Source organism: Diadema antillarum, unplaced genomic scaffold (assembly GCF_040938485.1).
Source record: "Diadema antillarum isolate AM-2024a unplaced genomic scaffold, OU_Dant_1.0 scf00000053, whole genome shotgun sequence".
Taxonomy (NCBI): domain Eukaryota; kingdom Metazoa; phylum Echinodermata; class Echinoidea; order Diadematoida; family Diadematidae; genus Diadema; species Diadema antillarum.
Window position 1 is genome coordinate 2,375,776 of NW_027270942.1, and position 113,179 is coordinate 2,488,954.

The 113,179-nt window shown below is 39.3% G+C and overlaps 1 protein-coding gene across 1 annotated transcript; it reads right to left on the reverse strand.

Annotated features, from left to right (window-relative positions):
• Positions 1-3,128: 3,128 nt before the first annotated feature.
• On the reverse strand, positions 3,129-86,726 carry LOC139715710 (serine/threonine-protein kinase 32B-like). Its single transcript, XM_071627262.1, has 9 exons — positions 86,407-86,726; positions 44,880-44,917; positions 35,750-35,839; positions 34,591-34,694; positions 30,312-30,428; positions 9,863-9,988; positions 8,751-8,876; positions 6,068-6,132; positions 3,129-4,572 (listed from the first exon to the last, which is right to left on the reverse strand). Exons 1-9 carry the CDS (start codon positions 86,697-86,699, stop codon positions 4,425-4,427), a joined length of 1,107 nt encoding a protein of 368 aa, XP_071483363.1. The 5' UTR covers positions 86,700-86,726; the 3' UTR covers positions 3,129-4,424.
• Positions 86,727-113,179: the final 26,453 nt, after the last annotated feature.

A 113,179-nucleotide genomic window follows, 5' to 3' on the forward strand; every position in this document is an offset into this window, starting at 1 on the left:
GAAACACATCGTTCGTGCATACAATATGTGACCGTGCACCTCAAAACAAACATAAAGTCGCACACACTGATTTTGCGTGAGGACTGAAAATAGTGAAATGGGTCAACCTAGCCGAACTGGACTTTTTCATATTTTCTGAAAGAGCTGGTCTTCTTTTAAATTATGCTAAAATTTGGTATCATAAAACGGGCAGGAAAGTGTGTTTTTTAGCAGTTTATCTCGAACATTTTTGGTAGAATAGTGTGATTATGTGTGTCTTTAGAATCCCTTTTTCATTTCTGAAAAACCTTGTCCACACTCTTCACTTTCAACTCTAATAACTTTTTAAAGGATAGTGCTACTGCTTTGAAAGTTGGCATTGATTATGGTCAGAATGTGTTAATGAGGCATGATCAATTTCAGTTTAATCTAATAATCCCTTCATTGTTGTTACTCTGGTAGTTTACTTCCTGTTTTTTGTCCCATTCATCGCACAGCCAGCACGGTTTGGTAAAGATTAAGCGCTTGAATAGACACGGTACTTCAGAGCCTCTTTTCTCAGTTCACACTTTTCCTGACTTTGTGCTTTCTTTCCAATATGTAGATAGGTTAGGAGAGTCCATTTGATTTGATTTATACATCATTTTAACGCTTAAAGTCTGCTCTTTCAGAAAATGGTCTTAACTGAAAATTCATGTCTGGCGACTTTTTGTTTGTTTTGAGGTGCAGAGTCACATATGATCAATCAAAATCTGTAAGCATGGACAATGACTGTGTGCCAATTGCACAAATATGTGAATTACACAATATTCGTATGGAGGCACACCCTTACAGCAGCATGTTCCTACAAATTTGGAACATGCCAAGTGAAGAGCTAAGTGATAACATGTACTGTATCTGTAAGTCCCATGGAATTTGTGAGATAGTGTGCATAAACCCCTCAGTGCTTGAATAAACACTAAGAATTGCATTGAACACATGATCCGTGTTATTCCTAGGTATGCCAATTTAGTTTGTACACGGCTGTATTAAACCCGTTCCTCCCACTATTCTCCAAGAACCTTCAATGCCCCCAAACGAGATTCTTTTTTTTTGCGTGCTGACAAAGAAGGGTAAGGTTGGTAATCTGCCTGTGTGAAAGCAGTCAAGCTGTACATGTATCCCCATTCCATAGTCAACTGCATGTGCCATCAACCGATGCATAACATCAATCAGAATATGAATAGATGCAAATACAGCGTGTTGTTTATGCTGGGCTAAACCGAACTCTTTTGCTATACACTATAATGTTTGTGAAATTAAAAACTCTGGAAAAAAATATAGCCTTACAAAAACAGATTTGATTGTCTCAAAGGTGGGAAATTGGTAAATTTCTCTTGAAAAGGGATGCTACCTACATGTACTTCTTGTTCCAGTGTTGTGGTTCTGGATCATGAATGCAAATGCTCACAACATTTGCCTCACGAGTCCTGAAATGTGGGAAATACTACACTAGCAAAAATTGTATTGCACATACAGCATATCTTGCCTTTTAAACCAAATCTTACCAAGGACAATACAACTCTGAGGAATGGCATGAGTACTCTCTCGGAACAGAACCAAAAGGGCAACATAGATCATGTGGATATCATTAAAACAAGACATTAAATCCCTTCGTGAAATCTGTTTCCTGTACTGTCTTGGAATTATGTGTTTTACTCAATGCATGTGGATTTCTGTCCTTTTCTAAATAACACTCGGTTCGAAATTCATGCCATCATATTCTTTCTTCTACAAATCACAATCTTTCTAAGGGTATTTTACTGTGCCCTGTTGACAAAAGAAGAAGAAGAAGAAGAAGAAGAAGAAGAAGAAAAAGAAGAAGAAATTATGTACAAGGAGAAAAAAAGTATGCAAGGCAATTTGATTTAAGAGATATTATAGCATCATTTTTTTTCAAATATTGCTTACATGTACCTATTAACCTGTAAAAGTAATACAGAAAAATGAATAAGTTTCAACACAAGCTCCATACAAAATAATGAAAAAAAAAAAAGAACATCCACTAAAAAAGTAAGCTTCAGGACATTCAGCTATATTGTATCTTTAACTCACAACTGTCAGTGTTGACCTACGAATATTGCACATTTTGCACCACATCCTCATTACAATGTACTACTGGGGTCAGCATTCAAACGAATTTCCTTCATCACTTCATATCCCTCCTGCTATTTTTAAAAAAAAAAGTTTGTCAATTCACGGGCAACACTGCACCTTCAACCTTGAGGCTGAAATGCATTGTTCTATGACAGGGCAAATATGCTCACTATTATTAAAGGGTGTGTACAGTTCTGGTCGAGGTGAGGATTTAGCTTTTAACGTTTTGTGAGATATTCAGAAACCACTCTTTGAGATGTCAAAGAGCATTAAATTCTAATGGGTATCAAAAGTTTATTTGATGAAAATCGGTTTTGAAATGGCCGCGATATCCAAAAAACAAGGTGAAACAAAGAGATCCTAATGAAAGGTGTGGCCTGTCGCCTTTTATTATTATCATCACTTTTTTGGATATCTCAGCCATTTGAAAAACAATTTTCATCAAATAAACGTTGAATCCTTCTTAAAACTACATGCTCTTTCATATTTCATAAAAGGTTTCTCATGATCTCACTTAGGAATGTTCAAAACATGAATCCCCACCTCAACTGGTACTGTACAGTCCCTTTAACAGTGTATGGGTATCTGCTCAACACACACCCTCTTTGGTCAGAGAAATGTTGAGAAGAGGTGGGGGGGGGGCTATATTTTCCTGATTCACATTGGGAAATAAAAAGGTAAAAAACAAATCATGTATTGGGAATGTGCAATAATTAGGTACGGCCTTTCTAATAGCACCAACAGTAACTCATTATGCTCCTTGATCCTTGCAACCCAAATGTTAGATGAAAGTTACTCACAAAAGATGTTACAACCAGATTTTATTTTGGCCTTCTTTTCAGTTCTATTCACTGTTTTCTCTCAATGTCCTGTCCAGAGCGAAGGCAAGGGGGGGGGGGGGGGGGGGGGGGGACATGTCACCATTGAAAAGTGTTGTGAGATATTACTCTGTCCGTGCACTCTATTATTGGTACACTTAAATATACACTTTTTTTTTTCAATGTTGACCTCAGTACTTGGGAATAAAGTTTAGTTCAGTGAACACAAAATACATCACAATATTCAAAGTGACGTTACATAAAAACATAAACCGAGTGTATGAGATAAAGACATATAATGACGGGAGATTGGGACACACATTTGTACATCTACAATAACTTATATTTCAAAAACATCAAAAAGATAACAGCCCCTCTTTTTACATATACCAATTGCACTATTTCTCACTTTACAGATCCGTAAGACACACAGCCTGGTATGAGTTGCTTATGTCCAGTACCAAACTGAGAATATGTGAGTTGAGTTCCCTTACACATCCCTTTTGAGTAGCTAAAGTTGTCTTTAACCCAAAGTGAAAGCGTAGCTTGGCTTGCACCGTAAACATGAAGTTTATGTACACATGAAAGATGAGGTTGCTATGGTGACAAAGTTCTTTTTGTTGATTCAGTAAAATGCTCACGCCATCTAATCTGCTAGTTGGTACATAATCACACTGGATTGGGGACTTGGAAAATGTGCAAGATGAACAGGCAGGATTTGATATATGAAATTGTCAGCTTAATATTTATCCCATTTAATTCAATCGACTCTTGAGACAAAAACAAAAATTATGCTTGTATCATTTGTGTAAATATCAAGTACTCAAAGGAGAGCCATCCATAATCAAACCATGAACGTGTACCTTGTTTGTGAAAAAACATTATCATTCACATTCTGAATGTGTTAAAACTAAGGGATTAAGACTTAATAAATGAAGTCAGTGGTCACTGAAATCAAGCCCTTTTCTTATCAGCAAAACCAGATACAACTATCAAAGTGCAAAGCGATCCAAACGAGTGAGTGCTCATGTGAGTATAAAGTCTTTCACAATTGCTTTAATGCAAGCCGCCCATGATTCGACCACAACGCTGTCCAAAATTCAACTGCCTACTACATGTGGAGACCTATGTATTTTTGCGCACGGTCAAACCTTGGTACGGGTGCCGATAGTTCAGGTTTGTTTGTTGTTTTTTTTTTTCAGATGGTCCATCAATTCCTATCATCTGTGGGGATAAATAATATTGACAGTATAATCACTCATTACAAACACAAATTACTTATTTTCATCTCCCCCCCAAAAAAAGACATCACAAAAGAGATCAAACAAACAAACAAACAAACCACAAACCAAACACATCCAATTACACCTGTACATTGTACTCTTTTAGCATTCATCATTCCCACCAATTATACAATGTAAGTATACTAGACTGTGCCCTTGAAGGCCTTCATGTAATAGGTATTCCTAAAGTCTGATGGCTCCGTGGTAGCTACGTTGCGAGTTGTTCTGACTCAGCGGGTATCGAGTCGACCTGCTCGCTGACGGCACCCCCGTTGTTGCCATCATTGGTGGTCCTTGTCCGAGTGGGAGTGTTGAAGAGCTCCTGTGATTTTCTCAGCTCTTGGGGATTTTTCGTCCTGGTGGATTACGAGGAGAAAAAAGAAGAAGAAAAGAATAGTTTGCTGGTAAATTCTTGGTAAAAATTTACTGTCCTAAGATGATGAATGAATACATACATAAAAAAACAACAACAACAATTCACAGAGATTTTGATTGCCCTGATAAAGTTGACCAAAAGATCAGTCTGTATTTTGTCGTCGGGGATATGTTCCGCTGAGACTACATCTGGTTCACGGAATTGCTCTTTCAGAAAATATTTTTTAAAATAAAATAAAATTGACAGGATTGACTAATTTCATCTCTTTTGAGTCCTAACGTAAAATCCAGGGATGCAACTTTTGTTGGTTTTGTGATGCACGGTCACATACACTCTATGTTCAACACAAATGGCAGCAAATTTCCCAATCTTCCTCTACACTCCCTCTTCAAATGGCAATGTGTATAATATCATGTTCATACCGTCTATGTGTACGTTCAATGATTATGACTTTTTAATTATTGAGTCCAACATATCAATAATAGCAAAGCATCAGCCACATGCATGCATGTACAGTAGGTATAGAATAGCTATTTGTACAAGTGTATATCACAATCCATGTACACACGGTAGTTGTGACTGGGTGCACGCAGGGGCTAGCAATACATGCTCTACGTTTCCTTGATTGCACTGAGCAATATATCGCTACAGATGTCAACCACCAAAAGATTGCACAAATATCCTGCAGTTAGTCTTCTCATCCAGCAAAAAAAAAAATATTCATAACTTATCAATCGATTGTCCGATTTTCCTCAAACTTTCACTGATGTGTTCTACTGATATTGCTGCATTCTCTCAATCCTTTATGTACATTAAAGCCCGGTCACACAGCGCTTTACGGCTTAATCACGGCCAAAACACATCAAAAAGTGGTCTCCCGTGAAGCAGACGATGTTGTTCACTTTGATGTCGAGTTAAAAGACGAGCTACAATCAATTTTAAACGTGGCCGGACGCGGGGAAGAATCGGAACGGCGTCGGACGCGGGAAAAAGTTTTGAACTGTTCAAAATTTTATTCCGCGGACAATCACGGGCGGCACACATGGTAAAGACATGCAACACACATGAAACACACGTGATAATCCATGTTCCGGCAGTGATTAAAACTTGGGGGAGACGCGGTAAAGATGCGAAAGTTTAGCGGTCTGCCACTGGCAGAGCACGGTCATCTGACGCGGGTTACGCGTTGGTATCACGGGAAATATCGTGTGTTTAGCGGCTTATCACTGACAAATGGATTTTTCCACATATATACACGTGGCTGGACGTGGTTAGCCGTGCTTAAGCAGTGCTTCAGCAGTGGAACAGCCGCCAACAGCCATACCCCGTACAAAGCACGGCCAAACCAAAATTGATAAAAAAAATTGCCACTTACGACCACGTCCACCAGATTTTCATAACTTTTTGTACGTGATTTAGACGTGGAGTGCTGCGTGACCGGGGCTTTAGGTCGACTTGTCCTTGAAATATCTCACCTCTCCCTGTTGTATACTCTGAACTCTGCACTCAAGTTATCTAGCATTGCTTGCATTTCTTCATCCTACAGAGAGAGAAGAGAGAGGGATAAAGAACAAATAAAACCAAAGTGCATGACTTGGATATACAATTGGTAAACTGTGCATGTCGAACCCCTATTCTGCAAATGTTCATCATCATAAAAACAACAAAGTGCTCTTTTTTTTTTAAATCTGAAAAATGCTGCTCCTGCCTTGAAATTTTGAAGCAGGTTTGGTTATACAATTTTTACATTTTAAGAAGCACTCCAATGCCTCACTGATATCAAATGATCTAAACTTGAATACTGTAAAAGTGGAAATATTTCTCACGATGTGGAATTTTCACGCATTTTGCGCAACCAGAAGCTAGTGCAAAAATAAAAGCACACAAATATTTTTGCATGCCATATGTTCCAGTAATTAATGTCCTGATTCCGCAGAATAAAAAGCACATGAAATTCATCTCATCTTCAGCCAAGCTTTGCAATACATCGTTTTCTGTTCTGGAAGAAAAGAATTGTTGAGACTGTGACTTTCAACACAATATAATATCAAATGGGACATGTCATTCAACCCGTCTAAATGCTCGGTGAGGACAATCTCAAACAAGCAGAATCCACCAGACAGGACTAAATACACCTTCTGTGGACAACCTCTCCAAGAAGCCAGCACGCATCCATACCTCGGGGTAGAAATTGACAACAAACTGAGATGGGACACCCACTACAAAAAGATCACCGCCAAAGCCAACAAGGTTCTTCGTAGTTGGTTTCCTGAGGAGGAATCTATGGTTCTGTACCAAGTCCATCAAAACCACTGTCTACACAACATTAGTTAGACCTATCTTAGAGTATGCCAGTAGCTCATGGGATCCGTATCACAAAGGGGATATTCACCTCATAGAAACCGTCAACGTAAGGCAGCAGATTCTGTAGACTGTATGAATGACTACATACAACAGAGCAGTGTCTCTCAAATGTTAAAGGATCTGGAATGGGACACCCTGGAGAACAGGAGGAGAATTTTGAGACTTCAACTACTGTTCAAAGTCATGAATGGGAAAGTGGGAATTGATCCCAACGTCTACATTAGAGTTAATGACAGAGGGGGTAGAATGACCAGAGGGAACAGCAGAAGTAATCCAAAGAACACTGACCAAGAAAGATGTACACAAGTACTCTTTCTTCCACAGGACAGCAATTGACTCGACCCTACTCAACGAGGAAACAGTCACGTCTACATCCAGTACAGTCTTCAAACAGAGGCTTCAAATGTGAAACATTCTTCCTGCCCTGCACATACGACCATACTAGTTACAAAACGTTGGTGGAGTACAGTTAATTCTGAGTATACCGACGGAACAGAAACAGAAACAGAATATCATTGCACAATCAATCTTTATTCCCTAACAGGAATCTCCCTCAGCTTACCACATGTCATTTGTCTTAAATGATTCGAACACAGCATCAACTATTCAACAAATATTAGAATGTTAGAAAATCAATGGCTAAACATTCAATTTGATATAAAGTTTTTGTTTGTTTGTTTTTTTTTTCAATTAGTCATCGAGTAAGCCAGTTCATTTTGATAAGGGGTAACACTAGTTGGAAACCAGGGGTGGTATTCTGAGGTCGCAATTAACTCGAGAAGTTAATAGCCCCTTAATCACAGGCCAAATTGGTGTTCTGAGGTCGTGATTAAGGATGATTAAGTCCCCGATAACTATCTTAGGTTCCTCCCATTTAATTGTTATTCCATCCAATCAGATGCATTGTTAAAAGCCAAAATGATGATTACACGCGCAAATATGCTCTCAATGCCTGATCCTCTACACCCCCTGTAATTACAACCCAAGAGCTCCGTGCGCACACTCCGCTCTTTGATTACAACCCTTCACCTACGCACGCGAAGATCTCAACCTCTTTGCTGACATAAAATGACAAAATTCCTTGAAGATCGCCTACATTTCTTTTTTCTCTGAATTCAACAGATTCCATGTCAACAAGATTCAACTGCTCCTCAGTTACCCAAGACGGTAAGCATCGTTGTAGACGAGAAAAAACGCTGTAATGCTTGATACCGGGGTTGTTAATGACACTCTTTGGTATCATTAAGTTTTCCATTAACTTTCACACTTAATTATACACTCAGAATACCGATTTGAAATTAACTCTGTGATTAAGTCCTCTCAGAGGTGCATGCGCATTGATACGCGCAAACGCGTAAGTCCTTCCCGCCAAAACGCTTGTTGCTATGGTAGTTAATTAAACTCTCAGAATACCGATTTGCTAATTAAGTGCTAATCAAACACTAATTAAGCCCTCAGAATATGGCCCCAGAGTATCAATAATACTGATAGGCCTAATTATAAATTTATATTGCATGGTTTCTAGGAATACACTTAACTGTGCATAACAATACAATCAATATAAGGGAGAAACATGCTGATCATTAAATAAATAATGTTATCATTAATTCAAGGTATCTGGAAAGCCTACAGAAATGTGCTACAACAAACACGGCCACAGAAAAAGTTCCTTCAGAAAATTTTTGAAGCTGTTGATTGATGATGCATGCCTGATTGAGAGAGGGAGACTATCCCAAAGTTTTGGTCTCCTCAAGAAATTTTTTGCAATTCAAAAGGCAAGTCCCTTTTGCTTACAATCTCCTTGCTGTCTTTTGCTCTCGAGCTCTGCTTGGCGAGCCGCTTCTTCTTCTTGTGCAGCGGCCGCGCCTCGATGATCATCTCCTCCAGTTCAAAGGTCGGGTCACAGTTCAGATGATCTTTCTGAAAAAAAAAATTTGATGACAATAATAACATTATAATATGTGAGTTATATTGCACCAAATCCACTCTGTAAAGTGCTCAAGATTCATACATACTATTATACCCCCAGTCTCTGGATACATTATTTCCAATCAGCACTGACAGTGCGTACGTACTCTCCACTCCCTGGGGAGCATTCCAGCCAGTCGCAGCCATTTTACAGGCACACACATGCTGATCAACCAATATTCTCATCCTACCAAGTACCCCATCATATTCCTGGGTTGAGAGCAACAATGTGGATAAAGTGCCTTGCTGAAGGAAAAACGTGTTGGGCTTCATTGAGCTCGAACCCACGAACCCAGACCACACTCCGGTGATTTAGAGACGAGCGTTCCTATCCACTCATCCACATACCTTGACAACAGGTGGTCTCAGAACGGCTCACAAACTCCAAGTTTGAATTGTGGTATCCACTACAAATAAGAAATCTCCTTAATGCCATGGATTCTTGGTTGTAATTGCGCTCTCATTCATTGTTCTCACTCTTTGATATACAAGGTGCACAGTTAATGCATTAAATGAGACGAGAAGTGAATCGAGAAAACCTACAGAAGTAATACTCAAATCCAGAATATTTTAAATAGAAACCTTGAACTGAGTCAAGATGCTAGACAACTTTTATTTCTCTGAAAGGTATCTACTAGAAATATGATTTGCAAACGATACATACATTCACAAAGTAAATGCCACAAAATTCAAGACTTGGACACATAAAAAGAATCTGCATTAAAAACTCTGAGATGAACTCAACCTAAATCAAATGCAAATTCTTCAAAATGTCAATTTTAATGTGATTTCAGACTGATTGGAGCATAATTTCTCCATAGCTTTTTGCTGGACTGAATATGCATTCATATCAAGTTTTACATAATAATGCTGAACTTTAAATTCTATCTTCATTTTCTATCATCATCTTTGAAAACCATCCAGCACGGTCTACCTACAGGTGGCACGAATGATGGCTTGATTTCCATCTCGAGGACGACGTCCCAGTCGACGTCGGTCATGAAGGGATGCCTTGATAATGCTTCTAGACTTGATATCCTCTGACAAGGGTCGATTGCTAAGAGCTGGAAGTAGAAAGAGAGAGAGAGAGAGAGAGAGAGAGAGAGAGAGGCAGAATGGGAGAAGAGGAATGAAATCAAATTTGGGTTATTATACCAAAATATCTTCTACATTTCAAAAAGAGCGAACGTTCAAAACATTAACGCATATGACATTTATCTTCTCTTTCCATTTGATGCTGTTCTCGAAGAAAATAGCCATGAATCTTCCTGTGAACATGTCTTTATTTTTAATAACGGCAGCCTTAAGAATACTGTAAAACGAGGAATGTTCGCGTGCATTTTAATTTCACGAATTTTGCAAGAGCCAAGATTCGCAAAATTAGAATGCACGTGAAAGTTCTTGTCTGCACTTTACACATTAAATGTTAGAGGCAACTCGCGAAAATATCAGGCCGTGAAAAAGGCCGTCGGCTCCAATTTGCGAATATTTCATGCCGCAAAAATATTGTGTCTCATCGTAAACTGCATGATATACTGGGTTGTAACATAACATAGTCTTCCAGTGTATCAACCACATTTACATTTCAATCAAGACTGTAATCATTTTATCTCACAAAAAGTTAAGAATGTGCCATGCGGGTATGCAGTAGAGTTTGTTTGTTTGTTTGTTGGTTTTTATTTCTGCATTCAATCAGATACAATTTGAATACAAATTTCCGAAGTACAAAGACAAAGAATAGCAAGCGCAGTGAAATAAATCGATAACAGTACACAAATAGATACACACAAGTGATTGCATTGAGCAATGTAGATACACAGAAACATAAAATAAAATATACAGTATTTTTCAGTAAACAACAGAGATCATTGAATGCAGGAGACCACCATCGTAAGCGATTAAGCTTGAAATGGATGGAGTTCTTCTCGTATATCAGTCAGGTGCTCAACGAGAACATTCATGTGACTTGCCATCTCATTCCAAACCTCTAAAACTTTGAAATGATCACTTGATATACCACCTAATTGTGTATATGCTCCAGAATAACACCTTTTACATGTCTACTCGGATGAAATACCATAAGGATGATTCCTGTAAACATAGACCTTTTACTCGTGCACAAATTTCTCTGTAACCATGAATTAACCACATATCCTTTATGTTGAGGGCCTACCCACCACTTACATTATGTATTCACACCATCAAATATAGTACTCTGCAAATACTGAACTTTTCAATCAGCCTCTGCAACTCATTATGACAACAGAGGTTTGATGAGTAGTGGAAAGGGTGGTAATGGTAAAAAATGGCGGTGGTGGTTGTGGTTATGGTAGTGGTGTTGGTAAGTGGCATTGGTAGTGGTGGTAGTTGTAGAGGTGATGGGGCTTGCGGTGGGGAGTAACCTGAAGGAGTTGTGGCAATAGTACTTCACGAGCTTGAAAATATGGTGGCAAATCAACTACATGTTAAACATGTCCTCAGTGACACCAAACAAATCACCACCAAACTTTCTTAGAGAAACAGCAACTTCTGAGAACTTTATCCTTCCTTTCGATCTCCATAGTCTGTCCGAAAAGTCTCAAAACTTTCTCCCCCATGTGGGCTGAACCTGATACACTAATTTACGTAAATAATATTCATGAGGGGAGCAAACAAATCATATCTAGCATGAAGAGACTTCTGCCTAACTCTCTTCAGGTCCACCATCTCAAAATGCCACTGGGATTGAGTGCAAACAATTTGCTATGGGCAGTGAGAGAGTTAAAGTCAATCTCATAAAAACCTGATGTGGGGATGGGGGATGAGGTGGGGTCAGTGAACAACTTAATTTCTAAGCATCAAAACACACAATGTACCGGTACACCCCCTTTAATAATAATCATGCGAAGATAATTACAAATGCACATACAAGTAGTGCTGTTACACCAAGTAAATTTTAATCTCTTAAATATAAATATTTTTCAGTTTATTCTTTTTGATATTTCTGTCAATCATTTTTCTTTTCATTCAAGCCCATCATGAATCAGAAGCCAGAGGTAGCAGCTGACCCAGTCAGCACAGCTATGCAAAGTCAAGTGCTCTCTCTCTCTCTGGTCCTTAATAACCCAATGAGGACAGGCTTATTTTGCTATAAACACACATTTCCAATAGACACCTGCCTGAGTATATGGGTGAGAATTTTGAACGATGTACAATTGCCAATTTTCGTACCTTATGACATTCTTTCCCTTACAACATGCCAGGATGATCTAAGAAACCCGATTTTTTCATTTCATCTCAAAGATTGGTAAATTTCCTTTCAGGAAATATATGGTTTGGTCGACTTTTGCCTGATATTTTTCATTTCACAAGGACTTAAAGCGTAAAAATACGGTAAAAACGCTATTTTCACAAAATTTTTTGTTTTTCAAACTAATGATGTGCATTTTTAATGGTACGTGGCATCTAATATCTGACCATGTTCTGGATCTGACATATCATGGGTATGTACCACAAAATTATAAGAACTTTATGATCACGTATAAAATTACAGAGAACAATTAAAATATCAAAGTCATAAACAGACGAACGTCCGTGATGCTTTTATTTCTATCGCTGCTGCAAATTCTACTTTGTTGTCCCAACTGTAACGTATACGAAAATTTGGTGTTCCACCTAATGAACATATCCTGCAAAAATTGTACGTCTGCTGGCTGTACATGGGACGTAATATTCTTTTATGCAAAATTATACTGAGTTTTCGTCACGGACGTGCCTCCGCTATTTTCTAATAAAAATCGTAGCCCATGAAACGTTATTGGCGATATTGTTCTGAGTCGTAATCAACTGAGATCTAGCAACACAATAATATGTTTGTTTTGAGTTTCTGTCCATCCTTTGTCAAATAGGGACCGAAATTATATTTTTAGACGAACCTCCAAGAAAAAAAGAACGTCCGTGATGATTAAAACGTTTTCGAGTGGGACACCATCTTGCTTTGATGGCGAAGGTGCATTTTACCTTTGGCTCTCTAGCCGAGAAGCTGCATGCCATTTTTGGAGCGGACTGAGGTTCGTCCGCAGTTTTTGGACCATGCAATTCACCAAAAACCAAGCAAATAATTAATATTTTCTCTGAAAATTTACCTCCTGATCCCCCTCTGAGCAATACATATGTTGTAAGGATGTCAAATTTCTTGTAATTTGCATTGACAATACATTTTCAAATTTTTGAAAGAGTTAGGAAGGCTAGGTACTCTCTGCCGATTAGTTATCCGTCCTGGAACATGACCCTAGTAGTAGAACGAACGTCCGTGATAATTCCAGAGAACGTCCGTGACGTATGCAATCCCTCCGATAGGGATAACTTGTCCCGAAAGTGTCCTGTATTCTTCAAAAATTTTGGCTCGGATAGCGACAAATAAAGTTTTACAAAGTAGAAAATGAGTTTAGAGCAGTAGTTTCAGAATTTTTAAGGCGTTATGTGATCATGATGAACAAACAATTGAAAATTTACTCACAATTTTACGCTTGTTTTCCCTTTAATTATACAAAAAACAGCTAAATGCTTAAAACAAAGTTATAGGAAAACGGAATTTTGCGTAATCTGTAATTTCTGTGCGTTTAAATTTCTTTCTAATGAGGTTCTGGAGACAATTTGTACTGTTACAGGTTCTGAAAGTTTCGCTCACGGACGTTCTGTCCGAGAAAGGAAATTTCAGACAATTACAAATATATCACTGCACATAAGATTAATGTTAGTTGAAAATATTACCAAATCACCGAGCCGCTCATACCCGAAAGTGAATAGCGTTCAGCACTCAATTTACCTGTAATAACAAACGGAAAACGTTTTTTTCACGGATGTTCGTTGGTTGAATAAGTCAGTGGATTACATAGTAGGAGAAAGAGGATCAGTGCCACTTTTTAGTGACAGGTGCTCTAAGTGTTTATCTTTTGAGTACGGTAGCTGCCGTCTCAAACAGAACACATCCAGTTTTGGTCTCCATAACGGACGTTCGCTGTAATTGTCATGATATTAAATGCCTTAATTCATTCTTATTTTTCTCTTCATGACGATTTTTCTCTCATTCCCTCAATAGCCTGAACATGCTGCGACCAAACTGAAAACAAAAACAAAACAAAACAAACCAAAACAAATCCGAAAAGTGCTACGCAATCACATTCAGGATAATGACGGAAGAAGTCTGTAATGAGCATGTGTTGAATAAGAAACGGAAAAGTTTCAAAAGGACGTGGAAGCAGTTGAATGAAAATGACTGAGAAACAGAGAAGGGATCGAGCTCCAACACACAGAGAAAAGAATTGCCAGTGCACTCCCGTTATACCAAATTCCTCTGGAGAAGTTTTTGTTTGTTTGTTTATGTTTTTTTTTTCATCGAAATGCCGTCACAAGCAAACAAAAATCATGCAGTATGCAATTATTGGCTGATGAAAACACACAATTCCTCCGCTTATCATCACATGGTGTTGTTTTATACTCATCAATGAAAAGCAATATTCATTTGTAATTTTTTCCAAGATCTCTTTTTTCATTTTACATTTAAGAGACAGAGAGATCGTCAATTTGTTTGTGCTTTTGTGCTTACTTTGAAAACACATGTTAAAAAAGTAATTATTAAGAATAGGTTTAAGGTCGCACTTTGATACGTTCGCTCTTCCAAAGATTCGTTTCTCCGATGTCCAAAGGTTTGTTATTCCAAAATGGAAAAAAAATTGTAGTTAATTCAGGGGGTTTGTTATTAGAAATGTTCTTCGAAAAATAGATATTAAGGATCATTATTTTTAGGTCCGTTCTTCTAAAAGTGGAATGGGTCTGATATTCGTTTAGATGAAAACGGTCATTATGAGGTTTTGAAATTGGAAGATTTTAGTTGTTAACTTGTTTCTCCTCATTTGGATAAGCGAAAATAATTTTTCATGTTCCAATTAATAAGCCTTTCGGTTAACCTTCGGAGATTCCTATCATTTACCGAATAAAAAAGCTTCATAATTATACGAACTCTATCAATTTTCGTATTGACAAACTGTATGAATAACGAGCCTCCGAAATGACGCGCTACAAAAGGTTTGTTATAACAAACCATATTGTATAATATCAAAGTCACAAACATCCATCCAAGTTATATGGACTTATTGTGTCTTGTTATGACGAAACTTCGCAGTATCGAACCTATTATCATTTCTGACTAATATAATAACACAAATTCTCCTCGGTATACAGTGTGTAACACAAGGAGCAAACACAGAGGGATTTCTTCCTAACGTATTCGTTTGCCCTCCCCAGCTAAACTTCGTATTTCTATAACGGAGCACATTTCTGTTGTTTTTCTATATTAATTCTTTGTCATAATTTTAGCTGTGATCATGTTCGTTATATAAAAAGCAAATTTTGCATTGTAGACTTTATATAACAAGGTTAGGACCTGAATATTTACTTCATGATAACGAAATTTTGATAAATATATTCGTTCTCAAGGATGGACTACGTCACTGAGATTACACGTACGTTTGTACGTTCATTTACGAGAGATGGAAAAACTTTTTTCTTTGATTCCTCAGTATAAGAAGATAAACAAGCTTATATAATTGAGAATTGGTAATATCTATTCAAGATTTTGCAGAGGAGTTTGTTCTCGACATGAAAATATGCTGTTTGTTGTGAGTAGAATGCGTTTTCAACTCAAGAGAGCTGCATTGTTCAATATCTTGTTTGTTCCGAACGTCCGTGAGCTACATGCGAACCTCCGTGATGAAAACTATGCTATGTTTGTTGGGTTATAGAGACTGCCCAGATGAGATACATCTTAAAAAGGTATATTATTATTTGGGAGTGAGGATTAAAGTATGGGATAGTGAAATAAGAGGTGAAAATATTGAGTTTCTGTAAAATGCGCGTAAAGTTAAGGAAGTGTTTAGCGGAAGAGCAATATTTCCACAGAAATGACGAATTTAGTTAAATCATCAGTTGTCTACCATTACGTACAGGTTAAGAGTACAAGCTTAATATTCTGCAATCACGTACACATGTCCCTTAAGATATTTCGTTAGGATTTTGAACTGAATCAGATCTTCGGAAACTATGTTAAATGGTATTCAAATGTATGTGCAGTACTATTCCTCACGGACGTTCGCTGCTCTGGACATGGTAAACTTCAGCGGTGAATAAAAACTTGTTCCTCTGGGAAAATCCTAGTATAATTGGGTTCATATTAAAGCTTGAGTTATACTCTTTCAGGTAAGATGAATGACTTGGAGAATGTCCTACTTTTTAAATTTTGCCTTGTTTTGGCTCAATTGTACATCGTTCAAAATTCTGACCCATATATAAGACTAGTCTTTGACGGGTAAACATGTTCTGCACCTAGCTTTTTCAACAGAAGGCCCTACTCAGTAGTCCCCTTAACCCGTTGAGGACGAGTCCCTAGTATACTCGGGCAAGCATCTATGGAAAATGTGTGCTGTAGCAAAATCAAATCGTCCCCAACGGGTTCAACTTGATCTTTTGTCTTGGTTCGTAAGCCCATTCAGATGTAGTAATCTGCTTCAGTCCAAAAGGAAGGCCATAGTGACAAGACAGGGATTAGGGGGATTTAAGTAATCCCTATCTATTCAAGATTACTTTCCAGACACCTATAATGATGCCAATAGGTACAGTAAAGAAAGCACTCCAAGGTGTCTGCCAATAGACCAGTTTGTAATTCCACTTTGCCCATGAGCAGAAAAAGGTAATTTGTACCGACAGGCAGTTTGGTTTGTAAATTCGCTGAGATAAGCATCTGTGATGCAATGATTATTCACGTGATCCGTATCTAAATGCTGCTTGCCAGCACATCCACCTGACAGCAAGAATGGCATTTTTCAATATAAAAGGAAATAGGCTGTTATTGCATTCAATACAAACAATGAAATGGATGCCTGCTAAATTGTCAGCTGATGGAGTATTCTGATCACCTGATCTCAACGCAAGTTCATTCTTTGCTTGAACATGAATTCCATAAATTGTTAAGTCGGGCAAGCTTATGCATTATGCCGCTTTGAAAACGAGTGAAGTGCCTAACTAACTGAGAAAAAAAAGAAAGGTTATTTGTACCAATGTGTACATGAGCTACAAAACATAATTACGGAACTGGCTTATTGGTGAACAAAGCACATTAAGCAGGGCTCCACACTAACTTTTTTTTTGGTGGCCCCATTAGAATCATCAATTTCAAATTTTTGGTGGCCCAAGAGAAAAATTTGGTGGCCCCAAAAAAAAAACAATAAAAAACATTAACTCACTGCATGCATTTATGCATTTCCGGCACAAAAATTTACAAATTTGTTGACATACTTTTAAAAAAATTTTGTGGCCCGAGGCGGGCCACCAAATTTGTCCTTTTTTAAAATTTGGTGGCCCGACTTTCATTTTTGGTGGCCCCGGGCCACCGGACCACCGTTAGTGTCGAGCCCTGCATTAAGGGTTAACAGCATCCAGCCAGGGTAAACAGAAAGAGACAATTATCCACTTTCTTTCCCTTTTAGTTTGTCACTTTTTATTCTCTTCTTCCTTTTTGTCTGGCTGTGTTGGCATGCCATGTTGGAGTGGATTTATTCTCCCCCCCCCCCCCCCCCAACCCACTCTTCTAAAAAAGATCTGTGACATTTTTGGTATAAAGTGTGATAAGCCTGAGGCAGGTTTTTCACTTTGCAAATTTGATGCAGCACATCATCTGAAGCAACCCATGAGTTACAATAATTGACATTTCTGGAATACGATGTGGAATATGCATGCTCCACCCTCCCCCCCCCCCCCTTTCCTTTACTTCTTCCAGTGGCACATGGAAATAACTGACAAATATGCAAGCGTGAATGTGAATGTACTATCCAATTCTAACAGTCATCCCTCTGGTTTACCTATGGTAGGTGAAACATGAAATTTTCAAGTAGGACTCATGTAATTGCATTAAAGGTACTGTTTACCATTGGGAGCAGTGATTAAAAATTTTTTTGAGATATCACATTTGATGTAAATGCATGAGGGTCAAGTGTATGACACAACATCCTACAATATACAAATTTTGCAATAAAGCCTCAAGTATAAGGAGATATCACTAATTTTCTCAATAAACTATAACTGTAGACGGTTTAGTCTAGAAATATTTTCATTATAACCATTGTTCACACTTTTGTATATTTAACTATACTTAACATTGATTATACTGATTAACTTTTTTACACAGGTTGTTTCTATCCTTAACTCGCATTTCAGAACTATTTTGAAGCACTAAAGCTGGGTGTTTGTTTCAGCTGCTAATTATGATAAACGATGCCTTCAAATGTACATGCATCAACCTATGAGACTATGACCTCCCCTTTGTATAGCATCATAAGACAGGAGAAGAAAGTGCCTGTCTACGTATCATTCCTGCTACCATGCACCAGCTTGAAGAGATGGCCAACATATACCTGCACTGAAACATACTGTATGACTGACAATATCAGTACTAGACAGTATTAATTCAAAGTGACTTGGCTCATGGCTGGAAGTCTGCAGCATGTCAATCCTAGTCAGAGGGTGAAATGAAAAAACACACTGTCGATCTTCATTTTCTGTACCTGGACTATCATTCTAATCGTACTGCCTAATAAAGTTTGGTGGTTAGGACTGTGTTGCTCTTGTCTATGCACCTCGCTCCCCCTACCCCGCTCAGTAACATTTCGTACGTGTATGCTCATCTTCTCCCTATGAAAGCATCCCCTATCTCGCAGGACTGCCAAAATTTCTGAAACCCCCTTTTTGCAGGATTTTCCCAGAGACCCCCCTAAATCTGGAACACTGCTCAACCCCCACCCCCTCCCAATCTCAGGTGGGCTCTCATTCCAACCCCTATCTCAGGACAGACAACCCCCCCCCCCCCCCCTTCATCTAAGGTAAGCTGTCATTGCAATACCATAGGTGACATCTTCAAAATAGATCTCGGAACTCAAACAAAAGTGAAAATTTCATGACAAAGGTGTTTGTTAATGATACAAAGTCCTGATAACAGCACAATTCAACTGTTACAGCCTTATATTATACAAATGTAGTGGGTCTGATGAGGCTATGATTGGCCAAAGATGCTGTATACAACAATATACTTTGCACTTCTAAATTTTATGTGTTAGCTCTACCTTTCAAAATAAGATAATCCTGGATGAGGAATGAGCTTTCAAAACTAAAAGCGGTTTGATCCACAGATTTTACTAATTTTTATCGGATTTTTAAGATATCATATAACCCTTTTTTTAAGTTTCTCAGGAGTCAAAGAGAAAGAGAAAAAAAAATAACTCTTTTTTTATAAGCAATTCTTGTGCTGCATTTTATCACACAAAAAGGAGCCTATATCAGAGATTTAGGAAACATGCATGAGGTACCTCCGACTCGGGGGTGGAGGGGGGGGGGGGGTTCTATACCCAGGTCCTTGCAAAAGCAAAAACCCTCAATTCTCTTGATATTTTACTCCACTCTTCTGCCATAGGCTGTACTTGGAGATGGCCAATCACACTCTTACACCAAGTATGCAGTATACAAGAGGACTTTTAACTGGTATGGCCCTCCCCTCCCCTTTTTTTTCTACATTCTGGAATAATAATCTTCCCCAGCATATTTAGCAGGCATCATCCTCAGGCGTTTGATCTTTTTATTTGGCAGGAGCGAACCCAAGTGGATATTACCAGTACTACCTAGGGAATAGGGTTTTTCCCCCATCAAATGCACTGTCGGCAACGTGGGTCAAATGACATTAAAAAACACCAGCCTGATGATAACGAGGAACAATCAGTACAGACCACAGTCAGTCCAGTTTGCACAGACATTGAAGTAGATCTTGCTGTGAGACGTTTTATAATGGAGCAGTTTATAAGGTTACTGCTAGATGGAGCAGTTCATAAGGCTACTGCTAAGAGCAGCCGCTAGTAGTGAGCTATTGCCCCTGAAGATTTCTCGCCAGCAAACGGAAATATGTGCTGATCGTTTTATTTCGTCATATTTCATTTTAGCAGCGGCTGCAGAGAGGAGAATCAGACATTCATACCACCACCAATTTGTCACTCCCTATATCGCATGACAGCACCCGGCCCGCAGAGAAGCACCGCGCTTATGAGAAATGCCATAAATCGGCCGACGAAAAATGACGACTGCCTCGCACGGCACTCAACGGCCATGAATCTCCCAAAGGCTGGAGTCAAACATCATAAATTTCCAGCAGCATTTATTGGCTGACTTTCACCATAGGATGTCTTCTGCTCTTCATGCCCAACCTCATAAAAACATGGGAATGTGTTTGTGCGGCTGTGTGTCTGTGTGTCTGTGTGTGAATATGTGTGCATGCTTCTGAGATATCATTGCATCTAATGTTAAGTTGGGAAGGCATAAGGAATAACTTTTTTTTAAATTAAAGTTTGAAAAAAATTACAGTTCAAAAGATTGTAACAGGTGAAATTCTCTAGTCTGCACCAGAAAACAAATAAACGTTATTGAGAATGATTAGTTACCCCTGCTACACAACTTGTGCTTGGAAAGTTTCATTGCAGTAAAATCAGTTAATTGCCATGATGACATCTAGCCCAATATGAAAAAAAAAATCCACTAATGTGGTCACCATAGTATTGTCAAACACCCCCAAAATATGCTTTGTGCATACATCCCCAGGTAACTACATGCGCCAAGTTCCATAAAAAAAAATAACATCAACAATAACAAATATATTAAACCAATGAAGCACTGAAACAGTCTGCATATGCAAGCAAAAATTGCATCATGGATCACTGTGATCACGTGTGAAGGTAACATGGCAGTCTGCAGTATTCTGGGTAGTGTTGCTCATTACAATTGCAAACTCCGCCCCCCCCCCCCCATGTTTTTGCCATTCCAATATAGAGTAGAAATAAGGTAGAAATGATCTGAGGCCCCACCCTCATTCTGATTACCACTGGATTTAAAATCACAAGATTTGGCTCGATCCTCTGTCTACACTCGATCAAAATACCACGACTTCAGAAAGTCTCACAGTATTTTGGGGGACATGCCATGCCCTTGCAAATCCCTGGCTTGCCGTGTGTACTGATAGCACGCAAGAAGCCACAAGCAATAGATGTGAAAAGTGGTTTTATGGTGCCTATATGTACAACAGAAAATGTCAGGTGTCAATTCTATAAATAAAAACTCACAAATATTTCAGGTAATAAGAGTCACACTCACAACGGCTTGTGGGTATTTTATGCACTTGCAAATTTGTATTCACATTGCAAAAACTGCTAGATAAGGTTTGAGTTTAAAAGGAAAGCAATGTTTTCGTTCATATGTGAACGGGCCCACTCTGACATATCTGCTTAAGCCCAAGGAGACACGCAGCATCAACAACGGTCTAATCTTTGGAAAGGTTTATAAGCTCATGTCCACCCATGCAGGGGACTACTCGGACATAATTCTGAGCTGGTAAAGTCACAAAAATACCAACTCTGAATACCCTCTCAGACCTCAAGATGATATGATAAGATGTGATCCATTCTGATGCAATGGAGCTCCAGGCAAAAACAAAAATAGAGAGAACATAGTTTAAGATCAACAAACCATTATATCCCTTACAATATGTAATGTACTGGCAACTACAGTTGGTATTAGGACTTTTTTAATGAATATTATGCTGCTATGAATACAAGATAAAACAAAGTTGGATTTCCGGGGGTGGGGATTCTAAAAAGAACATAATGTCTTGGAAAATTCTCTTCAAACGTATTATTTGCTAGCAGCAGCTTGCATGAAAATTCACAAGAACTTCAAAATATTGTTGGGGTTATTATCAGTGACATACTTCTAGTCACATTCATGTATACACTAGCAGCACCCGTGGAAATCCACGGGTCTGAGGGGTTTTATTTTTTTTTCTCATAATACGATTTTGCACATTTTTATTGAAGAAATAAAAAAAGTCTTCTCATTCTTTCGTTAATAGTGCTGTTTTCTAAGTGACCACCCTTCCCAGAAATTTTATAATACATTTTTGTAGTATATGCCAGGCGATCCGGTCCATTGGTAGGGATCATTCCCGCCACTACTTGCTTTTATTATAGAACTTGAGTTTCGAAAGGTTATTTGCACCCGCTGAAGTCCAACAGTTGTCTTGTTGCCCCTCACCCCTCCCCCCCCCCCCACTCACGCACACACACATTTCCACCTCCGCAGGGCAAAAAAACAAAAACATTCAGGGAAAAATTACCAAAAACGCAAATGAGATTCCCCGAAAGTTCTGCCCACAGGTTGTTCCCGTCGAAACGGGAAGACATTAACACTATGACTTTGATTACCCCCTGCTCTTGCATCCACGCGGGCACCCGCGGGAATCCACGGCTGGTCTCAAGGCCTCGGTTTGTTTTGTGTTTTTTTTTTCATGTTTCTTTTCCCCACGTTATGAGAGAAAAATGAGATATTTTCGACTTCATAATTTTGCTTCCTCCTTTTTGTTTTTAATCACCAAAACTTGGCTTGATATATCATATTAATATAGAACTACATCTGCTTCAGATTGTACATTATCATAATTAATATTAGGCCTACAATTACTGCTCCTATTATTGTTATTATTATATCATTATTATTATTATCCTTATCATTATTATTATTATTATTATTATTATTATTATTATTATTATTATTATCATCATCATTGTTAGTATTTGGGGAGGGGGAGATCATAGTCATCAGGTTTGATAGGCACCCGTGGGAGTAGGTTCTCACGACCTCGTATTTTTTTTTCTTTAATATTTTTCCCATGTTATGGAAGAAAGAAGAATATATACATCACTGCATTCGTCTTCATTTGCTCCCTCTTTTTTTGTCACCAAAACTTGGTTTGATAGACCATAGAACCACACATTCTATTTCCACTTGCAATTTTAAAAATAGGCGGTCGGCAAAGCGAGGTTTTCCTCTACGTCCGCTCATCTTATGAATATGTATGATTACAGCAGCTCTGCAGTAAACGAATGGACATCACAGCTGCGCGTGTAATCTGATATGTAAGGGTACGATCGGCAGATATATTTAGCCGCGTCCTAAACAGTCTGCGTACAATGACACCGGACTTGAGAGCAAACGGCGAGCAAACTAAATGACGTACCTGAGCTGCATATAGTATTCTGCAGTTGTGCAAAATACAATTACATAACAACGTTCGTTGTTTTCATTTGGGGACGCCAATAATGGCGAACTGTACGTAAATGCCCTTGTAGTCCATATCACGCACACACAGATTCGTGTAACCATCGTCAATACATTCAGTACACGTAACAGGCGAAGGCAAAGGTACATCACAGAACTATATACACAGTGTAGAGTGTGTATAGAGTTCTGCGAGGTACATTGTGTGTGTGCGTGCGCGTCCGCCGGAAAATGTCAGAGATTTCGCTGCACCATCATCTTTAGTATCCCCCAGTGTCTCTGCAAGCTAAAAGATGGAAGATCGAGAAAGCAGGAGGCCAGCGCAGGTTCGTGAATATTGAAACGCTCGGCTCTTTCGTCATGCACAAAAATGCATTATGCATGTAGCTAATTAATTTTTCTTTTTCGTCCTCGACGTCGACACGGAGGCGGAGAGGGGACGAAACCCGCGGCATTCGATGTAGGATACTCTCCTGCGGCCGACGGCACCGGTCGCAACTGCCCGGAGCCGACGGCTCGGGAGGAGATAGAGAAACCAGCAACGCCGAAATAAAACAGGAAATACATAAGGCCGCGACAACAACAACAACTTCGAGTATTATAGTATAGGATGTTTCAGCTGTTTCTACCTCCCCCCATATTCCCCATTCTCCTACCAATCCCCCCCCCCCCATATTGTACAATGGGTATGAGCTAGGCCTATATGTACGTCGATCAGGTGATATGCATACGGGATTGCTATGATACAGTACACATTTCACATCTGGTTTGTAACACAACACAGGCCTGCACGACCCCAACCTACTACAAGTCTGGCTGTATCTTCAGCTTTAATGCACATTTTTTTTTTGCATAAATTGCCCACCATCACTGTTTTGGGCAATGCAACTGATTGCAGGCATCCACAATACTTGCTGTTGCCATAGGCAGTGGCAGCTACTGTAGTTTCCCAGACCCGAAACTCTTTGCCACATATTACCATAAAGCCATATGACAAAAATACTTTGCAGAAAGTGCTTCCAAAAGATTTTGTTACTGTTTTCCTTTTACTTTTTTGGGTCCTTACTCATATCGGCAGTGCAATTTTGTTCAAGTGCTCAGCGAGAATGTGTATCAAATCTATCATTCATCATGAGGTGCAAACCAAATATGTGACCGTGCACCTCAAAACGAACATAAAGTCGCACACACTGATTTTACGTGAGGACTGAAAATAAGTGAAATGGGTCAACCTAGCCAAACTTGACTTTTTCATATTTTCTGAAGGAGCGGGTTTTCTTTTACGTTATGCTAAAATTTGGTATCATAAAACGGGCAGGAAAGTGTGTTTTTTAAGCAGTTTATCTCGAACATTTTTGGCAGAATAGTGTGATTAGATGTGTCTTTAGAATCCCTTTTTCATTTCTGAAAAGCCTTGTCCACACTCTTCACTTTCAACTCGAATAACTGTTGAAAGGATAGTGCTACTGCTTTAAAAGTTGGCGTTGTTTATGGACAGAATGTGTTAATGAGGCATGCTTACTTTCAGTTTAATCTGATAATCCCTTCATTGTTGTTACTCTGGTGGTTTACTTCCTGTTTTTTGTCCCATACATCGCACAGCCAGCACGGTTTGGTAAAGATTAAGCGCTTGAATAGACACTGTACTTCAGAGCCTCTTTTCTCAGTTCACACTTTTCCTGAGTTTGTGCTTTCTTTCCAATATTTAGATAGGTTAGAAGAGTCCATTTGATTTGAGTTATACATCATTTTAAAGCTTAAAGTCTGTTCTTTCAGAATATGTTCTTAACTAAAAATTCATGTCTGGCGACTTTTTGTTTGTTTTAAGGTGCAGGGTCACATATTGACGTTCAAAATAAGTTTTTAGTTGATGGTCAGTGTTCATGGCATACATACTTTCTAGATTTAGTGGGGTCAACCTTTCTACCAGCAAGTGCAGCACGGTCCAATCAAGTAATGCCCCCATTTCACAGAGATTTCTTCTCATCGGTCAGTTGTGGAAAGCAAAGATTATTGCTTCCAGCCACCCATCAAAGTATCAGATCGCAGTCTGATGAATCTGACTTGTGTTGGCCTTCTATCAGGTCAGTGTCAGACATGTTGGGTGTGATCCGATGCGGCAAGATCGTCTGATAAAGGATGTAAGCTTGGAGCTTAGTTCACCATCGGATGCCATTTCCGGTCGCATGTCCAGTCAGTGTTGGATAAGTGTCGAGTCAGTCTGGTGTGCGTTAGATTTGTGTTGGTCGACTATAGGGCATGTCCAGCCAACGTCCTAAGACAGTGTGTTGAGTTTCTGATAGAGCAGTCATTGGACAGGTTAAGTTGGTATCACCCTTGGTGAGCCTTCGTATGAGTCTCCGGAGCTTAATTGTCGCATCAGATTTCATCGGAGTTCAGCAGAATGTCAAAACTTTTGCATTTTGGGGATCAGATGAGTCTCAGATTGTCGGTGGAAAGGGGGCTCAACCCGTTGAGGACACTTTGATTTTGCTACAACATGTATTTCGCATAGACACCTGCCTAAGCATAGCCGGGACTTGTCCTCAAAGGGCATCCACTCAACATGCAAACGTCACCTGGCAAGGTGCTTTCACAGAAGGAGCAGGGATGATGTACATGTATTGAAACAGCATGTAATCTCACTCATAAATTATCCCTGATGACCGTGAATGCCCGTTGTTGCTTTGTTTATCTCTTTATTCAAGCTAAAATACTTGCAATGGCTCTATAGTAGTAAAAGGACACAAAATTCTAGGACTGTCAAGAGTACCTGGGACAGTCATGGTTTATACAATACATACTCATACATCATGCACCTCTTCTCAAGCCATATATGTATTTGCAGCAGTGCCCTGCACTTTTCAAATGAGCAGACAATCTAATATCCTTGCCTGTAGAAAGGCATATTGTCAATGGTGTCGTCATGGCAACCATTTTTTCTGATGAAATATTGCGAACAGTCAACTAAGCAGTCCATGTCCCGTGAATTTTTACTTTTAGTATCGAAGTTAAGATGCCTTCCAATACCACACCTACAAAATTCCCCCTCCTCCCACAGAAACCCCCCCCCCCCCAAAAAAAAAAAAAAAAAAAAAACATGGAAAAAAATCTCTGGGCATTATGTTGATATCTACTTCATTTAACCCTCTAAATTGGCATAATGGTCGAAGAGGTCGAAGACACATAAGTACAAAAGTTTGGGTACTTGTAATGGCACTCAAATTGGCTCTAATTAGAGCAGATGTTTAGGCTGTGTACATATTAGAACAAACGTGACGTAGTGTAATTACAACATGTATGTAACACAAGGGACAGCCAGTAAAAGACTGACAACCATCTGCTTCTCGATGTGTATTTAATTCTAATAAAGATGGAAAAAAAAAGGATCAAGAATTGAGGCATTCAAGTAGATACTTTTTGTAGAGTTCATTTCATATCAACTTGAATAACTGATTTCACATCATGTGATAACTACCAATTGCATTTTCTTTTTAATTTAGTGAATTTCAATGATTTCATTGAATGAAATCATTCACTGATTTCTGCAGCAAGAATTACCGCTATGTATAAAACTGTGCACTGGCTTTTACATGGTAATGCCACACTCTTCACATTGTGAATGAATACAATTAAATGCTCGCACCACTCAGTCCATATACTTTTTGAAGATTAAATGAACCATTCTCCAATTTAATGAGTCAGGTTCCAACACATGACTCTATAAACAATCATTTCTAGTTGCCATGGTTAGCAGCTTGGCAACAACCAATCAAATGTGAGTAGCGTGTCATATACTTCCCTATTCAGGTAATCACAATTTTTGTTTCTTATTTCAAATTGCTACAATCTCTGCACAAAGCTGGACTCCTGTGGGGTCCTGCTATGGCCTACATAATGGGTTGAAGGATTTTTACACCAGTTTTGTGGCAATTTCAGAAGATGTAGAAAATGCCACACCGTTTTAGCAGCATGTGGCCTACTGTATACGCCGAATATTTCGTGAGGTTTTTATTTTTGCGAATTTCACGAGTCAGGTGCTATTCACGAAATCAAAAACACACGAAAATATTGACTCTGATCCTGATGTGAATGTGACATACACGTGTACATTTCTCTGTTCAGTACAGGACTCCGTGATCGCGAATTTTACCACTCGCGAAATCATTGTGAATTCCTGATTCGCGAAAATTTAGACTCGCGAAATATATGGCATATACAACATTCTACAGACTGTAGGAAAGAATGCCATAGCAGCAGTATGTGAAGCCATTGTACATCACTTTTTCCACCACATGCAACTACAATAATTTCCAGTTGCCATGGTGAGCAGCTTGGCAACAACCACGCAAATGTGAGTGTTGCATAATTTTATTTTCCTACTCACAGGTAATCACAATTTTTGTTTCTTATTTCATTTTAATGCAATCTCTACATGATGCAGGACGCCTTGGGGGTCCAATTTCTATGGCCTACAAAATGGGTCGAAGGATTTTTACACCAGTTTTGCGGCAATTTCAGAAGATGAAAAAAAAAATTCCACACAGTTTTCACCAGCATGTAGCCTATTCTACAGACTGTAAAAAAGAATGCGATATTAAAGCAGCTTGGTGTGACGCCATTGTGTGTCACTTTTTCCTGCGTATTTGGCATTGGAGCAGGGATTTGTGTGAACGATGAGCACTAATTGATCCCAGAGGTAAGCGTAAAAATCACCCAAACAATGGCAAAAAAGACATGTTGCAATTGCTGCTAAGTGCTGAATTGACATAAATGAGATCTTGACAAAGGCCAAATCTACGTGGGTAATTTACCACTTGAGCAACTACTGTCCATATCAACTCTCTTCCTCTTGGCACATTGTATCTCGTCTTTGTCTGCAACAAACAAACAGAAACCCACATACACAAATAAACAGACACACATATACACATACACACTCGTACAAAAAACAACAACAAAATAAACACATTTTTTCGTGCAATTCAACTGCTCCACACGCGGTCAACTTGGGTGCCTCAAATTCTCATGCAATCATCATTGCATACCACATAAGTGTACGACCCTTCATTAATCTGGATCACTGACCACAGACTAAACTTTGTTCCTTTCTGCCGCACCGAAAATATATTTTCAACATTATGTCTACAATAACGCCAAATAACACTGTCATCACACTTATCCCTAGTGGAGTGTACAAGTTGTATGGTCAGAAAATAAAATTTCAGCAAAATTTTGGTGACCTTTGACTTTAATCTGAAATCCATGTCATTTCAGGCAACAAATTATTTCTAACCCATTTCAGACCTTTGAGCCTGAGGGCTTTTGCATAAAATCTAATCAGCGTGTCTCGACCTCATGTAGCATCGATAAGCCAGATTCCACAAAAATTGATATGGCAGTAGATCAAGACCTGCATTTAACATTTCACCTTTGTAATCAAATATACCCACAGGCTTGTAAGTCTTAGTGGCTAGCACCATGACCATCTTGAACCTGTACTTGACTTGATGATTTCAAAGCAAGGTATGATGTACAGTGAGAGCAGCACTGCTAAAATCTATGCCCTCATTAACAACCTGTTTGGCAAGCGTAACTTTTAGCACATATGGAAGAACAAGAACATATGGAGCATTTTCTTATATCCTAGACATGCACACACACAGCGCACACACACCACAAAAGAATAGTGGCTGCTTCCTACATGATAAATGCATGTGGCGATTAGACAAGAGTTGAATAGACTGGCCACTGAGAGGTATTGTTTCAGCAACCAAACTACCGGTTATACTTTTAGACAGCTTCAATACTTAAAATGAATCATTTTTACTCTAGCCCAGAGAATATCTCTCAGGCTTGTCGGTGAAACTATTTGGAATCTCATGCAATGCCCTCGGGAATGGGCTGCAATCAGCGATATACCCATCGCTTCGACTCAAAATTGCAGAATTGCAAATCACAGTAAATCCTCTGCACCATTCATGTTTGAGGTTTATGTCATCAATATGGCCATCTGAGAGAGCGCTGAATCTGGCAATTGAGATGCATATATATATTATGTAAAAATGAGGCCCACTTTTCTGTCATGGGTTCCGGGGGTGCCTAGAATTTTGGAAAAAAGAAATACACTGGAATAGATGTTTCTGGAAGAGGGGTTGTGACGGCAAAGCTTCATCTTCTTTTGAAATGTTTTTGTTCATCATGCAAAGGGATTGAATGAAGTATAAAGAGTACCATACAAAAAAAAAGGAAGAAGAAGATGAGGATCATTACAACGTGTGATTGTCATAATGTCATTTTGATCTTAGTTGATCTGAAATTGAATTCCCCCATAAAAAGTACTACTCTTTGAATACTATAAAAACAAAGATCACAACCTTTTTTTCTTTAATATGATATTCAAAAATGAATTTATGCAAACTCTGATGCATGACTGCATTGCAAGCAACACTTGCATGCAATAAACACGCAAAATTCAACTCAATCTATGCTGCTAAGCATCCACTTTGTATTTAAGGTAAGAGAGTGCTTATATATCAATATACAGATTATCCTTTTAAACTGATGTCAAATTGAGAATGGGGTACATAATATGTGGAGAAAGTTTTCCTTTTTGCATGCACAGAGGAATTTTTTGGCGCCAGTCCTAATGAACTGCTGGCAGTCCTTAAAATCAATCAGAGATTCTGTAAACACTTCCTCCTTGACCGTATTGAAAAAAAGGGCAAAACAGACATACGATCATTGTGGCAGTCATCAAGATCTTGGGCAAGTGTCCTCCTTGGCGGTGTGTTTGAGGAGAGATTTTACCATCCATCAACCTCCTCATCATCCTCTCATCCAACCCGTCTCTTTTTCTCTCTCCCCTCCCACTCTTTCTCCATTTCTTTTTCCCCCCCCCCCCTTTCCTCTCTTGATCTATCTATTAGGTATGATATATTCTCCTGTATCCATCTATTTATCTATCTATCTATCTTTCTATCTGTCTGTCTATCTACTCTATATGCTATTCAGCCCTCTCAAAAGCCATCCTTCCTTTGTTGCTCCTGATATGTGTACCCTATAGTTCCGTGTATAAGGCAGCTTCTTTTCAGCACGGAAAATACTAAAAGTGGTGGTCTGACAGTCCCGATTCGCAAAAATCAGACTCGCTAAATATATGGCGTATGCAGCAAACATATCAATACACTCACACAGAGGGTGTTTTACCTGTTTGATAAGGTCGGTCATGGATGGATTCCAGTTGGAGGGGTAATGCACATTACTGGTGGAAAAGAGATGCTGGATGTCTCCGATGGAGGAGTTGGCATGGATGTCAAAGGGTCTCTGGGAGGGAATGGAGAAACATAGAAACAAAACAAGTTGATTATCACTATCATCTCATTTCAAAGACATCAACCCTTCAAGGTGAGACATACATGTTGTAGTATCAATGATGGCTTGTGGGGAAGGCAACATACCAAATGTTTCACCTGAAGCATTTTGAACACTATTAAATTCAAGGGTAATTTTTAAGTCCTACATTACTCCATCTGTGAATGGAACTGACTACATTTTATGACCTTTAATAGTGCACAGGCTACCCAATATCAATATCGCTGTTAGATTTCAGTATCACATTCAATGGCTTCCAATATGATATACTGTAAAACGAGGAATGTTTGGGTGCATTTTGATTTCGCAAATTTCGCGAGAGCCAAAGCAAAATGCATGTGAAAGTTCTTGTCTACACTATATGCATTGAATGTTAAAGGCAACTCGTGAAAGATTTCGTGCTGCAAAAAAGGCCGTCGGCTCCAAATCGCAAAAATTTCATGCCACAAAAGCATTGTGTTTTACAGTAATTATACATCAACTCAACAACACTTACAGGTCTTTCTTTCGAAACTGCAAAAGGAAAAAAAAAAGACCCTTGATTTTGTGGCCAAGGGCAATAGAACTCTTTTGGCAATCCAGCCCTGATGGTACTGTAAAATATGATTGTATCTGTTAACACAAAGGGTAATCTCAATCAAGTTCCACATGGATATTGTTATAATGGTTATCAATCTTCATAAGCATAAGCACAAAATCTGAATATAATACAACTGTACACGAACAGTCAACTTTGGACCAAGTTACCAAAATTACAATCACCAGCATATCAAATTAGTGATATCCGGAGTTTTCTGTTCTTCAATATAAATGTTTTAGTCAAATTCTTTGCCATGTTAACCACAGTTGAGATTTACAGACTTTGAAGAGATTATATCTAGCATGGATGATCTTGAAAACATTGCAGTCAATAAGAACAACAAAGACTCAAGCCCTCCGTGGAGAATAGACGCTCATTCACTTAAATAGTCTGCCTTAAAATAGCTGTAAAAATAATGCATAATTCACTCCCCTCTTCCCAAAACTTTCCAAAGAACACATTTCGAATTCAAGGGCAGCCACATGCATCCCCTCTCCCTCGAGCGTGAAGAAAACCTTGGCGCTCAATTCACTTAAAAGCATTGATTTCCTGATCACCATGGAGCCCATGTGCACCATGTTCTTATGTCTTCTGAAGCCGCCGGAACAAGTAAAATGGCCGTGGGGTAAGGGAGCTAGAGCGAGCAGTCGGTAGTGGCTGGAGAAAATAAATACTGACTTAGGAGAGCACCTAACTAAGCCTCTACAAGTGGATTCCTTCCTAAAGCTCCTCCATGATAATTATGCATCTTCACTACCCTTCCCTTGATGCAACAGGTTAGTCTCAAAACTTGAGTTCGGAAGAAAAAAAAAAAGAACCTCCAGAAGAAGCAGCACAGTGTCTATTCACACAAATACACAATTTACATTTTGCATAGGAGAAATAAAATGGAAAAGAGTCACATTAAAGGCATCTCATGAGAATCAATACATTCCATTGGAAGGGAGATTAAACAACTCAAGCTAAAGTTAATATTTTCATAACTTTCATTTTGACCTCTACACTGGAGAATACAGTCAACCCTGTCTTTAATAGTCGAATCTATTTGGACTAATGAAATAGCTTTGACTTCTAGAGAGTTTGACTTATGAGGGACTAAAATCCATAGAATATAAAGAGAAGAGGACTTAAAGAGACCTTTGACTCAGGCGAAGGTTCACTGTAGGACATGTAGCTGTTCTCTTTAATACTGCAAGAAAAACCTGGGTTCTGTTTTATAAAACTTCAGTAACACCTGCCACATTTCTACGACAAATTTGCTCTCAGCCAATCAGATGCAAGTATTTCAGTAGATAATAACAACTATCGTACCTTGTTAATACTGGTAGCAAGTTTTATGAAACAGGGCCCTGGTGTGACAATCTGTGACTGAGGTTTCTCTCTTACAGTGGAACCTTGTAAAAAAGAGGTTGGATGTAACAAACTTCTCTTATAACAATGTGACTTTGCATGTCCAAATTCTGGAGTAATCATCCCTGTTTGTGACACAGTGCTTATTTGCAGCAGGGGTCATTTCATTCATTGATAAAAAGGCCCAATCAGGTGCGAGAGTACCCTCACTTCCCATAACACTTGTTAGTATCTCCCGCTTTTCATTCTAAAGTGGGACTGAGCACACTGGACGTTCTTTAGCTGTTTTAGCAATGAATGAAACTGCCCCTGCTGCAAATAGGCATGCTGTTGCTAACAGGGATGATTACTCTGATTGATTTTGTACCCTGTGAGAGTCACAAATCTGATATAATGAGGTAATTGTTATGGTTTTGAGGTAATTGTTATAAGGAGGTTTCCCTATAAAAGTCATAAAGTCATTGATCCTCCATATTCAGCTGTAGCCTGCCGAGCTTTCTTTTCCTACATTGGTATTGTTAAGCTCTCCGTTATCGTACAAATCATATAATTATGTCATATATCAAATGCCCATTCTTTTGATGTCTTTGGTCTCTGTACTGTCCTTTTCTTCATCAACTTCTCTCATCCCTAATTTGTAATATTCTTGCTGGGAGTTGTATGCATTGCTTGCTTTCATGAAAGTTCTTTTTCAAGAACCAACTCAAGTATATAAAAATAACAACTATACAGGACGGTGATAGCTACATCACATACAAATGTACTACTGTTAGTCATTGTTACTAACATGTATCTTTTTTAGGGGGCAAGGACTTTAAGTGCAATTCCCACACCAAGGAAAAGCTGACTTGATTGATTGATACAATTAAACAATGAGAATGATGGGGGGGGGGGGGGTCATACAAATCGGACATACAATATGAAATAATGCCTCCGGCACCCTTCGAGCAGAAGCATATATAAAGTTATGGAATTGTTATGGTTTAGCATTATTTTCCACAAATAAACACAAATTAGAAAATGTCATAAAGTGTAAACAGGGCATACATGAGAACAAATGGTAAACATAAAGATAGACTGAATAAGACGTCAAGTACATTTGAAGGAGAGAAATTAATGTATGAAAGATTGTGGGACCCGAAAATTGGCAGTGTACGACATACGGCAGTGAACAAGATACTCTCTAGCGGCCGAATCTCTCATAATGAAAGAGGCCATGAATCCGGTGGATTCCCTCCGAAAGCCGGGTGCAAACTCTCCCCCATTGTTTAATCACGGCTGTGATAATGCCATAAGCGGCAGATTGGGCAAACAGTGCGGGGAACGTCGGGGACCCCCGCACTTCGTGCAAACTCCCGAAACTTGACCCAAGCGAGTCAACACCTCCCGTTCCCCGGCAACTCCGCTGAGCTCTCAAAGGCCAATCGGAAGAAGCTAATTCCGTTCTTCAACAAGGAACGACCCCTGTTCTTGGAATCTGTCACAAAGAGGAGGACCTTCCATGGATCTAGCCATGACTAGCGTTACCAGAAACAAGTTCCCACTTTGCTAAGCTTTCAAATAGCAACAACAACATCCAATCAAGGACATGCACGTCAGCAACCTTATTCAACAATCTATGGTACGTTGCTTTCCCAGAGCGTATGACACCACAGTCAAAACATTCACCACCACTGCTGTGACACATCTAAAAAAATCGACAGCAAATATTAAAACCAAAGAAATTTCACACTGACAAATTTATGTGCAGTCAAACCTGCATGTATTGGACCCTTGGGGATAACATAAAATGTCTATATCTAAAGATGGCCTTTATGAAGAGTGGCCAGTATTGTAGGGTTGCTGGACAACTTCATTAAATGTCTCTCCATAGGAAATTTGCAGTGGGCTCATATAGCAGGGATCCATCCAGATACATTTGACCAATGCTCTTTCAATGATTTCATTACGAAAGTTTGGTTATGCAAAATCAGATCATTTGATCATCTCCATACATATTCATATACTGTATATGATACATTTTAAATTCAATTATGATATGATATGATTTGATATGATGGATCTTGTAATGCTGGCTATATGGGTCAAAAAGGAGTTTAAATGTTGATAACAAATTTTGCTTTAAACCAGCGGACAGCTGTTTTGTGTGCAAATGAATTTCTATGCAAGGTGTGTTCGCATTACCTTCCCTCTGAGCATCTCATAGGCACATACACCGAGTGACCACCAATCCACGGGATACGAGTAACCTTTACAGTCGTCTGTCGCCGTCTGGAAGATTTCTGGTGCTATTTGTGACAGGTTGAAAGAAATACACACACAAAAAAAAGATACAAATCATTTCAATAAGTCAGTTCGGAGTTAGCTCATGGGCACATTGGTCCGAATGACCTTTCTTTTTTCTCAGTCGGTTAAGGGGCTCTTCACTCGTTTTCAGAGCAACATAATGCATAAGCTTTACGCAACGATTTATGGTATTCATCAATCCTGCTTGAACAAAGAATGAACTCGCATAAACCAGATGGCCAGAATGATCCGTCAATTAACACTTTGGGAAAGCATCCATTTCATTATCTTACATTGAATGTAAGAACAACCTCTTTCTATCGATATTGCCAAATACCACTTTTGCTGTCAGGTGGATGTGCTGGCAAGCAGCATTTATAAGGATTAGGCCTACATGAATAATCATTATACATAATAATACATCACAGACGCTTATCCCAGTGACTTTAAAAACCAACGTGCCTGTTGGTCCGAATGACCTTTTTTCTGCTCATGTGCAGAGTGGAACTCCGAACTGGCTTATTTCTGACAAAAATCATATCTCTTACAGTCAGATTACTGGAGGTGCTGTGGCAGTGGATAAGACTTCCGACTCCTAATCGGAGGACCCAAGTTCAAATCCCACCCAGTGCTTACATCCTTGGTGCGAGGGTGGTGACAAATGGCCTTGATCTTTGACCTTTCACCACTATCACTTCATTAAAACTTAGTATTACTGTCCATTTATTTCACAACACTTCCTATCAGATTACATTACCATCAGAAATTACTCAGAAAACCTTTTTAGCATAAGTTCTGTGACTTTTGACCTTTGTTCCTGAGGGATTTAGCCAAAATTTAGTGAGGATCTACACCTACCCGCATGTAGCATACCTTGTGGGCCAGGTACCAACTAAATCCATTTAAGAACTTTTTTTTTTTAAAACTTAACTCATAATGATAAGATGTGGGACATCCAGACAGCTAGACAGATGAATGGAGGGACAGACAGACAACCCGAGGAGGCATAAACTTTAATGAATATTTACCTTGCAGTGTAAAATGACATTGCACTCACCCATGTAGGGCTTTGTCCCCGACATAGAGGTACCGTATGTGTTCTCTTTGACTATAGTAGCTATGTTGAAATCTGTGATGTGAACATGACCTGTAGAAAGAAAAGAGAGAGAATAAGGGTTTTTCATAAATTGACTGAATACATTCGGCCATAAAATTACCATCATAACAGAGAGATACCATCATTTTCATTTCATCATCATCATCATCACAGTCATCGTCTTCATTTTCATCTTTGAGATGACAACCAGCATTAGAAATATGATAAACTATTACAGCAATCAATGACATCATGATCAGTTATCATTTGAGTAATCATTTGATATTGTTACCATCACAATTACCACCACCACCACCATCACCATCATCACAATCAGCATCACCAAAACCATCTCCACCATCACCATGACCTTCAACATCACCATGACCATACCACCACCACCATTACCAACACCATCATCACCATCATGAACACATCAACATCATCGAAACCAATACCATCACAATCACCAACACCATCACCAATACCACCATCACCATCATCAACACTATCATCATCATCATCATCATCACCATCACTATCATCATTACCATTACCACCATCTTTACCATCATTATCATCACTATCACCATCACTTTCACCATTACCATCATCGCCACCACCATCACTACCACCATCACCTTCAATCATTCCACATCACGCAACCTGAAATACTCTTCCAACAGGCTTCGCATTCAAAGTTGTCTCCACCATTCGAGTCATGACTGTAAGTACTGCGATGTTGACGACTTGTATTCCATCATATCAGTAAACATACAATGTATGTACAATCAAGTTATGAATGATAAATATAAAGTGAGTTTCTGCCAGTCCTAGGTTTCTATCACTGCTGCGTCAAACTGATTCTCTATTATCAAAATAAAACACATTGACATTACCCCATATCAGCATTCCTTCTATTGAAATTGCGCTCTCATTCTGAAGACACAACTGTCACTGGAGGCTGCAACTCATCAATTCTACATTTCATTATTGAAGACTACCTCATTTCCACAAAATTATTGTCCATTGAATGGAAACTCATATACCCACAAAATGACAGTCATTGAAGATGACAACTCATCACTCTTATGTATTGGCACATCAGGGTTGAGTCTGGCAACACAGTGATTCACTGGATGTCTTCATTAAAAATTTAAATCATTCACTTTGGCCCGAATTCACGAAGGTGGTACAATTGAAACCATGGTTTAAACCATGGACAATTTGCATGGAGTGCCAAGTGTCGCATGGTCTATTTCGTTACAAAATCAGTAATTTTGTTGACGAAATGGACAAAATGATTATTTCATTAACAAAATGGTCATGGAAAAAATGATCATTTTGTTAACGAAATGAACATTTCGTCGACGAAATCGACGAAATGACTGATTTTGTAACGAAATAGGCCATGCGACACTTGGCATTCCATACAAAATGTCCATGGTTTAAACCATGATTTCAATTGTACCATCTTCATGAATTCGGGCCTATGTCACCACCACCTGTGTCTAGTCTTGAAATAGAATCCAATCATATTGACAACAGGCAACATATATCATTATGTCAAAAGTTATTCTCATATTGTCATTGTGCATTGTACCTTTCAAGGAGATAAATCACAGGACACTATTTTAATTACCTGCCACTCAATAATGACCTTGTCTTCTGATCAAAAGTTGTCTTCATTTAAGAGTACCAACAACAGCCACAAAAAGCAGAAAAGAGCATGACCACATCAACCTGTTGTTTCCTAGATTTTGGAGGTCCCTCATGCATTTTAACCCATTGAGGATGGACTGATTTTGCTACAACTACATTGTAGCATTTCCCATAGACACCGGCCCGAGTACAAATGTATACTCGGGACTCGTCCTTAACAGGTTAATGCCCTGCATATCCATTTTATGCAAGCAATGGGTAAATTCAAAGGAAATCTCTCCTGATCCCTCGCAGTTATCCCCCAAGTTGAATTACCCTTCGGGTTTATGTCAGGTTAAAGACAGTGTGCGCGTGTGTCACACACATACACACTGCTGTAGCTTCTGACCACACGAGCATTGAGAATTAGGGATTTCTGGGACGAATGCTGAACTAGGGCTTTCTACAGCTCAGTCGGTAGAGCACCAGGCAAAGTGCAATTCGAGTTGCAAAAATTTCAATAATGTGAATAATATTGTATATGACATTGCTTAACTTCACACCTTTGTACAGATACCATCTTTGAATTTGTATATTTGAGTCTACCATAGACACAAGGATCCACACCATCACAAACTTAAGAGCAGCAAAGCTACAAAAAACAGAAAAAAAAAACCCAGGAGGAGGCGAGGAGAGGAGAATTTCACAGTGCTTGGCACAGCACTGCGAATGAGACGGATTCGTGGAAACCGCCATCATATGCAGATGCGGAGCATCGTTATCTACCGATATCGCACACACCGTGCGGAAAGGGGAGACAACATTGCGACTTTCACAAGCTGGAGACTTTCACGAGCCGGAAAACTGGGGAAATTAGATGCTCCGCGCCCTGACGAGCAGATGCGCTTGGATAAACGGATGGTTTGTAAGGCGATGAGCCCCCCCCCCGACACCTGCCCGGGCATCCTTCTCATCTGATGCAGAACTGGAGCATGCCACCCACAGGGGGTGGAAGATCAGACAATTTGGCCGAGTAAATCTCACTCATAGGCCTCGGGAGGCGAGGAGATATTAATTCCCCCCAGATGCTGCGGGAACTGTCCAGGGACTTTTTTTTTGGTATATTTGTATATGCACATACATACACATACGTAGAATATCAAAACAAAAGGCAAGGTCCCTCCGGATGCACACTATACCCTACCAGGGTTATTCCAATTTTATGGGCTTTAATAAAGTGAATCGTGCTTGTTTCGTCCATCATTCTCACGTTATTGGATATGGCCATGGCCATGAGAGATTATGGGAGGGACACTCGTGAATCAAGCAGTAGGCCTACTTGGTGATAGTTTATACAAGTTTATACATTTGCATAAATCCTCCACAGATAAAGCAAGCATTACTGTAATTTGCAAATCATATATTTCTGAAATATGAGAGCCTCCTAATCTTATCATCCTTGTTAAGTGTAATTTGTTTGATTGTTTTTTTATTTCAGAGTAATGCTATTAAATAGTTTATCTGCTCACAGACTTTAACAAATTCCATAAATCTATACATGGAGCTGTCATTTTATGTACCACATGATGTGAAATTATTAAAATCGTCTGGACTTTCCCTTTAGGTCCATGGGTAATTACTTCCTCCGAGTGGCTACTTAAACAATTCATCCTAACATCATTCCATCCTCCTGATAACAACCTGTTGATTTATTTGAAGCATTCAGTCAAGTAAACATGTATCAATGATTAACCCTTATCCTGCCACATTTGTGTATTCTCACCTCTGGCAGTGTGCCAAGTCCATGTTTACAGTGGACTCCCGTTATAACAAAGTCCTCGAAACGACAATTTTTTTTGTTTCATCAAGATTTTGTTATAACTGAACAAATAAACAATAAAGGACATAAGAGCGGATAATGCTGCAGCCTAAATTTTTATTTCACTGTAAGCGGAATTTTGTTATAACCGTGTTCGTTTTAATGAGAGTGCATGGTACTCACAATCAAAATAACAGTCCTGGTCTTAATACCTGTTTTATTTGACACATGATCAATTCTAATTCCATTGTTAATGAATGAGTAATCACTGCACACCCCCCCCCCCCTTCCCATTTTACTTTTTGTGCCTGACATAAAATCTTCAGCAGTAGGCAACCAGTGCTACTATCATAAATCTCCAAATACATGTAAATCTAGCAATGGTGGATAAATGCCTCGTCAGAGTTTGAACTTTCAATGAGAATGCAATCCTAAAGGGACAGCACTGTTGCAGGTGACACATCTAACATATCTACTCATTTCATGGTGGAAATATTGCCACTGGAGAATAAAAACACTAAAACAGCAGATGAGGGCAAACATGATACGAAAGACAGCAGCTTCATCTATAGTTTAAAATTTTAATAGAAACATTATGTAGTAGTAACTGACTCTCTTTGCTAAACTTACAGATGAGAGGAAAGGGCATAGAAATCAATTTATCATAATTTAATCAAAGGCATTTTATGTAAGTACTAAAGTTATTTGCTACTAATTCAATCAAATGCATTCACTCTATTTGTCATGTAATGTCATTTAGATTGTCTTCCAAACCAAATGCACTCATCTGTTCATCACTCTTGTGTCAGATGCCCTTTCAGATTAGGTGACCTTTAATATGAGAGATTTATGAATTCCTTCCTCCCCCCTCCCCCATAAAAAAAGAAAAATATCAAATGCATCTCCAAAATGGAAACACAGATAACATCAGAGTCCCATCAATGGAAAGTGAGCAAAAATGTGAGGGATCCTTATCTGCTGCAGCAGTCTCTTTACACTGGTGATGATGCTGTCGCTACGGTTACCAAAGCAGCCATTTTGTGTGGCAAGGATGGAAGAGTGATCTGTTTGGTCACAGAATTCGAAGTCTCCCATGCAGTTACTGCAGAATGAGATATCTTGCACCATTTAGGTGAGGGAATCCAATCCATGTTTACATTGATTTAAATAAAAACAGACAATAAAATCATACATGGGGAGAAGAAAAAGTATCATTAGAATTGGACAAGACAATGAATAGTTTTGGAATCCCCAAGTTTCACATTATCCAAGAACAGTGAAGCCAGTCACCGTAACATATCACTTTATGCAAAATCAAAAGAGAGAGGGGGAGAGAGATAGTGAGAGTGGGCGATGATGTATCATGGTCTCATAAGTGTCCCACTTTCTTTTCCACAAACCTTCACTATATTTCATGTTTTTCCATTTCTGTGAAAAGATGGGGGAAAAAAAACCCCTGAGTGCTCCTCACATCACAGTGTTCTAGAGTTGTAACAATTTAGCAGTGATGAGTGTATAGGGGATGAGAGCCACAGATGCTGAGGTATTGGAAAACAGTAAAAATGGTTTAGGATATTTGTACATGCCAGTGACAGCGATGAATTCATCAGACGCTAGGCTTTGGATTGATACATAATTTGCTGCGTTTTGATTACATGGATAATATCTTTAAAAAGAATGTAAAATTTAGAAAACTGAGATGGTAACATTGCAAAAGTCAGCTTTACATATACTTTTCTTCCTTTTTTTGATCTCTGACTTTATAAAGGTAATGTGATGATGTGTCACATATCATTTCTTTCATGATTGCCATGGAGGAGGAGGACAAGGAGGAGGAGGAGGAGGAGGAAGAGGAGAACACACACAGTTGCCATTTCGATAAAAACAAAACTTCACCCTGTGTGGACAGTTTCATGCATTTTTGAGAATGTGATATCATTGCAGAAATAAAGATTCACGTGAATATATAGTGCATTTTAATATTTTTTTTTCTTCACAAAATTATATTGGCACTAGCAGCATGTCGACTGTCAGCCATATTTAATGCATGAGGAATCAATATTAGTCTTTATGGAACCAAACATTAAATATCTATGACACACAAACAAAGAATATCACACTGGGTGGATATATTCATGCATTTCTTGAAATGTGATATTAATGCAGATATACACGTACAGATTAGCATGAATATAGAGTGTGTTTTAATATTTGTCCACATATATTCATACTTTGGCACTAGCAACATGTCGACTGAAAGCCATATTCAATGCATGAGAAATTAATCTAATGGAGCAAAGCATACAAAACATTTCCAAGGCACACACAAGAAAAAATTCTAAAACTCCACTACCATAGTGCAGCAGCACTTTGGCTGTGATTCGTTCGCAAAAAAAGTGGTCGTTGAACTCTTACCGGGGGCATTATACTCCTCAAAAAAATATTTCTTTTGTATTTTATCATTTCATGCCTTACGACTCCAATGAGCAAGCGTCAGTCAGCTATTTGCTCTGATATATATATATATAAATAAATTGTATCAATCTAATGTTCATTTCTAACAAAAGCTTTTGGCAGCTCCAGAGGCTGTATGGCATTACCCTCTGTCCACAGTAATTCAACTTCTCATTTTCAAAAATCTACATCAATTTCCTACCCAGTCACTGCATGTTCCACTGTCCGCCACATCCCAAATCACTCTCTATCTCTTTTAGATAGCAACAGCAGTACGTGCCTCCTCCTAGCTAGTCTGTGTCTCAGACTCCAATGAGTCAATCTCCACATCAAGTGCTTTTCATCCCTATACCTATCAGGTGATCCTATCAAGACCATGAAAGTCCCATATTTTTCGCTAAATGTTGACTATGTTGTAATTTCTGTACTGTCACATTCTCCAGACCCTGTGAAACCAATTACAGTGACATATAAGTTGTCCGACATTCTTCCTTAAATCCTACAGCATCAACTGTAATTCTTAAATGATCCTGCTGCTCAGATTTCTCCATAAATTTCTTTTACAATACATTCTCTCACAGAGAAACCATTTAACCCAGTGAATACCAAACTTTGTGGGACTTGTACAAAGTCTACAGAACTAGGAGACTCTTTCCTCCCAGTCGGGGTTAGGCATCACTCTTCCAATCAAACGTACCCGATTGAGGTCAGATTAGTTATCTGCAAACAGATGAGCAGGGAGAACTCAATTTTTTTTCTTTAGTTGGGGTTAATAAGGAAAGATCAATAACATCTCATGGACTCACAACAAATATTGTCCACAACAAATTTTGTCCCCCCTCAGGTATAAAACCATGTCACAGTGTACGAACTTGTGACAGAACTACTGTGTTCAAATTGCTGTAGGGGCATTTATCTGGCCACTTGCAGTTGAAGTGTTGGGTGGACACTTGCGACCTCTCGCCCCCTCAACGGAAATTGGGTCTTGGAGGAGCATGGCCGACCGACAATCTAATGGATGCAGATGAGAGGGTCCTGAGGAGCCCGTCTCTCTGCCAGCAATTAATCTCCACTTCATCAGTCCGGTACAACCGATACCTCGAAGCCCAAGCTGGGGCAGAGCTCGCTGAAGGGAGATGGTCTATCACCACAAATTGAGGGCAATCAATGACGAACACAAACCCCAATCATTCAATGAACGGCCAGGCTTCCAGACTTCTGTGACATCCACTGCCAGATGAAGGGCTCATTTGGGCTGCTCAAGGATCCAAACAGAAAATAAAAACAAACAACAAAACAAAACAAACACCACCTTAACACTGCCGTTATCCCAAAGTTGCACATAATGGCTGTACCATATGTCAAGTGTATCAGCAATTACAACTTTTCATGGCAACAGGTTGAGGGCCAAACACTTCACCAGCCTCATTACACAGTTCCTCATTCTTCATATGTATGCCACATTCTCACAGTAGGTCTTGCAGCAAAATAAGAATTTCCAATCAAAGGAAGGTTAAAAACAAAGTAGGATTATGGGAATAGCTCTCATAATGAGATTCTGGTTAGAAAAACATCCACACATCCACAGGAATATCACTGCACAAAGACATACAAACATACCACACATGGACAGACATCCAGGCATAAATCACAACCTTTTTTTTTCGCATCAGTCTTGCAATCATTTCAGGCTGATGCATTCCACAAAATATCTAAAATGTGATTTCATCTCAAGTTTATGTCTATTTCTTGTGGAGGAGGGTGGTGAAGGGACAAATGAGGAGGGGGGGGGGGGGTGGGGGAGGAGGATGAGAAAGAAACTTAAATGCCAAAGCAGCTGCATTGTACACCAGCATAAAACAAAGATGATCAAAAAACAAAACAAAACAGTAGCGATGATTGATATATGCACATCAACTCGCTGTCTCTGGCAAAAGATAGCTCTTCATGAGTCAACACACAGCATGATGAGAGAGTAGGGTGGGGGGGGGGGGGAGGGGGGATGGGAGGCATTGGAGAGCAAGGGGAGCAGCATAAATGAGGATAGAGAAACAGATGTCAAAGCAGCATCAATTCAGACAAACAAAACTGATACAATTGCATGAAAAGGATAGAACTTTACCCCCCCCCCCAAAAAAAAAAGGCCTGAGAGAAGAAAAATTCAAGCAAAACAATAATACAAAAATGATCAGCTTGACAGATGAGCAAATAGCAACACACACAGAAGGGAATTATGACAATATTCATATATTCAACAATAAAACAGCGCGAGAGAAAAAGAGAAAACCTCAGTGCATAAACATTCGACCAAGGATAAACAGAACTGGATGGGGGGGGGGGGGAGGGGAGGGGAAGAGAAATGTTATGACAGTCTCATACACAAACACCGGAAGATGGAAACAAGACACACTGTCATGGAGTGAGAAATAGAGAATAATGACAGACTGGATGGACACTCTTAAAGGGAACACTGGTCACTTGCAGACAAAAAAAAAAATAGTGGGCAGAGTGAGGGAGGTATTATTGGACAGAAAGAACCTTGGAATAGTGTGACATGATGACAAATCCCTCCCCCCCCAAAAAAAAAAAACAAAAACAAAACAAAACAAAACAAAACAAAACACAAAAAAACACAAAAAACACACCACCACCACAACAACAAAACAAATTCATAAAATCATGATTTTGATGGCACTTAATCATTAAAAAAAAACTTGTACGAAAATTTTCACAAGGACTAACATGATCAATAAGTAAATGAACAATTTTCATATGAACTGTCATCAACTCATACAGGAGATGACTTAGGCACACACTTATTTTAGATGTGCATTGTCATCTTTAATCTAATCTTTTTCCCAGCAAGGCCCCAAAAGTAACAATATCTTAACATTGTTTAAGCCTCCACAAGCATAGTACAGGAGCAGGTTACCAATGGTTTTATGGTGGAGATAGTTAAGTGACATTCTGATTGCCATCTGCCACTAAATTACCATGGAGATTGGGAGAGTTTGGACACAAGTGGGCTAAGGCCCTTAACTGCCTCAGGGGGTGATGATATGCACGCAGAGGGGCAATGCGCAAGCAGAAGATGCTGCTCTCATGCAATTGCATTTCCCACACAATGTCGTGAACTCGCACAGCGGGCACATTCATGATACAATCTTTTGTACTCACCGTCTTCATCTAGTAGAATATTGTCAGGCTTTATGTCTCTGGAGAGGGGAAAGAGTGGGAAGAAAAGAAATAAAATAAAGATGAGGGTAAATCATTGCAACAACAAAAAAAGAAAAGAAAAAGGATGTGTCATTACAGCGAATAAATGCTACCAATGCAAGTATAATGCAATATAAGAATTTTTTGATGCATTTTAAAGCACAGTAACTGCAAAAAAAAAGGGGGGGGCAAATTCATTGTGTGTATTCTGAAGTGACTTTTAGGCATTTCTGTGGCTTGATTGCCATGGGTGTAGTAAGAGGGTTCAACAAACCTTGGTGTCATGGCACTGATTTTTTTTTTTCATTGTACAACGAAGTCTACATGGTATATGCTCTCTGACTTCAACAATGTAAGCATAATCTATGAGGTTTTTGATATACTTGCTTTCATTTGATTCCTTCATCTTTTGTTTCCTTTACACTATGCATCAATACCAATCAGCAACACATGGGTGAAGCTGGCTGGAATATTAGGACTGAAATATTATCCAGTACGATATCTTTACTTGTGTGTGTGTGTGTATGTGTGCATGTGTGTGTGTGTGTAGAAATCACTTCAGATGTATTTTCTGAATAATTTTTCTTCAGAATTGCTTTTGATACTTGAATGCTTCCAGAAATTGTATTGCTTAGGTCACAGTAAGAATACCTGACTCAGGTTTTGCCAGAATATTTATGACAGGTCGAAATGGCCAAATACATCAATGTCCACAATGGACAAAACATTTTAATGTCACAGGCTGACAGTTTGTCCGAGGTTCCTCTACCAAAACTAGGTAACGTTACAAGCCAAAATTCTATAATTACAAAAGAATAATAAATAATAATATATAATAGATAATGTTTCACATTAATGACAAGCTCCAACAAGTCGCTTGGCAATATTTGCCAAAAAGCGAACTAAAAGATGCGGTTGCCAAGGGAAACCAGGTCCTCCATTAGCGGGACAATCCAACCCCCTCCATCTCGTCAACTCGGAGGGTATCCATTACTAGTGCAAACTTGGCTTCATCATATTCAAGGGCTTTCCACGGAAACAAATCGCAATTGTCAAGGACTCTCCAGGCTGCATATTGCCATGGTAACGGAAGAACGAAGTCCCCACTACGAGGATGGCAAATTGGGTCACAGAATGCGGGCAGTGAAGGGGAGCATGGTAAACATTTGGAGATGTGCACGAGCCAGAGCAGGCATTTTGAGATGTTCCCCCTTGAAACGAGAGCTTTAGTTTGGTATCTTCAAACTTAAGCATATAAGTACTTTGAATTCTTTTTCTCTCTCTCCTCTTTCTTTTCATCTTTCTTTCTCTCTCTCTCTCTCTCTCAATCACACTTCTCTCCTTTCCCTCTTTCCCATTTCAAAATACTTTTTTATCCGAGTTTCTGTAAGTATATTCATCATCCTGATTATTTCCACTTTTCTCCTCCAGTATAAATCTGTCTATCTGTCTGTCTCTCCCACCACATCATCTGTTTACCTACCATTCTACCCCTTTCCCCAGTCTCCCCCCCCCCTTTCTCCAGTCTCCCCCCCCCCCTTTCTATCTCTCTCCGAGCCATCTAATCACATAATCTGACTATCTATCTCTTCATCGTGATCGGCCCTTCTGACGTAGATGGGCTCAGATGCACACGCACCCATGAAATCACACATTCTCACATAGCGACACATTCCATCGGAACCTGATGATTCTCCACCAATCCCTGCATGCTTGCTCCGAGAGCGAGAGAGAGAGAGAGAGAGTGGAGAGAGAGATTTTTAACAAGCAGCTGTGGTGCTGCTATTTCTCCTCAGGCTTGTTTACCTAACATTTCTCGTCATTTCCTCCTCTCCTTCTCTATAGAGTTACATCCATGGGTCGTTTTCACACCGGTCGAGAAACGTCATTGCAATGCTGAGTTATGATTAAGATTACAATCCTGATTTGAATTATGGTGGATTCTGTGATTTGAATTTCAGAGCCACCAGAGGAGGCGTGGTTTCTTTCCCAGCTCCCATTAATCACCCTTGCGCGGTAGCTAGCGCGCACTTCGAGTGCAGTGCAAGCATTTGAGGAGCGCAGTTTTTCTGTGGAAGTGGTAGAAAGGTCATCGTAAGCTCCGCCCTCACAACATGACTTGGAGGTCAATCTATACACAGGACTGTTCTGTTCTGTAATCCTGGCAAATTGTGATTGGAAAACACCTCCGTGCCATCACTTGAATTGAGATTGGAATAACGATTCAAACTACCCCCTGTGATTTCACTTTGCATTCACATCATGGCAAAAAAGCGTAATTTGAGTCATGATTCTAGCGATGTGTCTCAACAATCGTGTTTCATATTACGCACTCTCAGTATGTGTGAAAACAGTCAGAGTCGAGCATTTTTCTCTCTCTTCACTGGCAATGGTAGAAAGTAATCATCGAAGACGTATGGCGAGAGAGTGAGAGATGAAAAAAAAAGTATAAGAGAGGGAGAAAGCTTGACAGCTGATGTATGAAAATGACTATCAAGGGACACACTGTTAGAACAGCTATATGAAGTTTACCACTTCCTCTCAGGTCTTTGCAAAATATACAAAGGCGACGGTGCAATCAGTTGAAATAAGACTGTCTGCTTCACTGGCGTGAACACAAACAGACTTATCATTCTCATATCAAATCAAAGAATACAATGTGCGGGAAAAAAAATGGGTGGGATGCATCCATGCTCATTTGAAGCCCATTTCACCGTTGATTTCAAACGAATGCTCACAGTGAACGAAGCGGACAAATTTGATTTGCATTTTACCCATGAGGAACTTGCACGAGAAATATCAATCTACTTGATCACGCCAGGGAATCGACTCAAACAACCAGTACATGAAAACTATAAAGAGATATCACGATGCATTTTCTCAAGTGCTTTCATTTCCCCCATTCTGAGAGGTCGCATGATCTTGAAATTTGAACAGCTAGGCTGTACCATGCCGACGACGAAGTCACGCTGAAGTTTGCACGAGAGGGTTTTGACTCGCAATGCAGGATGGGGTGAACGCCTGAAAACTTAGTAACCTCGGTGATGATTAGATTTCATCAAAGTGAACAAGACTGATACAGACAAAGAACAGTAACATAGGACGACCATACATTGCACGATTCTAGTTTCATTATTGTTGTTGTTGTTGTTGTTTCTGTCGCCTATCTCTCTCAGTTACCTTCTGTTATAATACAAACGTTACATGACTTCATTAGGGACATTGATTATGGTCCATTATTGAGGGGAAAAGTGGCTGGAAACTATACTCGCAACTACTATCTGTATTATCTATGATTTTCTACCACAGCAACTGGTCTTGACTCTTAACCAGCATTTCGTCCACATCCAAATCAAACTGCAATCCATTTATACGGCACAGTCTCAGAGAAGTTTGTGTACCCTTGAGCATTTTGACTTTGATGCACTGATGTACCATCATGTCCTTGAAAAATTTTCCACCTCACCCCATGGAGTTGGCAAGTCAGTAGCCTGCACAACATTTTCATGCGCACAACCTATACGTGTTCTCAGCACACCCCAGCCAGATTAAAACCGCCAATCCCTCTGGCGATGAAGAATGATCCCTAATCCTGGCATAACATGCTTCAAATGGCCAGCCTGATATCCACAGTGGCTTCTAGCCCCTCATCTGTGGGCTGAACAGAATATGGCCGCTGTGGTTTCAAGCCTGATTATGCCAACGCTGCCTACACATACCTGTTGGGTGATGTACGAAATCCATGGGGGTGGATATCTTGTCTTCTAATAGGAAATCTGTTAAAGTGTTCGCTTGACAAAAATGGTGTTCTTCAAACAGTTTCCTTCTCTAAATCTTCTCGTACTCTACGTCTTTGATCTCTCTTTTTCGACTCTTTGCATACATCCATAAGTTTGACGGTATCAGGCAGCTGTACTCTCATTCTCCCTCTCGGGATTTATCTTTTCCATTCTTCCCGCAGTGGCTGCGTTTATCAACTTTCCCATATTTGAAATGCATTTCAATACCCACTATCAAAACACATTTGCAAAAGCCTTTTGAATCATGTTTCTTGAATTGCTGCATTGATCAACTCTTTAGTAAGTCAATTGGGAGGCCCTGTCACTGCGCAGTTCTATTGCGTAGGATGACTTGAGGAGCGGAGATGTGTAGTTGGCAGTGATTGGTGTGAGCAGGTTCGAACTATAAATGCATTTCAAAACAACTTTGCATTTATCTACTCTACAGAAATGTGTTTGTGGCTCACATGTGTTTGCGATCTCACTATTTTCGGCATTTAAGAAACTTAATTGTTTCCAACCCCATAATCAAAACAGCTTTGTGTTTATCAACCGTCCAAAACTCTCTTAGTTGTTTGGAAGCCTTAATTCTGGCCCAGAAGTGAGTTGATAAACACACTTGTTGACATCTTTGACTTTTCATGTGCCATGCTCACATGCCCGACTCAGTCAATGGCTTAATTGCCAATTTCGCATATTTTGCTCAAATGCACAAACTCACCCAAACTGATCAACAAATCGCTTAATTCTACAGTACAATGATTTAGATCATCACGAGTTCAAAATTCCATATAGGGCCATTCTCAGATTAAGTGTTCAATTCCATGTGAGTAAAATCGAAAAATCAACCACAAAGTAATACATTCAAAGATGTGTTTTCGGAAACTTCAAAACCGGTCAAATACGAAACAAAAAGTGGAACATTCTAAATGATGGCCATTCATTGAGTAAAAATGAATTGAAATAGAGCATCATATATGATTTTTGATCACCAATCAGATACGTTACCGCAAATTTACATGTTGTATGGACTCCTAACTCTGAATTAAATTTATTGTTTTGATCCAATTTCTGTTCAGGAAAAGACATCTGTCCCCCCTAAAGATATTGGGGTTTTTCAAGAGGTAAAGATGTTGTCATCCCTTGCTAATCGGTAGAAATTATTTCTGTGTGGTAGGTTGAAATATGCTTTTTGCTGAAATGAAATATAACCTTAAGATTCACTTTGTATTTTTAGCAAATTTCGCTTACAAATAAAGTTTCGAATCCCACAAATCATGCAAAGGGAACGATCCGATCTGGAATTTCCACAGGAAACAAATATGAATTGCTTTCCTGGGGAAATAACTATTGAAAAACATCGAATCACCTTTGGTAACGTATCTGGTAAAATATAAGTAATAATTTAAGTTGTGTATGAATTAGTAAATATCACCTGTTTAATTATTTACCTCATGAATTGATGTAAAAATGAATGATGTGAGCTCAAATTAACCATTTTAAACATTGTACGTAATATTTAAACTATGAAATGTAGTGGAAAAGAGCCCTAAATGTGAAAGCTGAGTTCTTCATTCACAGAATATTCTCATCTTACGTCTGAATGTATTTATCCATCTGACTATAAATATTCATTAAGTTTTGATGGATAATGCAAACAAGGTTTAAAAAATATATTTTTGCAGGCACTTAGAAGTAAGTAGGTACAGTCTCTATGAACTCGATATGCTAAACAGTTGTTTAACCTATGGTAACGTATTTGGCTCATCCCTTTTAATGAAAATGAATAAATAATTGTTCAACTTATAGATGAATCTTGAGTAGTTCTTCATATGTTGAAAAGCACTAGAATAAATATGCAACAGAACACTGAAACTTTTCTCGGAAGCGTTTCATAAACTACTTTTTACTCTTTCAAAGTTTGGTAACGTATCTGGCGTACCGTAAATGAATCTGTCGGTGAAGTTACAGAGCAATTTCTACTGAATATTCTTCATTTGAACATAACTTTAATTTTTTATGGAAGCGTCATTCTATGCAGAATTGTTTTATGAACACTTTGTTTTACATAACATTATTTGTCACCGTGGGTGCCCTGAATTATACGTAACGTATCTGCTAAATCTGAAAAGCAAAAAACTGATATGCTGAATCTTAGCTTCGTCTTGTAAAATAAACGTTCAAAGTTGTTGCATAGAATATGAAAGTGGCTGGGTTTTATAGAATAGAACTTTGGAGTTTATGAGCACACAACGATTTGTCTGTAAAAACATTTACAATTTCTTTTCAGCATTTTGATTATGTGGTAACGTATCTGTCGAAAAACTTGGCGTTAAGTTGTGAGACACTGACGCAGAAAGAAAAATCATGTGGAAGTGTTGCTCTTTTTCACCTCTCTGTCCTTTTGGTGTAAGAATATAATCCTGAGGTCCAACAAAACGAAGCATGTAATGTGTAGGGATGAATTTTGACCAGATTTGATCCCCAGAAAGCGCAAGACCAATGAGCAAAATTCGGTCACGTATCTGGGGTAACGTATCTGTGGTAACGTATATGGTCGATCATATTATTATGAGAGCGATATCTACCAAATATTTCTCACTTGTACTAAACTTTAATGTTGAATCGGTGCGTCATTCTGAGGAGTAATGTATAATATACAATTTGTCTGACATTGCAATATCTGTCGCAGTGGGTGGCGTGAAAAGTATGTAACATATCTGTCCAAATAAAAGTGTAGAAAACCGATATTTCAAACATTGTACCGTATTCTCAATAAATAGCTGTTGCACAAAAAATCTAAGTACTTGCAATGTATGAAGTATATCCTCAGGGTTTCATATACACAGGGTCATTGCATAGTCTTGTTATTTTCGCAATGCTGTAACAATAAAGAAACTGGTAACGTATCTGGCGGTGAACTTGGCGACAGGTTTCAAAAGGCTATAAAAAAAGAAGTCAATAAAAATTTTGGAACTTTTTCAGTTTTGTGATTAGCACATATGATATGCTCATCGTCCATGAAAATGATATTTGGAAAGTGTGTTTGTGGACGGAGAGGAGCAATGAAACATAATTCTGAAATAGCCGGCGACACTGCGTTTTGGGGGTCTTAACGAAGTTTAACAGCAAAATTTTATACAAAAAGGCAGACAACCGCATTTGATCGTGTTTATTTTTAACAAATAAAGTCCTCGTGATATATTATAAACATTTAAATAGTATCTAATAGGTTTCAGGGAACCGCAAACTGTCATGGAATGTCGGCGACACCAAAATTCCGTATTTGAACGCTTTTACTGAGAATGAGCCTATATGCATTCCTCGCACAAGTAGATAGCTTGCATTGCATAGTGATTGACCGGAGGGGGGTTTTCGCGGAAATTTTTACTTTCTGTCACAGTTGTGTCTGCAAAAGTCATGCCTCCCAGACCTGGACAATGATGTAGCTCCTGACCATTTGCAAGAAAAATAACCATAACTTAGCTGTAAGATATAAGAAAAATAACCATAACTTAGCTGTAAGATATATGTCACAGCAAAGATTGGAATTTTCCTTACAACTTTGCTCACTGCACGTCTAGCATAATCGTTTCTTTAAAAAGTTAAGTGGCATTGCAAAACCAGAATGTTTTCCAAAAGCGCTCATGCATTCTGGTCTCAGAATAATGTGGCTGACAGGGGCTTTATACCGTGGCACACACAGATTTACAGAACCCTGCACATTTCCTTTCTTTGGCCTCTCCTACCCAGTCTCCCTCTGTGTTCTTACCTCTTCTATTCTCCAAAGCGTTTCTTACCTGCCCAGGCTAACCGTTCTCTCAGGCTATTCATACTCTCATCGTTTCCACTCTTCTCTACATGCACACAACACTTCCTAACACTCTGATCTCAAAATTGTAGCTCGACACAGAGCTTTAATAATGAAAGAGAAAATATTCAGGCTGGTGGCAACATCTTGACAAATCTGTTCCTCATCAGTACATACACGCTTAAAAGACTTTTTTTTTTTCATGTTCTCTTCATCTTGTCACACATGCACATTGTAAATACTATTATCGCTACTTCAAGAAAAAAAAAATGATCACATTTCCTTAAAGCATTCTGCTGATGGGTGAAATTACTCATCCCTTTTCCACCAAATGTAATGTGCAGATGGCAGTGGGTGTAAAAAACATACGTGTCAACCAGAGATGAAGCTGCTACATGGCAATTAAAGCCACTATCTAACACTGGGAGCAGAGATTTAAAAAAAAAATGTCTGATTATCACATTTGATGCATTTGTATAATTCAGTTGTATCACATAATTAACACCCTATTGTACAAAAATTTTGCAATTAAGCCGCAAATATATGGATACATCATTACTTTTCTTGATAAGCCATCACAGTGACAGTTTATTCTCAAAATGGTTTTTATTAAAACTACTGTTCACATTTTGTAAATTTAACAATACTTTACATTGATTATATACTGATTATCATTTTCATGTTGGTTATTCTTATAGCTATTAAACATACTAATATTTCAGAACTATTTCAAAGCACTAAAAGCTGTTTTTTTTTTTTTTATAGCAAGGGGCTCAATGTGCAATGCAAAGTCCTGTATACGCCATGTATTTAGCGAGTCTAAATTTTGGCGAATCGGGGCTTCCCGACGATTTCGCAAGTGGTTAAATTCGTGATCATGGAGTACTGTACTGAATGGAGAAATTCATATGTGTGCGTCACGTTCATATCAGGATCAGAGTCATTATTTTCGCGTGTCTTTAATTTCGTGAATAGCACCTGACTCGTGAAATTTGTGAAAATAAAAACTTCGCGAAACATTGGGCATATACAGTAACGACTAACACTTTATCGACATTCCTGCAGACACTGTATCTCCATCAGGAATCTTGCGTCTTGATAAAAAGAAATGTCGGCATCTTGGATTGTCATTTTTCTCCATCAAGTCGGTGCTTTTCAAAATGATTCACTTCTACTTCCCAGCAACAACTACAAAAAAATCTTGAAATTTCCCCTGTCAGTAATGATTAAACACCCCACTACTTCTCATAATCCACTTAAGTATGAATTGCTCAAAATGTCACCTGAAAAATACATTGTGCAATAACCAGCTGTCTTAATTAAGTGAGCACTAAAGCAGGCGTTTGAGAATGACTGGTTAAGTAGTATTAAAAAAGGCAAACACATCTGATCTGACATGTTAGACTCGTCAAAATTTATTAGATTTTCATTTTGATTGTGTAACACCACTATTAATTCTCTTTCACATATGTCAGCTTCAGGTACATGTTTGTATTTAACCCACTGGAGACCAGTCCCAACTATAATCGCACAGGTGTCTATAGGAAATGTGTGTTATAGCAAAATCAATGGGTTGATAAGACAATTTTTACTGGGTTGTTCTTCTCCCGTAACCTAATTAAAAATGTTAGGCAAACATATAGTATTCCTAATCCATGGGATGAATATGATGTACATCAGCCACAGGAGCTCCAACATTAGCATTTAAACATAAAAAAGCAAAACATTCCCCTCCCCCCCCCTTTACTTTTTTTTTGAGAGATAACATGGCACAACTGGGTCTTGTGGATAACATTCTCTAAATTTATGCTGTTAAACCAGAAATATTCCTGTGCATGACATTTTCACGAATTTCGCATTGAGCCAAAAATTTGTGGAAGTAAAATGCATTAAAAATGTATTGTCTATACAATACAATGCACTGAATGTCAGTGGCAATTTTGCAAAAGATTCATGTTGCAAATGTTTGTGTTTTTTTAACAGTATTCTCAATCTCACCCTTGGAATAGCCAGGAGGCAATCTGGAAGAAGGACTAACTCAATCAGGAAATAAGAGGTGGCACCACGAAAGGTTGAATTTGTAGCACAAAGTGATTTGATTTTTACTCCTTCTGTTTTGTTTTTAGAGTGTTTTTATTTTTTTCCCCTCCACAGCAGTCACCATCAAGTGAAATCCATCAGAGAAGATGTATAAGAGTGGCAGGTGGTAATAGAGCCTAGTCAGCAAGAGACAACGCAATACAAAGAGAAAGAATAGCTGAAAATCATTGGCACAACCCATCCAATCTCTGGCATTTATGCACCATTTCACAGCATGCACACTGCCAAGAATTTCCATTATGCAACTCAAAAATTACTTCTTCTTTTTTTCCCTCCCCTCCAGAAATTGCATCACTTTCACTTCTCCGCTGAATTCTTCGACCGAACCGAGTCGGTAACTCAACACTGCTCCTGTCGATAGTACGCCTGATGTTACAGACGTACAAGTTTTAGCGCCTCTCCTGTAATAATACTCCAAAACTGGGCCACCTTGCCACCAAATATCCTTTTTGCTCCTGGAATTAAGAAAAGAGCAATAGAGAAGAGTGGTCACTCATATCATATACAGTTGAGCACCACAAGGGCAAGACTTGAAGGTATTATACCGAATCACCTGGTTTTCATGTCTGCTCCTGGCTCACAGTGAACTTAAGGGAGAGTTTTCTCAAACTTGAAAGCAATGACACATTCTTGTCATGAATTTGAATATCATTCTACTAATACTGCAACATCACCATATCACACGTTGCTTTAGAGTTCCCATCTGAGGAGGCCGTTACACACAATCAACTATAACTTTCAAGTTTCCAGGACTTGTGGCTCAGTGAATAACATAATGTGCTATCAAGCAAAAGGTCTCTGGTTCAAGTGCCCTCTAGCTGCAGCGGTTGTACCCCTATGCAAGGCACTTTACTGTATACGCCATATATTTTGCGAGTCTTAATTTTTGAAAATCGAGACCTCCCGACGATTTCGTGAGTGGTTAAATTCGCGATTGTGGAGTCCCGTACTGAACGGAGAAATGTGTACGCGTACGTCACATTCATATCAGGATCACAGTCAAAATTTTCGCGTGTTTTTGAATTTCGCGAATAGTAGCTGACTCACAAAATTTGCGAAAAATAAAAACCTCGTGAAATATTCGGCATATACAGTAAATCCTTTTCCTCAAACTTTCAATGAATGCTTAACTAATCTTTCTGGGTTCACAAACTTAACTGAACACTTGCATTCTGATTTGATTGTCGTGATGCTATATAGCAAAAAATTTTATACCAAAACCTGGCATATATATATACATGTATCTCAAGAGTAAATTTAACAAGCATTACTCGCTACCATAACAAAACAAAAAAAATGTAAGGGAAATGTTGAAAAAAAAAATGTCATTTACAGTGAGATTTCAATGATGCATAAATCTCCCAATTCACCATCATCAGTTAGATTACCATGACAGGTATAGAATAATATGAAGGATTTGTTTGCAAAAACCGATAAGTCCGTTTTTGAAGATTTTGAAGTACGATCTTTGTCATAAAGTACAAAATGATACCTTTTAAATGATATATTGGTCACTACATATAAAGTATATTTTTGAAGTTATGGTCAAAAGAAGCAAAAATTTTCTTTTTATTCTCTTTATTTTTCTTGACCTATAATCGCAAATATCTTCATTTGGCAAATATGGACTTATCGGTTTTTGCAAACAAACTCTTCATATGTATGTCGAAAGCCCGTCGCACACTATACGACTCACGACTATGCGACTGACAGACTTTGGATCTGAAATAAACAAGCATGTTTATCCTGAGGCTATTGTGATTTATTCGGATCCAAAGTCTCTCAGTCATATAGTCAAGAGTGACATGGAGTGCGGCAGGCTTAAGGGTACTGTTTATCATTTGTAGCAGTGATTTTAAAAATGTTTGAGTTATCATATTTGATGCATATGTGTAGGTCAGTCATATTACACATCATCCTACCCAAAAAAAAATGGCAATAAAGCCTAAACTATTTTTTTTTCTCACTAAACCATAACTGTAGATAATTTACTCAAGAAATAATTTTATTGTACATTTAACAATGATTACAATTTTATATCTTGGTTGTTTCTGTCCCTAACTCACATTTTAGAACTATTTTGAAGCACTAGAGATGGGATTTTGTTTCATCTGCAAATGGTAAATAATACCTTTAAGAGTCATTAGTCACCATTTGAAGGGTGACACTCATTCACAATCATCTCTTGTCAACAAATCATTTTAGGAGACTGACAATATGACAACAGTTCTTAGATTCATGCACAATATGACAAATTCATCACAAAACACCTATCTACAAAACTGTCAGATACACAGTATCATATTAGGTACTACATTGGGTGCTTGAGAGACACACAATATTTTTTCTCTCTATTTCCCCTCCCCTGTCTCCCCCTCACCCCCCCCCCCCCCACAAAAAAGGCTAAATAATATCTTGATTCATATATCTGGGTCATACATTTGAGTTTAAATAATGCAGACTGTTACTGTTTGTTGAAAACAATGCCACACGAACGTGAACCCACTTAGAATGGTAGACGATGCTTTGCTAGGTAAAGATAGAAATTATTGTAAATATGCGGGAAGAAAATAACGCCATTGTCCCTCTGTTTTTTTTTTATGCAAGTAAAAAGTCATTTGTCGAGAACCTGTGTTGCAAGTTTAGTGCGATACACTCTGAAAAAATGCAGCTCGCGGCCAAAACTGGGGCGGCAAACATACAAAAACTGGGGCAGGCTACACGCCTTATTCTGAGCACGCGAGCCAACATCGGACAACGATCAATTTTCCAGCCTCGCCCGGCAATTACGTTTCTGAGCCAAGGATTGAGATGTCCAGCAAAACAAAGATATTCATGTTTTTAGTAGTTCTCTTTTTTTTTTTGGGGGGGGGGGGGGGAGGTTGTTTTCTTACGCCAGGTTGCCATGCTTGTTGTTGTTACTGTTGTACTGGTTGTTTCAGCTGGCGATTACTCTTGAGGTGCAAATTGCTTTCACGGAACCAAGCTGTGTTTCAGGTGAAATTCTTTCCCCTAGAGACATTTTCCAAAAAATATTCTGGACGGCCTTGGAAGGTATAAGATATATAAAACACTTCCATTGTTTAACTGCTTTGCTCTTGTTATCATTGCATTCTAGACTGCATATGAAATACATTATATTGTTCTAATGGCTACAATAGAGCTAGCTTTGGTAATGTGATATAGAAGTCACATAATTTCGCTTGGGCAATGGAACAAATGACACCACTGGAGGTATAAATACATTGTGAGTTTATGTTTTTTCTTTCTGTTTGTTTGTCTGTTTGTTTGTTTGTTTTCCTTAAGGTGGACCTGAAAATGATTCTGTGCTTTTAAGAGTTACCATAGAGTGTCTTTATTCTACTACTGTAAAAGTGGTTATTTTCATGCAAGTAATTTTTTGCGCTCAGTTGGGTAAGATGAATTTTGCATGTTTTTAATTATGCAAAATCGAGACATTTATGAATGGACCACATGACGTGTAAAAATATTTCCATGTTTTTATTTTCACGCTGGTTTCTGGTCGCACAGGATGTGCAAAAATTTGCACATCGCCAAAATTTCCACTTCTTCAATATGTGGGTAAAACTCCAAACTCCTTGCTTGATTTCTTTTCACAAGGAATCTCAAAAGTCACATGGCATATGGAAAAGAAGTTATGGATCAATCATGATCTATAGGATAGATCAGGTATATTTCATGATTTATATTTAAGTTATAGACAGAGTGCAACTTAATCAAAATCTTGTTAAGTATTCTACTATTTGTTCACTGTCTTTCAGATCCCTGACAAGGCAGCCACCAATTAATAGGGTATTGATATGAATGCAGGAAGCAGATTCTAACTTGGGAAGTGTTGATCCGTGCCAAGCTGCCTGTTACTGTGATTCCTGACAAGTTTGGATTAAAATTGCAGCATCTTTACTCACGGTCATGCTGGTAAAAGATCGGAAGGTTAACATTGCAAAATATTCATGATATTTTGTTGTCCATTCACACAGGCAGCCAACAAAAGTTTGAGTCATTAGCCATGTTCAGACGTATTTCTAGTCCGAGTAAAATTTTATTGCGCAGCAATTAGAATTCAAATCTATGCTTATCTTACCAAGACCCTATGACCACACGACGGTCGTGGGAAGAAACTGCGACCAATTTACCACGGGGATCACTGTGGAGGGTCGGTGTAACTTCCGGAAGTGGTAGTGCCGCACACATCAACCATACCATTGTTTTTTACCAGCGGCATTTATCTTGTCCATTCCTGTTGATGAGAATTTCTGAGCGCTACCTTCTCCGTCGTGAGCGACTAGGTTAGAATTGTACTGCAAGCGCATGTGTATTCGCATTTGACTCCGGAAGTTTAACCTAGGTCGTACAAGGTTTGTAAGGTCATAGACACTCCGAGGGCTTGTCCGCATGGGCAATTTACTCCGACCGGCTAGTCGTGGTAGCAAGATACTCCTGAGAAAACTCAGGAGTATCTCGGTCGGAGGAAGAGGTTGTGATAACTTCCTCCGAACGGAGGAAGTTATCGCGACCTTGTTCAGACGGGCCCTACTCCGACCTATCCTCCAAAGTTACTCTGACCAAGCTTCCTTCGACCCTTCCTCCGAAGTTACTCTGACCAAAACTGCCCTCGTCTGAACACAGCTATTAGTGCGTATGCACAAGATAGAAGAAAGTGTATGTTGTCTGCCAGCTGGTGATTGTGATGTAACAATACACCACTGTTCATCACAATGACCGCATGCTTCGGAGGCAACACCCGCAAACAGGTGGTAGAGTGGTTACGTAACAAACTTCGTAAAGTTTCAGTTTCTAGCATTCACACTGGCAAAAGATCAAGAAGTTTGGCAGGGGAGGAGGAAATATTCATAGTTTGAGTGAGTGGGAAGTTTTGCAAGAATTCTTGCAAGAAGTTTAATGAGAAACTTGCGGTCATACTGACAAAACTTCCAGATCTTAAAACGACGCAATCTTTTGCCAGTGTGACCGTGGCTAATCTCTGATGATGAAAACAAAGAGAAGGAGAAGGAGAAGGAGGCAGAAGACAAAGAGGAGAAGGAATAAAACAAGACAAGGGTAGAAGAGGAAGAGGAAGATGACAAGGAAGAGAGGGAAGCAGAGAAATTAAATGAAGAGGAGAAGGAGAAGAAAAAGAGGAGGGAAGGAGGACACAAACAAGGCAGAACAGAAGAAAAACAAAATGGAAAAAGGAAACAATAGGAAGAAAAGGCAGAAGTGAACAAAGAAAGACAAAATTTGAAGGAGGAAGAGGAAGAAGGAAAGAACAATAGGAAGAAGAGGGACAGGAGAAGGAGAGAACAGGAGCTGGAGACCCTGACCATCTTGAGCAAAGTGAGTGGGAGCAATCTACAACAGATTGGCCGATTATCAAGCAGACAATCACACCGTCGGAAACGCCACCTTGAAATGTAAATGCGGCGGGGACGATTGTCACCCGTCACACACTCGCTGTGTTCTAATCTAGACAGCTGTAGCAATATTGTGACACCACGGCGGTTTGCGCACCTTCCCCTCCAGGAAAATGCCTGTGTCATATGACCAGAAAGTTACCCCGAAGCACCGGTGTATTTCAGCAAAGGTGAGACAAATCCAAAAGATTTGGCAAGTCGTCCCCAGCATCCCTCTTTTGTTTCTCTCAACTCTCACTGATTCGTTTCATGCACAGAATGTCATACTGCCATTGTTATGCATGACTAATATTGATTCTGAAAATACATCGATTTCACACGACTGAAATTAGAAAAGTTGGGCCAAAACCCTTAATTTGAAGGTCGTTGTTTGTATTAATTCAGTCCTGATTACATCCAACACACTGGGTGAACTTGATGGTATTAATTTCTCACATAAAACAATCATTTATTGAGAATCAATAAAGAATAAAGCGATCGATATACACGTTCGTATGACTTGTAGATCGGGTTGAAGTCCCTTAAAACAGCCACATGTCTACATATCCGTAACAGGCTTTCCTCCTCCCCACGATGCACTACTGCGGACTTATGATGTCTTCATGACATTAAAGCTTCCATTCATCATGTATGGGGCAGGCCAGGAGAGAGGGAGAGCGTTATTAAACATAGAACCTCCAGGTAGCTAGGCTACTCCGTCGCAGTGTGGAATTCACCCACGATGCCAGGCTCTCTGATTCCATCGGTGGCGGATACAATGTGACAACAACAAAGACATCGAAATCAATAGCAGCGGAGGGCTGAGCCGGAGATTCTGCATCATCACCCTGCTCTAAGACGGAGCTAGTCTAGCAAAAGGAGACCTCCCCTATTCCAGGTTCAGACAGCATCAAGAAGGCAACAAAAATGTGTTTCTGGGGCAACCCTATAATAAAGCATTTGTAGTAAATATGGCTATTCCTTGCATTGTAAAGCCCAGTTGAACCACATTTAGACTGATAACAAAGTATTCGTGTGGGGAAAACAGTGTATCTAATGAGAAGAGTCTCTTGTTTCCTTACTCTTATACTTTAATTTCATACATAACACGACTCATAAAAGTACTCGGTTGCGGGGATATCGATAATTTTATGAGATTATGCCGAGTGGTCTAAGAAATCAGTGTTTCACGGAAACCGCCTTCAAAGGTTTCCTTCTGAAAAATTGTACTAACAAGGGGAGGTAAGACACCTCTTGACGATAGAAGGTATTCTCCGAGCAACTTCAATGATGTTCATTCAAGCTTAGCACCAGCGGTCTACGAACGACCAATCAGTAACCAGGATGCCACGCACTGACCAATAAGATCACTCCCTCGCTACTAGCAGCAGAGTCTTTCTGTGGCGCTAAATCTAAATCTTCAGACACGTTTCTGTTTCGTTGAAAGTCGGAATATCATGGCCCAGAAAAAGGCATATTTCTTGCCTTTCCTTTGATCATTTAGCTTCGAAATTTCGGCAGATGATAGACAAAACATTAAACTACAATATTATGCCAAAAACAGCAATTCAGTGGTTTTGACCGATTTTTATGATCTGACTTCAAACTCGATTTCCTCGGCCCAGCCATCAGCGACTTGCAGATCCTTTTATTGTGGCAGGGCGTATATGGTAAATACACATCTGTACATGATTCACACATACATTTGAATAATGACATACAGACAGATATACATGTACATACACACTATATACAGCAGCAGATAAATTCTAGTAAAAATTGTTAGTGGGCTTATGTATATACAGGATTTTGATAAAGTCTATTACTCCATACACTTGTGAGCTAAAAAAAAGATTAAGTAAGAGTCTGCTTTCATAAGACTAGACTCCAACAAAAGCAATTACATGCCAAGCGTGCATTTCACCTTGGTGGTCCTAGATCAAACAACCAAAATGCAACATAAAATAGGTCCGAGCCTGTATTGATTGACACTTGGATTACGCTGCGTGTGTTTACAGTCAGCGCCATCCCCATGGTGGGGGGGGGGGGAATAAAAGAGAAAGAGGAAAAAAATGTCAGTTGAGGAGCGCACGAGAAATCAAAAACGTCAAACCCTTTCAAATTGGCACAGAACTCGCCTGTTTACGTGTTCCGAAACTTGTTTCATGCTAGCAGAGGTTTTTTTTTTCTTTTGTATTTAAAGTGCAAACTTGGAATCACATTTCTCACAAACATGGTCTCCAAATCACATTTAGTCGATCACAGTCCAACTGAGAATTCTCAACTCCGGGGATGCACTTCCAGCCTGAACTCTTTGATCTCTATTACACCAGTAAGCAGACAGCAGCGTAAGAGGCTTGACCGTGTATAAACTTCCACCATGGTGTACACATTTAGGTACATACTCTCAAATTCAGTCATCTCAAAAATTACATGTATGTTATCACAGCAAGATATAGGCCATGGAGTTTGTGAGACTCGCTCAGGCACTGGTTACATGTATGTCTCGCATTGAATTTTGCAACAGTCTCTTGTATGGTCTGCCTGATGCGCAAATCAACAAACTGCAGAGAGTACAAAATTCAGCTGCCAGGCTTATTGCTAAACATCGTTCACGTGAGTCGGTTATCCCTCTACTGAGAGAACTGCAAATGTTAAGAATCTGGGAATGAATTAACTTCAAGATTCTTTTGTTAACTCTCAAACGTTTGTGAAATATTGCACCGGTTTATCTTAAAAAGTTGATAACTGAACAACTACCCTCCCAGAACTTGCTGTCAAACAACAAATCACTTTTAATACCTCCTCCTGTCAATACACAATCTTATGGTTCAAGATCATTTCAGTTGGCATCGCCTCAACTCTGGAACAGTTTACCTGAACACTTAAAACAAACAGACTTGGTAGACAAATTTCAATCCATGTTAGAAAACTTATTTGTTTATTGAGTAGTGCTATGACTATGATTCATGTCTTACCATCTCTGAAACTATACCTTCTTCTTCTTTCTTTTTTTCTTATTCTTCTTTTTCTATTCTTTTTTTCCCATAGCACTTAGAGACATTTCATGTGATAATGCGCTATATAAATGTTGTGAATTATTATGCTGCTTGGTCTTAATTTTGCAGGTTTACGGTCAGTGAGGAGAGAATTTCCATGTCTGAACACACCTGTCAAGTACGTTAAGAATCACGCTCATGCACAAGATTAAAACAAATTTCTTCATAAATGTGAAAAGCCCTCCTGGTTTATCGCTTTCATCCCAGAAAGCCCCTGTAAGCTTCCCGCATTTGTCAGGAGCACAGGTGCCTCGATGCTACGAGTGCGTGTGTCGTGTTTGGGGGATCACAACATCTCTCAAACTCGACCCTCTGGAATTCGGTCCGCGATAATTTTGAGGTGCAACAAATTCTGCGTCACCCCACATAACCCATCCTTATTCCCCTTGACATGTTGGTGCCACAGCCGATACTTGACAATCCCAGCTCGCAGTCACAGGGTGGCAATAGACATGTACGTACATGTGCAGGTCCCTGGCAGTGAAAATCGGTCAAGCTTGATCGTACTCGAAACTTGAAGTTCCCTGTCCGTAGCGAAAGTTGAGTACTGGGAAACCTGAATACAATGCAGGCCCTGTACAACACTATTCATGTATGGCTTGGAGAGTGATGATACCAGGGTAAGGGTGAGGACTCGTGAGGAAATTCCCTTTCTACCATACAAGAGGACATACTAGAGCACTACCATGGGGAAGTGGAGAAGGAGAATAATAAAACCTGACCCCTGACCTTGTAGCAAAGCATTGTCTAGATCTTGCTCTTCTCCCCCCCCCCCCCCCCTTCACTCTTTCTGTCTCCTATCTCTCTCTGTTAACCCTCACTGTGCTTGGGTTACCATGTATGTATTGATTGGCACGAAGGCTGGCATGCTATCTTTGCCAATTGGCACAATTACCTGGAAGCTATAATTGTCAATGAATAGAGATTACCTAATCCCCTTGAACCTCACAATATCACCATGGCCTTCCTGTTGGACTGAGGCACATTGTGACATCATAGTGGGAGTGCTGATCTACAACTGGATGAAGTTTGGAAGGATTACTGAATTCTGATCAAGAAGTTTAGCCAGCTAAGTAAAATGCTCAGGCACATAAAGGGTTGAATTACTTTTTCTTTTTCTTTTTTACTTTGAGGGATAACTTGGCACTGTAGCATGAGGGTTACAATACATTTATGCATGCGAATAATCAATACTGTGATAGGTCTGTCATATTGCAAATACCTATAGTTATGGATAACACAAAGGGAATTTTCAATATCTTTATACAATGTAGCTGTTTGATCTTAACAAGGAGCAAAGAATGTAGGAACACAGTACTACGTGAAAGCAAGCAGTCTTAAACTTACACTTGAACACTGCATGGCACATCTTGAATACTTCTATTTTTATCGGCACTTCAAAACTGAGTGACACTGGAATGTAAGTGTCTGCTTGTTTGTACATCATTTGATGTACAGAGGTGGATGACAGGAATGAGATCCCTTAATAAAATATTGACTATTTAAAGAGATTGTTAATGTTCACATCCATGCAATTTGCACCAGATGGCATCTCCTTTGCAGTAAAATTTCTAGTGGTTCATTGCCGCATTTAATTCTTTATTTCATACAGACATCATAATGCTTTAAAAAGGAGGCATATGTTGAAGAATGGTTGTTCTGGAAGTTTCCAGTCACGCAAGTTCTGCCAAAAAAAATTCTTTCCGGCCAGGCCATAAAGAGTAATTTGCAGTCCCATACCGGTAGAAGAATTCATGGAATGTAGAAATATCCAAGAAAAAAATATGGACATAAAACACTGGCATGCGTTTCACTAAATATAGAGCATGTATTGGTATTATCTTGTTGCACAGTGTATTAAGTATTTGATGGTTACCGTGTTTACATAAGTGTAGGATTATAAGGCCCCCCTCCCATAATTCCCGTGTGGCAGTATATTGCTTTGGGCCAAGATTATATCAAGAATTGAAATACAGCTTCTATTCTGTTTTTACAGCTGCAGCAAACTCGCCGAGAAATATCTCTGCGGAATGCTGCATTTATGTTGCAATCTTTTTAAGCATTCCTTCCGACGGAAGCAGGATTAAGCAACTTGATATTATCGTCTCCAGATGCTAAGTTTGAAGAGATTCTTAAAGACAAAGTGCCATTTCTTCTGCACTTAACTTACCTTGCACGTTTTTTTCTTCTTCTTTTTTTTAGCGGGTAACCTTTAAACCAGCAGGTTTTCAGATTCTTTTGTTTCAGGACATAAAGAAATAATGAAAAAAAAAATCAACAAGCATCTTGCAGAATCCCACACACTTCGCAGCTCTGCATTAATCATCAAAAGTACAAATGCACTTAAGTTCATCAAGATTTCAAGGATAAAATTCTACACTTTTATTTCTAAAGGATTGGAAAAAATGAAATCATTGCTCCATTGGAAAAAAAATCACAGAAATTATGAAATCATTGCTCCATACAGTACTATTCCACCACACCAAGAAAAAGTTATGTCTTAAAACAATGCTGCAAATGACACTAAAAGACATAGATGATACAGTGCCACAAGCATCCATTGATCACAGTGTACAGAAGTCATACATACATGTAATGTATAATTATGGATTTTGTAACCAGACTGTACTGTGCACTGCATGGTGCATACAGCACCCAACACTGAAAGTCTCAGTGTGGACAGGTATATACTAAGGCACCACAACATCGCGGTCTCTCCCATCCCCCCCCCCTCTTCTCTACCCCTCCCTTCTCCTCCCCATCCCCTCCTTTCTCTATCCCTCCCCCTCCCCTTTCCTCCCCTTTCCTTCCCTTTCCATATTTATGGCTGCATTCAAACACCACACACAAACACAGAATACCCCCAACATGTTCACATCTAATACTGATGGTAGTGCTCCAGACTGTAATTTTTGTCATGGTACAATCTGCTCACTGATGCATGCAGTGCCAAAGTCTCAAAGAAATCACAAAACTTGTGTGCTCTGATATGAAAAAAAAAAATTTGCTTTTCTTCTTCATAATGAAATCATAAACACGATAATGATGTGATAATAATGATAATATGTGACCGTGCACCTCAAAACGCACATAAAGTCGCACACACTGATTTTGCGTGAGGACTGAAAATAAGTGAAATGGGTCAACCTAGCCGAACTTGACTTTTTCATATTTTCTGAAAGAGCGGGTCTTCTTCTACATTATGCTTAAATTTGGTATCATAAAACGGGCAGGAAAGTGTGTTTTTTTAGCAGTTTATCTCGAACATTTTTGGTAGAATAGTGTGATTAGGTGTGTCTTTAGAATCCCTTTTACATTTCTCAAAGACCTTGTCCACAATCTTCACTTTCAACTCTAATAACTTTTGAAAGGATAGTGCTACTGCTTTGAAAGTTGGCATTAATTATGGACAGAATGTGTTAATGAGGCATGCTTAATTTCAGTTTAATCTAATAATCCCTTCATTGTTGTTACTCTGGTGGTTTACTTCCTGTTTTTTGTCCCATTCATCGCACAGCCAGTATACAAATGACGCACAGGTCTGAGTGCGTCAGTCGGAATTGTGTGCATAAGGTAACTATGGAATGCTTAACCCACGAGGCGAAGCCGAGTGGGTTTAGGCTAAATTCCATAGTTACCGCATGCACACTATATTCCGACTGACGCACGAAAAGACATGTGCGTCATCTGATTTATAGAATGGGTAATTTTCTTGTCGAAAACCCATTTTTCTATCGTGTTACCCGATGACAAAATTACTGGATGCATTTCCTTTTGGCTTGCCGTAAACGAGCATGCATCAGTTTTTACTGGACGCACGGCCAGCCATGCATCAGTATTTACTGGACGCATGGCCAACCTGAGTGCGCGAACGCTTGCTTAGTGCGCAAACCTTTGTTACAAGTACGCGTACTCTTGCTACAAGTGCGCGATAACATGTTTACCACTGTGACTCAGCGTACGTAGCGTGCGGCCAGTAAAAATCAACACATAACTCTCGACCAATCAGATCGCAGGATTCTCGCTACCCATTCTATAACACGGTTTGGTAAAGATTAAGCGCTTGAATAGACACTGTACTTCACAGCCTCTTTTCTCAGTTCACACTTTTCCTGAGTTTGTGCTTTCTTTCCAATATTTAGATAGGTTAGGAGAGTCCATTTTATTTGAGTTATACATCACTTTAAAGCTTAAAGTCTGCTCTTTCAGAATATGGTCTTAACTAAAAATTCATGTCTGGCGACTTTTTGTTTGTTTTGAGGTGCAGGGTCACATATATCATCATCAGCATTGTTATCATCACAATATTGATAACATACTATCCATGAATGTATTCATGAGGGTAGGTCATGATGCTTTGACTTCAAAATGCTTGAAGAAAACTTTCACTTGATTACTTGGAGTCACTGAGTAGCCATTTTGACAAATGAAACAACTTGGCAGCATATATGGTAGTTCAGTGCATGGGAAATTAGGGAATCAAGAAAAACGCTACCTCACAATCACAGATATTGTGATAAGATATCCCCTTTGTGGATCTAAAGTGCTTCCATGTCCTAATGTGTCACTCAGCACAACTGCAGGCAGAATATCATTTATTTTACCCTCTACTTGTCAAGAGCAACTTTTCACACTGACTACTCTTATGGTTGGCTTTCTTGTATTGCACACAGACACACACACAGACAGACAGACAAAATGTGCAAAGGCAGACACACCATGACTGATCTAAACTTCCTTTTCTGCCTTTGAAGGGGAATCTACTCTAAAATATCACACGTGGATTAAGTGAATGTAGCAATATAAGAAGAATTCATACATCAGTGAGGTTTAAGGATTATCAGATAATATATTCAAATGCTTTGAATTTTGTGAGTATTGAGACCAACTTTGTTAGCTCAAAGAAGGTTACAACAGTGTGTGATATATTCATTTTACTAGCAAAATGAAAGAGTATTTGATTACTCTCTGAAAGGCAGGAGAACAATAAGAACCCTAAGAAATATCAGTAGTAAGTCCAAGGACTATGTACTCTTCATAGATTCCTTTTTTTCTTTTCCTTGGATACCACCATGCACCAAATGCAAAAACAAAGTCCAGCGAGCATGGCATTTTGTTTATTTTGTGAGCCAATTGTTCAGTGTGGAATACACTGCCTAAGAAACTACACTTAACTAACCTGAACTTTTAGAAGAAAAAAAAATCTCATAAAGTTTGTATTTCATTTACTATTTTTAAAACTGTTATTGTGGGAATTTTGCTACGTAAACTATATTGATCGGAATTTCATAGGAAATGCACCACCAAAAAATGTCTTTTTATCATCAATATAATCATTATTATCATTATTACCAAGATCAAAAGTCACAATGACATCAACACTACCCATCCATCCAGTCCATGTCAGGCCTTCGCAACATTAATCTAGCGAGTCAGAGAGTCTAGCGAGTGGAAAACGATGGGTTAAAGAGAGGGTATCAAACCACGCTACCCTTCCTCTTCCAGACTGATGTTTATATCAATGAAGTCATGACCTTTGAATCAATTTATGCGGGAGCTATCACGCGCCAGCTCACGTTTCCCATGCGGGGACAGAAGCTCAGGTGGTATTCCAAATCCCAGTTCGCCATCAGTGCCGTTCAAATGCAAGCAGCCAACAGGAGATTGATGGGAGTTTGAATTTATGTGTTTACACTTGCTCGCCTGTGGGAGCATCGAAAATTAGCCTGTGGGCAAGGTAACCATCTAATGACAAAAAAAAAGAATAGACCAAAAAACAAAAACAAAACAGAAATTCAAGTACATAGTGAAAATGAAGAAGGATCACGGGCAGTGCATCTCCTGACCAATAGAAGAGAACAACAACAACAACTATACAGAAACAATTTAAAGTTCCTGTAGCAGATCTGCAAAGTCATCAGCACGGAAAAGCCACAAATGGTAATAAATTTCAAGATTTATATCTCAAGCCTGGCCATAAATATTGGATTAGATTTATTCCTACAGAGTCCATTCTGATGAACAAAATAAAAAGCATCTAATACATAAAATGCACCCAAAATGCATAAGATCCAGGATGTGTATTGTGATGTTGATAACATATACTTCTAGCAGACAGAGTAGTTATCCCCCCCCCCCCCCACCCCCTTCATTTCAAAATGAAATTTCAAAGTTGCAGGTGCAGGTGCTTGCACATAAAGCAAGCTGAATCCAGTCAGCATAGCCTGTAAATGCTGTCTGCTCCTTCCATATGGGGTTGATGCAACAGAGAGAGAGAGAGAGAGAGAGGGGGGGGGGGGAGAGACAGAAAGAGAGAGACAAATCACCCTATGTATAGAATGAGAACCCCGGTGGCCTGTTGTTCTCTCCCCCCCCCCCCCCACCCCTCCGTCTGTATACATCTCTGTATCCCTCTCTCCATCTATCTATCTCTTGGCTAGAGTGGACGTCCAGAGGAGAAACTGGCTACCGATCAGCTGATGGATGCAAAGTGATGAGACGAATTTGAGAGCGGGCTTTGGTCGGCGAAGGCGAGCTGATGAAATGTGACAGTAAAAGCTTCAGACCAATCAGTGCATGTGAAAACTGGCGATAGAAGAAAGAGAAGAAGGGGGAAAAAACATGGAATCCTGAAGACGATCTATCTTCGGCTTGGCCGTCAATGGCCACCATTCTTGAGCAGTGTTGACTGCCTTTGCAGGTCTCATAAAGTGGTTGTTTTTACTTGGAAAAACGCGTTGGGGGGGGGGGGGCTATCTGTTCGTGGGGTATTCATGATTTACGTGGCCGCTACGGACGTAATTACCGGTAAAATGCTTATTAGCAAAGCTACCATGGGACCAACTGGTGCTTAAAGTCCCTTCCCAGGGACTGCACAATGAGGATGAAGTGCCTTCTCAGGGGTACCACAGGTGCTTCTCAGGAGACTTGAACCACAGATCTCATGATTGATATGCCATGGTCATATCCACTGAACCATAACAGGCTGTAGTACTCAAGAAAAATCCTTGACCCACTTTGTAATGTAAGAGTAAGAGTGCCTGAGGGATTCTCTGGTAGGCTGAAAACTTTGAAACTTCTTCCTCTGTGTGTGTGTGTGTGTGTGTGTGTGTGACTGTGTGTGTGAGAGAGAGGAATGTCACATGACTTCACATTGGTAAACAACCCAATTTAACCTGATGTCACTACCCTGTACAATGTAGGTACATAATTGGGATAAATATGTAGGAAACTCAGCTTAGGAAAGTAAAGAGTTATTGGATTAGATAAGGCAAATCATCTTTCGATATCTTGAATAATACAAGCATATGCATGTCAATTATCCTTTATGTCACAGGCATGCTTAACAAGGATCAGGAAAAAATCTTTGAGTAAATACTATCATGTTAAAAATTTCAGCTCAAAAACAAAGGCAGAAAAGTGCTGAGTACATGACTGCCAATCACTATAACAAGAAGAATGGCTAACCTCAGAAATGATTGAATTTTCAGTTTGACATATTGGCACTGATCCATTGTGATACTAAATGGCAATGTGTGTGTTTGGTTGAGTAGAGTTCGGTAGCAGTCAACCAAACATGACTCTGCTACCATCGTTGGCTACCTGTTTCTACAATAAGGTAAATGGAATTTTGGGTTGAAGGGTAACAACAGGGTTAAATGATACCCAAATATATATCACCAGCAGAGAACCAGAAGGGCGCTATCACGTTCAAAGATATTATATTTTATTCAATCAAAAGTAGGTATATTTATAAGCATTGTTCCATATATCAGATAAAATAGCACCCTTGTGGTTTTCGAATTTTTTACTAATTTTACTGACACCATAATGTACAGGAAATCGAGCTCTACAATGTGATACCAATAACTCAATACCCCCCAAAATTGTAATAACGCCCTTCTGGTTTTCAGCAAACAATATGTGGATGGAGTGAATGCAGCAATATTAGTAGAACACATCACTGAAATCTGAGGAAGATCAGATAATCCATTCAAAAGTTATCAATTTTGCTAAGTTTCGGTACCACCACGGCTGGATGAGAAGACTTCAACAATTCATGATGTTAAAGTTGGACAACAAAATAAAGAAAATATAAAGAGAATTCAATATATTTTCATTTTTCTAGCATATTGAAAGAGCACTCGACTTACCTCTTTCTAAAAGCAGGAGAAATCCCTTAACATATTTCAATAACAAGTTATGGGAATGTGTAGTTTTCATTTTTTTTCAAAATAAATTTTGTGGAATTCTCTTTAAATTTCCTGTTAATCATTGTCCTTCTGTGACATCACGAACTGCTGTAGTCTTCTCATCCAGTGATGGTGGTAGCAAAACTTAGTCTCAATTTCCCTAAACTTCACTGATGTGTTCTACTATTACAAGGATGCATTTTTACTCATTACACAGAGATCTTTGGGTTTCATTCCCCTTTAACACATTGAAGACTAGTCCTGAGTTTACTCCGGCAAGTGTCTAGCAGAAATGTGTGTTATAGCAAAATCAGTTCATTCCTAATGGGTTAAAGATCTATAAGGAGAGAGGAAAAGAAGTGCCACAAAACACTAGAGTGCCTAGAGCTGCTACATTAGTAAAAATCCTGAAGACAGTAGTGTAGCTAATGATGTCAATTTAGCTAGCAGCTGTGTTGCCACAATGCATACATGCACTTGATATATTCGCACACCCTGTGTTTTTCAGGGAAATTACCAGGATTACCTGTAGAATGGAAAATCTTCTGCAAGTGCTGTTCTATTTAGCTGTTTAATGAAGCCTCAACTGCTCGATGAACTCGTGGCAAAACTAAATCACTGGAAATATGGGGCAAGTACCACTCCAGGGGCTTTTACATTTAGTCCGGAAACAACAGACAGTGTGTCCGACTTGAAACGATTTTCTAGTACGAAAAATATCTTGAGATTTATCCCCAAGCAAGGGAAATGTTTTTCAGCAGTTTGCAAGATGAATGTTTTGTCTGATCAGTGGTGCTTCCCCCCCCCCCCCCATGAATGGATGTGCTGTTTAGAACATACCATCAAGAACAACCATTAGAGAGGTACTGAGTTTTGCTCTTAGTTTTGCAGGAATCAAAAGTTAACTGATATTTGTGAAATTAACCATTCCAGCGCTTGGTTGCCATGCAAGCTGGAGTGCCTTTGATTCCCCAATTGCAACAGATGTCCCGAAACTACTGTAAAACATGATATATTCGACGCATGAAAATTTCGCAAATTGGAGCAGACGGCCTTTCTCGCAGCATGAAATTTTCACAACTTGCCACGACATCCAATGCATACTGTGTAGGTAAGAACTTTCGTGTGCATTTGAATTTCGCAAATATTGCCGCTCGCAAAGTTCATGAAATTAAAATGCACGTGAACATTCATTTCACAGTACATTGTAGTTGTCAATGAATATTGTAAAAGTAGACATCTTTGCATTATTTTTTTTAGTTCAGCCGGCTAAGATGAATTCCGCATGTTTTTAATCCCGCAGAATCAAGACATGAAGTACTGGAACACTATGTGGCAAGCAAAATACATATTTACATACTTTCATTTTCGCACTAGTTTCTAGTTGCGTGAAATGGGTGAAAATTTCTAAACTGCAAAAAAATTCCACTTTTACCGCACAGACTACCAAATCTCTCTAATCCCTACTGTGTCCCCATGGCCTTCTTGTGAGATTGTGGTAAATTGCTATACCTGAGAGGGCTTGCTAACTTTAGCTCTAGGTCAAGGCTGGATGGATATTAAAAAGGATTGGCAGGATGAAGTAAAGTGCTTGGCACTTAAGGAGATAATCACTCACTGTGGGACAAAAACATTGTGTTGTCTCGACGATGGGAATTAACTTATTTTTCACCAAAGAAGGAAAATTACTTGTTTCTCAGCCCATCACTCTGGTTCTATTAGCAAAGTAGCTTAAAAACTAATGATCAGATCTGAAGTCATGTGAACGTTTGTGTCAAACTTGTAAGGACAGTGGGTGGAACAAGGTACATGACAACATTTATAATCTGTTTTTGGGGTGATTCAATGGGAACTTGAATTGCACAGGCAGTCAATGTCCAAAATTGACCACTGTGCAATTCAGAAAAACATTCAACCAATGTGACCTTTCAAAATTGCTACACTGTTTAGTTTTAATTTCTATCCTGACCTCATTATAACTATAACCTTGTGGTTTTTTCTTCACATTGGTTGCTACCTACTAGATGCTCCCCGCAAAAAAACAAAAACAGAAAAACAGAAAAACAACAATCAAACACACAAGGGATTTAAAGGTCATATCTGCTTCTCACTTGGAAATGCTAATTGATGGTTTCCTTAGTCCCATGTGTGCGCTTTAGAGTTAGATCATCTGCAAACATTTCAGACTGCTGTCCCAGTTGGAGATTGTCCATTCACTGAAGTGGCCGCTCTGATGTTTCATCTTGATCCCTTTCTCCCTTTTTCAACTTTTTCTCCTTCTTGTTATCACCCTCTTCTTCATATTGTTCTTCTCTACCTTTATACCTAAACATCTCAAGCACGCAGATACAGTTGATGAATTTCCTTTAACCCGTTGCAGTCGGGCTGATTTTGCTACAACATGCATTTCCCATAGACATTTCCTCAATGTGCATAGAGACATCAATTTTTTTTTATTTTTTTTTTTGGGGGGGGTGTGTGATATGCACTATATGAATATGATTTACCATTTCTATTGTTCATCATTTACTTCTTTTCTTCTGCTGGGCATAAACACAGGTTGCCACGAAGAAAAGGAAAAAAACAGAGATGTACTAGCATTTTAAGATTTTGTTCAGTGTTTTATTACATAACAGTACATCATCTTTGTTTTCTTTGGTGTGTAACTTCACATCGCACATCTGCAGTGTTAATCCACATAAGATAACCCGTTGCCTGATTTTGCTACAACATGCATTTCCTATAGACACACTTGCCCGAGTATACTTGGGACTCGTCCTCAACGGGTGAATATTTACAGCATAAAATCTATCTGATAATAAGGAAAAACATAATGACTTTGAAATTTTTCAGAAATTTTGTAAACCCATTCTCATTAATCTGGAGATAGAAACTGCATTTTTGCTGATACAGTATATATTGATCTGCAAAATTTGTGAATTTTATCATAATCTCCCTTCCCCTCCCAGAGAAACTAATATTATACCATACAGCATAGATCATACACTGTACATGTGCAGAGCACTCGCATTAAATATACAGTTTCCAATAACGATTTTTAGTCCGGTACCCTTTGTGCTGTGTGCAAATATACTTGAATGTTCACTCAGCAGCCACAGGTGAAAAGTTGAACAGGCATTTAAAATGGGATTTTCATCAGACCGAAACCTGTCAGAATTTTGAAATATAACCAACCAGCTGAAAGACCCGCCCGCAGTGAAGTATAGCTCATGCTAATCACAAACATGGGTAAAATTATTTGGGAGATTACCATTTACATCTGAAGGACAAAATGGAAAAATTTTGGCAGCGGTCCTGCCAAGTCATGACATTAGTCCCAGGTGTTGCAATCCATGCCTGGTGGTTAAAGGCAAGGATGCTTATAGTAAGGGTACCCCAAATCCATAACATTTTTTACACTCTGACAAAGTAACCCCAGCTCTGCGATCTTTACTTGGATTTGAAGCATACAGCGGCTACACTGCATGCTGTCCGTGCCATGCAAACTCTCCTTCAAAATTATAAAGATTACTTGCTGTTGTTATTGTTGTGTGCTTGATTTACAATCTACGTAACATTTTGACAAATTGGGTACTTCGGGGTTTTCTTTTTCTGTTCCTCCGGGTGATTATGCAGGCTTAAGTGCTGCTGCTCCAACATCTGCGCTGACTGAATAAAAGTCATAATTAATTGCTCGCTCTCATTTGTCCCCAGCTTCCCATTTTCAGTCCGCCTTGAAGGGAAAAATGCATAAGATGGAAGATGATAGTCAAAAATATCTGTGCAGCTGGCTTTGCGAACTAGAGAGGGTAAAAAGTGGCCTGTATAGTGTCAAATTTCACAAAAACAATTTGTGCATCTGATTCTTGCACTCCAAAAATATTGATCCTTTCGCGTGGTGTAAATCGTGGGCGATTTATTTTTTTCATTTCCTGCCATTTCATGTATAGGACAGAGTTCAAGCACATAGAAGTTCTGAATATGTGAGCAAACATACTTGATATCAAAGGATGTTGATTGCATGAATTAAAGTGATGCTGTCTTTCGTGAAGATTTTGAAAGATTGATAAGCATAGAATATTCTCCAATCTATCAATATGTCACCATTAACCTCATGCCTAAGCATTGTGACTGAATGCCAATTTAGTGTCGTTCGATGAAGTTACCATGACCCGTGTATTCAAGTAATAAGATTATGTACGCTTTTTTTTTTACCCATGCATTTTTCAAAAAATGTGTACATATTGAAAGCTCATTATACTGCAGCATTTCTCAGTGAATATACAGATCACACCACTTATGTTTTTGAATTTGATGATGTAACAGTGTGTGTATGTGTGTGCATGAGTGTGTGTGTGAACGTGTGCACATCTGCCCGCGTATGTACACATAAACGTACATGTACTCTGTATGAGAGGGAAGTGTAAAATAAACGGTTGTTTGATTCTCAGAAGGGTTCAATTTCATCTTCACCCATTTGGAATTTGTTTGTAATATATTGGAAGGCTTTACCAAGAAACTTGTCCAGCTGACGCGATTTGCCTGGATAATGAGTTGTTTGGGAGTGTTTTGAGATTAAAAGAGTATTACATTTCTATCATGCATACAGCTTTTAATATTCCTGAAAAGCTCTCCCTGTTCAGTAGTGGGTAGGTACATGTACTTGTAGAATGTTACGTGATGATCGTTTGTGCCCTAGCAACCATATTTCCCAACAAACTGCTTGTAATTCACTCTTGAGCAGAAGATTGATGGATACTGCTATGGCCTGATGTATCAATTAGCAATAAATAATCAATTACAAAATATTACAGAGCAAACCACAAATGGATATGCTCTCAGACTGCAATACTGTTGGCATATGTCTTTGGCTAATATTTCGCATTCTCATCAATACCCAGTAATACCCAAGTGTTACTCACGTGAAATTGTGTTATCACAGCAATATTGCACACATTTCTTTTGCATTTGTCTCCATTTCAGAGCAAAAATTGACAGTTTCTGCAGGCATATGGAATCTATGTTTTACCGTAATGACTTTTTAATACTAGTCCAGTATACGAATGGCGCACAGGTCTGAGTGCGTCAGTCGGAATTGTGTGCATAAGGTAACTATGGAATGCTTAACCCACGAGGCGAAGCCGAGTGGGTTTAGGCTAAATTCCATAGTTACCGCATGCACACTATATTCCGACTGACGCATGAAAAGACATGTGTGTCATCTGTTTTATAGAATGGGTAATTTTCTTGCTAAAAACCCATTTTTCTATCGTGTTACCCGATGACAAATTTACTGGATGCATTTCCTTTTGTCTTGCCATAGACGAGAGCCCGAAAACCATGCATCAGTTTTTACTGGACGCATGGTTTTTCTTCAGAACCACGCATCCAGTAAAAACTGATGCATGATTGCTTTAGCCAATAGGTGTCTCGTACTGAGTGCGCGAACGCTTGCTTAGTGCGCGAAACTTTGTTACAAGTGCACATACTCTTGCTACAAGTGCACGATAACATGTTTACCACTGTGACTCAGCGTGCGGCCAGTACAATATTTTCACATAGCTTTCGACCAATGAGATCGCAGGATTCTCGCTACCCATTCTATAACTATCTTTAATACTAGTCCAGCTATCATGAATGCAAATGAGCACAGTATGCAAATTTTGCTCACAAGTATGAGCAATCTACACTGTATGCTAGAAGCCTAACACGTCCATTCCATTATTGAATTTTCTGTCTTCTGAAGTCAGGCAGAAACACACACATACACACACACAAGCAATCATGATATCTACGCTCATATTTCATAATGACAACACCCTAATTCGAGATCACACTTTTCTCATCACGCTAGGCACAATGTTTCCATGGGAAATCAATGCTTATTTCAGAAATGCTGGGTATACAATCATTTTTGCGTTTCTCCTTGGTATACCACTAAATTTTTCTCTCCAAAGACACAATTACTGTCAGCTTGGTTCTAAATGGTGCAAGGTTGTTGTTTTTTTTTTTGCTTGTTTTTTTTTAATGCTTAAAAATCCACCACTTCTTTGAGATATCTTTAAACCCTGTGAAACACAAATTTTACCCATTAACCTTTTGTGTGCCAGGGACTATGGACAGTGTGTACAAATGCTATGGGGTCTTCTTTGCCTATCGGCACTCAAAGCACTGTGTATTTGAATGCAGTGTGAATGTACTTGTTGCATTTCATTCATTCAGTCTGTTGCTTGGCAACCTCACCATTCATACTACCAAACATTCTCATTGACATCAAACTAATATCCTCTGTGGTTCCTTCTATTTCGATTATTGTTACTGGTTTGGCTTTTTGTATTTTGCCCTTCCCTCTCTCTCTCCATCTATCTTTCTGCATTTCTTGGCAGTCACGATGATACGATGGCATTCAAATCTGGTATAATTGGCCTTCATTGCCAACAAAAATGTTTCCACCTGCAAGAAAACGACGCAGATTATTCCACAGTGCTCAGAGTTTGCCTTGTTTACTGGGGACCTTGTACAGTGGCAGTATCTTTGCAGAAGGTCGTTATTATCTGGCCTTAGAGCACAGGCGCCAACGACTGATGCTTTCATAGCTGCCATGGAGATGTGTGTGTGTGCATGTGTGTGCGTGAGTGTGTGTACATGTGTGTGTGTGTGCAGTGGCGGATCCAGGGAGGACCGCAACCGGTGCACGCCCCCCCCCCTTCATTTTTTGTCGAAACAAATAAAAAAAAAATGGGGGGAGGGGTGCGTGCGCCCCTCTTTAATTTTGTAAACGCGCCCCTATTTACAGAATTCCTGGATCCGCCCCTGCTCGGTGTTTGTGTGTGTGTGTGTGTGTGTGTGTGTGTGTGTGTGTGTGTGTGTGTGTGTATGTGTGTGTGTATGTGTGTGTGTGTGTGTGTGTCAGGGCTCCTCAAAATTGTTTTTATTGACAGTGAGAGACAACCTACAGAAACAACACACCATGATTACATGACATATTTATCATAATTTTCAAAAGACCTCCTCTAAAACTGGTCCCACATAGTCTGTTTGGGTTTTTTTTTTCATCTTTAAAAAACAAGTAAACACAGGTAAGCCTCTTTTCTTCTTTCTATTACTGCCTCAAATCTACATCAAATGCTGCTATTCTCCTGCAGCATTTGGCTGAGACTTCTGACTAGATATACCATTTCCATTTTAAGCACCACCATAGGAGCTATCTTTCTTTTATGCTGAATAATTGATTTTTTTTCTACTTCTTGGAAAATGTAACTAATATTCTCACATTTCAACTGCAATTCACTGAGGATTATCATAGCACCACATAGCTCCTCAAGGACAAATTGCAGTATATATATCGGTGCTTACACAATGCAAATGATTCATAATACACTATACTCTGGTTATGATTGGTATAATGGTAATAATAATGACTATCATTTACATAGCACATAATGACAATCCACGATAATTACAAAGTATTTATGTGCTTCATATCAGCATGATACAATATGAATTAGCTATGAGTACAAATGTACTTTTCACACTCACAGCATGATACAATATGAATTAGCTATGAGTATAAATGTACTTTTCACACTCACAGCATGATACAATATGAATTAGCTATGAGTACTTTTCATACTCGTGAATCAAATCATACTGCTTGTGAATGGAAATGTACCATTGCATTTAGTATGCGGCAGCACAGTACTTAGAAGGGATATTCACAAAAACAGCTACAAAATAGACCCAAATATGAGCCCCACCATCGGATGTGCAGTACCACAGATCCATAGATCTACACGAGGTTGAAGAAACGCCTGTCTTTTATCCGACACCAGCTGCATCACGATTCTATGCATCTGCCCTTTCTTTCATGTTGCCTGAATGAATGTGTTTGACCTTCATACAGAAATTATATGCATGACCTAGAATCACTACTTAATGTAATTAATGTCCCCCACTTTAGTCCTTTGTAAGGGGAGAAAGAGGGAAGAGAGTTTTTTGTTGTTGTAAATGTGGTTACTATGGCAACAACAACAACATCAACAAATCACAAGCTGCGCATTTCTAATTGTAGGTCATGTACAATAGAAATTATTCCAATAATTTAAAAACTTGAAAATTATTTGCTTCTTCTCAGTGCTTTCTCGATCAATATGGTTGCTGTACAGGGAGCGTTGTCAATTATCCCAATACAGCAATTTCATAATCACACAGTGTTGGCTGAAAAAAAAAAATAAAAGGAAACAAAAAAATCAAGAAATAAATGAATAAATTCTTACTGGTCAGTCAGCTGCATTGTTTAACTTCACTCTTAGCGGAACTGCAATGAAATCTGGATTGCATTTTATTATAGCATTGACATGAATAAACAAACAAAAAAATCTGAATAGATGGCTGGGCTGACGGATAAAACGCCCCAAATGTGAAGCCCTTTGTGCCCTTGGTAATGGGGCATCACTATTGTTTCCCTGTTAAATAAAATCATCGATATTGCTTTTGACTCTAATATTTATTAAGCCCTTTATGTACCCACGTACTTTTAGCTATTAAACTCACCAAGCCTTTTGAATCAGCAGTCTGTGAGCTATCCAACCTTGACGTAGTTGTAAAGTTGGCAAGCCCACTCAGGTGCAGCGATGTGTCTCAGTCCCACAGCAGGGACAAAGTGACACATTAGGAATTAGGGGGTTTGCATAATTACCTCCATCAAGGAAGGAGGAGGTTAAGTGATCATCGGCATAGACTGTTTGTCGGTTTGCAAAGTAAAAAGTTGTGAATTGCATGAAACTTGCAGGAAAATTTGATAATGACACAAGAAACAGATAATCAAATTTTGGTAGTGATCTGTGAATTTCTAATGGATTTTTTAAAGGATTTTTTTAAAAATCTATTGACATGTAATCAAGATCGATGAACTTGGGAGTTCAAGCTGTGCGCACTGGAGGTTTACATACGCGCACTAAAGTGCGTGCTCTGCTCGAGCAAGGCAGCGTGCAGCTGGAAGCTGATGACATAAACAAAAGGCTTCTATATTGGGAAATTATACGTGTACAGGTAAAAATTGATTTGCTGGCTTGGCGGAGGTCTGCGCTCTCTGAGTTCTTTCCTAGTTTCTGTTCATTGACAATTTTCAGATGTCGAGGAAGGAATCACTCCAGCCTGTGTACCGATAGGCAAACAAAGCATAGTAAAGGTTAATGAGCATTCATTTATCATACTAATTTTCAGTGTCATTTTATTACCATAATACCCAGATGGTGGCCCATTATGCCTCAGTTAAATACATGATATGTGTTCACTGATGAAACACTACAATGTATTTCATTATTCTGAGAATACATGGACTCATAATTTTCTGAATTCGACACAACTTCAATAGAATACAGATTTACACAGATATACATTTCTCTGTACCATGTCTAACAAAACAACTACAGATATGAATCCTACATAGATCTATTCAAAGTCACACACACACACACACACACACACACACACACACACCCTTATTTAATCTTCTTTATGGTTGCTTGGTTATAGCCTTGGGCACGCTGTGAACTTCCCTTTTTAATCTGTGTAATTCAATTTACACTTTTCACTGGATATAATAGGATACTTCTACACTACCTGCCATTTCATCATGCTAACTATCAGATACATCTCTAACTATTTTTAAGCACTAAAGTACAGACACAGAGACGGAGACACAAGTACACACACATCGACAGGACATCCTGTAGAGAACTCTTGAAGATGTATGATGTTCAGATCTGTGTACTAATTCGGATCAAGCAAGCTACAGATTCTTCAACTCTGACCTTTGCTGGAATAAACAAAGGCGGACACATTGTATACATGTGTGGGAGTGTGAGGATATGAACATTGCTAGTGTTAGCAAGTAAATGTACATTGTATATGATTTTAGCCTTTAAAGCTGGCATCCCCTGAAGATGAGAAAAAGCAGCAACACACACATGCACACAAATTTCTTGTGTCCATTATTTAGCCATTGTATATTGCAATATAAACTTGAGGATTACACACTGTCCTCCATAAAAAGTCATTATCATCTCTTCCCATATTATAAAAAAGTATTTCATTTAAAGTGTAACTTTCCTTCAGATTTTTTTTTAACAACATGCTAAGAAGTACTGAATTATGTCACTCTATAAGAAATACATATTACAATAAGAAAATATTCAAAAATGCAGTCATACAATTTAACTACAAATGAAGAAGAAAGTGTCTGCTTTTTTGAATATTTCTAGACATCCAAATAATAGATTAAGTGACTTCAAAATTAGCTTAACTATTTACTGTTTATCAAAAATACACCCATCTCAATGTCTCCATATGCAAGGAGATAAACTGGTAATTATCTTGGGAGTGAATGCAGACATCAGCCAAACCAGTACAAAAATTTACCAGCACTTCCCTGAATATTAAAGAATGAACATCTTGATCTCAACTAGGGGGAAAAAAATAAATGTTTATTTATCTCTGTGCATTTCAATGGGGGGAGTGACTCTGTGAGCAGAGAAAGTAGCCAGTCACATGGATTTGATTTCGTCTTCCTATATCAGCCCCGCTGCAGGCAAAGCCGCGACTTGTACAAACAGACATTTGACGGCAGTAGGGGACAAATCTTTAATTGCTCACTCCAAAGCAGACATCTCAGAGAGAGAGAGAGAGATAGGAGAGAAATAGAAGGATGAGTCTCCAAAGCGTTAACCTTTACAGGGGGTGAGGCTTCGCAGGCAAAGTGCTCGAGATCGCACTCACTACGGCTGCACGCCAGCAAATTACGCTGCCACTTTCTGACCTGAACCGACTTGCTTGCCTTCCAGACAGGCCCTCCTAAACCAACTGAATAAGACCCCCCTCCCCCCCCCACCCTCCTAGTCACCTTCGTCCCCTAGCAAATTGCCCAACCAATGCAATCAGAAGCCCATGAACAGATACATCGGCCAGTGGCCTGCAATTGCACTAATTAATCCAGTGGGGATGCCATCTTTTCCACGCCACTCAATCTTTGTGTTCCTGGCATTGATGTCAAAACCCAAATATTACTTATTCCAAACATGTTCTTACCAATGATGACATTTAGATATTTACACTTTGGTCTGGCAACTTTGCCTTTTTTGTGTGTGTGTACTTTAGCCAGCACAACAAGGCTAATGAACACAATTAATAGCAAACATTTTGAAAGGAAGATATGCCATGGGGGCTTCTGCAGAAGGCTTATGAATGGGACCAACGTTCCTCTGAGATTTTGCTTTATTGATGAAACGAGAGCCTTTCTTACAGGGCAGCTACACGAACTCATGTGATTTTTTTTGGAAAAAAAAACCCAGTTTCAATCTAATCATGTTGGTTTTGTGCATCTGAAGCAAACTTAAATCATGTTTCTCAAATAACTTCCGGTCAATCATGGTAGGTTGTGTTTCACGCTTGAGCTTTGATTGATTTTGAACGCATTTCTGTCATGCTAAGTGCTTTGACCTCTGAAAAGCATTTAAACTCGACCTTGCATTTACTGACACAACAAATTGCATGCTCTTCATAGATATGTCTGTGGTGCAACATATATGCATAAATACTCTTAAATGCATGTTTATTGAGAGCTGCATTTTGATTGAAAAGTCAAGAATTTACACCATGGCTGTTTGCAATCAGTGAGGACTATCTGCATGGAAAGCAACTCTATAACGCCCTTTTTACACTTGTCTTTCTTAACCCCGTACTTTCTCTGACCCAAGACTATCGTTAGTCCCGTTCCATTTTTTCAGCTTTTTACACTCGCCAATAAATCCCTTACTAAGCTCTTGTCCTGGGCTAAGGAGGAAACTGACCTTTTTACACTCATATTTCTTAGTCCCGTACTTTCCAAACCACATGAATATTCATGATTACGTAGTGCACTGTACAGTACACGCACGCACCGGCAGCACCTGATTACCTTGTTTCTGATTGGTCAGTAGGGGGTCGGACTTCGTCTCCGTCGCTTAGACCCCGATTATTTTTTCGTTCTGTTTACACTCGCTTGCTTGGCACCGCAATTGCAGTGCTAACCCTGCTATTTTGCAGGGCCAGATAGTATGGGATTGTCGGTGGGGCTAGCCCACTTTCGCAAAAACAAGTGTAAACAGAAAGTGGGCTAAGGAAAGTCCGGTATCAACGGTGGGGCTAAGGCCCCCCCTTAGCCCCACCGTTGGTACAGGACTAAGCAAAAATTTGCAAGTGTAAAAAGCCCTTAAATGCTTAGAACCCTGTTCCAACAAACATGATTCTGAAGGTTATAAAAATTTGCCTTCACAAAGTGGCCATTTAGAGAAAGTTGAGAGGTAGTCCCTGTAATTTGTGGTAATCTGTGCAATTGATGGTAATCTGCATTCATGGATGATAGCCTTGTTTCCCATTCTAAATCCAGAATTTGAGGGCCACGTGAGGATATAATCAGCATCATGATGAATTCTGGTACACCAAAGTCCAGAGGATACTCAAGTTCATGAAAAAAACAAACAAACAAACAAACAAACACACCCCTACCCGTTGTTGAATCAATAATCGACAAACAAGCATAGATGCTTCACTGAACCCAAAGGATTGCGTCTTTTAAGCTTTGGCAAGATTTTGGGCCTGCAAACATCTACAAGGGGACACCTACTCAAACACAGACATCAACAAAAAGAGAAATTGAAGGAAAATGAAAGTTCTCCTTGCCAATAACGACTAGGTTCACATTCCATCAATGGCTCCCTATTTACACAAGTACTTGACCTTATCGAGATGGGTTTTGCGGTTTGTTGTTTTTGTTTTTTGTTTTTTCTTCTTCACTGACATTTGCCTCATCCCATCCCTGTCTAGCAATGGATAATCACCTTCTTCTTGGCTTAGAACATTTTTTGATAGGGGGTTGTAAATCTCGGCTAGCTCAGTGTGAATCTCTTCACTGCAATGGGCAAGAACTTTAATACTGAGAAGAGAAACAATAAAGAGAACTCTTTGTTTCCCTCATTTTATTTTCTCTCATTTTTTTTTCTCCTAATAAAGTATAAGAATAGGAGCTACACATTGTATGGTAGGGATGTCACTGGCTCTTGCCTGAACAGATGTGGAAGTGTGGTGCCATTTTCCTTCCATATTTTCTGTTAATTTGTGCAGACTGCATATCAACAAGTTGTATTGCTGTTTCACAATGAATCAAAAAATGAAGTAAAAAGCCCGATCCTTTGGCTTTATGACTCGGTGCGCAGCACTAACAGTATGACACAAACAGGTTAAATTACAGAGAACATAATGGTAAACAGCTTTCTAAATGCAAACCTGGTTAGTTTGCTAAATGTTACTTGATTGGTATCTTGCGAGGCGGTTCAGGTTGCAACAAATCCTCTGGCTATTTTAATTTACTCTGAGAAGTCTTTGTACTATGCCATGTATGCTGTGCCATCAACACACCAGTTTGTTCCATGAAAAACTTTCACTATTCCTTCACAGCATATGCCCCATGCAGAGCTGCGCACAAGTCAGTTACATTTGCAGACGTCGTGCGATGTGAGGTTTTGCATCCCATCATGCAATGCCTCTTGGATGTAAAGCAACAAAATGTTCCTCCTTCACCTTCTGACAAACACCGCAGTCCTTCATATGGAAACTTTCTTCACACCGCAGCATCGCGCAAGGAATGCAATGCACTGCAGGTTTAGCAGACCGCACTTTACTGTCTGCCCGAAGGGAAATTGCTCCACCACCAAGTTGACTGAAAGGCATAAAATTGATCTGTACCGTGCTAATGCCATGCATGCATGCACCCCTTCCTTGTCAGTGATATCTCGACCCTCCAACACCGCTCTCTCGTACCTCGTCTCAAGGTTGGCGACCGATCAGGAAACTTAGGAGCACTTCGACATATCTCCCCTCCCTCGTCCCCCAACCCAACCCCCCCCCCCCTTCCCCACACATAAACATATCTGGTCAAAAGGAAGAACACAAACCAAGAAAGGCAGCTTGCGGGGTGGGGGGGGGGGGGTTCAAACGGCCAAACTGAGAGTTCTCGATCCATTGCCCCTGGTATGCTTTCATGCCAAAAAAAAAAAAGAAGCTACATTTAATGCAAGAAAGATTCTCCTTTCAGCCCACGGCCTCCTGAGGTTAAAGAAGTGATTGTACTTTCCAATGCACATGAATGATTTGTCTTAATGTACTTGCTTTGGAGCATGTCACAATATGTCCATTCCCATCAAAACAACCAAACTCTTTCACAAGGAGAATAAAAAGCATGGTGCATGACAAAAATTTAGATGGCACAGTTGGAACGATTACAAATGCAAACCGCTTCACTTGTGATTTCAAGTATACATACTGCACGTTTCTTCTCCATGCTACACAGGATATGAGGCTGTGTCTGAATTTTTACATCTGGACTTAAATGTTCATGAAATGGAACTACATGTGATCTACAAATGCAATACATCTGTATGTCCTATCAACAAGTCATAAACCACTGCGTTTCATTGAGTTGCAGAGATACAGTACATGAATCAATGGTGTGCACGTGCATGGATTTTTCAGAAATGACATCAAATTTGCCAAGTCAAGGAAATGTTTTCTGTCATCCTCATATCCAGTGAGTGCACTAGTCTCAAATGTGAACCTCTGGCACTTCAATTTGCAGAAAGCGATGCATTCACACTCAAGAATATTATCATGCTATTCAGATCTTGAGCTAAGATCAGTCCTGGTGAGAACCAGCACACGTCCATCTTCAAAAACACACCATCTCACTGTGCTGTAACCAGAACTTCACACATAACAGCACATGGAAAATGCCTGTTGGTATTTAATAGCTACTGTATACGCCATATATTTCACATATATTTTTATTCTTGCGAATTTTGTGAGTTAGGTGCCTTTTGCGAATTCAACAACCCGCAAAAAATATTGACTCTGATCCTGACATGAATGCTACATGCATGCATGCATTTCTGCATTCATTACTGCATTCATTACTCTACTTCACAATCGTGAATCTAAATACACACAAAATGGTTGGAATGTTCCTATACATGAAAAATTAGAGACTCACTGAATATATGGCATATACAGTATCCAAATACCAGATCACTCCAGTGCGTACCTGTGGATGATGTTCTGACTTCTGAGGTAGTCGAGGGCCAGGCCGATCTCGCAGACGTACAGCTTGACTCGCTCGGCGTCGAACTTGACCCCTTGCTGGATGTGGTAGCGGAGGTCGCCGCCCAGCAGGAGGTCGACGACCATGAACATGTCCTCCTCGTCCTGGAAGGTGAACCAGAGGTTGACCAGGAAGGGGTGCTCCAGGGCCTGCAGGATCTCCTGCTCGCGGAGGACGTTGCGCACCGCATCCTTCCGGATACACATGGCCTTGTTCATGTATTTCATAGCGAACATCTTCTTCGTGTCTCGCTTCTGGACTATGCAGACCTGAATAAACGAACCATCAAACACATTGAGACACTTTAAATAATAACAAAAACAGTATTAAATTGCTTTGGCATACATGCATTATGTACGAGGACATACAAACTCCAACAAGTATGATGATGATGATGAAGCATATAAAGCCGACGATCATGTCAAAGACTGCTTCGTTCACCAAATGGAGAGTGACTGAAAACTCTTTGGACAATCTCTCCACCAGGCCACAGGTGTGCACAGATCAGAGGCACTGCCTGTACAATAAACACTGGTGGAACCATTCAGATCCACACGATTCTACAGCAGATGGGATATCCTATCTCACTGTCAGCGTGTATGTTGCCGGGTTGTTGTTGTTGGTTTTTTTTCCCACAATGAACCGTTCATAAGAAGGACATTTCTGGGTCATCATGCTCTTTATAAACTGGTTTGAAGCATTTAAGAAGGGTCCACTTCACAGAATAAGTTTTAATCCTCCGTGTGCACAGTATTCACCGAGAATAACTACAGCAGAAACGTGTGACTACAGGTTTCCATTAATCCCTATGGCATGTGTTTAACTGACTGTTTCAAGCATAATGTTTGAGGATGTGTTTATTTGTGTGTTTGTTCGTGCAGTTGGAAGCCCAGGAGATTTTTCTTCACTACTAAAAGTATTCAAACATACATACAGAGCACTTACATGAATTTGCATCACTACCTATTATTGATTAAAATGTTTCTGTTCCTACCACTGATACATTTCAAATTGGTCACTGATCAACATGTGCTTTGAATAATTGCTTGCCAGACAGCAACAACTGGAAACTCTGAAAGAAATGAAAAACACATTCACACTTGATGTAAAGTGATGTAATATCTTTTGATCATGTGCCTCAAGTGTACGAGGAATTGCATAGAGTAAATATTTATTCCATTTGAACTTTCCCAAAGGATTGTTTCTGCACAAAAAAAAGGGTGGAAATGCATATAGATCCACCACACAGCCTTCAAAGCCCAAAGAGCATTTGAATCTGATTTTTATTTCAGTATCTCTGCGAGAGCAGAAACCACACAAGACGGACTGTACCCAGGCATGCTGACGTGTCCCGCACCCACTCTGTCAAACTCTACCCCCATCTTCATGTCTTGTTTCCCCCCTTAAATGTCAATACCCTCCCGTACAGTGCAGACAGGTTACTCAGCGAGACAATCACCACAGGACGCTTTTCTTGCTTTTTTTTTTCTGTGTCTCTTTCTAGTTTCGTGTGGGGCTTTTTGTATAAAGGAATTCAGGCCTGCTGAGAAAAAGCAAAGAGAGCCTGAAGTTTGAATGATTGCCTTGGAGGAGAACACTCCTCGCGAGCGGTCTGCCCCCCTTGGAGTAATGAGGGGATAATTAGTCTCCATGAGAAATCAATGGAGGAAGAGCTATTCGGCCATCAGTCAGTGACAATTATTTCTGATGGGTGCGAGATCGACTCTATAGAGTAGAGGGACCACTTTTCATAGAAAACGAATTCTCCCGAACGCCGAGCGCACAAGTATAGCACACGGATGCAATTTCTTGATGCTTGATGGACATTTTGTGAATGATGACCTACTGAGGATTTGATGCAGTGGGTTATTTTATCTTACTCCCGATCTCTCTCTTTCTCTATCTCTCTAGCTTTATATCAATCTATCTCATTCTCAGCAACTCTCTAGACCGCCAGAAAACCGATCAGCCCCCCCCCCCCCGCCAGAAAACCGATCAGCCCCCCCCCGCCAGAAAACCGATCAGCCCCCCCCCCCCCCCCCCCCCCCCGCCAGAAAACCGATCAGCCCCCCCTCCCCCAACTCCAGCTGAGCTTAAAATTCGTCTTGAGTCTGTAACAATTCCTCAGTTGAGTGTCAGAAAGGTGGAGAGGCCTTTTTGTTCTTTGTAGCGTATGATATAATATTGGCTGTTGCATGAATATAAAAGAAGAAATTTCTCTTGTATTGATAAGCAAGCACAACTTCGTGCCAATTATTGCAAAATACTGAGTTTGCTTTACCTTTCTTTATCCATTCATCTGACCTTGGTTCTTCATCTTCGAAGTGGTTCTGTACAAAACCCATTCATACAGTCAATTCTGAGCAACTGCACCCCATATTCCAGTTTCAGTTTTATATCAATTTTACAAAAACTATTGAATCACCATTCAAATAACTACATGACCATATCCATCTTTACAAAATTTAGTTTTGAGGCTGCTACCTACAAAATTCATATCTTCAGCATATTATAGTCATGACCTAATAATTCTCTAACCACAGATTTGATTTAAAATCTATATTAATGGTAGGGATTCTTATAGAGTATTCACTGAAGACAGAAGATTGCCTATGACTAAAGCAGAACTCACTGGCAGAATACGATTCAGCCCTACTTTTGAGAGACACTCACAGCCTCTCAGGGGAACCTCCTAAACAATGACACGAATGCCCTTCACATCATACCGCTTGATGAAAAGCATACAAGCTCCACATCTGGAGGAGATAACCAAATTCCACAAGATTATATTCCGAGTGCTGTATACAATATGTCAGCATCCCTCCCGCTCGGCTCGACAAGCTCCGCTTGTATGCGTTACACTTGAACTTCCCTGACTGATTTTCTGCGCCGTATAATGCAATCACTTGAGTGAGCTGTTCAAACAGTGGACTTTGCCAGAGCCTGCATGTTCAATCTTTTGCAACCAGTCTGATGATGTGCAATCCGATCCACTTCTCTCCCTTTCTTTCTATCTACATGTATATATATATATATATATATATATATATATATATGTATATATATGTGTGTATATATATATATATATATATATATATATATATATATATATATATTTATGTTTATATCTTTCCTTATTTCTATTCCTTTTCCCCTCTCTCCCCCTCTCTCACACTTTATATCTTTCTCTCTCTCTACATCTTTCTCTTCCCTCCCATCCCATCTCTTTCCCCTAACTTTATATCTTTCTCTCTCTTTACATCTTTCTCTTCCCTCCCATCCCATCTCTTTCCCCTAACTTTATATCTTTCTCTCTCTCTACGTCTTTCTCTTCCCTCCCATCCCATCTCTTCCCCCTAACTTAATATCTTTCTCTTCCCTCCCATCCCATCTCTTCCCCCTAACTTTACATCTTTCTCTCTCTTTATATATTTCTCTTCTCTCCCATCCCATCTCCCCCTCTCTCTGCCTTTATATCTTTCTTCCCTCTCCCATCCCATCCTCTCATTTTTCACTCCCTCCCTCTCTTTCTCTTTGTTCTCAATCACCTCTCTACTCTCTCACTTTGGCAGACTTTCTGTTATATTAGATCAAGCATCTCCCTCAATCATTCATAGCCCCCAACAAACTCATAGCTTGTTTTTTGATCATTAAATTATTAGGGGGTTTTTGCCACAAAATTGCCACTTTATGAAGATAGCCCCTCCCTTCCTCCCCTTCGGAATAACAAGGTTCTGTAAATGGCATCATACAAACTGGGACGAATTCTGCCAGGTTTCCATCAACCGAAAACATAAAATTGCCCCACTTTCTTGCCACGGTGTGTGGAAAGTGTGTCATCATTATAGACAGGATGCAGACAACACAAACAGTCCAAGCAAGAATACTTCTACTTCTCATACTCTTTCTTTCTCTCTTCTCTAACAACTTTTTCTCTTTCCTGCCCTTTTCCTCAACTCTTTTTGCGTAATGCTCAGAAACAGGCATTTAATCAAACATCAGAACAGCTCTGAACGGGCACAGACATGCTCCTGCCATGCAAACCAGTCCACCCATCAGCTCCTACTTAGGAAGCTCGCTGGGAGTATGTTGCAATTAGGGACAGATATTGCATTAAGTTCATTCTCGTTTTCTTCAGTATCTCCATAATCTAATTAGGCAATCACAAAATTGAATTGCAGAGTTCACTCACATCCAGCACTGACTGCTTGATGTGGCAAACGGCAGAGTGTACATTCATCAATTACAGAGTGCACGAAGACCTACCGACACAACACGGGTTGGTTTCTTGCATATATAGAGGCTGTTTCCCTTTGTTGTGGAATATTTGACATTATTAGTTCTGGAATGTCATATATAAATAAAAGTAGGAGCAAGGAGACATCTATGTTGCTTGGACAGACATGGAAATTCAAAATAATAACATATAAAAATTGATATGCCACAAGTAGCTTCATGCCTTCAATTGTTTTTTCGGTTGAAGGGGAAAAATAAATTATTTCTGCGTACAACTTTGTCTTCTAATTGTGATTTGGATACTCGATGAATATTAATAACCAGACTGCCTCTATTTCCCTTTTTGAGAATTACTGCCAGAAACTGTTTCTACTAAATGGTATACATTTCAAATACTCTTCTGAGCAATTTTTGTCATATTTGTATTCAACTTTATAATTCATTTGTATGTGACAGGGTTGGAAGCATCTGTTAACAATGGTCATTCATTCCAGGCAAACCTTGAGGGCTTGGCGCTATTTGAAGGTTTTTCTACGGATGTGTAGCCTTGTGTCTGCTGCAGTGTATGCAATGAAATCAAAACGGAAATGAGATGATAGGCATATGATTTTTTTTTTTTCTAGGAGCCTCCGGGAATGGGAACATGCAGTGTCAGAGTATACTTGAGCAAAAATGTCAAATTCGAGGTACAGCACAATTCCCAGAGTGTGTAATGACATCAGAGCCATTAGCAATGTTGCCATTACAGAACAACCAGACAATCAGAGCGCATCATTGGTGTGAGCAGTGTTCTGGCCTCTGACATTACAATTCCCAAAGAAGCTGCAGATTGCCCGGTATACACCCCGTGCAGCATCATCGCGTACGTCAGAAGCGCTAGACACTACAGGTCACCGTGACATTTTATTCAGGGTTAATGGGTAGGTAGGTTGGCTATCCACTTCATAATCCTAAATTGTAACAGTTGAGAGGCATTGTGAGCCTATGACCATAACAACACTTTAGCACAGAGGAAGCAGGAGTCAGCTGGGTCTGATTGCAATACAAGTATCTGAATGCAGTCCTTGATCATCGTTTGCAATGTGGCAGTTTGTCAAGGGAACTTTATGCACAATGGGATGGTAGGATGAAGGGGGGGGGAGGTGAAGAGGAGGGGAGTGGGAAGGGGAGGGGGTAGGGCATGTTGCATTGAGGAAAATGTGATCATAAAGACGTGGACAATGTGACGATAAAGACATGACCTCTACAAGTGAGAAGCAACAATGAAGGGGATTACCATGTACTCAGCCAAATTCTTCCTTCACCATTTGGTAAAGGGAAATCTGTGAATCCGCATTGTATTGTTTGACTGCCTCTGCGTCTTTGACTGTTCCAAAGACAGAAAGCAGATCTTCTTCAAATAAGAAACTGTTTATAGAGTGACAAGCTTTCTTACCCTTCTCTATGGTAGACATTTGGAAATGCAGAGCTCTCTTTTTGCACATCATAGCAGAACATCAATTAAAAGTTACCCTTAACTGCTCTGAAAACAGCAACACTTCCCAGGTCGACAGTTTCTGGGGCAAAGTCGGAATTAGGTAGAATTGCCTTTGGCAAGCAAAATTTGCGCAAAATGAAATAAAATACAAAATCTGATCTACATTCACTGGCACATAACAACAAATCAATCCACTCAGAGTTATCTTCAGATGGGTAAATGCGTTTCTTCACCCAATTTTGTTTCTCCTACTGGAAATCAAACCCAAACGATGGTGACATTTTATCACTGGCATTCTAAATTGATGCCAAGAGCGTAGCCATGGAAACAGAATTAGCTTCTTTCCGTCTAACCCTTCAGCACACAATCTAGAAGGATGCAACACCACACCTAAAGGCAGAAATATTGATGGTTATCTTAGCAGTCACATATCCCAAGACAAAATTTTCAAAAGAATAGTGCTACAAAAGTAATTTCTCTTTTATTTATTTTCACCTGAAGGTAGCCCTCTATATCATGGGATAATGACATAATCATCGAGTGATGCTTTGTAGTATATTGAATAGGGATCTGGATTCATAAACAGAAGATACTGAGTTGATCCCTGTGCGATGTTTGTACATTTTTTGACAGTATTTTTTTTTTCCTAACAACCCACGTGGATAATTGTATCCATGGCAATACCTGGCTAATGAGAATGGCAGAGCCCTCTATAGAAGAGCAGAAGAGGCTAAACTGGACTAAAACAAGAATGCATGTCACTAATATTACCATTAAAACAATTATCAATTGATTATCAGTTCATTAGTATAGCTACCTTTATCATTATTTTCATCATCACTATCATTATTGTCATCATCATCAGCAGCTACAGCAGCATTCATAGTAATAGTAGAAGTAGTAGTAGTAGTAGTAGTAGTAGTAGTAGTAGTAGTAGTAGTAGTAGTAGTAGTAGTAGTAGTAGAGTAGTAGCTGTTGTTGTAGCAGTAGTAATAGTAGTAGTAGCAGCAAGAATAGTAGTAGTAGTAGTAGTATAGTTGTTGTTGTTGTTGTTGTTGTTGTATGATCTTTACAATATATTCATGTATTGTTGCCATAATTATCTCTGTTGCCAAAGGCTCTTCACATCTTCATATGACTGCCGATGTCTATGTGTGCAAGGAATTCACTTTACACAAACGGATACCTATCACCTTTAAACAAGCCTCATATTTCTATAAGGTAATCATAACCTAGCTCATTAAACTATCAATATTGACATATTCATGACTTTTTATACCTCATCTATGCATGACATGTTGCCTGTTGTCAACCCTGGTAGTGACATGATATCTAATTACCATTCGTTTGTTTATTTTTGGAAGGGTATAATTTACAATGTATACAATATATAATGCAGGTACTGTATATTATACAGTACATGGAAGCGGAACCAATTAGGGGGGCATGCAGAAGTTACATGTACAGTTGTACATAGCATGGCATAGTTGGTGAAATAAATCACAGAGAAAATAATTCATTTTCGTTTTATTCCATATGAAAGTAAACACTGAGGATTATACTCAATCGAGGCCCTCAAATATCTCCTTTAAAGGTGGCTCAAAGGGCACAGGATGAACATATTCTTACGAAACAGAGGGACATATCAGAAATGTATGGGACTAAAGTGATCAAAAAGATCAGTAAATACAAGTGGGTTGTCCGTCAGCTCCGTGAATGTGAGTGCAAGTCAGACCTCACCTCCTACCTCCCCCCCCCCCCCCCACACACACACACACACACGCACTATTGTAGGAAATAATAACAGGATTGGCCCTTGTTACTTTCGCCTCATCATTTTATGCAGCAACACTCACATCACTAAGAAAATCAAAATTCTGAGTGAGAAGTAAATAATTTTCTGTCTTAACTCCTCTCAAAAAATAGATATTTACAAACTGGTACCAACAGTCTATGGTTGCCATGGTTTCATTCTCTCCAGATGATATGACACAGTGAAGACTCTCTCAATACATCTTCAGAAGACATTAAAGTAACTAATGTATCTTTTTTTTTTTCATTTTTGGACACTGACTGTGACATCATGTCTGCAGCATCTAAAATGCACCCTTGAAAATCAAGTTATGTCTAGCCTAAATACAGAAACAAGAACACTATTTCAATATCCTATATACTCTGCCCAATTGTTCGGACAAGGATGGGTGTAATGGCTTTGCTTTTTTTCACTGTAGAGATTTCCTATTCTCCATGTCCTCTTTTTTCCTTTGTGGTCATTGCATTGGCTGGGAAACATGATTTGACATTTTGTAATATATATCACTGTACGAAATATGGCAGAAAACAGAACATCTTTCATCACCTACCAATCGGGGCTGAGAAGACAGATGGGAAGTTGTGGTAATGTTACACACTGACTGCACATACTGCAGGGGAAAAAAAAAGTTTATACACCACACTCGACACACCAATTAAAACATCTTGTCTTTATTCCAGGCCAGCTACTGGTGCATTGATCATGCAAGGTTAAATGTAGCCCATAGGGATATGCTCTGTCTCTTTAAGTTCCTCAAGTTGTTTTCTTTTTAATATCATGTTTTATTGATCCAAACCATTTCAAATAAGACAAAACAGAGCATCACAAAATACCAGATCTCTTCAATAAAGAAACAAATGATGTTTATGAATGCATGACTAACATAAAAAACAACACCAATGAACAACTTTGGTAACTGAAATTCATAGATTACATAAAAGACTTATATGAAAAGAAAAAAGTAGCCAAAAAAGATGAAAAAAGACAAACAACATGTTTCAAAGGAATGGCATAATAGAGATTAGACACCTGGACCCCCCCCCCCCTCTAAAAAAACAAAAAAACAAACAAACAAACAAATCAAACAGAGGAATCACAATTCCCCAACTCAGTAATTCACATCACCTTACAAGCATGTCTGACAGCACGACTACAACAAGAAGATCTTGAGTGCATTACATCCCCAAAATGTCCTGGAGTGTCTCACTGCATTATTGCTGTATCATTTCAAAAGGTCACCTTCATCCCTCTTTGTTTTTCTAGGCAGTCATCATTCGGACACACTTTTACCAACAAGGTGTACAGCTTTTTTGGCCTTCTGGGCAAATGATGTGACAATTTTCTTCTTACTATATAAGGCTTTGCCTACACACAATAAAACTCAAACATTTAAATCTTTTGATATGCATCGTATAGATATACCACGTTCCAGTACATTATGGCTGCCCTTTTATGGCTACCCATAAAAAGACTGAAAATCACATCAAGACCATAATCTATATTTCATCATGTACATGAGCTACTCTAACCACCAGCCTGAAGTTTCATAAATATCAATACTCCCACTTGATTTCCCCCCGGACCAACTATGCAACAGACCTATGCAAAGCAAGTAATGGTACAAAATACGAGGAAAAATACAGGAATAAGGTTCTTGAAAAAAAAAGTAAATTGGTTTATGGCACAGCGTGAATATGAAAACTTACACAACATTCATATCATCCATCTGTGAGTAACATTGGATAAATGCAAATTGAAGAATACTGGGCTGGCATTCAGAAGACCACCAATAACATCGTAGAATTGTAGATTAGATCTTGTTACGGGGACAGCAAGGGGGAAAACCACCTGTGGAAGTGGGGCGTGCGAGAAACTCCTCGTATTTGTACAATGCCTCAGACTGCGGTGTTAGGCAATCAGATACTACTCAACGCTGCTTCCGCACAAACTCACTGTTGCCGCCTGGAGTCGCGACTGTGTTTTCCTTTCGCAGAGCGTGATAAGAGATTGAACCGACTTTGCATGAGACGGGACAGGCATTGCTACCACTTTGCATTGGTGAGTCGGTTGTGCAGGCTGAACCTTGTCCCTGACTGAACTTGTGAAGATAACCATTGTGGCACTGTGGCTCAATGTAATCAATATCATGTGAGTTCAGGTTGAAATCAGGTCAGTTGGTGACTACCAGGAACTTCTCTGCAGAAGGGGTTAGATGATGACCCTCCTGGGGCAGATCCAGGAATTCCTTAAAGGGGGGTGCATGCCCCCCCATTTTTTCTTTTTATTTCTTTTGTTTTAACAAAACATAACGACGGGGTGTGCGCCTGGTGCGCTCTCCCCTGGATCTGCCACTGCCCTCTCCTATGCAAACTTTATCAAATTACTCTACAAGCAGACGTGAGTGTATAGCATAATGTAAAACAGTATATATTCACGGCGTGAAATTTTCGTGAATTGGAGCTGACGGCCTTTTTGCAACATGAAATTTTCATGTATTGCAACTGGCACTAAATGCAAGTATTGTAGACGAGAACTTTTGCGTTGCATGTCAATTTCGCGAATCTTGGCTCTTGCGAAATTTGCAAAATCAAAATGCACGCAAACATTCCTCATTTTACAGTACCTGACTATATTTGGACAATATTTTCATCCATGCAAGGTTGCCCTCTAGCATTTCTGTAGGGCATGTTTGGGAAAATTCATACTGCTGAACTTCTTAATAAATAGTCTTGATCAGGGACACAGTGCAATGAGATTAAAGATGCAGTAACACTTCAACCCATTGAGGACAGACTGATTTTGTCACATCGTGCATTTCCCATAGACACCTGCCCGAGTATACTCGGGACTCATCCTCAATGGGTTAAGGGTGCACATACACACATGTAATAAACACATATATCAAATTCTCAAGTAAGGGACAGATAATGACCACAAAGCTACTACAATAAATTCAATCACTAGATGAGTCATTGTCTTCAGCTAAAACAAAACTTCTGCAGTGGGTAAGTAAATTGACCCTTTATTGCCCATGCACTACAAGTCGTGATTTGCCCTTGGAGCTATTTCATTAGCATCAGCTCGATTCCCTATGAAATTGACCTCACTCAAGTTTAGATGACCATCTACGGCACAACAACCAAATAATCCCATCAGATGGCCAAGGTGATGGCAATTTGTATGAGGGAGTAAATGCATTATATAACCCTTGTTTGTTGACAGCGAGTCTCAGAACATTATTGTACCAGTTGGTGAATAAAGCAATCATAAACAGCAGGTGTGCCATCTACCTAGTACAACACAGCAATGGTAAAACATGTCAGGCAAATGGACAATGCCACTGTATATGTCACTAAATCTCTGTCAAGGCCAGATTTCATCCACAGACAATTTAGTGCCATGCATACACACACACACACACAATAAAAAAAATTAATTGTTCTGGCTCACAGACATCACTGATTGAATTATGTATCGATAATGTTCCATTTCTTCACCTTTTAAGCCCACTGAGGTGTATAAATGTTCCGCAAACCAACCACACATTCATATTAACACAACTGGGATTAGGGGGTTTAGGTAATTTCAATTTATTGACAGTTTCTAGACATCACTGATTGGATAACGTGAGATGGTTCAATATCTTTAACCCTTTAATCCCACTCAGGAGTATCAACGTGCCTCAAACAAATAGGAAGGTCATGCTAACACAATACGGATTTGGTGGATTACAATGTAAGTACCGGTATGTTCTTTTCATTGGCAGTTAGTTTCCAAAAGTCTGTACCATTGTGGAAGGAAACACTCAAGGGCCTGTGAACAAAGCACATTGACCTGTTGAGGACGAGCTGATTTTGCTATGACATACCTGTTCCACAGACACCTGCCCATGTTTTAGCAGCCCCTCAATTTTCATTTCCACCAAGTCCTTTATGAAACAAGATGTATTGTAGTTATGTAACAAGATATGTTATCATTTGATGTTTGAATCACCTATGTATATTGATTGGAAATGAAAATAAAAACATGAATGAATGAAGGATAGAATGAATGAAGGAATGAATGAATGTATGTATGTATACTCAGGGACTAGTCTTCAGCAGGTTAAGCATGAATTCATCATTCTCCATCTCACTCTGAAATCTTCAGTGTGAAATAGCCCCCTCCTGCACACATATGTTCATATCTAATGAAGAAGGTATCACTCTTTAATTTTTTTTGTGTGTTTTTCAACAATCTTTATTTGATTTCTATACTTTCATATGACAAAAACATTAATCTTGAATGTATTAACACAGTATACAACCAGCAATGTTTGATAAAAAAAATAGAAAAACTCAATCAATCAATCAGTGTGTGACCTGAAATACATACAGCTTACATTAAACACATGACTTACACATAGCTACTCAATAACAAAAAAAACCTAAAAACAAAACAAAAAATGCAGCAAAACACACACACACACACACACACACACACACACACATACACACACACATATACACCCACCCACACACACACACATACACACACACAGAAAAGCATTTAAATCCAGAGGAAAATGACACGGCCATGACTTTATAGACATTGCAAGTTTTACACGAGCAACAGAATATTGCTGGCATCAAAATAGAGTCTTCACGTTCTCTCTTCGACAGACAGGAGAAAGGTCTGGTAACATGAGCAGCAATGTATCTGGCATACGCTGCACATATTTCATAGGTCTGGTGCTGCAGCATGATTAAATCTTACCGGCAAATAAATTGCTCAACATCCTGGTTCCCCCATCTCCTTAACTCTTTCCATGCACCAATAGAGGGAGTAATAACTGCATTTTCATTCAGTGCGCTCACAGGCATCTATAGGACTACTGTATATGTCATATAGTTAGTGAGTCTAATTTTTTGCGAATAGGGACTCCCCGACGATTTCGCGAGTGGCTATATTTGCAATCGTGGAGCAATGGAGAAATGTATGTGTGCATGTCACATGCATGTCAGGATCACAGTCAATATCTTTAAGCGTCTTTAGATATATGCGAATAGCACCTGACTCGCGAAATTCACAAAAATAAAAACCTCACAAAACATTTGGTGTATACGGTATTAGGAATACTCAGAAGAGATGAATATTTAGTCATGATTTAGACTGGCCAAACTGAATGAAGTAGAGTTACTGCAAGCTACACTGGCATACTAGGGAGAAGAGGCTCTTAGCTACTGTTTACTTAAATCTGAAAGTTGGCTTCCATGCAATCAGCACTTAAAATGCTCTACTTTGGTAGCCGGGCCATTGGAACAAATTTTTAAACAGAACATGTACTTCATTTAACAGCCCTGAAATAAATGCACTTTCTATCTAATTCATCATTCCTTTTTATTTTATTTCTATACGATCATCAAGGACATGCATTAATTTTTTTTTGGGGGGGGGGGAGGGGAAAAATCCTTTCACTGAGTAAGTGTAATTAATTCAGTAGGTAGGAAATGTGTTTCTAGTGCTTTTGATCAAGCATGTATAGTATTTGTGGGGGCAGGGATCGATCGCTCGCAGTCTCTCAGAGCTGATAATTTCATTTGGGGGTATGACGTTGTGCTCTCACGTATGTCATCCAAAATGCAGCACTTGGTTGTTTTTCCTTCCATACACCCACTTTATAAATACTACACAGATGATCGATGGCAATACGGGATGAAGATAGGGGTAAATGGAAGACTTGAGGAAATGATCAGATAGGGGGGTGACGATGGAATGAATATGAGGCACAGATAACATTTTAATGTCATAAGTTATTACACCCCTCAGCGTCAAGAGTTTTCTTGGTATGGTAACCTCCGCCGCTGATGCCACTAAGCAGCAAATTGATGCTATTTTGCGCGGCTTTAGACAAGTTGATGGTGCATTTGAAAATGAATGCAAACTCGGCAGAATGGGGCAAAACAAGGATAATGGATAGTGTGAACCTTGCAAATAAAATTTCTATTTTGTACACACATTCCATCTCACAGCATGGTTGAGCACCATGCCAAGTGCTACACCATGCTGTAACAGCAAGTTTCAAGTTAACTACAGTTGAACCTCTCATATCCGGACAAGTCGGGACCGGCGCTCATCCGGATAAGGGATTTGGCCGGATACGGGAGACTCAATGCTTTATACATGTACATATACATACACATGTACTGATATAGCCCATTGTAGTACCACATGTAGTAATGTGTATACGGCAACCTTTTCATTGTTACACTCACTAACAGACCCTAAAATAGAGGTTCGTGTTTGCAAGAATGAAATCATTTTCTTTTATAAATTCTTGGGATGATTTACCTAAATAATTATTAAGAAATGTATCAAGTATATGTAATTCACGTGTGTTTGTGCAGGAGTTCTCAAGGAGCTGGGAATCCCCCTTTCCTCCCGTAATTATAAAAAAACAATCACGGCGAGATTGCGTCCGTATAATAGAGAGATCCAGATAAAGGGAGGCTGGATAAGAGAGGTTCAACTGTAATTCCATCTTAAATCAAGGTAGAGGACGTCTGGTGTTCAACCATGATTCAGGAGAGCTTTCAAAATGTACTCTCTTTATTCATGATAAATATAGTATACAACATTGTATACAGATAATATACCTATATATCTGTGTGTCTGTGTGTGTGTGTGTGTGTGTGTGTGTGTGAGTGTGTGTGTGTGTGTGTGTGTGTGTGTGTGTGTGACATTTGCCTGCTGTATCCAAGCAGCAGGCATATATCAAGCAGCATCGTCATGTGTGAATTACAGAGTATAATTTCCACCACACGTTCTACTTCCAGGCTTAGACCATGTCACATGGCGCGTGGGTGTGCACATGATCCGGGTCTCTCCTCTCTCTCTTTCGTCTCTCCCTCTCATGTCACATCATGTTCATCTCATGTTGTTTGCACAGACAGACAGACAGACAGGGCGGGGGCAGGAAGGCAGGTCATGACTGATTTCAGTGTCAGCCCCCCCTGCCCTACAACAGCCCCAAATGACCACTAATTCACCCTCACCCATTCCGCTTTCGGATAGCCCTGTCGTTATTTTACACAACCTGCACTGCCTAAAATGTCAACGAGCATTTGGACATGGTAATCCTCGCAGAGTTAAACACTGATGAAGGAATTATGCAATTTTTGCTCTGATGGCAAACAGCACATGTTTACATAGCTCCAGCAGTCAAGGCACTACTGACAGTGACGAGTAGCTCCGGTCTAGCCAGACTAGACCAATTACATTTTCTATCTTATTTACATGACCACTTATCACACTTTTTCAGGTTTCATATGCATTTCCTTCCATGTTATACCCTCAGTAAACACAACATAGTCCTATTCAGATAGCCTCGTGATGTTTACCAATTAGAACAGGCTGCCGTGCATGGATATGAGAATTACAAAGTTGAACGAGCTGACTTTGCAATTTTGGGACTGCAAAGAAGTACCGACCTCACTGAGGAATTATGCAAGCTGGATAAATTCCCCTGAAATGCTGTACCCATGAATAATTCTAAAGACGGGAAAATTGCTGACGCAAAGTATCTAAATTGAATCAACTCACAGAAGAATCTCTTCTTCAGCCAGTTCATCTGACTTTTACCCGTTGCCTTTAAAAGGAATGTCCATCCTAACATTATGCTGATTTGTATGAAATCAGAAAAATCAGTGAAACATATCGGTGAAAATTTGGAAAATAAATTTAACTGACCAAGAAAATGAAGAGCCTTTAAACAACAACAATCAGTTTAGAACAGATTGTTTAGAGAGTGAGACAAATTGGCAACTCTGTGTGAAATATGTGTTGAGGAGCTCTCTTAATTTGGCTTGTACACAAAATGTCAGCAATTTTGTTTCTTTCTTTCTTTTTTCCAGAAAGAACCTGTTCAAGACCTATACCTGGCAAATAATAAGAGTGATCCATTTTTGCATGTCCTCTTCAGTAGATAAGTTCTCTCTGTACCCAAATATATGAGATTTTAAATGAAAATCAGCGAAATTGTGTGAACAAAACCAATGGAGAGCTGCTCATCACGTAAATCACAAAGAGTTGCCAATTTGTCTCACTCTCTAAAACTTTAACCCGTTGTGGACGGTTTGATTTTGCTACAACACACATTTTCCATAGACACCTGCCCGAGTATACTCGAGACTCGTCCTCAACAGGTTAACAGTAATAAATTTGTTTGTGTGTCCGATTTTTTAAAATAAATTTTCGCTGATCTAATTTCTTGATTTTTCTGCTTGTATTCGACTTTAAGCAGAAGCAGCATAATATCAAGATGGAATTTCCCTTTACGTCATCATAATTTCTGTGATGGCTGTGACAAAGCAGGACCCTTTTTAGCAAGAAGCACCTTGATATTGCTTCTGTTGTGTAAAAGCAGAAGGCTACAGAATATAATGAAGACAGGGGTGGTGCACAACTGCGGAATATCATCGCCAAAGAGAATGTTGCCGAAGCTGAAGCAATCAAAGCTAATCTGAGGGCCTTCCCAGATTCACCCCTGTGCAAATGGAGAAACCTGTAAATGCACGCATGCTCTTTTGAGATGTAGACCTTACTGCCCCCTTGAGCAGACCATACCACAGATGTTAGCTCAGTTGCTTATAATCTGGGCATTCAGAGATACAGTAATCTTTGCTTTATAGGTTTGAAATGCTGTTTGGGATCAGGTGAAATACTTCTTACTGCTCTCACAGAACCACTCTCCTGCAATGGTGTAATTTTGAGACCAAAAAGCAATAGAGTTTTGTCCATTTTCACTAGTTTTTCAATATTCAAAGCAAACGTCTGTCACAATGTTACAATACTTTCAGATGATTCATTCTGATCTGAATTACAGCATGGCTTCCAATGTAGAAAAGTGCAAAGCCTGGCTGGCTCCTATGCCAAGTGGCATGGTGTCCTTAAAGGCATCAGTTTGTTTTATCTATTCATGCTTTGCTACAACACTCTGAAAGCACAGTACTTTGAAAGGAATTTTTAAAGTCTCTTAATAATGACAATAGGAATGACAACAACAGCAACAGTTAAGACAATGATAGAAGGATTACAATGATTAAATTATTGGCTATGTTACTATAATTCATGGTGGAACAAGTCTCATAGTAAGCACATCCCTACAGTGTTTTTATCTCAATCATTACTACATCAAATACACAGTTCACTTTTTTGGAATTTTTTGAACTATTTGTATAATGCCTTGGTTGTTTCTGTAAACAAAACAAAAAATGTTCCAAACATTGCATGATAGAGAACAGCAAAGAACAGCATTAATGTCTAGAAAGTATTTTTGACTATAGTCACAATTCCAACGTGCAATCAGAAAAAATTGTATGAGATTCAGTCTTAAGGCACAAAGGGAGAAGTAAGATGACTCATCAATATCAGTGTAATAGACCCCGAAAGGTCTACTTTATATCCACATGAAAATAAAAAGGAGAGATCTAAGAACTCTTTGCATTGGAATTGGATGTGTCATGGGTTAACCCCATGGGGACTTAATGAAAGCTCAAGGGCATCTGGTTAGTATAAATCACATCAAGAAACATTCCTGCTTCATTCTGAATCTATTGCTATGCTCAGACTGCAGACAAAAAAAAATCAGACTCCTATCAATGATACGCCATCAGATGATGCAGTAGCCGAGATCGATTGAGGAGCATATTCACGCCGAGAAATTCATCAACAAACTTTAATCGTCTCCTCTTCACTGCAAAAGGTCTTTGTGCCGTCGTCTGTCTCTGCTGATTCAATTGCCGAACCTCGTGTAGCCTTTTTAAACAAAATAAAAAGAGCAGAGAAATTGGTACTTGTGTTCGTCGACATGTAGTGCGGAGATTCACTTCGGTTTGAAAAACCCACTCAGTCGCAGTGGCAACAAGCCAAACAAGAAGAGGGGCGAAACACTGCACTGCTTGCGAAGAGCGTGAGCTGAGCTGGCGTGAATGGCCACGGGCCACGAGACAAAACACAATTCTGTTTTCTTCACTCAGCTGGTCTCCCGGAAAGCTGAGAAGCAAGGCAGCACTGACTCTCCCTCCGTACTCGCATAGTTAAAGGTCATGCCGAGCTACTGCAGTGCCCCGAAGTATTGTAACACTGCACAAATTGCGTGGCAGGGGTGGTTGAGGAGGTATAAATTCCTCCACACAGGGCACGCAGATAACGACTCAATCAATCTCAAGCTAACATAGTTTGCTTCACGCACCCGAGAATCTTAGCAGTGGAATAACAAATTACGGCTGCGCACACCCCATTACATCGGAAACTAGATGCATCTTGCCAGTGTGAATATTGATCTTTAAATCCATTTCAAAGAGGCCACCATCTAGACTAAGCATTTGCTAGATATCCTGGTTTTCAGCTGCTGCTTCTACAGTCAATGTATATATGATAGCATATTGCTCCTTTCAAATCATGTACTGTAAGAGCTGAAATTTTCGCGGTGGTTTTCTTTTTGCAAATTTCATGAATCGCCTTTGAACCGCGAAAATAACAACGTGCAAATAACTACGTTCAGTTAGACCCTCGCAACCGCAAAATTAACACACACGAAAATGTCCTCCAAGTAGCAATTCGCGAAAATATCTGTACGCGAAAATTTCAGCTCATGCGGTATCCAAATACAGGTGGAGTATTGACTAAATTATGCCTTGCAAGTGCATTGAAATCAAATCAAATCAAAATCCAAAAAATGATTATAAACATTATAAATCTTTAGTATGATGATGATGTCCCTCCCATTGAAAGAACTTAAAAGCAACATATGCATAAGAGACCTGCCTTACAAACTTATAACCCAGCGCAATGATTATAATTTCATGTCAAATCGTTTCAGTCATATCGGAGACAAACACTTTGTGTAATATGTCAAATTGTTCAGTCATATCAGAGACATAATATAATCAGCCAAATAGCAATCACTTTTTCCCAAAGTCAGTGAACCACCGCTGAATGCATTTGAGCCCATATCCTTCACTCAATCCCCGGCAATCTTTGTCTGTGTCTTCCAGTTCGGAGAGCACTGTAACAATTTGGACAGTTTGACATTCACCGCAGGGCACGTTCTGTTTTTCAACCAATATACAGTAGTCGGAGCTTCGTGCGCACGAATATCTAATAAAGCCCTACCTGACGGTTGTCAGGTCATCAGTTCAAGCCATCATAAATTATATCATTGAGTAGGATGATCATCCAAGCTGAGCTAATTAGATGGTCTCCAAAATGAACAAACATTTCCCAAGTAAAGCAAATTTACTGTCAATAGGGAGAGATTCTACTTTCCACTGTAGCCATAATCATCAATCTACTCCTTGATATTAATAGTGACAATTTTCCATCTACGGTGGCGGCATACAGGAGGCGATATCACCATCATGTAAAATAATAGTCCAAGGTTAGATTGTCCCTTGCATATTAAGCAAATCAATTGAAACTATTTGTTTTAATAGGATAGACTATTTTGAGATGACAACCAACCCTTCTGGAGGTGTTTTATATACATTCTTGGAAAAGAAGTTGAACAAAAGTTCAGCTGCCCTGGCACCGTCTCCTCTCCTGAGTTGGCACTTTAATCGCCAGGCTTACACGGGATGATGACTACGGCCTGGCCGCCTGCCGTGTGTGAGAGACATCCTGTTGAGTGTCAAGTGCATCGTGGGAAGCCCCCTCACATGACATGCGACGAAGGTGATGGCAACGTGGGGAAATTGGGGTGATGCGAACACCAGATGTAGCGTCGTCGCTCTGTTATGCTCTTTGGGGTGTAGTCCAGTCAAAATACGACAAAAAGTGGGTTAACCCACAACTAATTGCAACAGAAACGATTCCACTTGCATTTGACCCGGAAGAGCTATCAAAATAACATATTAAAAGTTCCCTAAAATTCGAGTGGTGGATCAGTGTCTAATTTGCATAAATTCAAAATGGCCGCCATACAACCTGTTTATGCCTATATCTCGGGATACGTAACCAATAGAAAGTAAATTCCGGTGTCTAAACCTATGTTTTTTAGGTCAAGGAATACAATTATGTTATCTGTAGCAACTTTCAAGCATCCCTTTATATAGTTTTTGCATATATTTGCATATAATTACATGCAAAATGGCCGCCATATTGCCTGTGCAAGCCCGTATCTTCGTATACCATTAATGTAGTACACTCAGGAATAAGTCGCTATATATCTGGACATAAAACCCACAAAAAATATATTCTGGTGTCTAAACCTATGTTTTTTAGGTCAGGGAATACAATTATGATATTAGCAGTAACTTTCAAGCTTCCCTTTATACATTTTTTGGAATATATTTGCATTCACTAAATGCAAAATGGCCGCCATAATTCCTCTACAGGCTTATATCTCTATCTGTAAAAGGTACCCAGTGGTGGTGTCTATGGTCTTAATTTACTGCTGAAAGTCACTGTTGTAGAAAACGTTCCAATCAGGAATAATTACCTATATTTCACTAAAAATTTGCATATATTTATACATAAATCTATTCAAATTAAGAGTAGCTTATATCCATAAGCTACTCTACAAAAGCTTCGTGAGTTTGGACATTTGTTTAGAGAATGTTCTTGTCATATCAGGATACCATGTCACTCACTCACTTTCTGAATAAAAGACCCAGGGGTCCAGCCCTCACTCGAGTATCTCAAGTTCACCTTCCATGCATTCTTACAGACTATTACTTGGGAGAGAGGAAATTGGAAGACTTTGGGAAGGGCCATTTCTACAAGCCTTTAGGGACCTCCATGGCCCAGGGAGGCATGATGTTCATATATTCATGACACTAGCGATAAATGCACCTACAGTACTAAGTTTGTTGAAAATTTGACCATATGTTTTCAAAAAGAGGATCAAAAATCAAAAGTGGCCCCCAATAACTGGTCCCAGCCCCAAGGCATCCGCACCTATAGGTAATATTTAAGGTGCCTTTGGGCATCCTGTGGCCTGGGGTGGAGGGGGGGGGGGGTTGGGGTAGATGGTACCCGTGATATATGTATATATATATATATATATATATATATATATATATATATATATATATATATACATACGAAGTATGGTGGCAATGCATTTCAGTTCAACAGTGCTATTTATTCAGACCAAATTTTCGACGGATACATTCATCTTCCTCAGGATCGACAATGACAATTGTGAAGAAAGACGAATGTTTGCGTCGAAAATTTGGTCTGACTAAATAGTACTGTTGGACTGAAATGCATTACCACCCTGATTCGTCATCTTTCTGTACTGGTACCAACACATTGATTACAAGTATCATTATATATATATATATATATATATATATATATATATATATACTGACATCAAAGGACTTAACCACAACATGGCGGGGCGGTGCAAGGACAGTAAATCTATTGACAGCAAGTCTTGCATATATAGACGTGGCTGGTGTTGGGTAGCACCCCTTTAATCATCGAGCTTTCAGGCGAAAAGCCCTTCTTCAGGATTGTGTTGGTGCTGAGTGTGGTCTTGTAGTGTTGTCTGTACACAGACAACACTACAAGACCACACTCGATGATTAAAGGGGTGCTACCCAACACCAGCCACGTCTATATGTGCAAGATTTGCTGTCAATATATATATATATATATATATATATATATATATATATATATATATATATATATATATATATATATAATGTGTAATATTTCGAAAATAAGTTAAACTGTGAAAGTAAACTTAAATCTATATGCAATCTCCAAGATATTCAACTTTGTACATTATACCTAGCTCTGTTACACTTGGTTCTACTTTTGTGTGTGTGTGTGTGTGAGGGTGTGTGTGTGTGACGGGAGTTTTTTTTTTATAATAGATTCCTTAATTTCGGGGTTCTGGGACCTTTCGGAATATGGTGTCTATTTGAACACCTTGAAAGCCTATCATCCTTGGGATGCTACTTGCCTAGTTTGTTGAAAATCTGTCATTACATGGGTTTTTTTTAAAGAGAACCTAGCTGGAAATGGTTTTTGAAAATGTATGCATGACCGACGACCGGACAGTAGAATATAAATGATGGCTATTTGCAATATTAGCTTGAATCTTTTTTGCTGTCTTGAACCTTTGGCTAAGATGAGTTTAAAATCTAATGGATCAAAGTCACTTGATTTCAAGAAAACTTTCGTTTCCTGTACATCATTTTCATTTTCTAGCTTGTGATAATACAGATACTAAGGTATGTAATGTGATCTCTCAAAATAGAAACACGAGTATACAAAACTATAGCTTACACTCACAGTGTTTTATGTGTTTACCACAAATTCTGGAATAGGATGGTGTGAAATTGCAGTTGATTAATTCAAAGCAAACAGGATCTCGGCTCTATTTCATACTGAAGCGTGGTAAGTCTCACGTTTGTTGTAAACTGTGTCGATGTCTTTCGAGAATGCTTCTTATTCCTAGTCACCAATTAGAACAGCATAATCTCACTCCTCACATATTTTAGAAATACAACATTACAAGTGTCTGATATATAATGGCCCGCATCTGACACTGGTATGGGTTGTGTGCAGTCAAATCTGCTTGCCCTGCAACTATACACTGCCAGTTGCTAACATCCTGTCTTGCAGTTGCATCAGACTTTCTTCAGGAGTTCTTAATAGCTGCACTGTGTCTGTAGTGATCAGAACATATTTTTGATTAAACATCTTCCTAAAATCGTCCCAATTCCAAAGATTGTATGTCATTTCCCTTCCACTGTTTAACTTGAAGAAAAGCTGGAGGGAAGGGACCTTTTGGAAGGGTTAGGAACAGAAAATGATGTTATGTATTTTGTTTTTTATCTGACTTAAGACTGCTTTTTCGCCAGCAAAATTGAATTCAGCCTTCATGCTGCTCGCATTTCTAAAAAACAACAACTGTGTGTTGGTGAAAATGTTATTAGTGCGAAGCCTCAATGCAATAGGAAACATTTCTTTTAATAAAGCTGCAGATACAACATGAAAAATGGTGAAAGTAAGACGTATACGAATTTATATGTGTTGTATGAGCTTGAAGCCAATGAGAAGGATGCTGTTTGTATTGATCGACTGATGAATCCAGAGTACTAGTAATAGAAATGTTAAGGCATTTCCTTTTTTTTTCTTTTTCTTTGTATCTGGCTGTAAATCACAATGTTTTACATTTTCAGTGAGTCACTGGGTGAAACCGTGCAAAAATATGACAAAATCCACTTCCATACAAATTATCACGGTCATATGTTGCTCATTGATAAACATGCCTTTACCAAAAGTTTTGCAACAAAGGACACAAGTATCAACTAAACATGGATGTAAATCATCGTAGGTAAGAAAAAAGATGTTTGAAAAAAAAAACCTGCTGAATGATTTAAGACCAATTTTTGTGTACCGTAAGCACACTTTGAAAGCTATATGAGATATGTCCAAACTCATTAAACTTTTGTAGAGTAGCTTATGGATAATCATGAACTTGATGACATGCCCCCCCCCCCCCCCTTGGCAAAAAAAAAAAGAGAGAAGAAATAAAGAATTGCAACATAGACACAAGTAATAAGCAGTAAACATGAGGGCAAATTACAAAACATAATACATTAGATATCATGCAATCATGAAATATTTTAACGATTCCTACTACATAATTTTAGACTTTAATATTTGTGTACCTATTGAGCACACTTTGGAAGATAAGTTGAATCTACAGTTAATAAAGATATGTTCTATTCGATGCTACTTACAGTTGTTCTCTGTTTTGAGGCTGTATCTCAAGAAAATGTGAGTACAATGTAATACAATACTTTTAATAAATGCAAGAATATACACACTAGGTGTAGGATAATCATCAAGGTTTTAAATGGTATAACAATTTTCCCTTGATATCTTGGATGAGACATTACAGTACAATCAACCTTCTGCAGCTTGTATTCGTATATCTGAAATCATATTCACGGTAGTAATTTGAATAGATTTATGTATAAATATATGCAAATTTTTAGTGAAATATAGGTAACTATTGCTGAGTGGAACGTATTCTACATCAGTGATTCTCAGTAGTAAAATTAAGACCACAGACACCATCACTAGGTACCTTTTACAGATAGAAATATAAGCCTGTAGTGGCACTACGGCGGTCATTTTGCATTTAATTGAATGGAAATATATGCAAAAAAAATGTATAAAGGGAAGTTTGAAAGTTACTGCTTATATCATAATTGTATTCCCTGACCTAAAAAACATCTATAGGTTTAGACACCAGAATTTATTTTCTGCGGTTTTATGTCCAGATATATAGCGACTTATTCCTGAGTGTACTACATTAATGATAAACGAAGATACGGGCTTGCGCAGGCAATATGGCGACCATTTTGCATGTAATTATATGCAAATATATGCAAAAACTATATAAAAGGATGTTTGAAAGTTGCTATACATAACATATTTGTATTCCTTGACCTAAAAAACATAGGATTAGACACTGGAATTTACTTTCTGTGGGTTACATATCCCCAGATATAGGCATAAATAGGTTGTACGGCGGCCATCTTGAATTTATGCAAATTAGACACTGATCCACCACTCGAATTTTAGGGAACTTTTAATATGTTATTTTGATAGCTCTTCCGGGTCAAATGCAAGTGGAATCGTTTCTGTTGCAATTAGTTGTGGGTCATTTCATATTTTGACTGGACTAGTGGGTGTCTCCAGCTAGTTGTCTTTGTAAAGAGTCGGCAGAAGACACCAGTTGCCATGAAGTTGCTACATCTGCTGCACATGTCACACATTCTACTGAGTAACACGTACAGCATGTACCGCTTCTCAACAACATTCCTCCCTCTCTCATCCGATGGCCCTAACCTGCACAAATACATGAATGCTTTCTATTGCACCTTAAAATGACTTGTCATTTTCTTTTCAATTATTTTGTGAAGTTGGACAAAGAGCACTGTCACGGCTCTCAAGTTTCTCATATAATAGTCTAGGCTTTTAGGGAGGTCTACAGATTATATGATGGAGGGTACACTGCCATATGGTGTTATCCCATTTGGTTTTTTTTTTTTTATTATTTTGAATGCCTGTGCATCTTGAATGAGATGGTTAGAGATATAGGAACATTACGGATATTATCGCACTTTGGACAATGGTCATTGTTAGACTACAAATCTGTTTGCCATGGAATCACACTTTGATGCTGAAGCAATGTTATTTTACAGGGTGTTCAGGCAAAAACAAACAAAAACAAAACAATGATATAGCTGCACCGAAACAATATGGCAGTACGATGGATATATGTGTCTGAATGCTGACCAACGAACATCGTATGAGAAACGTCATATAACAAAATTAAGGTCACAATAACGGTTTGAACTAAAACTCAATTACGAATCACCTTTCCTTCAGTGTCTGAACATAAGGCGATCATAGAACAGTATAACTGGACGGGCCTCAACATGGGTGCACGCGAAAGACGACCTTACACTTTGTACCTGTCACTTGACTTACTTGTCGAAAGTCAAATTGCATGCATTGCAAAGATGTGGGTCGGGGAGGAGCTACATTATAGCAGCGACCATAACAACAAGCACAGTGGAAAACAGTGCATCTTATGATTTTTTGCTTCTGATCAGTTAAGATCTACATGTCTGAATGGTCCGTAGTCTATACGGTGAATATTTTACACAAAGTTTCTTTACCGAGTTTTGTGTCTGAACAGGGGATTAATTTAGTGTATAACCCATGAATGCCTTGCAAAACAAAACGGCAATTGTAATGCATTCCATGGGATAGAATGCATCCTTTAACAAAGTGAGGAGCAGACACGGGAGCAGAGGGAGAACACGGGAGGAAGAAAGACGTGCTGCTATCCAGATGACCAATCGATAAGATGGGTGAAAGGAAATGAGTGACACCAGTTCAGATGGAATCAGGAGCAAGCAACAGCAACTGAAGAAGGCGCCCGACGATGATTAAATTGCCAGTAATTTCATCGACCCGGGAGATCTCTTTATGGAGTGCATTTTAATAATCTCTTCCACCTGGCATACTTGCAACAGTCTTTAATGCTGCACACTGACCCAAAGACCCACCTCTGTTGCCCTCTCTCCTTGATATCTATGCCCCCCCCCCCCATTCTGTTGCTTGATCCTCTTATTCATTCTCTCCATCCCTGTCTGCTCTTTTTCTCTCATCTTTCTGTCACTGTATCTGCTTCTTCCTCTGTATCTGTTTCTTTCTCTGCTCTTTTTTTCTCTCTATATGCCTTCTCTGTTCTCTTTTTTCCTTTATTTTCTTTTTCTACCTCATCTGCTCCTTTCCTCTATCTCTCTTTCTCTCTCTGTTCTCTTTTACCTATTTGTTATATGCTGCTTACCAACTGATTCGATGAAATTCCAGTGCTGCACATCAAATCCACATTTCTTGATGCATTACATGCACCAGTGTTCCGATTACACGCTAGACCTAGAATATGTTGTATCTTTGTCAGTCATGTCTAAAGTGTTGATTTCACAGATGACGGCATCCTAGAATTCCTGGTGACTCTTTACGAGCGAACTACTTTTTGTCTCATTCCTTACAAATGTCTTCAATGTGTGTACACTTTTTGATACTCAAGGCATTTACTAGATCTGAAAGATTCGTAGAATATACAGTCAGACCATTATGTTATGTTACTCCCGCACGCAGTGCGCACGGGGCTGCTTCGTGCGGTTTCGCACGGGTGCGTGCGGCTCCGTGCCATTTCGTACGGCCTCGTGCGGGTGCGTGCGCTTCTGTACGCCCCCGTGCGACCCCGTGCGACCTCGTGCGCCTTCGTGCGCCCTCGTGCGCCTCCGTGCGGCTGCGTGCCAGTCAGTGCGCCTCCGTGCAGCTGCGTGCCACCGTCGAGTGCGTGGCACGGTACCGTGCGAGGTGTTGGCACGCTACCGTGCGTGGTGTTGGCACGCTACCGTGCGAATCCGTGCGAATCCAGCATCCTGCTAGTCCCGATGCGGGACTCTTTTCTTTTTTCTCATTCTCTCATACGCCATCATTGGCGGTAGCGCGAGGTCTTCTCGATCGCGACAGTCCTCGCATCGCGCGAGTCCACTAAGGCCCCCCCCCCCCCAAAAAAAAAAAAAAAAGAGAGAGAGAGAGAGAGAGAGAGAGAAAAGTTGTATTGGCGTAACATGAGATTTTCAAATAGG

Bases quoted from the DNA above. Each gene is read 5' to 3' on its own strand.
- LOC139715710 (XM_071627262.1), bottom strand. From the start codon at position 86,699: ATGTTCGCTATGAAATACATGAACAAGGCCATGTGTATCCGGAAGGAT. The intron at 9,989-30,311 runs GTAAAACACCCT...TTCTACTTCCAG, and splicing joins TGACCGACCTTATCAAACAG to CTCTTAGCAATCGACCCTTG. The intron at 8,877-9,862 runs GTAGGTAGACCG...TTTTTTTTTCAG, and splicing joins AGCCATCATTCGTGCCACCT to AAAGATCATCTGAACTGTGA.